Source organism: Vigna unguiculata, chromosome 3 (genome assembly GCF_004118075.2).
Source record: "Vigna unguiculata cultivar IT97K-499-35 chromosome 3, ASM411807v1, whole genome shotgun sequence".
In the NCBI taxonomy this organism is placed as follows: Eukaryota; Viridiplantae; Streptophyta; class Magnoliopsida; order Fabales; family Fabaceae; genus Vigna; species Vigna unguiculata.
In genome coordinates this window covers 61,448,065-61,585,939 of record NC_040281.1, presented here as the reverse complement: position 1 = coordinate 61,585,939, position 137,875 = coordinate 61,448,065, and the positions used below count along the sequence as shown (strand labels likewise).

The window sequence follows — 137,875 nt, the reverse complement described above, 5'->3', positions numbered from 1 at the left end:
GTGGTCTCACTTTTCAAAATGGAATAGAATAAAAAAATAATAATCTAAATCAAGAACAAAAAGTCTTTAGACTACTAGATTTGATTTGGGTGTTTGATTATGATGTTTTCCAACCCTTTTTGTGGATCATATGCTCGCAATCAAAATCACCCACCAACCATGCAATCCCCATGTTAAATCATAATAATAATAATAATAATAATAATAATAATAATAATAATAATAATAATAATAATAATAATAATATTTTTATATATGAAAAGGGTGCCAATTTAATGTCTAAAACAATGAAAAATATATTTACTTACATAGGTAAAATTATCGCAATTATGTTTAAATTATTTTAACGTTAAATTATAATAGTTAAATATCAATTTCATATTAATGTATTTTTTTAAAAATCAGTTTATCTTTTAAGTTTAAAGGGATAGGGATCAATTTATGTTTTTTTTTCTCTTTACATTTAGAGAATAAATATATTTTTTTGTTATTTATTGGCAAGTTATCACCAATTCGCTCTAATTTTATGAGTGATTAATTATAGCTGATATATTTACTTGATGCTTTAAATAAAATTTATCTTTTTAAATATATAGAGATAAAAATAAAGAAAGAGAAAGACAGGAATTTATGAAACTTTGCAGATATTTCTTAGAACATCTTAAACCAATTTCAAACACACGTGATGCCAACATATACATCTTTGTTACTAACATCAACTTATGAAAGTATTCAACAGAAAAAAATGTAAATTATAAACTTATCTTAATTATGATGCAGATATTTTGTATTTTTAATTAATTAAAAATTACATTGATATAATCTAAAATAATTATTATAAATTTATATTCAATGTCAACTTTCTTCAGTATCAGAGTATTATATACTGCTGATATAAAAAACAAAAGTATTATAATTATTTTTGAATTTTTGTTAAAGTTAACTTACTAACTAAATTAAATTAGTTTTTTTAATATGAAGAATTAGTCCTTAAAAGTTGAAATATATTTCTAGTCTTTGTAAAATATAAAATTAGTGAGTTTTTATTGTAGTCTCTGAAAAGATTTCTTTGTTTTTAGTACCTTCAAAATTAAAAATAAGAAATTTTGATCTAACATTACATGGCAGTAGCTAACTGTTTATATGTTAAACAAAATTGTTAATTATTCAGATGCTGTTAAATAACATCAAAAGTGTGATATCATAAAAAAAAAAATTAAGATTCATAAACTAAATATCTTTAGTCTTAAAGTAGAATTAAGAATTAAAATATTTTAAATTTTAGAAAAACAAAAATACAAAAATATTTTATAGGGAATAAAATTAGAATTCAATATCTCACAAAAATTGATGAAAATTATCTTAAAAATGAAAAAAAAAATATATATATATATATATATATATATATATATATATATATGACAAAATCAAAGTTTACTAATTTAGATGGACTAAAAACATTGAAAATTTGAGATGTTAATCTACAAAATATTTATTTAGTTTTAATTTCTTAAAATATTTCTTGCTCTCCAATATTTATTTTTTAAAATTTGGAATTATGTGGAAGAATCATCACATGGGATTGAAAATGAATAAGAGACAACAATGACCAATGAATGTCTATGCAATTACAAAACATTTAAATATTTGATTGGATTTTATGTCGGATGCGGTATTTGTATTAAACTCAAATGATTTGAATAATTTCTATTTTTCTATCATTTAAAATATGAATCTACAAATAAACTCTATAAACTAAATTAAAAACAGGACAAAGTTAAAGACAAAGTTAACAATCCCTGTAATTTTTTGAAAGATGAAATCTAAAAAAATTATCGGAATAAAATTAAAGTCACTATATTTTATAAAAATATTTAAACATTTTAATAAATAAGAAAATGAATAGAAATGTTTGAAAAGTATATAAAATTACTCTTTATTAACACGTGTTATATACATGTAGTTGTTTTCAGTTCTGTGCGTGCTTAGACGTGGGTGTAACCTAGTGGTGTTCCTTAATCACTTTCTTCTAATACAAACAAAATTGATTATGGCAAACCAAACAGGACTTTAAAATATTTTATATTATTATAATAACATAAGAATGAATTTATGGTTTTCTTGAAGAAGATGTGTCACCACACCACACTCTTTGGTAAACATTGGTCACAATTGGTGGCAATTTTCTGTTCAATTCTATCCTTTTCGAAACTTCTCACGAAAGTTGATAATAGGTAACATTAGACTTTTATTCGATATTTTTTATCATTTTATCGTTTATTTAAAAAAATATGAGATGAAAGTAAATACTTAAAAATCTATTTTTAATTAATATCTTTATTTTTAGGGAAAATATATTATCATGCTTTAGGTTGTTTTTATTCTCATGAGGGAGGTAGATATTTTATATTTTTAATTATTTATTTTTATTTTTATTTTCATGGTTACATCTAAATAATAAATTATTAGGATTCATTAAAGAATATTATGTTGTTTATTGCGAACAGATGAACCAAATATAATCAACTAATTAAATTAATAGTTGTTTACAAGTGGCACCATGATGAATAAATTGATAAATAAAAAGTAAGTGTTAAAAAATAAAGTAGTATTTGTGATTAAATATATTGACCATGTTTTACATAGAAAATTTGTTTTTTATTTTTTATTTTTTTTAACTGGTACTTTAAGGAAACATATTAATATTTTCTTTAAATTGAGTTTATCATAAAAGCTTGTGTTAGGGCCAACTAATAATAAAATTATGGGAAAAATCTTACCATACTATAATATATCATATAGTGAATTGATCTTTGAACAATGCTTCGAGAAACCTTAGTCAATAGATTGTGAGTAATGTGAAAAATACCAAAATAGTTTGAAAACTAATAGTCAATGGTGCTGTCAAAAAAATCAATAGTCAATGGTCAAACATTAATTCAGTGTTGAAACTTATTAATATTCATATGCAATATTTTATTTTCTCAATACCACTACAATAACTCATGAGTCATCCAAACTCGTGTCACTTCATTATGTAATGCATGTTGTTGGCGTTGTGAATCATGCATTGTGGGAGCTATAAAATTTGTTGTTCTCTATCCAAAGATTTTTTTTTTTTTATACAAGAAAAAATTATTCAAATCAGTAAAATTTCCATGGATGAAAAAACAAATATTTTTAGTATTTATAATACTTTTTTAATTTCTTAATTTTTACAACATTTAAATACATCTTATATTAAATCAAATTTAGGTAGAGTTTGTATCTTATATTATATCTCTAAGTGGATTAGTTTTAGTTGAAAAATTGAAAAATGATTCTATCAATGTGTTAATTTGAAAAAGTTTTGGTTATGAAATATATATATTTTTTAAAAGAAAAGCTTGAAGGCAGCATACTTCAAGGCATGAAAGAAAAAAAAGGCTTATAGAAATATCTATGCATTGACCATTGTTGAAGTTTGGCTTGTAGGGTAACCAAACCACACTCAAATCCAAGGCATGGATCTTCTCCCTACCAACCACACTCATTATTTTATTTGCATAACTTAATTTATGCAATTAAATGCTTCTAATACTACTTATCATAGAATCTTGAGGTTATTAGGAGTAGGTATTTGAATGAGAGAATCAGAGTCAAAAGCACAAACACATGGCATGCAATGCAATGCCACAATGGTGAAAGTCAAAATCAGATTGAATTTGGCCAACCCTAATGGGTGGGGTTGGTAATGGTAGAGGTACCAACACTTACTACATTCTTAATCTCACGGATCAATCTAATGAAAAAACTATTAATTAATCTTAAATCTCATTATTTTTCATTAATGAATGCTAATATTTATTACCTTTTCTGTATAATTGAAAAACAAGCACACAAGTTGCATCAGATCATGTAAAGATGAAGACACTACAATAAAAAGATTTGAAAATCCTTGTCTCCCGGAGACTCATCTCCGTCCAGTCAACGGTTGAGATTCATTTGACTCCGCAATCAGAGTGGTGGATTGAAATGCCAGCAAAGGATGAACCTAACCCGCAATCTAATCTTGTTACTTAGGGGCATTTCCGTCATTAAATCACCCCAGCCACCCCGTTTTCTCTATAAATACCAACTCAATGCTCGCGGTTAGAACTCGCAGCACTTGACATCAGATCAAGGCCACCTTAACCCTCGACCTAAATTTCTCCGTTGTTCTACCTCCCAAGGTACTCTTCCTTCCCTACGTTGTAACCTTGTTTTTCTTAACCTATTGCTTCAATTTCGGATCTTGAACATCTTGGTTGTTTGCTTCTGTTTTTTCCTTCACTGGGTTGATCTAGGATTATCCTTCCCCAAACGGGTTTAGATGAATGTGAACTATACTTCCTTCAAATCTAATCTGAATCTATACAAATGGCCTTTTTACATTTAAGCTATGAAAAAAAAAACATTTAATTTGGGATTTTGAGTTTACAATTAAGATTGACCTTGTGCTGATATATGGCTCTGTGATGGGGGGTTTAGCGAATTTTGTAATTGTACTTGCTTGTTTGTAGTTCTTTTTCGTTGTTTCTAATATATTCCTTAGGAGGAATCAATTTAAACCCAACGCGTTTTTGTTTATGGTTAGAAAATGGCACTCTTGTTTTCAATTTTTCTGTCTGAATTCGAGGCCTGTGTATAACTAAATCCCTTTTGTGAGTTTCTATCCCCTTAGGTACTAATTCCATTTTTGGTATATGCGTGTGTTTGCAGGTTCAAAAGTTGAAAGATGGCAGAGACATTTCTGTTTACCTCCGAGTCCGTGAACGAGGGACACCCGGACAAGCTCTGCGACCAAATCTCCGATGCTGTTCTTGACGCCTGCCTTGAGCAAGATCCAGAGAGCAAGGTTGCTTGTGAGACATGCACCAAAACCAACCTGGTCATGGTCTTCGGAGAAATCACCACCAAGGCCAACGTTGACTACGAGAAGATCGTGCGTGACACCTGCAGGAACATCGGCTTCATCTCAGACGATGTGGGACTTGATGCCGACAACTGCAAGGTCCTTGTCAACATCGAGCAGCAGAGTCCTGATATTGCCCAGGGTGTGCATGGCCATCTCACCAAAAGGCCTGAAGAAATCGGTGCCGGCGACCAGGGTCACATGTTTGGCTATGCCACCGACGAGACCCCTGAATTGATGCCGTTGAGCCACGTCCTTGCAACCAAACTTGGGGCTCGTCTCACTGATGTTCGCAAGAACGGTACCTGCCCTTGGCTCAGGCCTGATGGCAAGACCCAAGTCACTGTTGAGTACTACAATGACAAGGGTGCCATGGTTCCAGTACGTGTCCACACTGTGCTCATCTCCACACAACATGATGAGACTGTGACCAACGATGAAATTGCTGCTGATCTGAAGGAGCACGTGATAAAGCCTGTGATTCCCGAGAAGTACCTTGATGAGAAGACCATCTTCCACTTGAACCCCTCTGGCCGTTTTGTGATTGGTGGTCCTCATGGTGATGCCGGTCTGACCGGGAGGAAGATCATCATTGACACCTATGGAGGATGGGGTGCTCATGGCGGTGGTGCCTTCTCTGGAAAGGACCCCACCAAGGTTGATAGGAGTGGTGCTTACATTGTGAGGCAGGCTGCTAAGAGCATTGTGGCCAGTGGACTTGCCAGGAGATGCATTGTGCAAGTGTCTTATGCTATCGGTGTGCCTGAGCCTCTGTCTGTTTTCGTTGATACCCATGGAACTGGGAAGATTCCTGACAAGGAGATCCTGAAGATTGTGAAGGAGAACTTTGACTTCAGGCCTGGTATGATTTCCATCAACCTTGATCTGAAGAGGGGTGGGAATGGCAGATTCTTGAAGACTGCTGCATATGGACACTTTGGCAGAGAGGATCCTGATTTCACATGGGAAGTGGTGAAGCCCCTCAAGTGGGAAAAGGCTTAAGTAATTCATTCCACCGCTCTGTGCTGGGAGTTTTTTGAGAGTTGCTCATGTGATACCAAATATTCAAAACCTTCTATGTCCCCTACTTGATGTATGCCCTTCTTCCTCTCCGTTCTCTTATTTTGTTTCTTCTGTGTACTTCATTTACAATTTTTTACATTATCAATTAAAAAAGTGTACCTGTATGCACAACCAATGTATCTTTTGTTGCCATATTAAAAAATATACTATCCATTAGGGTAATGGATTGCTAGGAATCTCTGAATAATAAAGTCCTCAGTCACGTGCATTTTAATTACTTCAATTCTTGTAGTTGATGAAGGGTGATGAGGGTCTGATGACGATGATCAAGAAAGTGAATCCGTAATAGAAAATTGAACTAATTGATCTCACAATTTTTGTCTTCTCAATCATTTTCTGTGCTGCAATTTCCATGGTAAACGGTATGTGTAATTTTCTGTGTTCCTACTTAAAAGTCCAATAATAGTAGTTTGCAAATTGCTCTAGAAAAATGGATCCCACCAAATTTCTCTCAATAATTTTTTCTATAATAGTTCCTATTTACTATGTCGCTTCATGTTGGAGTTGGTGGTACTGGTCATGTGATTGTATTGTTTTCTAAGTTTATGTCTTTGTGTAATTGTCTTCTCCAACAACATGGACCACTGGGAACTGTTGTTAAGGTGATTTACAGCAATGACAATTTTTGACACGTCTTTCGTAGCAAGACCGTCGTTGTGCTTGATTTGGTGTTTGGGTACTTTTCCACTTCATAATGGCTGTTGAGAGAAGTTGCAAGAACGTGTCATTAATCAACTTAATTTTCAAAATTATAAGATTTCAAATTAATAAAATAGTTTCCAAAGTTACCACACCAGTAAATCCTTAATTAGTCTTTAATTACAATTAATTATATTTTGGCAATAACATTTGTTAATATGTACATGAAGGGATGAAAGGTGTAATTAATTTTTTTAATTAAAGATCAACTATACTTATTATTTATAATTTTAAAGATTAAATTGATTAATAATTTATAGGTTAAATATGTTTGTAGTCTACAAATTTTGTTAAAATTTGTTTTTGTCTCAAAATATTAATATAATTTGTTGTCAAACTTTATAAATGAAATGATATAATATTCTTGATCCAATTATTTTAATATTCATGAAACGTAGTTTAACACATAAAATTATATTGACATTATTGGGTTAATAAAACTATATGGTCATTTCTAAATAAGTTTGAAATAAGGATAAATTCTAATTTTATTTTCAAAATTTAGAAACTACAAATATATTTAACTCTAATTTATAGTTTTACAAATTATTTTAAATAAATTTGAAATAAAAATAAATTCTAATTTTATTTTCAAAATTTAGAAACTACAAATATATTTCTAATTTATAATTTTACAAATTATTTTGTTAGTTTTATAGTTAATTCATTTTTTATTGTAACCTTTAAGGAATTAAAAAACATACTTGTAAAAATAGACAAAAGCGTTTTTTATTAAATATAATGTTTCGACATTTTATATAAATTAGTCTATTAGTTACCGGTTTTTCTTAATATTTCTTTTAAAAAATCCGATCTTCTAACAAGAGTTTGGGTGTTAAATTAAATTAATTATGATATACCATTTTATATAGTTTTGTTTTACTTTATTAATGTCAGAAACCAATTTCACTTCCTTCTCTTTTGCTGGTATCAACATAGTAGGGACAGTGTGAATAATAACTGTTGTCCAAAAAAGATTATGAAGATAAAATTAAAGTGTTGTTGGCATGACAATTATACAAGAAGTATGATAGTTTGTGGTTGCTTGGTTTTTGTAAGACAAGGATGAGACATATTCATGTATTCATTAACTCTAAGCCAAAACTGAATCTTTGGCTTATCATATTTTATAAGAAAAAAAGGTTAAACATGGTGTTTAATATCAACTAAGTTTATGAGATTGTTTCTAAAATGTCTTTCATTTTTTTTTTAAGACTTTTTGTTACTCTTATATCAAATTTTAAGGAAGGATAGATTAGAAAAGTGCAAGTAATAATACAATTAAATATCATTTTTTCAATTAGTGCTAATTAATTATGGCTTAATTATGTTTTAAATTTCTTATAAAATTGAGAACTTTCAGTTGAGTCTCTATAGTCTTCAAAATTTCAAAACTTTTCAATTAAGTCCCTCCTATTAAAACTTTTTGTTACCTATATGACCTAATAAGTTAATTATCATGCACAATCACACCTTCAAATACTATCACATAATACATAGTTGTAAATTACTACAATGACGAGATTTCTCTTAAGGATTTATGGTTCTATTTACCTAAATTTATTATTAAAGTTAATAAAAATTATAAAATTATAAAATATAAAATTAAAAAATATATAATATTATAAAATAGAAAAATATATAAATTATAAACTTATAAATTTGTCAAATATATAAAATAAATAATTTTATGATTTAAAAAATAAATAATTTAATAAATTTTTAATTTCATTATTTTATAATTTTATAGTTTTTAATTTTATGATTTATTATCCTATCATTTTATAATTTTTTTATATAATTTATAATTTTAGATAATTTTTATAAAATTATATTTTATAAAATCATATTTTTATAATTATAAAATATAAAAATCATAGTTTATATTTTATATTTTTATATTAAATATGTAAAGTTTATATTTTTATATTGTATTTTTTTTTATAAAATCATATTTTTATATTTTTATATAATTTTATACAAATATAAAATATAATTTTTTATATTTTATGTAAAAGTATAAATTTATAAAAATATAATTTTTTTTAAAAATATAAAATTATATAATTATATAATATAAAATGATATAATTATAAATTGTTAAATTACAAAATTATAAAATTATGAAATCATTAAATTATAAATTTATAGAATTATAAAATATAAATTTTTTAAATCATTGTATTATGTATTTTTATTTTATATTCCATAAATTTATAATTTTTTTGTAATATTATATATTTTTTACTTTTATATTTTATAAATTTATAATTTTTATTAGCTTTAAGAATAATTTTAGGTAAATACAACAACAAATTATTGGGAGAGATCTCTGTCATTATGGTAGTTTTAAACGATATATCATGTGACGATATTTAAGTGGGATGACAATACAAGATAACTGTCATGTCATATAAGAAACAAACAAATCTAACCGACAATAACTCAATTGAAAAGTTTAAAGATTTGGAGGACTCAATATATTACAAAAATTGAATAGAGACTCAACTGAAAGTTCTCAAGTTTATCAGGGATCCAAAACATAATTTAGTCATTAATTAACTAATATTATTATTTGCCTATACTCAAATAAGTATATCCAAACATTGGAATTAGTTCTTCATAAGATGACATGTAACATCCCATTTTAACAATTTAAAACCAATAAAATAAGACATTTCTTCGTAATATTCAAGACATGTGATTCGATGTATAAAATATATTAATATAGTCTTACAAAATATATAACTATAAAAGTATAACATTATACACACAAACTAAAATCAACAAAAATACTACAGGAAGACTAACCACTATTAATATTCCGTTGTGGTTATCGAGAGATTATGGTTCTATATATAAGGCATCTCACACCACTTTAACCTCCAAAACATTAAGACAATGATGTTATGGACTTTTATGGAGTTTTATTCTTATATAGTGTTTAATTTTGTCTATTTTATCCAATGTGGAATTTTGACCCACACTTGAATTATTTTGAACCGTATATGCATACAAAGCAGTTGACATTAAACTCAATTATTCGGATACATGTCTTTGATATAAAATTCACTAGAGGTGTGTACCTGTGATGGTTCATAGACTCTACAAAGTCTAGCCTCAAGGGGTTATCACCTAACCATACTCAAGATTAATCCCCTTGACGTTTAGGATCTAAAATCAAGTCCAAAGATTAGGTTATCATACGACTCTCATCACATAACTCATTATACTCTATTTGAGTGTGAACTATCGATTATAAGGGATCAGAATACATCCTTTCTGACATCTCTTATATCAAGACATACACTAACAATACCATCACATAAGAGTTTTCCTTGAAACTTTTTAAACATCATCACTCCACATGCTCAAAACATCATTCTTATATTCATTATTAATCGTAAAAGAATAAACAAAGTAGCTCAATCAATAGAAATCATCATCAAAGATATACATATATAACATTCTTATGTAAGTTTCCCAATCCACATAAAATCCCACTAGACCATTCAAACATCAATTCACATGTATACCATACAAATTCACATCAAAACATACACATCAACTCAATTCTATCAGTCCAAATTTCTTTAACATGCAAAACATCAAATTTATCAAATTCACATACACAAAAACAATTAGTTTCCCTTACCTGACTAAGCAATTCACAAGACCCAAACAACTCTAAACTCCAAACTACCTCCAACCACACAGATGCTCTATCTACATATAGAAACACCACAAGAACGATTAGGACTTACTGTTATGATCATAAATCAACTGAGACTCATATAGAAGATTAAAAAAATATATGAAAAAATCCTCATACAACAAAAAATAAAATTATTGAAACAAACTTAAGTGAATGAAAAAACATATCAGTATAAATGGAAGAGTTTGTAGTGAGAATCACTTTTATGGTTTCAAATCTTCAACAAGTTGAATAGAAAACACAAATTCTTATAAAAAAGTCAAAGAACTCTAAAAAAAATATTTTCTAGATAAATAACATATTTTAAAATAATAAAACTCATTTATAATAGTTATATTTATATTAAATTTTTTAAAATTAAAATAATAAATTTCACCGTTTTTAAATTGCTTTTTATTCTAAAGCGTTATTTTTTTTTAGAATTTTACATTAAAGCCAACAAAATTTCTCCTTATGGAAAAGGTATACCTACTATGCGGTATGTAGAAATTTTGTATGAAGTTAAACATAGATTTAATTAGTCACACCTATATATCTATGGCAATATGCAAACATAATCATTTAAAACTTTTACGCAGTACTGAGCAACATCAATACGGAATTGACAAACATTCTAGAATCATCACTCCTCATTTTCCTTTTTTCTCTAAATAAACTTTTTGTGTTTTAACCTTTTTCATCACATATACCATATCTGTGATCATTTATGGATTTGTAGAAGAAAAGAAAAAAAATTTAAAAATAATTTTGCTTTATCTTTTTTATAATCCAAATTTTAAACATCCTACATGTGATATATAATTTAGTCTTTTTCTTTGATTCTTACTAATAAGACAATAAAAATAGTAGCTTTGGGGTGTGAGAGGTACTTCAAAGAGTCATGTGAGTGGCAATAAAATCCCACCGAAGATACTGTTGGGTGCCACATTTTTTGTTCATGTGCTTTGGTTTGTGACAGAGACAGAGAGATCAACGGTCGCCGTTTGCACAGATGTCAGCGTGAGATGCACGATCAAGATGAGGTGCCATTTGAATGCCCCCACTGAATAGTGCTTCATTCATTTTTATGCTACTTTTATACATTCATTTCAGATTCTCCATCAACCTCAACAAATATAGTGTTAGGTAACAATGCTGTCACAATCCAATATACTCTTTTAAACGTTATATTTTGAAATAAAAAAAATAGTTAATATACTTTTAAACTTTAAATTTAGATATAAAATTTAAATATGTCCTTATTTTAAATTTTGTTACATTTTTATTTTTACTATACCAATATTTTTTATTCAAATTAATATTTTAATCAATAAATATCTAAAAATATGATTTGTAAATGTTTTTATATTTATTAAATAAACGTTATTTTAATATAAGAATAAAATTCTATTTTAATTAACAAAAATACCAGACAAATGACAATGTGATTTATGAATATTATTATATTTATTAAACAAATATTATATTAAAATGAAAATGAAAATTTATTTTATTTAAAAAGAATATCTGAAATATCATTTATAAATATTATTATATTTATAAAAATAGGATTTAGACATATAAAAATATATTTAAATTAGCTTTGAATATATAAAAATTTATTTTAATTAACAAAAACATTTGAAAATATGATTTATAAATATTAATATATTTATGACAAAAATTTAAGTTTCATATAAAAACAGAGTAAATATTTTTAACTATTATATTATCAATTCATATAGTTTATAATACTACAAACAAAGTTATTTAAATATAATTCAATAACATTATTAGAGTTTCTTTAGAAATAATTACATAAATTTTAATATAAATGTCAATTTTTAAAAATATATAGACCATATTTATAAAATTGAAGATGAAAATTGTTCTATTGAAAACAAAGTTAAAATTAAATTGAATAAAAATAAATAAATATAAGAGTTAAATTAAATATAAAATAATAAAATTTAACATTAATTCTAAAATACTAACGTGTAACATTCACTTATTGTAAACTAATAATTAATATTTTAATTCTCTTTTTTTTAATCACTTTTAATCTCTCATTTCAATAATTTTTAGATTATTACATTATATCATAAAAGAATTAAAATAAATAATTTATGATAGATTCAAGTAACCGGTTAAGAATGAATAAAAAAATTATTATCCATCATAAAATATTGACAATATCATGTAATACGATACAAACACCTAAAAAACGAATTGAAAAAAAAAATAAAGAAAACCAAAAATAAAAAATTACAAACTAACACCTAACATATCTTAAATATAAATTTAACAAAAAAACTTAATTATTTTTTAAAAGGTTTGACTTAACTGAAAATAAATAATCTATTTAAATTATTTCAATAAAATTAAGATAAAAGTAATATAATTATATGTATAGAGAGAGAGGTATATCACTTTTCAGTTGCTAAGAAAAATCATGTGCAATTTAATTTAAAAAAACCCCACTCAATTAAGCAAGTCTAGTACATTTTATATTTAAATTTTTTTATAGTTTCATGAGTTTTTAAAATTCACAATTAATAAATTATTATAATAAGATCATTGGAAAAACTAGACACCCATGCATTTGCTCAGTAATATTGATTTTCATTCCATGTTTAAAATCAGGAACCTTCCATATAATGAAATATTTGAACCTTATCGTTTCCATCAATTCTACATGGTAATATATTTGCAAAAGTAATAATCCATGATGTCATTTTAAAGTCACAAAATTGCAATTCATTATTATAAAAAAATCAGCCACGTATATTATAATAATTATAATAATAGTAACTTTGTTAATTCGACTAACCGAATAAGTACGTGAATTATATTATAATTTTTTCACATGAATTTTTTATTAATAAAAAAAGTCTACACTTTCGTCATCAAAGTGAGAGAGTCGATTGCGAGATTCAACCTAAAAGGTTAAGTCAAGTTACTGTTATGTTTACAGTATTTTTAGTTTTTTTTTTGTTTTCGGAATAAAGTTGAAATCACAAAATAAAATTTGAATATTTTTATATGACTGCTATTAATTAAAATTTTCACAAAATACAGATTTATGATCTTTATTCTCATATAATTAGTACGTAATTAGAGGGTTAATTTACATCCTATCAATTAAAGAATGATTATTCACGTAAATTCTATTTACGATTATTAAAACTGACGTATTCATTCATAAAAATACTTTAGATTCAAAAATACAGAAAATGTTATGTACTTATAAAAAAAAATACTATTATTAAACATCTAAATGTTCATTATAAATAAGGATGTCAAAAAATTTCGTACCACATATACTTGTGGATAAAATTTATAATAAGTAAAAAATAAATATTGTAAATAGATATCTGTTGATAATAGATATGTGTATTTTTGATAGCGGTATGTTAACAAGGCAGGTCCGAGTATCATACTCTCATCTAGATTCACAAAAATTAAAGAAATCATGATTAAAACACTAACACATTGATTTTTTGAATGAGTTATTTTTTATTAATTAGTTCTAAAAATTTTTCATTTTTTTTTAATTGTCATTCAATACTATTTAGATGAGTTATATGCACTTTATTTAAAATTCATGAATATTATGCAGTGTAATTTTATTTTAATTTATGATTAAAATATGTTGTTAAATATTAAAATTTTCTTTTATAAATACTAGTGAGTATCTATGAATATTACAAAAATATGTGGGTATCTGCACGGAGATTAATACAAGTATGGGAGAAATATTTACCTATACCATACCCGTCTCGTTAACATCCTTAACTATGATACTTTTTGGTGATTACTTTTATTATTAAATTAAAATACTTTACAAAATTATTTACTTTAAATCAAATTTTTATTGATTATTTTATGTAACTAAATTATTTTTACGCAAAAAGGGAAATAATTAATATTTACCAAATAAAACTATTAAGTTCTTATTTCATTAAATATCAAACATGTAAAAAAATTGAAACAAAAAATAGGAATTTATTAAATACATCCCACTAATTAAATTGAATTATTATTATTATTATTATTATTATTGAAAATTAAAATTGATACATACACACAAAAAAAACATACCAAAAAAATATAGAAAACAATTGTTAAATACTATTCTTATTATATATTTATTTATAGTACTATATATTCATTAATGATATATTCAAGTGGTAATTATTATTATTATATCATGTTACATTATATATTATTGTCATGTGTTGGCAGCACTCTTAGTATAGAGAAAAAAAAAATACTAAAAACATATTGTTTAAAGACATTTTTAATGATTGAACTAAAAATATGGAAAAAAAATAGAGATCATATATCTCGGTTAATGATTTTCTCATAATTTGTAATAAATTATAAACATAAAAAAAAAAATAGATTTAAGAAATCTGTGTAAAAGAATATACTGATGTCTAACTAGTCAATAATGCAATATGTTTCTCTTACTCAGGGCATTTCCGTCATTAAATTCCACCACCCATCCATTTTCCCTATAAATGGCAACTGAGTGCTTACATTTCACCCACCCTCGTTCATACTCTCTCATCCTCTGCTATTCTACCCTTCAGGTTACTTTTCTTTTCACGCTTTCTCGATTTGGGATCTTGGACTTATGCCTCCATTTTCTTTGTTTTTTCCTCCACTGCGTCGATCTCTGTTTCCCCGAAGGGGTTTTTACTCGCTATTGTTAACACTGTTATGCTTCTTTACTTGCTGCGGAAACGCGTCACTCTTTCAGATCTAGTCCATATCCAAGTTTCTCTAAAGATAGCTTGTGAAAAAATAATCACTTTTGGGGGATTTTCGGTTTCTAATTGAACTTTGACGTTGTGCTTGCTTAGATATGGTTTGCTGATTAGAGGGTTTATGTTAATTTTGAAGTTGTTCATGCTTCTAAGCATTATGTTTTTTCTTTAATACTTGTTTAATTTAAAACATTAGTACTTAATTCTGTTTGCTGCACTCTGCTACTAATATAGACACTCCATTAGAGAGATTTGGTTTGTCATGTACTTCTGCTAGATCCACTTTCCGTTGGTTAATTGCTTGTTTGTATGGTTACAAAACGGTACTTTTGTCTAAAAAGCTTTTCCCCTGCTGAATATTATGCTACTACTATACTCCCTTTTTGTGGATTTGCATTCAGGCTCTAATTTTAGGGTTGTCGTGCAGTTTTGAAAGTTGAAAGATGGCAGAGACATTTCTGTTTACCTCCGAGTCCGTGAACGAGGGACACCCAGACAAGCTCTGCGACCAAATCTCCGATGCTGTTCTTGACGCCTGCCTTGAGCAAGATCCAGAGAGCAAGGTTGCTTGTGAGACATGCACCAAAACCAACCTGGTCATGGTCTTCGGAGAAATCACCACCAAGGCCAACGTTGACTACGAGAAGATCGTGCGTGACACCTGCAGGAACATCGGCTTCATCTCGGACGATGTGGGACTTGATGCCGACAACTGCAAGGTCCTTGTCAACATTGAGCAGCAGAGTCCTGATATTGCCCAGGGTGTGCATGGCCATCTCACCAAAAGGCCTGAAGAAATCGGTGCCGGCGACCAGGGTCACATGTTTGGCTATGCCACCGACGAGACCCCTGAATTGATGCCGTTGAGCCATGTCCTTGCAACCAAACTTGGGGCTCGTCTCACCGAGGTTCGCAAGAACGGTACCTGCCCTTGGCTCAGGCCTGATGGCAAGACCCAAGTGACTGTTGAGTATTACAATGACAAGGGTGCCATGGTTCCAGTACGTGTCCACACTGTGCTCATCTCCACACAGCATGACGAGACTGTGACAAACGATGAAATTGCTGCTGATCTGAAGGAGCACGTGATAAAGCCTGTGATTCCCGAGAAGTACCTTGATGAGAAGACCATCTTCCACTTGAACCCCTCTGGGCGTTTTGTGATTGGTGGTCCTCATGGTGATGCCGGTCTGACCGGGAGGAAGATCATCATTGACACCTATGGAGGATGGGGTGCTCATGGCGGTGGTGCCTTCTCTGGAAAGGACCCCACCAAGGTTGATAGGAGTGGTGCTTACATTGTGAGGCAGGCTGCCAAGAGCATTGTGGCCAGTGGACTTGCCAGGAGATGCATTGTGCAAGTGTCTTATGCTATCGGTGTGCCTGAGCCTTTGTCTGTTTTCGTTGATACCTATGGAACTGGGAAGATCCATGACAAAGAGATCCTGAACATTGTGAAGGAGAACTTTGACTTCAGACCTGGTATGATTTCCATCAACCTTGATCTGAAGAGGGGTGGGAATAACCGGTTCTTGAAGACTGCTGCATATGGACACTTTGGCAGAGAGGACCCTGATTTCACATGGGAAGTGGTCAAGCCCCTCAAGTGGGAAAAAGCCTAAGCAATTCATTCCACTGCTTTGTGCTGGGTGTTTTTCAGGGTTGCCCTTATAGTTTCTAGTATTCATAAACTATTCGTGTCTACTGTTCTGTGTTTCTCTCTCCCTCCTTTTGTTTCTTCTATGTCTTCATTTGTAATTTTTTTACATTATCAGTTAAGGAACGTACTCTCTGTTTGTGTCCCTAACCATTGGATCTCTTGATATACTAACATTAAAAAAAGAGAGTATTCAAGTGAGTGAATTTATGGATTGCAATATGCTTCTCTCTGAGTGAAATCAAATGCCTGGCTGGCTTTCCTAATTCTAAAATATTCGGGTCACAAATTTGTATAGAAGGGAAATTGTAGTGAAAAACTAATGTTGGTATTGACAAATAAGTTTGAAAAATGTGTATATCTGGCAGAAACATGATAAGATGAACCTTCAAGTATAACACCTACAGGCACATGATTGCTTTGTTGATTGCTATAATTAACCGAACAGAGTTCTTGTTGCAGACAAGGACAAATTGACTGTATCAGATTTTCAGGGAGTAATTTGATTTTGTCTCTAAAATTTGTAAAGCTTAAATATTAGTGGTGCTGCTGATGTGGTATGATAGTTTGTAGTTCCATTTTTCACTACACCTACCAATTGAATTGAAGATGGTAAAAGGTTGAGATCCATGATAGGTTATGGTTACGGTAATCAAAGTTACACTATAGTACTTCATTTCTACATTGTTGCCTGTTGGAAACTGCAAATAAGGACAACTACTAAACTGGTATTATTCGTATCTCACGGTTATTATACTGTTTTTTTTATAAGATTAGTCACTTGTACTATTCGACATCTTTTGTATATTCTTATTTTGTAACATCTTTTAAAACCATCCTTTAGGTTTTGTATCATTACAACTAACATAATATATATTTTTTATATTTATAATGACTGTAAGTATATTACGAAAAGTTATCATGGCATCTTGTACCTGTCGTATATTGAGGGACAAGTTGTGCCTGTCTATGTATATTTTGGTTTCCAAAATCTATGCGGTTTGAGTTGGAAAAATACATTTTAAATGATGTCGGTCCACGCCTAAAAGTAATGAGTGAGCGATTCAGCAAAGAAAAAAGAGTGAACTCATTTATATTAAACATTTTTTGATGAGATTGGTTTGCTAAATTTGTGATATGATCCGATTCTACTCTGGTTGATCACTGTGATACTAAGTCGTCCGTTTAAAAATTTTTAAAAGGGGAAACGATAAGTTAACAAATTTTTTTCTTACAAACTTTGACAAAGTTTTAATTTAGGTTAAAAAATATTATTTTATTATTTTATTTTAGTTAAAAAATAAAAAAAATAATTTATTTTAATTTTATTTAAGTCAATTTTGTCAAAAAATTTGTTGTCAAAAGATAATTTTTCTTTTAAAAGTATGTCAAATTAAAAGAATAAATAATATTTTGGTCAAAAGTTTAAAACTGTAAATTATTAAAAAATTGAGTTGGGAATAAATATCTTATTTTTATAGTTTAAGTCGGACTGAGTTGACATATTAATGTTTACTATGTGACTTATTTCTTCTGTTATGGTGAAGGAGAGTAAATGAAATCCAAATAAAAGGTGTTTAAAGGTGAATTCAAACTCATTATTTATCTTTTTGTCTAGTCCTGTATTTTGATCAAGTTGACTTTTTAAAACTTGGTATGTTTAAGGTTCAATGACTATCAAAGCCAAAAAATTAAATAATGCAAGGTCTAATTAAAATTAAAATTAAATATGATCATGTTAATTTTAATGTTATGATCCTCCTCAATTTTACAAAAGATAATAATTAATTGTGATAATTGATGAATTCTTACTTCAATCATCATTAACACAGTTTTACTTTATTTAGGTCATAAAACTTTCCATAAGTGTTATATAACTAAAATTTTGATAATTTATTTGAAACACACAAAAACAATGTTAACAAAATAATTAAATAATAAAATAATTTTAAGATTGTTATACTGTTTTTTTCTTCTTTTTAGTTGTTTTTTTTTTTATTTTAACGTTATTAAAAAATAAAATATAATTAAAATAATTAAAAAACAATCTTTTCATAAATTTTTTTTGAAAAAGGTTAAAAATTTCAAAAATATTTTTTCGTTTTGTAAATATTAAAGACTGTATCTGTCAAATATTTCAAACCTTCATATTCTAAGTTTTCACTAAGAGACCTTTAAATATCAGAAAAATATTTTTCTTCCTTCTTTGCTTAGAAATTTTGTGTATAGAAAATAATTGTGGACCTATTTTTGTTTTTAGAAGATTTGTTGTATGAATTTATATTAACATAAATGTTGTAGAGTTAATTATTTCATATTTCAACATAAATATAAAAGATTTAATAATCATTAATTATACCTTAAATGGTACCATTAGGACACTAATTAACATTTTCCTTAATTTTAACACTATAAAATAGGCATTGATTCAGATATTAACTATTGCTGGTTTTATTTTTAAAATATAAGCAAATAAATAATTCATTTTCTACAATATAGTGTCAAAATAGGGCCACCATAACTCTTATTGTCACCGGTTAAGATAATATAGTTTATTTTCTGTGAAAACAAAATATTTTGTTTGGGAATCACATGAATTTTCACATTCCATGCGTTCTAAAGAAATCAATTATAAGAAAAATGAAACATTTTAAAGTACTATCACTTTCCTAATTATTTTTAAAATGATAAAATTACATAAATAGTCTCTCAAGTATTATTTTTTAATAATTTTAAATCCATCATTCAATAATAAATTTGATAGATTTTTCATGTAAAAACCAGACTGATAAAAAAATAATAAAAATTTAATTAATAAATTACTTATTTTTTATATTTTCTTCTACTAAACGGTTTGGTTGAAAAATAAATTTTAAATGGAATTATTTATTGTAATTAAAATAATATTTTACGTTCAAAATTAATTAATAAGTAATGAACCTATACAAATATATTTTTAAACTATAATTTAGTCATATTTTATTTACATTATGCAAATATATATATATATATATATATATATATATATATATATTATCAAAATATGATAATAAATTTGTAGTGCAACTTTTAATTATAAGATTATATAATTAATTGAAAATTTTGGAAAAAGTTAAAATTGTGAATATAAAACATTTATATCATATTTCTTTAATTGTTATTTTTATTGCAAAATATTTAACAATTTTATGTAAATAATATTTTAATTTTTATGTGAAACTAAAATTAGAGTAAGTTGAATTGTATTTGCTTTTTCTTTCTTTTTTATGTTTAGATCGATGGATTATTTAGTGAAAATTTATAATAAACTCAAAGTCAGACACTTATCCATAGAGATGTCAATAGGGTGGGTAACGTATGGATAGGTTTTTCGTAACCTACTCGTTGGATAAATATTTGTCTTGTATCCGTTTTCATATTCGTTATGCGAATATTCACATATTTTTTAATAATTCACAGGTACCCGTAGATATTTAACAAAAAGTTTAAAATATTTAACTACATATTTTAACTATAAATTCACATAAAATACAATATATAACATTCATAAATTTCAACACAAAGTCCAAATAACTCATTTAAATAGTGTTACAAAGAAATTTTTTTTTTTTAAAAACCAATTGGTAAAAAACAACTAATTCAAAATCGATGTGTTAATATTTTAATAATTTTTTTAATTTAAAATTGAATATAGCGGATACATGTATCTACAGGTACGGATATTATAATACTCGTACCCGCCCCGTTAAGATGCTGATATAAAAAAATACCTACATACATTACCCGCAGATATCCATTCACAGTATCAATTTTTTACCTGTTGTAAATTTTATCGACGAATATTCATGTGTATGAATTTTTTTTTTTTGACATCCTTGCCTATGGACACCAGTACAGAAAGAGGATTTGGCCTCGGTTAATTTTGCGTTTCTACCCCGATTTTAGAACCGAAACATATTAAGGTGAGGCAAGAAGGGTCGGTTTATGGTCTCGGGTGTGGACCGAAGTCGTATAGTCGTTTTTCTGCCTCGGGTTGTGTAGTAACCGAGGTCATATGTAACCCAAAACCTCGTGAGTTCACTTCCGGTGTTCACTTCCTCGTCCATGCAAGAAAGATAATCAAATCTTCATACTTTGTTATGTTTTTGTGTTTTGGCATAAAAAAGGAAATGTTGAATATTTGTATCACTGCACATGGCAAGGCGTAGCATGGCAGTTACAGTAGCCGTGGCTACTTGCTATTTGGTGACTTTCAAAAATTGGAACAGAGGGGAAACGAAGAACACATAACCATGTACACCCACATCTTCTTCCTTGTTCTATTATCTGCAACCTGCACACAACAACTTTCATCCTTAACCCATCATGATCGCTTCATTTCACTCTTTTTTTTCTCTCCACCAACAACTCATCCCACACGGTCACCAACAAGCATCATCACCTTCGCCTGCACAAACCTAATAATTTCCAAACTCCCGAAATCAAAACAGAGAGGAAAGAAAAATCGCCGGCGGCATCTCGAATGGTGGTGGTATTGGAAGTGAGCCACGTCGACGCAAGAAGAGGAAGAGGGGAACTCCATGGCAACTGGCGGGATCTGTTTCGGCGTTTTGCACGGTGAGTTTCGTGTGTGGTGGTCGATGGTGGAGCTACTGGTTCGTTGTTGGCTGCTGGTTGTTCAGTTGCATTTCAAATCTGATGCAGTGGTTTGTGCAACTCTGATGATAGCTTGCGAGGTGGAATGACGAAGTGTTGAACTCACGATTTAGGGTTTGATATGCGTTGTGGTTGTTGTTTTTTTCTGAAGGTGCGTGGGTTGTTGGTTTGTGGTGAACCAGTTCACTGTTGCGTTCCCCCTCCAAGACACCACTTCTTCTTCTTCTTCTTTTCACCGGGACCCAGGAGCCAACTCTGCTGCCTCTCGTCCAAGGGTCGCGACAACACCGCCCTCCTCCGTGACGGAGTCCGCCACGTTGATCTCCAACAGACCACTCACAGATCTCTATCATGGAACCAGGCTGGACGGTGCAGCGTGGATGGAGCAAAAAGAGAGAGGCGTGAACAAAGGTACTCAACATAGAAGAGAAAGAACTGTGCAATCGCTATTTTGAAATCCCTAATTTGTCATATGGCCTCGGTTCAATAGCCACCCGAGGCCAAATTACATTCTCCCTGTGGCATTATTGCTTCGGGCCTATAAAACTGAAGCCTATAAGGCTTTTTGACATCGGGTTTTCATTAACTGAAGAAACATCCCATATTCTGCTTCGGGTTTGGGGTGAACCGGGGTAGAAAAGTTGACAATAATTACAAAAAGGCCACCGCACCATTTTATGCTTCGGTTTTATAATAACTGAGGCATATAAAGCGAGCTAAAATCCCAAAACTGTACTAGTGAGACAACACAACAAAACAATTTATTATAACTTTTACTACTTGATGGATTACCAAAATATTTTCCTTTATCTTTGTTAAAAAAATATGTTACAAGGAAATAAGATCGTAAAAACATATAAAGAATAAAAAAATTAAAATACTTTAGTTGAAGAAAAATGAAAAAGAAATAGAAAAAAGATAGACAAAGTAAAAAAATATGAATAAAAATAAGAAAAAATTGTTTTAAAAATCACTAATTTCATGGTAACTATAAATAATATTAAAATATAATATGTAAGTAGGAGATAATTCTTCACAACGATGAATACTAGGCGTAAACTCGATCTCTAAAAGTTAATTTTTCCCCTTTCTTTTTAACCAAACACGTATTACTTTTATGTTTGTCAATTCTCTCACATCTGCTGCCATAAGTTTAGAGTAGAATGGATAAAGTTCTGCTTCCAAACCAGAAAAGTATTCCATATAATAATTTACTCTTTTTTTCAGATTAAACTTTTTTTTAAATACCTAAATAAATTCTTTATAATATTATTTACTCAATTAAATTTATTTACTTTTAAAATATTAAGAATCCAATCTTTTGAAATTTTAATATCATGTGATTCTCTTAACTCTTTTTATTTAAAAAAAGAGTCAAAATTCAACTTTCCAAGAATTGAATTCTATTAAGTTTTTATGACGTGGGATGAGAAACTATATCAGGTTAAAAATTCGACCTTCCGAATACTGAATTATCAAACTAAACATTAAATAAGTATAGTTTGAGAGTTAAAGTCCAAGTGAAATTATATGAGTAATTTACCCACTATATTACTTTTCTCTATTTCTACTCTCTTTTTTTCTATTTTTTCTCTTACTCTAATTGTTTTTCTATTTTTCTCTCCCACAAAATACTTATAAATTTCCCAGTATTTTTCATCCATTCTCAGTTTTCTACCAAACATATTTTTATGAATTTTTTCTATGCATGCTGCAACGAAAAACCTGTGTCATTCATTCTAAAAATTATGTGTCAACAACTACAAAGTTTCTTGAGCAAGAGACTTCTCTCCGCCCAGTCACACTCACAAGACATGCATCTTTTCCTCACCAACCACACTCCATTACTTTTGCTCATAAAATAATAATGCAATTAAAATTCATCATTTATCATTTAACATATGCAATTAACATTTTTTAATACAACCACTACATTCTTCGGAGTAGGAGGCACTGAATTCAGAGTCAAAACCACACAGACAAAGAAAAAGGTGTAACATGTCAATGTCACACTTGCCCAACCTCAAAGGTTGTAGTTGGTAAGCAAGCAATAGGCATGACCCATTTTACCTTCCTCTCTCATTTTTTCAACACAGTCAACGGCTCCGATTCACTCTCACTTCCCATCTCAGCCGTCCACTCAAATGCCACACGACATTCACATGCAAATGGATGAATCTAACCCGTAATGTAATCATGTTACTTAGGGGCTTTTTCGTCATTAACGTTACACCACCCACCCCTTTTCCCTATAAATTCCAACTCAATGCTCTCATTTCAACTCGCAGCGCTTGACTTCAGAGTTGAGACCAAGCCCCACTTAACCACCCTATCGTTAAGATCTCTCTCTCTCTCTCTGTCGGTTCTTCTACCTTTCAAGGTACTCTTCGTTTGCTCTGTTCCTACCTTCTCTTTCTTCTGCATTCTTACACATAGTAGTTATTACCCTTCATCAATTTGGGATCTTCCCCTTCTGGGTCCGTTTGCTTTGGGCTTCTTTTACTGGGTCGATCTCTGTTTCCCCAAATTACGTGTGAACGATACCCTGTTTCTTTTATTTCTGCAGAATACGCGTTAGTCTTTCAGATCTATCCCGAATTCTATGTTAATGGCTTGTAAAAAATATTCACCTTTGTGGGAAGGGGGGGATTTTGGAGCTGCATATTCTTGTGGGGGTGTGTATCTGTTGTTTCTCGCATCTATTATTGTTGGCTAGTGAGATTCGTATAGTGGTCTATCATATCATATGCTTCTGCTAGATCCACTTCTCGTTGGTTAAAGAATAGCACTTGTCTTAAAATTCTCTAAGCTTTTTTCCTTTGCTGAATGTTATGCACGTATTTTGCACCCTTTTGGGAATTTGCATTTGGATTCTAATTGTAGGGTTGTTGTGCTGTGCAGTTTTAAAATTTTGAAGATGGCAGAGACATTTCTGTTTACCTCCGAGTCCGTGAACGAGGGACACCCAGACAAGCTCTGCGACCAAATCTCCGATGCTGTTCTTGACGCCTGCCTTGAGCAAGATCCAGAGAGCAAGGTTGCTTGTGAGACATGCACCAAAACCAACCTGGTCATGGTCTTCGGAGAAATCACCACCAAGGCCAACGTTGACTACGAGAAGATCGTGCGTGACACCTGCAGGAACATCGGCTTCATCTCGGACGATGTGGGACTTGATGCCGACAACTGCAAGGTCCTTGTCAACATTGAGCAGCAGAGTCCTGATATTGCCCAGGGTGTGCATGGCCATCTCACCAAAAGGCCTGAAGAAATCGGTGCCGGCGACCAGGGTCACATGTTTGGCTATGCCACCGACGAGACCCCTGAATTGATGCCGTTGAGCCATGTCCTTGCAACCAAACTTGGGGCTCGTCTCACCGAGGTTCGCAAGAACGGTACCTGCCCTTGGCTCAGGCCTGATGGCAAGACCCAAGTGACTGTTGAGTATTACAATGACAAGGGTGCCATGGTTCCAGTACGTGTCCACACTGTGCTCATCTCCACACAGCATGACGAGACTGTGACAAACGATGAAATTGCTGCTGATCTGAAGGAGCACGTGATAAAGCCTGTGATTCCCGAGAAGTACCTTGATGAGAAGACCATCTTCCACTTGAACCCCTCTGGGCGTTTTGTGATTGGTGGTCCTCATGGTGATGCCGGTCTGACCGGGAGGAAGATCATCATTGACACCTATGGAGGATGGGGTGCTCATGGCGGTGGTGCCTTCTCTGGAAAGGACCCCACCAAGGTTGATAGGAGTGGTGCTTACATTGTGAGGCAGGCTGCTAAGAGCATTGTGGCCAGTGGACTTGCCAGGAGATGCATTGTGCAAGTGTCTTATGCTATCGGTGTGCCTGAGCCTTTGTCTGTTTTCGTTGATACCTATGGAACTGGGAAGATCCATGACAAAGAGATCCTGAACATTGTGAAGGAGAACTTTGACTTCAGACCTGGTATGATTTCCATCAACCTTGATCTGAAGAGGGGTGGGAATAACCGGTTCTTGAAGACTGCTGCATATGGACACTTTGGCAGAGAGGACCCTGATTTCACATGGGAAGTGGTCAAGCCCCTCAAGTGGGAAAAGGCCTAAGCAATTCATTCCACTGCTACGTGCTGGTAGTGTTTTGAGCGTTGCCCTTGTGTTGTGATAAGTAATATTTGTAACTCTTTTCTCTTGCCCTGTGTGTTCTCTCCCCCTCTTATTTTGATTCTTCTATTTTGTATTTTTTACACGATCAAATTATAAAATGTGTTGTGTTTGTATGCCCAACCCAAGTATTTCTTTCAGAGAGAGATCAAGTTAATGTAAGGTTAAATGTTTCTCTCAGATGAACACCGTGTGTTTGAATACTAGCCATGTGAGATTTTGTTTTCCTAGTTAATCCTTAAATACTAAGTAATGACCTGTCTGGATCGTATCGGATCAAATTAAACATAAATCTGAGATCTTCACTATGAGTTGTTTTCGTGGAAGGCACCTCAAATACCTTTCTTCAAAGGTAATTTTGATGCGTATGTTAAGAAGAAGAACAGAGGATCTGGTTTATGAGGGTACTTATAGATGAAAATGGGAATATTATTGCAAGTAGCTATGGATCTTTATCTCCAATTTTGGTGAGCTGAGAAACCAATAAACACGCACTTTGGTGGTATTTTTATAGGACTGCAGGATTTGGTGTAAATGAATGTTTGCTTTTCTTTTTATCTCATGTTAAACGTTCTTGTAATGAAGTGGCAGATTAGTTAGCAATTCTTGCTTTTGAGTTATTGGATAGATATAGAAGAGGTTCCGAATATTCAATAATAATAATAAAAAAAAGTAAATCAGTATTTTATGTCACTTCATTCATAAGCAAAGCTGGTGACAGTTCTCACACACTTAATTGTTGTGGTTGGTTTTCGTTACTTGTCATCATTGCTATTGTTGAGAAAACGAGTTTGAACAGTACGCACATTTCGTATTCCATAGGTACTATTGTCAATGGCCCTATAAAAATGAAGTACCTTTGGTAGGATAGTTTATGGTTCCTGTTTAAGACAGATACAGATTTTACATCTCTTTAGACAAAAAGGAATCTTGGCTTGGCATTCCGTATGAATAATGCTTATCCTCCCAAATTATTATGGACAATTTAAAACATGGTACATCTAGTACAAGGCGTGGATTGTGATATCTTCATTTACGTTGCAGTTCATTTATGTAAACAATTACAACTCTAGTATTCTGTATTTTTTTTTTTCACTGCTTTGGCCAAATAGTATATATACTATTAACAATATTAACTAGTTAAGTCAATTTTTATTATATTTTGATAGCTAAAAGTATGTTATGAGTAATTATTATGTATATTTCTTTAATAATCTAAACTTTAATTTAAAAAAAAAAATCAAGATCTTTTCTAGAAAAAATATCGAGTTAAAAGTGTTAGAGATTTCATAAAACTATAGAAGGTATATGCAGTTGGTATAAGATCTCGATATAATTAAATTACAGAAGGTGTATGCAGTTGATATAAGATCTCTAAGAAAAAGTAATAGTGAGGGAATATATTTTTCTAGGGCAATGGGTTATACTCTTGTGTAAAATTAAGGAATGAGTTCCAATCCTAAATATTCTTACAATCCTTAATAAAAGAATTAAATTTTATGCTGCTGACATAAACCTGAGCTATAATTTTGAAGTGTTTTGATAAGTACCACTTACTTTGCTCACTATTTCTATAGTCGAGCCTTTTCATAGAATCACATCAATTTGAAATTATAAATCACAAGTATCATGCGTGACAAACGCGAGACAAAGCTCCTTTATGACTTCAGAGCAAAGTATTGCCAGTTTGTAACCAACCACATTGAAGTTTTTGTCGCTAATTTTTTGGATGACTCTACAATGATGTTCCACCCACTTTTAATAGATCAACAGCTAAATCACAAGTAAATCTATATTTTCTTTTTCAGATTCAACTTTATATTCTTGTAATAGGATGTATTTTGAACTAGCACTAAGGGTACTTTTCTTCATGCAATATTTGAAAAATGGTGTCTATCATGTGTAAAGAACATGGACCTTGAAATCTCAATCCCATCTTCAACTCTTGGTAACTACACTACAGTCCCATCTTATTTCTCGGACTATCATAGTCATCTAAAAAAATTGGCATGACTTTATAAAGAAAACTAGCAATCAATGTACCACGTTATCAAATTCATATTTCCATTGCAAAGACTGATAAATCATCCCATTGAATCACAAGCTCATGAAAAATAAAAATAGAGCAGTCAAGACGTGACACATGCAGAAAACGGAACAATCCATTCTTAGCTTTCCCAACTAAAACATGATGTACTGAAAAATATCTTAATGTGCATCTTCTTCTTCACAGAATTTGGAGTACCTTTCTGAATCCATCAAGTTGTTTAGTTCACCGCTGTCACTCAGTTCAACTTTAATTATCCATCCATCTTTATAAGGGCTTGAGTTGACCTGCATGAAGAAACGTAGGACAACATTAAAACACTTAGGTGTTGAGAAAAAATAATTCAGTGCAATACTTCTGCATTACATAGGCATATTGATCCAAGATGTGGCAAGTGAAAACTAAAAAGTACAGCAGGGAGAAAAAATAGTTAATGCACATAAACTCAGCAAACACATTTTGTCAATAAAACTCACCAAAGCAGGAGAGCTACTAAGCTCTTCGTTCACTTCAATCACTGTTCCAGAAACAGGAGAGTTAACATCACTAGTTGCCTTCACACTTTCAACTGCACCAAAACTATCTCCTTGTGTGACGGTTGCTCCCACTTCAGGCAATTCAACATACACAACATCACCCAAATGATCTTGGGCATGATCAGTGATGCCAACGGTTGCAGAATTCCCATCAACTTTTACCCATTCGTGGGAATCAGCATACTTCAAATCTTTAACAACTGCAACAAGTATAACATGGAAGAATCCAACAAGGGCAGTTAAGTTAGAGAGATCACCAGAAGTTAGCAAACTATATCTCTGAAATCGTATACACACATGAAATATATTCAATTTTATCCTAGTTTCCATTATACATTTAGTGCCAAAAAAACAACAACTTTTTCCCCCTTCTACAACGTACACACACTATCATTACCAACACCACCCTTCTCATTCTCCAGTTTGATTATTGTATCTATTTGGGCCAGTAAGGCCCACTAGGTTTAGAATGCAACACAATTAGTAGGTGACAGATAATACTGCCATTAAGAATGTGAAACAGTAACAAAAGGTCAAAAACTAATCATAAAAAATTGGAAATTGTATTTTGTTGGTAGGTGGGTGGAGCACTTCCCTTCCCACCACTGCTTAGAAAGCTCCTTGCCATTAAAATATATAGATAGTACAAAGGAAAAAATGAAAAAATAAAAAAGAAGCAATGCCAAGAGAACCGACACATTAAGAGATATCTATTCATGGATGAATCCACACTAAGTGTTAGCATTATGATACATATTATACACAAAAAAACATGTCAAGAAATGTAATGTAATTTGCCAATCCAGAAATTAAGAGAGCCCAAATTTAAACTGAGAGATTGAAGGAAAGACATGTACGAGAAGATCCAGCACATAACAAAAGACATGAGGAGAACAAAATTGTAGGTGATCAATGAAATAGATGAAATGAAAAACAGATGAAATGAGACGAGAGATGGAAACAGAAGGAGGAGTGATGACCATTAGAAAAGGCTCTGTGAGACACAGAGATCCTCAGGTAAGAGGCCGCTCTTGAAGCCCACAATTGTCTGCAAGCCATCTCTCTCTTCTCTTCCTCTGTGTGAGTGTATGTGTCACTTCAATTCTTTTTTCTTCTCATCACTCCAAGACACCCACTTCATTTATATATTCAGGGGTTGGTGAAAGTTTTGATTTTTATTATTCCCTAAAAAAATCCCCATTAATTAATAAAAATAGTTTTGAGTATTTACTTTTTAATCCCTTCATTTTTAAATGTTTAATTCTGTCCCCTACTTTTCTGTACACTAACACCCACCATTAAACCGCTAAAAACCACCCAAAGAACCTCGTTGCTCATGCTCGTTGGGGTCAGCATGGTTCATTTGAACAAAGCTTCTCCATTGAATACTTCTTTTTTTCTTGGTTGCTTGGTTGTGATTCCTGATTCTTGATGGATACATATTATGTATGGAAAACGATTATTTGAAAGGGATGCGAAATGGAGAGAAAACAGAAAAGTAAAAGAAAAACGAACCGTCATCGCCACCAATCCCTCCTGCGATTGAACAAGGAAAAGAAGAGAAAACAATTCAGCCAGCAAAACCAAGAGTAACAATTCACAGTTTAAACTCTTACAAAGAAACCCAGCAGGAATAAGTTTTAACAGTGTTCTTCCCAAAAAAAAAAAAAGGTTTTTTTCAATTAAATTAAGAATTTGGGATTTAAAGAAGAGAAATTTGAGAAATTAAAGACCCAAGAACGGTAATAGCGATGTCACAGTGTCATGTTCATAATCTAGAGAGAAAACGGACAGAGAAGAAAAACGGAGAAAGAGGGTTTGAAGAAAAAGGAAGGGTAAGAACAATCCTGTCTTACCAGCTAATTAAGGTGGTGGTCGAAGGTGGCGGTGGTTAGGAAAACGAAACCCATCCCAGGAAGCAGTTCTGAATGTCTTTGTTTGTGTGAGATTCCAAACAATTGAGATTTTCCGATTCAATTTTCATTTGCAGAAATATTTGGAAGCAAAAGGTATATTCAACAATATCTGTATTCTATGGATACTTTTTTTGCCTTCTCAAATGGTATGAATTAATAAAAGAATGCAAAAGATAATCAGAATAGGTTTTTGCTTAGCTTAGTAATTAAAAGGTACATGTTTTATCTTAGTGATTATCAGAATAGGTTTTTGCTTAACTTTGTTATTTACTTCCAGATGTCTTGTAGAAGCGAAAATTGATAAAAGCAAGAGGAAAATCATGTCTTTGAGTGGATCAGAAGATAAATATTATATATATATATATATATATATATATATATATATATATATATATATATATATTTTTTTTTTTTTTTTTTAAATTTGAAGGTGAAAATAAGTTGATTTATATATAAAGTTTGTGAAAGTGAATAAGTGATTTGATTTTCGAGTTTCTTTTTATTGAATTAAACATTCCAAAAAAGGATTTCGAGATTTAGTTTACTTGGAATTATGAGTTTCGAAAGGATAAATGTAACTTTTCATATCTATAATCCGTAAAAGCACAAGTATTTTGGATTGTGAAATCATCAACAATATTTTTAAACTTTAAACTTCTAAATTATGGAATATTTAAATTATTTCCAAAAAATCGTAGTTGTTATACAATAAAAAGTATGAAGGACATTTTAGAATAAATGAGGTGCTGGAAGAAATTATGTTGGATACAAAAAGCAATAGTTATAAGTAAAGTATATGGTGAAGGGGATTCTTTTTGCAGCCCGTACTTTCCTTGTGCACCCTATGAATGTGCAAATTCCAATTTTGTCCTTGTGTTATTGTGTTGTTTTTGCTAAACACTTGTAGAATTGATTTGTGCTCTTTGCTATCCATGATGGAAGGGTTTACTACAATTTTGCAATGTACTTGGGTGAAAATAGTGAAGCTTAAAGGTAAATAAGAGATTTACATATGGTTTTGAAATTTTTTGAGTTTTTGAATTGATATTTTTTTTTAACTGTGTAATTCATAAGTTTTTCGAATTGTGCATTCTGTAAGTAATAAGTAATGTTTTTAGATTGTGAAATTCAAAATTTAGAAGATTATTGCAAGATTCATGACATAATTTAAAAGTAATGATGAGTCATAAATTATGCAATTTTATAAATTGTGTAATTTGAAAGTCAAAGATACAACTTAACTTCCAAATTATAAAATGTGAAATTAAAATTCACTTTTATAATGTGTAATACACAGGTTAAATTTGTGTAATCTGGAAATCAATTTTGATTTACTGATATCACAAATTGAAAACCACTTTTTTATTTCTATATTTGATTAGTCCATACTTAAGACCGTTTCACTATAACATAGTATCAGTACATTCTTTTGTAATAAATTTTGTAATTATTTTTATCCTGATTTTTTTTAAGGGAAATGAAATCCAAATTTTGGAACAAAATATTAGATTAAGTAGATGCATTGTTTTACATGGATGAAATACTTGGTACTGGGAAATTTGAGGCAGCAAAAAGTTAATTGATCGAAAGAGATGGCGTAAAAACTTTTATTAGTAAAATAATTCATTATTTATGTAAGAATATGTTTTATATAGATATGGAAATGAATTTCGGATTGCACATTCCATAACACATTTTTCATAAATGTAATACATTTTAGACGGTGGAATTTAAAATAAATTTTTGAATTCAATCCATTATAGATTTCAAAACGATGACTTTCATATCTAAAAATTTATTTTGGATTGCACATTTCAAAATTTGTTTAAAAAAAACTTTCAAATTATATAACTTGTAAGTCATTTATAGACTACATAATCAGAAAATACTTGAATAGCATAATGTGGAGTATTGTAGAAATAGAAAAAACAAAATGATAAAATTGAATCTCATAAATTTCAAAAAAAAAACAATGATACATTACAGGATAACAATAATTGAAGACAATGACAATCCAATGGTTTATGTTGATGGGGATGAGAGTGGTAATGGCAACAACCACGAAATACTTGTGAGGTAATAAAACTTTCACAATTGAAACATACTCTCATATTAAGGTATTTATAATGTGAGTTTAGAAATAGGTGATTCGTAAGTGGCCAAATAGTAGCAGAGTGAAACAAAATGTCTAAGAAATTTTGCTAGAAATTTTTTTTTTATAAAAAATAACTCTAATACTATAGTTAGAAGTGAGTTTTAAACCTAACTTAATCTTACAAAATCAACTTATAAAGTCTGATTTGTACCTCATTTATATACTATAAAATTATTTTATCTCTAGTCGAGGTGAGACTTTTAATACGTATAAGCCTAGTGAAAAAAACATTTTTGCCTTTATTGAATAAACAAATAAAACCATACTTTTCCTTCGTCTCCTTCCCACACTCCTCTCGATTTTTTTTTGTCCAAAATAGTATGGTTTCTCTTTTTATTTTGCCACATAGCATAATGTGTCTAATAATATTTACAGCAATAGCACACTTTTGAAATTGGTTCAGAATTTAGTTTTTAGAGAATCGAATCCTAATATTCATTTATGTTGAAAATGACTTGGAAATCAGTTAGAATTCGATTATCGAAAAATCAAATTCTGAACTAATTTTTTTTATTTTTAATTTCCGTTTTATTAATTTTTTTTATTAAAATTAAAAGAAAAAATAAAACTTTTATTTGTTTATTTTTAAATAAAAGGGAAGGAAAAAATATTTTAAAATATAATAAATGATTTAATATTTTGAAATAATTAAATATTTTAAAATATATAATTATATTTTTAAATAAATTAAGTTTTTTATTATTTGACATGCAATATATACATAATTAAAAATTATATTTTAAGAAAATAAAAGAATAAATAATTGATCGAAGATTATTTGTAAAAGTAGAAAAATATTTAATTGTACAATAATTCAAACTAAAAATAATTACTTAAAAAACAGTTAATTATTTAAACTTCACACATCAAATTTTAATATCAAATTTTAACTACAAATCATCAATGCCTAATTTATAAACTTTCAACTACAATAAAATAATAATAAAATCAATTTATTTTACGATATAATTTTACAATCAAATCTTTTTTTCCTTTAACAACTTTTCAATTGATTATTTATTCCTCTATTTTGAACATATAATTTTTAATAATCTATATATTACATTTCAAATAATAATAAACTTAATTTATTTCAAAATATAATTATATATTTTTCAATATTTAATTGTTTCAAAGAATTACATCAATTACCATTAACAATTATTAAATTAATTTATTATAATTTTTACCATTAATTTTTTTCCCTTTTCCTGTAAATAAAATAAAACTAAACAAATAAAAAAATATAAATTTTAGCTTTCTCTTCAATTTAAAAAAACCAAAATTAAAGAAAAAATATCCAGGTCAGGTTTTCGAGAATCAATTCTAACTGATTTTGGGACAATTTAAGAAAAAAAAGATAGGAATTCGGTTTTCGAAAACAGAATTCTAACCCATTTTCAAGTGTGTAGAAAAAAATTGTAGTCCTCTCCCATAACAAGAATCACATACTTGTAATGGTATTTATCTAATACTAACTGTTTTATTCATTAGGTTTGACATTGTAATGTATAACGAACCAAAGACAAAGATATATTGTATATAAACCATGACCATGTTGTAAAATGGATTTTATATTGACCTCCGTTTAAAGTGAAGGAGAAAAAAATTGCATGCGTCTTTAACTTACCTTTTTTCTTCTTATTATTATAAGCAATGAGTCAAATTCTTATATTAAAAAGTTAACAATGATAAACATGTTTTTGCATTGGATTTTAAGTAAGTCTTTTACGGGTGAAAATTTAAATATGATATAAAGTTTTACATTCAATTAAAATAACAAAAAATTGAATAGCACAGAAAGAAAACTTATAAATTTGTTGGAGAGTTAAATTATATATTAGATAGAAATTAAAAAAATGAAATACCAATAAGAATGAAAATTCACAAATTTATTATTTTGAAAGAACTGTAAAACGAGAATGATATCAATTTCTTAATGTGATTACGTGATTAAATTTAGATTTATGTTATAGATATAATAAAATCTATTTTAAGATTTTAAGTTAGAAGTGTCGTGATTTATTTTATATTTTTTGAAAATAAAATCGTAAGACCTTATTTTAAGTATATTTCTTAATTAGCACATGTTGTGTGTGGTAATATTGTAGTAAATTAAAATGACTGTGTCTGCAACAAGTTGTGATTAGAAAAATAAGAAAGTTCCAAAAGAAACTGCTGGGCCATGCATGCACCCACTGCTGGAGGCTGCAAGATACTCACTGGAGCTGCACATTTTTGTTGTTGGTATGTTCAAAATATTGTTATTTTAGTTAACACTTTACAGTTTGAAATTAATTTATTTTATTTTAATTTTTTTAATTATGATTTTGAAAACTATGAAATTGGTTTAAAGCGTATTTTGAGATTCAATTATTAAAAAACGATAACAGAAATGATGGCGGATCAGGACGAAGCCAAATAAATAAAATAATTGGATACATAGCGTTGGAAAAGTCAGAGTTAGTTATGGTGTTGGCCAATGCGAATGATAAATAAAGTGAAAAATTATTTTAAATTTTATTTGTAAAATATTTTATTTATGTGCCACTAAAAGCATAATATATTTTTAGAAAAAAGAAATCACTAAATGATGATATATTATTTTATTTGAAAATGACAGGTAACAACGAAGCAACATTTGAAGACAGACACACTGCATGTGATTTTTCACATTGCAGGTACTATGTTAGTCCAGCAAATTCTTCAATATAGATGACTCAAACCTTTGAAAAAATAATAATAACTCTCCATTTTCAGAATATTTTATTCAATAAGCCGCCATTGAACTTTGAAAGTCTACATGCATCATCATCATCACAATTAGTTATTCAACAAATTCATGCTGAGATTTACTTCAATCTCATCGAGTTTAATTCAAATTTGATCTTTTCTTGAACCAAAACTCCTATATTTTTTCTTAAAAATCACTTTTTTCTTAGGCTCATAAGTCATAAATTGATGTTAATAATATAAAATTGTAGGGTTTTTTCCTTGCACTTTCCTAGTCCACTTTATGAAATACCCATGGCTCCACCCTAGTAAAAAATGGACAAGTGTGCTTACATAGATAAGCTAATGCAATGAACGTTGAAAAAGACTCAAGATAACTTTTAATATTTAATAATAAACAAGATAAAAGTGCTTACGGGAGAGACAAATGTGGGTACTTATGTTTGAAAATTTTGCCCATTAGAAAAGTAAAATTTAGTTAAGCTAAGGAATTTTTTTATTACTAAACAAAAAGTAAAATGAGTTTTTCATAAATTAAATCTAGTTTTTGCAAAAATTAAAAGAAGTTACATAAGAGAATTTCACAAATAAATTGATTTTAATATATGAAAACTTATTTGAAGACATCCATGCTTGAAAAAGGTGAAGTTTTTGTTTCTTTGACATAAAATTGTTATAATTTTTTTTAGAACCTTTTAGTTTGTTTAATTTAGTTCTCGGGATTTTAGAAGATTCAATTTGGTATTTTTAGTTTTTAAAGTGGATCAATTTAGTATCATAATGAATACATTTGATAAAGTAAACATCAACAAAGAAACTAAAATGATGTTAACTACACAAACCAATCAATCTAATTAACAACTTCATCCATATTTCTGTTACACAATAACACCTCACGAGTATACAAACGGCATTGACGGAAATGTAATTGAAAGTATTAAACTGAACCACTCTAAAAAATAAAGATACTAAATTGAATCTTATAAAAGTTCGGAGACCAAATTGAACCTTAAAAAAATTGGAGAATTAAATTAAATCAACTCAAAAAATTTGGATACTAAATAAATAATTATACCTTTTTTTTTTTTAACATAGTAGTAAATCTCAGAAGTGTGGGGTGAAGTAGATAGTTTAATCTAAAAGATACGTCAACCGTTAGCAGTAATCACTTTTGCAGTGACTGCTACCTTTGAATCAAAGAAAACAACATGTTATTACAATATGAACTAAAAAACTGGTTTTATGGGAAAAACAATCTCCACAAGGACTTTCTCTGTGCTGGTCAATGATGAAGGAGGGGATTATAAAATAATAACTAAATGAAAGAGAGAGGAACCAAATAAAAGAAGCAAAACAACCATTGTTTGGTGTTGTAGATGTAACAAAACAGCTCTCTTCCTGCGATTGAATGAACCTTGACAATCATATGACCAGATTGGATTTGTTTCCCAATCAAGGGACCACAGAAGAGGTGGCTGCTATAGGATCTTCTTCACAAATGGTTTCCCAATTTTAAAGGAGAAAGACACAGTGGTTTTTTTTTCTGTGTGAAGGCTTGAGGAGATTGAGGTTTAACAGCTCCAGTAGTAGCTGCTTCAGAAAGCCCCCAGTTGAACAGAATTTCAATGGAGTTAACTCCAAGAGGAAGGACTCAGGGCCATGTGTTGACCTTTGAGAGAGATGCAGATTCCTTTGTGGAGGAAGACAAGGAGCTTCAGTCCAAGTGGGCTTCCATAGAGAAGCTACCAACTTTCAAAAGGATTAAGACTTCTTTTGTTGATATCACTCAGGAGGACAGTACAAGCCGCAGCGCCAGAGAAACAGTGGAAAAGTTTGGAGCTTGGAGAAGCAGCAGCAAAAGGGTGGTTGATGTTACCAAGCTTGGAGCAGTGGAAAAGCGTTTGTTCATTGACAGGCTCATAAAGCACATTGAGAATGATAACCTCCAATTGCTGCAGAAACTAAGAGAAAGGATGGACAGGTATATTTACACTTGCTTTGATTCATCAAACTGTAAAACATGTTCCTAGTGTTGTCACAAACAGAATAAGTGTAACATTCTGTCAGAGTAATTGGTATGGACCCAATTGCTGCAAAATAGGATAGCTTTTGACCTATTTTCGAAGTTCTATTCGGTGTTCGAAACTTCCTTTTTGTTTCCCCCCCATTCTACTTGCTTGTTACTTTTGTTTCAGTTTCACACTTTGCATACTTCTGATCACTGGGATCACTTTGCATCATCAGTTAAATGAAGGAACGGGGAATGGTGTACAAGTTGATGTTGGTACTTTATTTCAAGAATTGACATATTGGTTGTTTTCAGAGTCAATGTGAAGTTACCTACTGTGGAGATCAGGTACAAGAACCTGAGTGTAGGAGCAGAATGTGAGGTTGTTCAAGGGAAGGCACTCCCAACTCTATGGAACTCTTTTTCTAGCTCACTTTCTGTAAGCATGCTTCCTCCTTGAACCTAATCAGGTCACTAAGAAACCGAATTATATATAAAGCAATATTAAGAAACACAAGCTAAGAAGAACAAAGAAATGTTTACATTTGTTCATCATAAAATAACCTGAATTTATCCTTTGAACAGGGTTTCATGAAGACTATATCGTGTAATTCTCAAGGAGCAGAGATAAGCATCCTGAATGATGTGAGTGGCATCATTAAGCCATCAAGGTAAGTGAATATGTTATATGCCTATGTTGTTTTAAAATGCCAGGTAGCTTAGAAATACTAACAATGCACTTGAAACTCACACGACTTAACTGGTTCCTCACCAATTTCAAATTACTGTAAAGAGTGTATTGCTTAGCACTTACTGTTTTTCTGCCATTTACTGACAAAAGTGTGCACATGAATGTGTGCTCAAGCACATGTTTTCTGTCTTTCTGAATTCAGTCCCTTAAAATTCACTAGTACATTAAGCTTGTATCGTATTGAGACCACAAATATTATAAAGCTTACAATAAAAGGGGCTAAATTGCTAAACTTTCAAAGATGTTTTTATATGCAGGCTTACTCTTCTTCTTGGTCCACCAGGCTGTGGGAAAACAACCCTGTTAAAGGCACTGGCTGGAAAACTAGAGCAATCTCTCAAGGTACGTATTTTAAACACACAATAACAGATTGAAGTTATCAGATAAAATCATTTAGTTCAAGTACCTTTTTGTGTCTGAGTTCTCATAATCATGTAGCAATCATGTTTGAGCATAACATAGACTAAGGAATATGCTTAGGAGTGCCATTACTGTTACTTCATCCTTGATGGAATTCTAAAAAGTCTTTCAAAAACTAATATAAGGAACAAAGCCAGTAGAATTCTCCTATACTGCAATCCCTGTGATATTCTACTGCTTTTACTTATATTCAGGTTTCTGGAGAAATCTCTTACAATGGTTACAAGCTAGATGAATTTGTTCCTCAAAAAACATCAGCTTACATAAGCCAGTATGACCTGCACGTTCCAGAGATGACTGTGAGAGAAACAATTGACTTTTCGGCTCGCTGTCAGGGAGTTGGAAGCAGAGCCGGTGATGCTTCTTACTTGCTCAATCCAAGATTATTCCACAAAATTGTAATTAGTACGTTACCATTAGACATTCATATATAATATATCATCTGCATTGCAGATATAGTGGCTGAAATCACCAGGAGGGAAAAAGAAGAAGGAATCATCCCTGACTCAGATATTGATACCTATATGAAGGTAGTTTTAGCATAGACAATTAATGACAAAATTACCAAACGACCAGTTGACAAAGAAAATAACAAGACTTTTGCAGGCAATTTCAGTTGAAGGACAAAGTGAAAATCTTCAAACAGAATATGTTTTAAAGGTACATCTGGTTCTAGCGGAACCGAGTTAGAGTACATAATTTTTCAACGGCTCATTTAAGATGTTTCTGTCCTTTTTGACATGTGAATACAAACTTCTGATATCCCAGATTCTCGGACTGGATATGTGTGCTGACATATTGGTAGGTGATGCACTAGAAAGAGGCATTTCAGGTGGACAGAAGAAAAGACTAACGACAGGTATCTGGAATGATAAATCATGTTTTATATGTCACATTGTTATAGTTGAAAAAAAACTCAGAACTCAAAATTCTTCTTTTAACTATAAGAAATCGTAATGGCTAAAGGATATATTAAATGCCTCACCTCTTTGCCAGACCAATGACTCTGATAAATTGAGGGCTAATGGAACCTTCTGCTTAGGCAGCAAATAAACCAGTTGTTCTTCTTCTACATATTCTGCCCCCTAATGCATCTCTTTGTTTTTTCAAAATCCTATGACAGGAGAGATGATCGTGGGTCCTATAAAAGCTCTCTTTATGGATGAAATATCAACTGGCTTGGACAGTTCCACAACCTTTCAAATAGTTACATGTCTGCAGCAATTGGTGCATATCACAGATGCAACTGCAGTACTTTCACTGCTTCAACCAGCACCGGAAACTTATGAATTGTTTGATGATCTTATACTGATGGCTGAGGGTAAAATAGTATACCACGGACCCCGCAGTCAAGCACTCCAATTTTTTAAGGATTGTGGTTTCTGGTGTCCTGAGAGAAAAGGAGTTGCAGACTTTCTTCAAGAGGTGAGATAACAAATGCCATCCTCTCCCCTTTTCCTTTGGTGCCATAGGAAGTACTTAGCTACCACTGAGCCAAAGCACAAGTGAATTTTTCTTCTTGTTTAATCCACTTTATCCTCGTATTACAGCCTCACAAGTGATAAATTTCAACTATGTACAGGTAATCTCTAAGAAGGATCAAAGGCAATACTGGTACCGCACAGATATTCCTTATAGATATATTTCAGTGGATGAGTTCGCTCAAATATTCATATCAAGTTATTGGGGAAGAATGTTAAATGATGAGCTCTCACAGCCAAACGATAAATCTGAATCCCATAAAAACGCTTTATCATTTAGCAAGTACTCTCTGGGAAAATGGGATTTGTTCAAAGCTTGTATGAAAAGGGAGATTCTCCTCATGAAACGAAATTCATTTATCTATGTGTTTAAAACTGCACAGGTTGGTATCAAGTTCAACTCAGCTAAGTGACACCTGAATGCTTCAATCAGTTACTTTGATCTTACTTTGTTTCCCTTTCACATTTTGCAGCTTACAATCACTGCAATCATAACAATGACAGTGTTCTTACGCACTCAGAGGGCTGTGGACTTGATAGGTGCAAATTATTTATTGGGTTCATTATACTACACTCTTGTCCGCCTCATGACTAATGGAGTTGCAGAATTGATCATGACTATTGCTAGACTCCCTGTTGTTGATAAGCAGACAGAATTCTATCTCTATCCAGCTTGGGCCTACTGCCTTCCCTCTGCCATTCTAAAGATTCCATTTTCAGTACTTGATTCTATTGTTTGGACATCAATGACATATTATGTTATAGGCTACAGCCCTGAAATAACAAGGTAAGTACTTTGTTTAATTTCATGCATACACAAAATACCATGCTTTTCTTTTACTTTGCAACTTTTTCTTATCTCTTATCTTATGTGATCAGGTTCCTCCGCCAGTTTCTTTTGCTTGTTACTTTGCATATGTCATCCACCTCCATGTGTCGTTGCCTTGCTTCAGTTTTCAAAACTGATGTTGCAGCTACAACTATTGGTTCCTTGGTCCTAGTACTCATGTTTTTGTTTGGAGGCTTTATTCTTCCTCGGTGTAAGCAATTTTATAGTCTCCATCTGTGAGTTGTATTAATTTGAAAGTTTCTCATTTCTCATAGAGTTTATTCACTGCAGCATCACTTCCACGGTGGTTGAGGTGGGGATTTTGGCTTTCTCCAATGTCATATGGGGAAATTGGAATAACACTAAATGAATTTAACGCTCCTCGCTGGCAAAAGGTATCTTCTAAGATAGTTATTATTCAGCTTCATGATAGGTCTCACAGTATATATATATATATATATATATATATATATATATATATATATATATATATATATATATATATATATACACATGTGCGTATGTATGTATAAATTGCTTTCCTTTTTATTTGCAGATCCAAGAGGGAAATATCACTGTAGGGAAGGAGGTTCTTAGAAGTCACGGTTTAGACTTTGACAGCAATTTCTATTGGATATCAGTTGGAGCCCTACTTGGTTTAACCATACTGTTTGATTTTGGATTCGTCTTGGCATTAACATATATAAAACGTAAGTCTTATCTTTGTTAATACAAGGAAAAGAATAAAACAGTTACTTGTTTTTTGTTCAATCCATTGACTTCATGGGAAATGTATTCAGAGCCTAAGATGTCTCGAGCTTTAGTCTCAAAAAATAAGCTCTCTCAACAAAAGGAACAAGAAAAAAGCGATGGTGTGGAACTGAAGTCAGTTACTGTTGATATTAGCCGCACACCAAGGGGAAATCAAAGCACAGGTGAATAAAGCTTCCATGATAAATTATCTCAAACAAGTGTTCTTTCTTTCAAGAAAAAATAATAAGGAATTTTGGTTTCTTTTAAATGTTTGTTCATGCAGGGAAAATGGTCCTTCCCTTTGAGCCATTAGCAATATCATTTAAGGATGTTCAGTATTTTGTTGATATTCCTCCGGTAATAAGCATACTTATCTTGTTTCCCAGGATTTCATGCTGTTGACTATGTTGTCAATTGAGATTTTAACTTTGTCATTCTGAGCAGGAGATGAAAAAACATGGTTCCGAAGAGAAAAGGCTACAATTGCTCCGTGATATCACTGGAGCTTTTAGGCCAGGAGTTCTCACTGCACTGATGGGGGTCAGTGGAGCAGGGAAGACAACTCTGATGGATGTTCTTTCCGGAAGAAAAACTGGAGGCACCATTGAAGGAGAAATAAGAATTGCAGGATACCCTAAAGTGCAAAAGACATTTGAAAGAGTTTCAGGCTACTGTGAGCAGAATGACATACATTCTCCATATATAACCATTGAAGAATCTGTCAAATACTCAGCTTGGTTGCGGTTGCCACCAGAAATTGATTCAGCCACAAAAGGGGTATGGTGTCCTTATCACTTGCACCATGGCTTTTTTTTCCTAAATAACAGATGCACTTTATAACTTTATAAATTCTATGTATATCAACTGAACAGAAATTTGTTGAAGAAGTCCTTGAAACAATTGAACTTGACAATGTAAAAGATTGCTTAGTTGGCGTACCTGGCCAAAGTGGCTTATCTACCGAGCAACGCAAAAGACTAACCATTGCAGTGGAGCTTGTTTCCAATCCATCAATAATATTTATGGATGAACCTACATCTGGTTTGGATGCTCGAGCAGCTGCAGTTGTTATGCGTGCAGTGAAGAATGTTGTCGCAACCGGCAGAACCACCGTTTGCACTATACACCAACCAAGCATCGACATATTTGAGACTTTTGATGAGGTAGTCCAAAGTGCATTCTGTTGTCAAAGCAAGATGGTGTATTTGATGTAGTGTAAAACATACAAATAAATCAGTGTATTCATCTCTCTCGGTGATTTAGTAAATATCTTGATTTCTTGCTTCTAGAAATGGAAGTACGTGGCATGAAACAAAATTTGATTTCCCCTTCTTTGCAAATCTAGAAATAAAATGGATGATATTACCTTCTCTGTCATATTTGACAAGGATAATATACAGGCCAGGGACTAAAAATGAGTTAATTTTTCATGCAGTTGATTCTAATGAAATCTGGAGGACAGATTATTTATAGTGGAATGCTAGGCCATCATTCAAGTAGACTGATTGAATATTTTCAGGTATGCTCAAACCAACAGCAAAGTAGATAGCATTTTAGATTCTGGTTGGATCAATTATCATCTTATTTTCTTGCAATGGTCTCAAATATGTTAAGTGACTAAATTAAAATTGCCCATTTGGGGAGTGTGTACCTTTGCCTCTCCTTCATCTAAACTGTTAAAATTTGTAGCTAAGTAATTTCTCTGTCCATCAGAATATACCTGGGGTGCCAAAGATCATGGACAATTATAATCCTGCAACCTGGATGTTGGAAGCTACCTCTGCATCTGTAGAAGCAGACCTTAAAATAGATTTTGCTCAAATATATAAGGAGTCACACCTTTACCAGTGAGCATCCAATTGGCTTTTATTCATTTTACAAATTTTTTTAAGCTTTTGTTTTCAGTCGTAATGGTAATGATCATAAATTTCAAAATCACTTATCCCAAATTTCGAATTACTGTTTCTGTTTCTAGGGATACCCTTGAAGTGGTGAGAGTGTTAAGTGAACCAGCACCCGGTTCAAGAGACTTACACTTCTCAACTCGTTTCCCACAAAATAGCTTGGGACAGTTCATGGCATGCCTATGGAAGCAACACTTATCCTATTGGAGAAGTCCTGAGTACAACTTAACACGTTTCATATTCATGATTGTTTGTGCAATAATATTTGGAGCAGTATTTTGGCAGAAAGGGAATGAAATGTAAGTTTGTTTTCATATACTTCTAATTTGTCCTGAAAATAAACTCATTTGTTTTATCTGCAAAAAGAAATATGTATGTTAAAGGAATCTCCACAACCTCAAACTCCAGATAGTGAAGACACAACATGTTATCCTTACACTTCATTTTTCCAACATATGGACTAAAGTTGAAAGGAGATGACTAAATTAAAATATCTGAGGTTCTTCTACTTTTGATAAGTTATTTGTCAACAGAGAAAAGTCGACATCCATAAACTAATAATTTCAGCATCTTCATTGTGATAACTACAGAGAAAAACAAGTGAATTACTCAACCAAGTTTCATGAATAGCATGTCTTTTATAAAAGCATAAAACAATATATATGTTTGCGTCAAGTCATATTAGGCGCAATCAACAGAAGACATTCTTAAACTGTGAATTTTATGATGTGGAAAACTTCCTGTTTGCATGGTTCTAGTGTAGTGCTAAACTTGAAATTGTACAGATGAATGTTCTGACATATACTTCTTTTGTTGAAGAAACAATCAGCAGGATTTGTTCAACGTACTTGGATCCATGTATATTGCTGTAATATTTTTGGGTATAAATTACTGCTCAACAATTCTGCCATATGTGGCTACTGAGCGTGCTGTCTTGTACCGAGAAAAATTTGCTGGCATGTATTCTTCCACTGCTTATTCATTTGCACAGGTTTGTAGTTGTATCAAACAAATTCAAGTTGTACTTATTTGGTAGGAAAAATGGATGTTATCAACTCAGTAATATTCTTTTCTTATTGTAGGTGGCTATTGAAATACCATATATCTTAGTGCAATCAATTTTATATGTGGCTATCACATATCCAATGATAGGTTTCCATTGGTCAGTTCAGAAAGTATTTTGGTACTTCTATACCACATTCTGTACATTTTTGTACTTTGTATATCTTGGAATGATGGTAATGTCGATGAGCTCCAATCTCGACATAGCTTCTGTATTGTCAACTGCAATCTACACCATATTCAATCTCTTTTCTGGATACCTCATGCCAGGACCGGTAAGTCTTCTGTATCTACCAAATCTTCTTTATGATAATTTAACATTTATGGCATTATAAGGGCTTGAATTTGTACCTTAATTATACTTGCATCCAAAATAATTTTGAGGGAATTTGGATCCACAGTTTCTGAGTAATCCAATCCAACCCAAAATGCTTACTTTTAAAGGTGAATTTTATCCTTTTCCAAAATGTAATTCATTCCATTGTTGAAGGATCACACTCACTGCCTATAACCATACAACTTTCACAGATAATAATCATTTGTTGAATATTTCTTTAGAGCATTCTGCGCAACAGAATCACAGCTGCATCTTTGAATTATATCAGTAACTTAATACATGCACTTGACTGGGGGAGCTGAATGTCCATAATCCATGCCAATAAGTACAATACAAGATGCTTTGAAGCCTTAGATATTAACCATGTTTCATAATATGCAGAAAATTCCTAAATGGTGGGTTTGGTGCTACTGGATTTGTCCTACTGCTTGGTCCTTGAATGGTCTCCTAACTTCACAATATGGAGATTTGGAGCAGGAGGTAACCGTCTTTGGGAAGCGCCAACCAGTTGGTTCCTTTTTAAGAGATTACTATGGTTTCCGGCATGACAGATTAAGCATTGTGGCTGTGGTGCTCATTGCTTACCCAATTGTTTATGCTTCTCTGTTTGCCTATTTCATAAAGAAAATGAATTACCAAAAGAGATAAGACAGAAACACAGACACAGACACATATTTGGTTCTTCTGCAGTGTGGTGACTTCAATTTTCATGTATAGAAATATAGAAACATGTGGTTACATAGATTAGCGAGATGTCTACAGCAATATATTCTCATATGTACCATGTAATGTTCAAATTTGTTTTATAGTTTAATGTTGGTTATGTAGATCCCTGCAGAAAGTGTTGGAAAACGAAGAATGGTGAAAAGAAGTTCTATATTGAACCTTTCTACCAGGGGCTTACAAACACATATGACAACAAGTGAAAGTGGTATGGGTTTATGGGGCATATTTTTTCAAGAAAAGCTAGTTATGTAGTAATAAATAATATTCAAGTTGTACAAGTTAAAATAACACTTTTTAATTAGTAGAAAATTGAGGACTTAGAAAACTCTCTGTATCTATAAAATCTATATATATTTATTTCGATTTACTTCCCTTTAACTTTTATTATTGTTTATATCCCTGTTAAGTTTTGTTTTCACTTTAGTTATGGATGCCAAATCAAGATGGAGTAATGACCTGACTAGAAAAAATTAGGTAACAAACTGGTTTTTTTAATAATAGAGATTAAAATGAAAATCTTTTAATATAAGAGGAACTTATATAAAAAAATATAATTTTATATGGATTGAAATAATAAGGTGAGAGAGGAAATATTCTTTTATAAAGATTCAGCAGAAATAAAAAACTTAAAAACCACTAAGAGTGAAAAACTACCAACGTGAAAAGAGAAACCATAATGCTTCCTCCTCTCTTGAATATTAAAAAGTTACGTCTTTTAGTGCGTGTCAATTATAAATAAATTTAACTTTATTTAATGAAACTATATTTAAAAATTCATTTATTAAACAAGATTTTATTTCAATAGCTCTCCTTTATTTTTTTATGTCAAGTTTCAATGAAAAATAATTTTAAAAATACTTATTTTTAAATAAAATTACTATAATTAAATAATATGACTAAATCCTTTTAACTGTTTTGTTCGTATTAGATAGAAACTATTAGTGCGCACTAAAATAAGTTTGTCTCATCTCTACCTGCATGTCATCACAAGCACAAATGATTTTGAACTAATCATTTATAATATTATGCTTGCTATGGAAAGATGAAGATTGCAATAGTGAATGATTATTATAACAAAGTAACGAGGTAAATTTAGTTTTTTCTTATATCATCCCTCTTAAGCTATCACAGGAATATACAAAATTGAGTACCAATTAAAGAAATTTCAGAGATTCTTGAAAAAATAGCATTTCGGATATTCTTGAAAAATTGACAGAATTGTAGGAGAACAAAGAAGAAAATGGTTCTGTAGAATTGTGCTGAATTAAAATGTTATATATACAGTGTTATATTCAAACAAACTTCAAACTTAGGTTCCCATGGATGGTCATGGATCTTGAGTAAATATAACTAAGTTCCACATCGCTGAAGATAGATAACCATCACTGGGGCTGTTGTTATAAATTAAGCATAAGTTGCCTTTAACACTCATACCTTTCTCGGCCTTTTGGCTAAGATCAAGTGTAGTATCTGTTCTTATCAGTTTAATATCTGATATGTGGGCCAATGGTCCACACGATATTAAATTAATTTTTTTAAGGGGAGTTCCCACTACAGTAGCTTGCTACTGGGGTTCTCAAGTATCGCTCATGTTTTGCACTACTACATGAGCCTGGTACACCCTCTAATATAGTTTAATATTTTGATCTTAGTTATAGTATTTTTAAGTCGTTTAATTAACATTCTCTAATGTACTTTAGCAGTCTATTTTAAATATTTTGTTTATTATTGTTTCATTCTGCTGCTGTGGTTGTTTGTTTTCTTACCAATATTAAGATATCTACATGTAGATAAGTACAGCATTATTTATTTTTTAATAGTTAATTAACTAGTTAGTTGATGAATCTAGTCTTGTTCATGTAAAGTAGATTTTGTAGTGTCTTTCTATTAAGATATTTGCATAACATTGTAATTTTAGGGGTGATTACTATTCTTGATGTCAGAATTGGCACTTCAATTTATCTCTTCTAGAAATTGAGTTTTCCAATACAGTAAGCAAATAAAATGACAATTGAAATAGGAAATTAGAACCACACCAATTACACTAAGAAAATCATGATGAAACCCATAATAATCTTCCAAAAGTTGGGCATGGTTTTCTTTTATTCAAACTTCTGAGTAATTAGAAGTCCCACATCACTGAATATAGATAACCATTGCTGGGACTGTTATTATAAGACAAGCACAAGTTATAATGAAATTTCTTACCTTTCTCGGCCTTTTGGCTAAGATCAAGTGTAGTATCTGTTCTTATCAGTTTAATATCTGATATGTGGACCATTGGTCCACACGATATTAAATTAATGTTTTGAAGGGGAGTTGCCACTATAGTAGCTTGCTACTGTGTTCTCAAGTGTCGCTCATGCTTTGCACTACTGCACGAGCCTGGCACACCCTCTAATATAGTTTGATATTTAGAGTTTTAGATTAAAGTATTTATATTTTTAATGTGGTTCAATTTTCTAATATGCTTTTAATTTTAATAGCAAATTCTAGGATTGTCATAGTTGATTTTTTACTGTCTTTCTAATTTCTAATTTGAAGACATCTGCTTAATTTTGTAATATTTTCTTATTCATGAAATCATAGTGGGAATTACATTTTACCTCTTTTGGAAATTGAGTTTTCCAATACAGTATGCAAATAGAATGGCAATTGAAATAGGGAAGACAATTAGAACCACACCAGTTACACTAAGAAAATCATGGTGAAACCCATAATAATCTTCCAAAAATTGGACAATTGTTTTCTTTTCTTCAAAGGCTGATATTTCTTTGTCTGCATCTCCATATTGTGAAGTAAGCATCCCATTCAATGCCCATGACATAGGGCACAAATAATACATCCAGATCCACCACTTGGGAATTTGCTGTATTAAAGAACACTGTCCTTTAGTATACATTTCAACCAGTATGAAAAAGATAGATAAACTATCAAGATATTATTATCATATTATGTTAAGAAATGAGACTGCTCATTCAATGATATTATGATGGCAGATAAAGGTAAACAATCAAAGTAGTATAGATCTTATGATACTTTAGCTTAGGTAAGCCCTTATTATCCTAAAATCAATCCAACTGCTCCTATTTTCTTCTCCATACTAAGAAATTTGGAACTTGGAATATTTGATAAAAAGTTAAATTAACTCTATCTACACCACAATTTATGCCATGTTGAGCAAAAATAACATTATATGAAACTTACAGGTCGTGGTACAAAGTATCCACAAAATAAATTGACCATAGTGTAGGAAGATGAAGCCACAATAGAAGCCAATTGAACATTTGGTGTCAATGAAACAAGGAGCATCCCTAGATAATTGAAGTATAACAAATTGCAGAACATACTGTAGAGTGACCAAAATACTTTATAAGCAGACCAATCATAGCCCAACATAGGATATGTGATTATCACATATAGAACAACTTGAATGACTATATAGGGAATCTCAATTAGGACCTGCAAGAGAAATGAATTCAAGTTACCCTGAAGTTATTGGGAGAGTCATGAAAACATAAAACATTGAGTAAATTGAAGCAATATTTTGATGTGCTCCAATTGTGGATAAAGTATGATATTAGTAAGAGTTACTAGTAGTAGGTTGGAAGAATGAAATGGTTTCTTTGTTTTCTTAAAGAATGAAAACATTTGAAAATGAGTGGTGAATTCACATTCTGAATAGAACTACACCTGTGCAAAAGAATAGGCCCAGGGAGAGTACATTCCAGCAAATTTTTCACGGTACAGAACAGTGCGCTCTGTGGCCACATATGGCAAAACTGATGAGCAGTTATTTATTCCAAAGAAGAGTATAGCAGAGTACATTGCACCAAATATATTGAACACATCTTGTTGGCTATTTCTGTGAAATAAACAAAAAGGAAAATTATTCAGTCCTTTCTAAAACGCAGCTTATTTAAATACATTAGGAAAATGCATTTGAAATATTCCATTTTCAGTGTAGAATAAAATTTTGACCACTAACATTTTCTTTCCTTTCTTCCAGAACAGTATTCCAAACAGAAGAGATAAAGCAGTCACAAAAGTGATGCGAGTCAAGTTGTATGATGGGCTTCTCCAGTAGGACAAATGTTGTTTCCACAAACATGCTTTGAACTGTTCCCAACCCTTTTGTGGAAAATGAGATGGAAAATACAAATCTCTAGAGTCTGGTGGTGGTGTACTCAATTGCTGAACCAACTCTTTGTTCTGTCTGCACTCAGTTGAATAAATATCATGTAAAGATCACATGCATATGAATTGTAAATACTATTTTGCTTGCTTTATGACCACTTTAAAAAAGATTTGCTTTGAGATTGGGATAATAGAAATGTTATATCGGACCAAAAACTGGAGAAAATTAGTATATAGTACTAGCTAGGTTTATGCTATAAACTGTAAACAAATACTTCTTTCAAGCAGTGACACATAAATAAAGTTCTGCGATGTCTTACTCATATAAGGTTGATTCCCTATAAATCTGGGCAAAATCTACTCCGAGTTCAGATTCTGCTGATCTTGAAGTAACCTCTAGCATCCATGTTGATGGGTTGTAGTTGTCTTTAATCTTTTGCACTCCCGGGATTCTCTTTATAACAAAAGATGCAAGAATGCAAACCAAGATTTTGCAATCAAACATTGGTGATGAAAAAGAAACGAAGTTGGGTATGATATAAGAAACTGACCTCAAAGTATTCAATGACTCTACTCGAATGCTTCCCGAGTGGACCAGCATAGATTAAACGTCCTCCAGCTTTCATGAGAATAACCTTAAAGGATTACGTGAAAAGAACTTTAATTAGTTTAATTGTGCAATGTCCTTAAAGGGATTGAACTGTAATGTAAGATAAGCATCAGACATTTGCTGAGTTAATTAGTATTAGAATCTTTATATCTAACTATGATGAAGATAATATGAATAAGTATCAAGGGTCCTTCTAAATGCTGCACAAAAGCTTGATTTTGCAACTTTAAAACACTGTCCTGGAAAAGTGCTTATTATTTAACCTCTTTAGGAGCAAGAGCAATTGGATAAACAGGCTCAAAGGGTCTGTCATAACACCTTGGTTCATTGTAAATCCAAAATCTATGTTAAGTGATTGAGGTTACCTCATCAAATGCCTCAAATATATCAATACTTGGCTGGTGAATTGTGCATGCAACAGTTCTTCCTGTTCCAACTACATTCTTCACTGCTCTCATTACAACTGCAGCTGCCCTTGCATCTAGACCTGTAGTTGGTTCATCCATAAATATAATTGAAGGATTAGCAACAAGCTCAATGGCTATAGTCAGCCTTTTTCTTTGTTCAGTGGATAAACCACTAATATTTGGCATGCCTACTAAAGAATCTTTGACCCCATCCAGCTCAATAGTATGAATCACTTCATTCACAAATTCCTGAAAAACAGAAAGAACCATAAAAAAACATGATTCCCACTGACCAGGCTCAAAATTTGAAAACAACAATGCTACACACTGAGAGGAGAGCCATACAGCTTTAGTTTTGGCATCAATCTCAGAAGGAAGCCGTAGCCAAGCAGAAAACATCACAGATTCCTCAACTGTGATGTTTGGAGAATGTATGTCATTTTGTTCACAGTAACCTGATACTCTGGCAAATGTTTCCTGAACCTTAGGGTAGCCACCAATTCTAATCTCTCCTTCTATAATACCACCAGTCTTTCTTCCACACAGGACATCCATTAAAGTTGTTTTCCCTGCTCCACTCACTCCCATAAGCGCTGTTAGTATGCCAGGTCTAAATGAACCTGTGATGTCAGAAAGGAGCTGAAGCCTTCTCTCAGTAAAACCTCTATTTCTCATTTCCTGCATTCAATATGATATGATTTCCAACTAAGTCCATGCATGTAACTTCATGCTCAAGAACTACCAATAATTTAATTCATTTAAGTTACCAAAGGGGTATCAACATAGTATTGGACATCATGAAATGCAACTGCCAGTGGCTGGAAAGGTAGAACCAATCCTCCTGAAGAAAAGTAGAGAAAGAAGGAATGAAAATCACCATATAAAGTTTCACTGGTATGTTTTATGTTTAGCTGAAACAAAATAGTAAGGGGGGGCACATGAACAAGACAGGTGCTCACGTTTTCTGGTTTCTACAGTATTTTCAATCAGAGAAGTAACAGGTTTCTTGTCTGCACCAATGCTACTGTTGTTTTCTTGCTGTTTCTGTAACTCTGGATGCTTCTCAGAAGATACAAGTGTTCGAGATCTCGCAGGAGCTAATGGAGCATGCCAAAGTGAAGGTTACAATAAAAGTCTAAGGGCATTATCATTCACCACATAACATGTCCAAGTAAACAATGCAAAGTGAACTTACCATTCAAGAAAGTCAGCATCAAGGTAAAACCTACATTGAACAGCACTGTGAATCCAATTAAGGCAGCAATTGATATCCAATAAAAGTAACCATCAAAGTTTAGCCCCCGGTTATCAAGTACTTGCTGACCCATTGTGCTGTTTGCTGACAACTTCAAATAGATCAAAGGAACCAAAATGATTAGAAGAAGAATTCAATAATTGCACCAAGCAAGCCTTCACATAATTGAATACTCTCAGCTAAATGACAAACTTTCACGAAAGCAGAAGTAAAAGTGTATTAATTTGAGCCTTTTGAATTCTTATGACCAAATGAAGTTAACTGGCTAATCCATCCCATCAATGAAAAAAAAAGAGTTCTTTGAATGAAGCACAAAAGGAGTTATACACGATTACCTTTTCCCACCTAGGAGCAAGAAATTCATTCACAGTTAAGCCTATCTCTCCATACGACACAGGAGAAACCCAAAATCCCCATCGCAACCAGGATGGCATATATGCTACAATGGAAAAGCAACTAAATTTATTTTCTGAACAAAATTGCGTGTTAAAAAAGTAAACCAGTTCTGGATTCTTACGCTTTGGAATGATGAAGCCACCAAATAGTAAAACAAATACTATGGCCACAGTACCAGCTGTCACAGAAGCAACCACAGTTTGAAAAATTGAGGCAATAAATCGAAACATGGATACCGATGTCATGTGTATGACAAACAAGAGAAGGAACTGGCGAAAGAATCTGAAGAAAAAAGTTAAAGTCAACACAGATATAGATTCTCCAAGAAGCCTATAGCATCATTGTTAAAACAAATCATGTTGTGTTAAATTCTTGAGACAAAGGCATCTTCAAATGTAGTACTTTCTACTAGATCATATAAATTCCATCAAGGACTAACCTTCCAATCTCGGGGCTGTAACCAATGACATAGTAAGAAAGGGATGTCCAAATAAAAGATTCCAACAATGAAAGTGGAATCTTTAAAACAGCAGATGGTATTGTATAAGCCCATGCAGGGAAAAAGTACAACTCTTTTTGCTTGTAAATAACTGCAAGTCTTGATACAGTCATAGATAGTTCTGGAAATCCATCAACCAGAAGAATGACGAGTGAATAAAACAACGAACCCATGAAATAATTCCCATGGACCACATCAACAGCCATTCGTGTTCGAATGAAAACAGTCATTGCTACAAATGCAACGATGACAAGCTGCATGGATAAAGAATGCAACAATGCTCATGAACTTGAGAAAGTTGGGTATAGTTATCCCAATAGGAAGGCACGAAAGTGAAAAGAAAAACTTATAGAGTACCTGTGTTGACTTGAATACATAGACAAAAGAGTTTCTTTTCATTAGAAGAATTTCCCTCATTATGCAAGCCTTAAATAATTCCCATTTTGATAATGAGTACTTTTTAGATACAAGGGCATTGTTGTGGCTCTGAGACTTATCAAACGGCTTCAGGAGCTCCTCCTCCAACTTTTTACCTAAAGGGCTATCCTTAAATTTCTTAATGAACTGGTCAATTGAAACATAACTGTAAGGTTTTTCTGTGCTACTCCAATACTGTGCTTGATCTTTATTTGAGATAACCTGAATTTTACAAGTATATCACATAATCAAATTCTAAAACTATCATGTTAGAAAAGGAGGTATTCAGTTAGGCTGAACATACTTCCTGAAGAAAGTCAGCAGTGCCTTTTCTCTGTGGACATTTAAAGCCACAGTCCTCAAAGAACTCAAGTATGCAATCTCGTGGACCATGGTACACAATTTTTCCTTCTGCCATTAAGATAACATCGTCAAAGAGATCAAAGGTCTCTGGTGCTGGTTGAAGGAGTGAAATTAATGCAGTGGCATCTGTGATATGCACTAGATGCTGAATACAAGAGATAATCTGGAAAGTAGTGGAACTGTCCAAACCATTGGATATTTCATCCATAAATAGTGCTTTTGTTGGTCCAACAATCATCTCTCCTGTATAATATTCCAGAATCAGGACCACAGTCACCTCATATATCAACTAATGCTCTAAAATTCTATAAATTTGATAAGCTGCTATTATGCAGTGTACTAAAAATACCTGTAGTTAACCTTTTCTTTTCACCACCAGATATACCTCTTCTTATTGGATCTCCTACTAATGTATCAGCACATATATCAAGACCAAGTATCTGCATGTGATAGTAATAGTCAATAAAAAATAAATGAACAGTATTTGGTAGAGATAATGATAGACAAACCAGTTAGACTCTTGCTTCGTGGAGAAAATGAATAGACTACCTTTAAAATATAATCTGTCTGAAGGCTACTCTTCAGTCCGTTAATTGATGTTGCCTGTACCAGAAACAGTGCTATTGAGGTAATAGTAATCAACACTTGAACAAATTAGCATGAAGACTTTTCAATGACTATATTGAAATGGGCTGAACAGTACCTTCATATATGCATCTAAATCAGGATCAGGAACTATTCCTGCCTCTTTCTCCCTTCTACTGACTTCCATCAGGAGTTCTTTCATACATGGAACAAAAGCCATCACTCATATCTAACATCAATTTACGAAATTTATTTATTTTTGTAACTTTTAAGTATACCTACCTGCTCGGCTTCCTACACCTTGGCAACGTGCTGAGAAATCAACTGTTTCCCTCACAGTCATCTCTGGAATATGCAAATCATATTGGCTTACATATGCTGATGATTTCTGAGGGATGAATTCTTCTAGTATGTGTCCATTGTAAGAAATGTCCCCTTGAACCTATGGTGCACCACAACAATTATGGAGAAGACTTATTTTTTAATTCGAATCATTTTTCAAATAAACTAAATACAGATATTGAGTTCATTCTGTCTTAATGCATGAATGCTTGATGGGATGGCTTCATCTTTAGCTCATAGGGTATGAACAAAAAAGGACAGTAGTCCAAAACAATAAAGAGAAAAATTTGGATTCAGGAGTGTGTCCATGTTTTCATTACAAAAGAATTGGAAGATTTTATTGGTGTCCGGAAGAGTGAAATTGTTGTTTCTCTGATCCCTTGGAGAAATAATGTGCACTTTCAATCCCTCAGTTGTTCTTTGTTTCCCATTTTCAAAGTCAGCAGTGTTATTCAGAAACAACAAATTTGGGTGTTCTCACAGGACAAGGTCATTTGAGTGACCATTGGCAAGTCCCATATCGCTGAAGAGAGATAACAATCACTGGGGCTTTTATTATAAAATAGGCATGCTTACTATGTAAAGCTCATACCTTTCTCGGCCTTTTGGCTAAGATCAAGTGTAGTATCTGTTCTTATCAGTTTAATATCTGATATGTGGGCCAATGGTCCACACGATATTAAATTAATTTTTTGAAGGGGAGATCTCACTACAGTGGCTTGCTACTGGGGATCTCGAGTGTCGCTCAAGTCTTGCACTATAGCTTGAGCCTGGCACACCCTACAATATAGTATTAAAGTTTATTTTTATTCCTTATTAGTTTTATTATCTGGTACCCTATTGCATAATCCTGACACAATCCAAAAACTATATTTAAGTATTTTGTATAATTTAGGAATTAACTTTTCTAACTCTGTTAATAGTGTGATGTAACTAATCTGTGGAAAGGAGTTTTGTAAAGACTTAATAAGAGAATCATTATAATCACTACAGTGGCTTGCTACTGGGGATCCTTTCACTACTCCTTGAGCCTGGCACACCCTACAATGTAGTTATAATGTTTTTGTTTTTAATGCAATTATTTATGGGAATTTAAATTATATTTTGTTTTGGCCTATGATAAATTGATTGTAAATATTAGTCTTGTGCATTTTTAATTTTGATGGTCTTTCTATTAAGTGAAAATGTTGCATGAAATTGTAAGGATTTAAATTATTTGAAAGGTGTTAGCCAACATAAGTAAGTTTTGTTTAAATTTACTAGGAAAAGTCAGAACCTTAAGAGAATGACTTAATTTTCCTGCCAATGCCAACAATAAGGTTGTTTTACCACTTGCTGGTGGACCAAGTAATAAGGTCATCCTGCAATAGAAAATAATATAACAAATCATTGTAGATGAAAATTTTACTCAGATGTTTTTACACCATACTGAATAGACTAATATCAAATCCAATGAATAAATAAATAATCATCTTGTAATAACATTGTAAAACTTTTGCAAATTACCTTCTCGGCTTAATAATGCCACTGGCACTTTTGATGATGCTTTTCTTCAAATCTTGAGAATTCAGAACTGACAATTTAGTGGTGTCCTTGAGAGAAAAAAAGAGGGAAACAAGAGGAGGGAGAAAGTCTCTTAGGTAGTGAGCAAAAATAAAAGAACTGTGTGTATTAAAATATTAATGTTTTTAGAGAAGTTACTTGCAAAATTCATATAAGAATACTTACAAGGATAAACTCTTTCAGGGTATTCCACAGCGTAGGTATGGGTTTGCCCTTAACTATCCTACATTCAGCTTCTACACACAGATTGTGATACTTCACTTCCACTGTGGGCAACTTAATACCAACTCTACACAGTAAAATAAAATTTATTAACCATCCTTCCATTTACTTACTTGCTAGATCACGATTTTAATTGGGTGTTTAGAATTTTGAAATTTAGTGAACATAACTCACCCATATATTTAAGATATAATTAACCTCATTACACATGAAATTTCCACACTAAGCAATATTCTGCTATATAAATGACAAAGGATAAAAAAATACCGCTATATTAACCTTCTTGTCTTTTTCTTTTGCACCAGCTAGTTTTCTATTATAGATTTCTCCATTAGACACAATGATAAATAAAAATTTAGTTGACCAGTAAAATGATTAAAAAAGTGAAACAGTTCAAAATAACACGCCATATCCCGAAAGGGAAAGAGAGGGAATCTAGGAGAAGTTGTTGTTACTTGTCAATTCTTTTCCTGAGTTTCTGCAGCAGTAGAAGATTATCATTTTCAATGTGCTTAATAAGCTTTTCTATGAACATGTGGCGTTCTTGAGCTCCAAGCTTGGTGACATCAACAACCTGCTTCCCTTTACTTTTCTCATCTGTTTCCATGCCATCATAAACATCAAACAAAGCTGAAGTAATTCTCTCACAGGTTGGTAACCTCTGAAGTTCAGCCCATTGTAACACTTCTGTCTCCTCATTATCATCTTGTTCAACAGGGTTTATGCTTGAAATACTCTGAAAACTAGAGGCATGGCTTCTAAATGAGGACCTTATGCTCCTTCCTATCTCACCCAACTCAATTCTTAGAGACTCTATCTCATCTGCACCTACTAGTTGTGCCATCTCAAGGAACAACAGTAAGAGGATTAAACCTCAGAAACAGGTGAAAACCATATTTTTCTCTTCTCAACATTATATAGAAACCTCTCTGCTGCTTTGATAAGCTTTTGACAGTGGCAGTTTCTGATGTAATGCATTATGTCATGTATTGTCTTGTTCTGTGAATGACGATTGAACAAGCTGGTATCAAATGAAAATTACAGACACAAAAATCCATCTTTTTTTTATATATTATCAGTGTAACTGAACTTTCACAGATACATTAATTAATCACCAAAGTCCATGCCCAGAAATGATTGAAAATATTTTACTAGGAAACAGAAAGGTCTAACACGCAAGGATATATCAGAGTGGCATGACTCATTCGTTTACCATTTCCTTTTTGTGAAACAACAAGCTTCCGGCCTAAAAGATCTGCATGTTGAATTCTGGCATTGTTCTGTTCCATTCTTCTTCCAATGTGAATAGGGTCACTTTTTGGAATATCATGATGATGTTTAATAATAAAATTTCAGTGTCCTGTTAGGGTAGCCCTAGAAGGAATATTTATATTATATAGTGGCGTCTATAGCCTTGGTTCCAGAATGAATACATAAATGTTATGTAAGTCATTGACCTCATGACTCATGGTGATAAGTCATTGACCTAGGAAACACATTCCTTAAGCAAACAATTATAGTGAACAAGTTTTTTATTTGGTGTTGTGATGAACCAGCACAAGTTTTCTTACAAGCCAAAAGAAAATTAATGTTAGAGTGGGTTTAAGGTATTGGCAGAAAATATAAAACAAATGTAAAAGTATTATTACAAAATATGATTTTGGATGTAATTCAACATAATTACTGTTTTTTTTTTTGTTTTTTTTTTTTCAGAACCTGGCCTTTTTTACTACAGCAAGAGCATCCCATCTCAATTTAAAAAAAAATAAAAAATGCTTCGGAAAGAAGTACGAGTGTTATTTACGCAGCAACAAGGACTTACTCCAGTCTTCGTTATTATTAATATTATGTGGTTGATCTTGGTCACGAGGCTGTCATATGGAGGTTAAACGGGAGCAAGAAAGCACTTTTCTCACTTTTCTAGAAGGTAAAATGGTCATTTTGAAGGTTTGAAGGGGTGCAAAACAATTGTGGGGGTGTAGAAAGTAAAAGCCTATATAGATTTTCTTTTTGTCATTCCTGACTGTAATGGACTTTAGAGGACAGAATTCTTGACACAGTAATAACCTGTGAACACCTTAAAAGACGTTCTCCAGCTCTACAATTTTAGTGAAAACATAATTACATTATTTAGTGTCAAAACAACAGAAAAGTTGAACTTATGAACACATTAAAACACATTCTCTAGATCTACAATTTGAGTGAAAACATCATTACATTATTTGCCAGCTCATTTTTTCCCTTTTCTTTTGTAAACAATCCTCTCGTTGCACTTTGTGGCTGCTTCTTGGACAATCCTTTCTTCCGGCCTAATGCTTACTGCTTGATCCCCATCATTGCCCCTCCATTAATAGTAATCTTATCCTCAAGATTCAAATGATGAAATTGGCTACGTATGACCACGACATGTTCCCAAGTGGCTTCTTCAATTGGTTTTGCAGCTCACTGTGTCAGCCACTGTTTTACTTGTTCACCCTTTTTGCAGTATAAGGGTGTTTTAATGGAATCAAATGAGCATATAGAAAGTTTGTCCACTATGAAAAAATATAGCTTCATACCTTTTAAATTTTGGCAGCCCCGTGATGAAATCCATCGAAATATCATCCCATACTCGCTCCGGAATGGGTAGTGGCTGCAAGAGCCCTCCCGAGGACGTCGCAAGATACTTCTGCCTCTGGCACGTATCACAAGAGCACACATACTCTTGAACTTTTCTTTTCATGCCTCTCCAGTACAAATTAGCTGCCATCCTTTGGTATGTTCTATAATACCTCGAATGTCTGCCTTGAGGGGTTGAATGGTATTCTTCCAACAACTTTGGAATCCAAGCAGAATTTTCTGAAAGCACCAATCTGCCCTTGTAGAAAAGAGCCCCTTATCTATACTCAAATCCCGCAGTCTCCTTTTCTCCCCCCCTATTGATCTTGTCAATAACTTCCTTAAACTTAATATCATTATGGACTTCCGAAAGGACAGTATGGCTATCCAACCACATTGGAAAATGTGCTAACACTTGCAATTCTCCCTCATCTATCTTCCGAGATAAAGTATCAGCCCTTTTGTTTTCACTTCCCAGTTTATAAACAATGTTGAAGTTGTATCCTAACAATTTAGCCATCCAATTTTGTTGACTCCTTGTGATGACCTTTTGCTGCAATAATTGTTTTAAACTCTTGTGATTTATAGTCACCAAAAATTTTTTGCCCAACAAGTAAGGACGCCAATGATTTATAGCCAAAGAAATTGCCATCAACTCTTTCTTATAAGCTTATTTGCTCTGATTTCTTGTTCCCAAAGCCTTGCTGAAAAAAGCTATCGGGAGTTTATTTTGCATGAGTATGGCTTCGATCCCCAACCCCGATGCATCACACTCCACCACAAATTCTTTTGTAAAGTTAGGCAAGGCCAATAACAGAGCTGAGGTTACCTTCCTCTTGAGTTCTTCAAAAGTTATTTGGGCCTCCGCAATCCACTTAAAAACATCCTTTTTGGTAAGGTCTGTTAAAGGTTTCGCCACCTTCCCACAATCTTGAATAAATTTCCTATAATATCCGGTCAACCCAATGAACCCCCTAACTCCTTTAACACTTTTAGGAACCGACCAATCAACAACTCCTTGCACCTTTGCTGGATCGACTACCACCCCTTCTCCAAAGACAATATGGCCAAGGTATTCCACACACCTTTGAGCAAACCAACATTTTTTCTGATTTGCAAAAAAACGTATGTTGCTCCAACACAAACAACACCTCTTGTAAGTGTTTCAAGTGATCAATTCAGTTTGGACTATAGACTAAAATATCGTCAAAAAATACCAACACATATCATCTAAGCTTTCCCCAGAACACCTCATTCATCAAAGTCTGAAATGTTGATGGGGCATTCATTAAGCCAAAAGGTATTACAAGATACTCATAATGTCCTTCATGGGTCCAAAAAGCGGTCTTGTGGATATTCTCTTCTCACATCCGCACTTGATGGTACCCAATTTCAAGTCTAATTTCGTAAAAAATTTGGCCCCATGGAGCTCATCAAATAATTCTTCTATCATTGGAATTGGAAATTTATCAAGTATAGTTGCTTTATTCAGTGCCCTATAATCAACACACATGCGCCAAGATTGATCCTTCTTGTGAACAAGAATGATCGGGCTAGAAAAAGCACTATTGCTATGCTTTATAACTCCATTATCCAATAAATCCTTGACCTGCCTTTCTATCTCATCCTTCTGGTAGTGTGCATAATGATAATGACAAACATTCACTGGACCCTAACCTTGAAACAAGTTTATACAATGCGACTTGACGCGTATGGGTGGAAGCCCTTTTTTCTCTTGGTACACTTGCACAAATATACCCAAGATGGCATCGAGTTTTTCTCGGTATTGATCATTAAGATGGCTTAATCGACCTTCTTCTTCCTCTGGGCAACAAATATCAAGGCGCATCATAAGCCCATCAACCTGCCCTTAATTGTTACCAACCAAGCCATTTAGTGTTGTTTGAGAGGTCCAATGTTCTCCCATTCCGCGTAGAAGTACCGTAGTACCTTGAACATTTATTTTCATGGTTTGTAGCTTCCAATCCACCACCATTTCTCCTAGAGAAGTCAACCACGCAATCCCCAACACCATATCAATGTCTTGTAGATCAAATAAAAAAGCATCCAAGACACACTGCAACCTACCCAACTCCATCGTGAGATTATGACATATGTCGCTTGTGTCAGTACGATGGTCGTCACCCATCAAATGCGCATGCTAGGCATGGACTCCTTCTTCCACCTCACTGACTCCACTAATTTTCTTAAGATAAAAGTTCTGTGTTGCGTCATTATCCGCCAAAACACAAACTCGAAGCCCGTGAATCCTTCCCTCGAGTTTCATGATTTGTGGTTGTTCCACCTACCGCTGCGAGAGGCATTGCAAACTGAGGGTACTGCATTCACCATTGTACGCGTCTTCGGCAACATCTTTGCCCTTCTACAACTCCGAGTCATCCTCACTGTCGTCCAACTCATTTGTTAACATAATATTTAAGTGTTTGTCAAGACAAATATGTTGTGGACTCACTGTCGTCCAACTCATTTGTTAACATAATATTTAAGTGTTTGTCAAGGCAAATATGTTGTGGACTGTACACACCGCCACACTTAAAACACAAACCTTTTTGTCTTTGTTCTAACAAGTCCCCATAGGATAAATGCTTGACATCATTCTTGGGTCGATCAAACGTTTCGTTTTTTGAGTTGGGGACTTGTCCACTGATGCAGACCGCCACAATCAAATAAAATAAAGATAGAAAAGAACTAGGTAAAAGTAGAATAGATACGTGAATAGTATTATTTATCCCTGAAATCAACAAAAAAAGAACATGCACTAAAAATTATACTTCCTTCTAATACCCCAGAGCAATAGCTCCTTACAGAGTAGTGTAACAACTACTGGATCCAACCATAATAAGTCAATCTTGCTCCCTCTTCCCCATACTCTTGTACTCCTTAATAAAAGGATTCTATTCTCTCTCTATAATTAATTTTTCTGCCAGCTCATTTTTTCCCTTTTCTTTTGTAAAAAATCCACTCTTTGGACTTTGTGGCTGCTTCTTGGACAATCCTTTCTTTCGGCCCGATGCCCGATGCTTACTGCTTGATCCCCATCATGACAACCCCCGATTTACTTCATTTATGGGTTGTGACACAAGTATTTACCAATAAAAGAAACCTGTAATCAGACCCCATTAAGGAATTGATATTTAGAAACCAGTGAAAATAATATCAGTTGCCAGTTAAGAGATAAACAAATTTTCTTTTGCTGCCACAACCACAAGTAAAAGTACATTTCACTTTGATCAAGTTTAGATAATATTCAACACACCAGCTGTCGTTCAGATAATATTAACTCCATTTGGTTCAGTCTGAAGATGAAAATCCACTGTTTCCACATGGCCTGCCAGTTAAGAGATAAACATATTTTCTTTTGCTGCCACAACCACAAGGTTAAAGTACATTTCACTTTGATCAAGTTTAGATAATATTCAACACACCAGCTGTCGTTCAAATAATATTAACTCCATTTGGTTCAGTCTGAAGATGAAAATCCACTGTTTCCACATGGCCTTCAAAATTCAAAGAACACCCTAGCCTAGAACTGAATGCACATACAATTTTAGACAGATCCATGGAACTGATATAAGTTTTGCTCTCAGCTTATAATATTGCAATCTAGAAGTATTATAATTTACAAAAGCAGGGACCCATGTATATTTTGAAACTCTTGCAGCATGAACAAAAAAGGCAGCACTTGAATATAAAATAAGCTCAATTTGACAAAAAAACTAATAACTCTACCATCAATCCACTAACCCTGTACACCAAAAAGACACAGACGTTGAAGTTTTTTTTTTTTTTCTTCTGAAAATAAAATGGATGTTAAAGCTCAAATTTAACTTTACAACAAGCAAACAGAGGTTAGGAAGAAGTTCTATAATTCACCATGACATCTGAAGCTTGATTGCGTAAATCAGCAACTGGTCTCTTCTTCCATTTCAAAACAAAAATAAGCAGCTGCTCCCATAAAATAAGTATGGAATACAGATGCATTAGCTGTCTGAACTAAAGATCCCATCCTCATAATGGCTCACTATTTTATTGTCAGTTATCATTGTCTGCTTTTCCTGCTCCAAATAGTATATTTTGTCATTCATACCGTCTTTTCTATATGCTTCAATCATGATCATGTATGTTGTTTCGTCCGGTTGACATTGGTTATCTTTCATACGCTTAAAAACTCTTTCCATTTCCATCAAATCATCTGCCTTTGCACATGCAGATAAGACTGCGTTATAAAAGGCAATATTTTCAGGTATCTCAAATTTTCCAGCCAATTGAACACTGCTAATTACTTTATGAAAGTAACCTGCATTTGCATAACCATTGATAAGGCAACAGAAAGTTTTGGTATCTGCTTTCATACCCTCAGCACGCATTTGATCAAATGTACACTCCATGTGCCTCACATCACCAGCATCGGCAAATGCCTCAATCACATTGTTATAAGTCGAGGTTGTCCATGGAAATTGCAACTTGCGCATGTACTCCATGACAGATGACATTTTGTCATACATTTTTTTCTTCCCATAGGCACCAATCAAAATGTTAAAAGTGCGCGTTTCAGGTTCTATCCCAAAATTACGGAATTTTTCATACCATTTCTCCATCATATCAATCTGACCCATGTTACCAAAGACACTGATGATGGTGTTCATTGTCCAAACATCAGGCTTGCAGGTAATGCTCTCCAGCATGCTGGAAAGCACTTTTTCCATTTGATCAAACTTCCCCGCCTTACCATAACCACCCAAAACGATGTTCTGTGTCACTGTGTTTGGTGTGATGGCCCTTTCAGCCATTTCTTCATACAATAATTCAACCAAATCAAATTTGAAAGCATCAACACAAACTTTGATCAAGGTACTGTAAGTGAAAACATCAGGCTGGCAAAGAGGAAGCCTCTTCATCTCATTAAGAACCGAAAAAGCTTCATCAATGAGGTTGCTCCTGCAATACGCAGCAAGCAATGCTGTGTACAGATAAGGAGTAGGTTCTAAACCTTCTTCAATCATTGTGGTGAAAAGTTGGTGGGCACGGTGGGGTTGACCAGATTTTCCAAGCAGCACAATGAGTTTCATATACGCCCCTTCTTTAGGTTTGTAGAAAGTTTGTTCCCTAAGCATATCAAATACCTGTACATTTAAGTAAAATTCTTACACATTGTTCATCAGATACATGCACTAAAAGTTCTTAGGCTATCAATCAATCAGATTTTCTTAGTATGATTTTTAAGGTAATTATTATATGCTAAAATATAGTTTTAGAGTCCTGTTTTGATAAAAAAAAAAAAAAATCCACAAACACTTTTAAGAAACAAAAATAAGAATAAAAAATGAAATTACTTTCTATGTGAATTAAAATTAGTATATGCATAAATTAATTTGTAAAAGTTATTTGTTAGTTCCTCCAAAATCTAATATTCAAGTTATGAATAAGCTAATTTTAACTAAAGGAAAAACTAGTTTAACTTTTCTTCTCTTTTTTTTTTTTTTTCTCTCTTAGAAGTGTCAAGGAAAAAATTGCTCTAAAAAGGACCTTCCACTTTTGGGTTCTTGGTTCTTGGTTCTTGATTCTAGGTTCCCTAACTTAAAAATGTTTCATTCTATTATTAGATCAAGTACACTCTAAGAGCTCAAAGCAAATCTTTTAAAACCTTAAAGAAGGAACTGAACTAGAACAAAAGGTTTATATGGAAGACAATACTATATTTTAACCTTTAACCATTATATAAAAGTCAACGAGATTATCAAACGTCAGTTTGTGATTTAAGGAGTACAAAAACAGTGCAGTGCAGGTATTATTTGTTCTCCAATCACATTAAATTTGACGCAACTAAATAAATAAGTAGTCTACAAAAAAACAAAAAAAAAAAAAACTGAAATTCCTCTTATACACATGTAAAAGTGTTGAATTTGATTGTGAAAACCTGAAGGGCTTGAAGCCACTGCTTCTTGTCGATTTGTTCAGATAAGGCTTCGGTGACAGTGTTGACCCATGCCTTCGCACTGTTCTTTTTCTCCAACTTCTTCTTGATGTTCTTGATGGGGCTCCTCCTCGTACTATCGTCTAACGATGTTTCGGAAGTACCAGGAAACTCCCCTTTTTTCCAGTGTCGCTTTTTGACAACGGGTTTGGAAGGGGGAGAGGAAATGGCGAAGCAGGTAACCCTAAAAGTGGAGTCTTGAGTGTGAATTTTGGTGGATTTGTGGTGGGGAATTGAAGAGGGAACAATGGAAGAAGAAAAGGAGAGAGAAAGAGAAGCCATAGCAGAAGAACAAGAAGCGAGTGTGGAAGACTCACATCCCTTAAATCAATCCAATGCAACATTTTTTACTTCTTGCCCATTAGAAGATATAAGAGATTTTTGAATTTTAATAAAACTTTCATCTATTTATCATTCAATTATTACAATATATAACACATTTTTAAATGTATTAAATATGTAAAAGCCTTAATTTATTATATTTATTTATCTGTTTTTAACTTCTTTTTTTCAAGACAGGCATTTTTGGCAGAAATTTGACGGAAAATAAAATTAGAAAGTAATAATAAGTAGAAAAAATATATGGTAAAATTCGGAAAACAATTAAAATAGTAAAAGTTGAATCAGAGAATATCTGATTAAACTTTAGTTTGTATTTTTCTTAGTTGACATTAATTTTTGGTTTAATTAATCGTAAGGTATCCAGTTTGGTACTAATGTGTCAAATTGATACCCGTTTTTAAAAAAGTATCAATTGCATCCCAACTTTTAAAAATTGCTTCAATTAGGTACTTTCAGACAGAGTTGACTAACGCCGTTAGTCAACGTTGTCAATCTGTGGTTTTTTTGATTTTTTTTTAAAAAAAATTATTTATTTTTTTAATTTTTAAATTTTTAAAAAAAAAATTAAAATGCCACGTGTAAAGTCCCTGTGTGTGACACGTGGCATGACACGTGGCATTGTAATGTCACGTGTCAGTGTCACTATCAGATGCCATTATGATGATTTCGATTTAGTCCTCATTTATGTTTTTTCGTTTCAATTTAGTACCTACTTATGTGTATTGATTCAATTTTGACCTAATAATTTTTAATAATTAAAATATTTTTTAATAAAATTAAAAGTAATTGAGTATAAAAGTTTTAAAAAAATTAAGTATTTGATATTTATATTAAAATTTAGTGGTAAAAGTCATTTTATTAAGTCATTTTTAATAAAAAAAAAATAGCATAACATTCATACAAATAATAAATTTGGTCTGAGATTGAGAGAAACATTATAAATATTAGTACTTAATTTTGTAAAAATATTTATACTTAATTATTTTTAATCTTATAAAAAATGGATTACAAAAATATTTTAATTATTAAAAAAAAATTGGGACAAAATTGAATCAGATACACATACTTAGGTACTAAATTGAAACAAAAAGACATATGTGGGGACTAAATCGAAATCAACACAATGACATCTAATAGTGACACTGACACGTGACATTACAATGCCACGTGGCACTGACAATGCCACGTGGCACACACAGGGACTTGACACGTGGCATTTTTTAAAAAATAAATAAAAAAAATTAAAAATTTAAAAAAAAAATCAAAAAAACCACAGATTGACACGTGGCACGTTGACTAATGGCGTTAGTCAACTCTGTCCGAAAGGGACCTAATTGAAACAATTTTCAAAAGTTGGAATACAATTGACACTTTTTTAAAAGCGGGTACCAATTTGACACACTAGTACCAAACTGGGTACCTTACGATTAATTAAACCTTAATTTTTATATTATTTTTTCTTTCTTTTATCTTTTATAATGATATTAATGGTACATAAATTAAGAAAAATATTTTTAATTTTTTTCTTTTTGTCTATTTTTTATCTCATTGTACACTACCATACCGAACATTCCATAAAAATATATTGTAAATTTACCATTTTTCATTTTCATCCTTTTTTCCTTTAAGAATACAAAACAAATACTAGTATTCTACTTTATTTATAAGAAAAACAAAGTGAAATGGTTTTATAAGACCATAAGATATGGTATGATACTCAAAAATTCTTTTAATTTTTAATAAATTTTAACTAATAAAAAAATATGTCATAATTAGTATTTTTCTTAAATATTTAAGTCATTTTACACTTTTTTTATACTTTTTGCATATATATATATATATATATATATATATATATATATAACTTTTAAAAAATAACATTAAGATACCATCACTAGCTAGTTTTTTCCTTTCATTCCTTTACTTTTTTCTTCCTCAACAAATTACGACATTTTATTTGGGTGGTTGGAACTTGGAAATAAAAAAGAGGTAAAATTCAATTGAACGAAAAGTAGAAAGAAGAAAAATGATCAATTCTGTTTAGTGAAATTTATGGCTAGATTTACTTTTGTTTTAATGTCTTGGTTTTGTACTTTCTTTAAAAAAAAATTCCTTTTTTATAAATTGTTACTCTATTTTCAAATTGTTTCATGATTTCATAGATTCGTATAAAAGTGAACTTCTCAAAGGAGTTGACTCAAAATAAAAAAGTCAACATCCAGCAAAGTATCAGTTCAAAATTAACAGAGAAAAAAAAACTATACAGAAAATAGAAAAAACTAGTTATTTTCACCATTTTTTTCTGAGCATATAAAATAAAAATCATATGAAATTGAGATAATAATTTTGTAAATTAAGAGGAAAAAGAAATATATGTAAATATAGATTTAAGTTATATAAAATAAATATTAAGTATGTTCATGTACACCTGATAGATTTATCAAGATTCAGACATTGTTATTCTATGATCATCCCTTAGTTTGTTTGTTTAAGTACGTTCATATAAGTATGTTTGACTATTTATAAAATAAAATTATGGTGTGTTTGGATGAATAGAATAATTTATTTATTTGAAGAATTTGAATCTTTTTTGGAGTAAAATGACTTGTTTAGATGAGGAAATTAAAAGGGAATTGAAATTGAGAAATTTTAAGAATATATTTCAAATCATTAAAATAGTAGAATTTGAAATTCACTCAAAAAGGAAAGAAATTAAAATTCCACAATTTGTGAAATTTTTTATTATTCAATATTAGAAGTGTCAATTGGACCTAGATGACCTAGATGAACTAGACAAGCCAGGCCGGTACGATGATCCCTACGAGCCCGACCAATCAGATGATCCAGACTGACTGAGCAGGCCCCGCGACACAGATGGGTCGGACAGGCTCAACTACCAAAATGAGTCAGGCAGGCCCGACAATCCAAATAGGTTGGACGGGCCCGACAACCAAGACAGGTCGGGTAAGCCCGATAACCCAAATGGGTTGGGGGCCTGATGAACCAGACGATCCCGACAATCTGGATGGACCAGGCCGTCTAAATTTTGAAATTCATCCAAATTTGGCTGAGTTGACCTCAACCAAAATTTGGAAAAATTTGGTCTAGTCTACATTGGTCGAAATTTGGCAGAATGTGATTGAGTTGGCTCCGACCTAAATTTGGTCAAATTGGACTGAGTTTACATCAACCAAAATTTGACTGAATTTAGTCAAGTCAGCTCAATCGAAATTTGGTCGAATTTAAAGATTTTAAAATTACAATTATATTTGTTAAATTTAATTTTAAAAATTATATATTAAATAAATATTATTAAAATGAAATTTTATCTCATAAGAGAAATTCAATTATTTTATCCAAACAAAAGATTGAAATATAAGGTATTTCAATTACTTTATCCAAACAAATTATTTAGAAAACGAAGGCAATTCAATTGCAAGAATTTCAAATGTAATGTATTTCAATTTCTTAGAATTGTTGAAATGTTTCATCCAAACACAATGTTAAGTTATTGCCACCTACGTGTTTGTTTGTTTGTCTGTGTGTTTATCCCTTTCCTTCCACTTCCACACACCGGTAACATAGTGTTGACCACATATTTAACAGGTTGCATGATCAAGATTCTGTTCAGAACATGTGAAGCTTCAACCTTTATATATATATATATATATATATATATATATATATATATATATATATATATATATATATATATATATATATGTATATATTGATCACAGCAATTATTACTATTGATGTATAATAATAATATAATATGTCTATACTCTATATACTAAAAATCTAAGACTTTCACATCTAAACTAAAAAGAGGTGCAACTACAGCAGAAAAACACCTGATATACAGCATTATATTGTTCCATACTCCAATGATTCCCAATTGAAAGGCTGAAACACATAGTAAACTCTAGGTGAGCTTTTGAAGAGCAAAGCCACACAGACACACACAGCTGCTATGGCCACCATGGAGACCAACACTGGCCTATAAACCACACCACTTCTTATGCCACCATAAACCACCTTCTGCTGGCATACCCTGCATTCACTTCTCATTTCTGTGGTTTCAATCTTCTCTGTCTGTAAACTACAAACTTTACCTGTTCTATATCCATCTGATTGCTTCTGCTTTCTGTTACCACTTTCTGCAACAGTGCTAGGGATATCAACCACATGTAGTCTTTCACCTCTCTTGTTGGTCTTTCTCTGGACAAGTTGAACATAAGAGTAATTGCCCCTAAGGCATGCATAATCATTGGGGCTCAAACCTGCACTATCTCGGCCACTTTTCCATACTTCAATTCCTACCTGAACACAACAGACATAAGGTTGAAAACCATGAGAAAAAAATAAAGTTACAGAAGAGAGACAACATAGGAATTACCATTCCTGGATCATCAGTTAATGCATCCAACACGTTCTCTGAGCCACTCATACTTGCTGCAACATGAAGAGGAGTCAATCCAGCTGGCCCAACAGTATCAGGTCTAAATAAGAATCTGTCAGAGGCCTTTTCAACTTGCTTCACTTCACTGTCACCACCATCTGATGTTTTAACTGGCACGAATCTTAATAGTAGTTCTACCATAGGTCTATTGTTTCTCTTCACAGCTTTGTGTAAAAGATTCATGTCTAACAATGCAAGCTCAATGGAGGCCTGTTCTCCTGCATCAACACTCCCTTCAAATATAATATCCAATAGTTTTTTCATCACAGCACACCAACCATGGTCCATAGAGAAGTCAACAAGCCACGAGAACCTATTAAATTGGAAGAGATCATGGCTTGGAACCATGGGACCTAGCCTAACTTTCACACCACTTCTATGAAGAAGCCAACCCATTTCTTGCAAGAAATGAAGAGCTTGAGTCTTTTCTTCCATTTGTTGGTTTTTGATCTGGAAATCCTTAGTGGTTTCAGCAGCCTCAATCAGATTCTCCAGCTTGCAGATCTCTGAACAGACTTCCTTCTCTGCAACTATAAATGGAAAGGAACAGCTGCTAAGTCCATGATCTTCCACCTGACAGCATTTATCATCAAATTGTATTTTCAGAAACTAGAAATATAGATTTAACTATATATTATAATTTGGTCTTATAATCAATGTGGAATTCACAACCTTATTCATAAAAGATTGTTTTAAAGAGTTTATAAGAAAGCCTATACACTATATGGACTAAGGTTAACCGACAGCTACCAAGTTTCCAAGAGCTATTATAAGAATCAAATGGCAGACATTTAACAACAGCTATATTGAACCATTAATGAAGGAGTTATTCATGACACAAATGACATCTCTGAAGTATGCGCCAGACCTTTGTATGTTTCTGTTAGTTTCAGTAAGTTTACAGGATACATTCTAAAGCTTTCAAAATGAAACTAAGGCATATTCCACTTTTTTTGAAAAAGAAAACCCCATAGAAAAATTTTGGAGTGTGATAAAGTGATAGCACCTCAATAAAACCCCTCCCAGTTACATTTGGTATATGACAAGAGAAGTTGAGATGCTGAATGGATTCATCAGCTCCACCATTCAAATCGTGACAACTAGCATTTGCCAGATACTTCCCTTCAAGTGCACAGAGCAACCTAGAAATCATTAGCAACAGATCAACATCTGGGCTAATCCCAACAAACAAAATTTAAAACTAGGATCTTCCCTATATCCAAAATCCTACACAGAACAAAATCCAATTTATACCCTTGAACTAAGGTAAAATTGTCCACCCCCTCCCCTCAAAATAAAAATCTATATGATTCCTGTATAAAATTATGTCAGTGGCTGGACCAGTACTACTGACAGTAATTAGAATCTGAAACAACCTTTTCTTTCAAAATTCCGCCCAATAAATATTCAAAGGTGCTAAATTCCTGGGAAACAAAAATACATTATGGTTTTTTCCTTTTTCTCATCCCTTCTTATGATATTGTACATCCATCCTGCAGCATGATATGCATAGAACAAAATTAAGTACTGTGTAGTTCAACATAAGCATCTTCCAGTGCAGAAACACTATCCTCTTGCTAGAACCTTTATAAGTCAAGAATTTTGAATAGATGTAAAGGGATTTACCTTGTACTAGACTGGGAAAGGTTGCAACCTTTCACAATAAAGTGAGCCCTAGCACTTGCAGGAACAGCAAGTGGTTTAATGCATGAAATCGTACAATGATGTGAACTTTTGAGACACAAGGGCACATCTAAGACTACCTGACCTGCAGGAGAGATAATGAACCACATAAGTTCTTCAGGACACTAAAAAACTGCAATCGCATGAGAGGAATGCTCACACAACACAGTAAAAGGGAGAACAAACCGTTATACAGAAAAGCCACAGAGTGCTGCACCCTTGCAAACACCCACCCTGTTCTCCAAAATGTATGATTTGATGAGCCAACAAGCTTTCTCAAGCTGGATCCTAGATTACAGTAGAACTGCAATATCAAAATAGTTATAAACACATTTACATTATTTTACCCTTTTCAAATCTATTCATTATATTAAATAATACCTCCTCCCATGCAGATTTTTCAAGACGAAGATACATCGTTAATATGATACAACCTGGCCTTATATAGCTCTCTATCTCTGTGGGACTGTGGGATAACCACTCAAGAATCTAAAACACAAAAGAGAATGTAAATCAAGCACAGAAAAAAGAAACATTGCTGTAAATTGTCTGCAGCAATTTCATGTCACAAGAAAGTACCTGTGATCGGAGAAGAAGGGGAAAATCACTTGGATCCTTTCCAAAGAGTTTAAAAACAATTCGATCTGTGCGACTCTGTAAACAGTAAACAAACAACATTTCAATAAATAAGTCTTCTGAAATGGAAATCAAAAACAGACCTACATACTAATAAAAAGTCAGATGAACCGGAGAAACAGACCTCAAATAATGGTCCTGGCAAAGTAGTATTTTTATCAGTAAAGATATATAAAAAATCTTTTAAACAACCGTAAATATTTTGATACAAAGGTAAAGAGCAGAATCACTAAATTATTCAGAAATAAGGAAATGAATTTAAATTAGACCAAGAATATACCTGAGCTTCTCCACTGGAACTAGATGGTGACTGGTTAGAGGTTGAATCTGAGTTTCTGCTAGTCTGTGGAGGACTTGATTTGAGAGAAGCACATTGCAGCCATGAGGGAAGATCACTAAATCCCATCTCTGATGCCACATGAGGATAAGGCTTCTTATGATTCTCATCAGTATTCTGCATATCACTGTATACATTATTCAGGTCAACGTTATTTAAGTTGTTCCTTCTAACTGTAGTCTCAGTAGAAGTTAATTGGCATGGAAGACTTCCCCTGGATTGACTTATACTTGAGAATGGTGCTCCTGAAGGTGGTCTCAAATTTTCTACTCCACCATCACCTGAAGGTATACATTTTTGTGTCCCACCATTAGTAGGCCTTGTTTCACACTGTGCCATAGATATTGGAGGGTCCTGACTGATGAAGCCATTATCAATCTTAATGGAAGAACCAGATGGTCTGGAAGCTTCAGGAGTGTTTGAATTAAGGTTGAGTTCATCATGAGCACCTCCAGGTGTTCCAGCATTTAATAAACCTTTAGAGTTCTCCAATAAGGAGGCTAAAGTTCTACCATTATTTGGAGCAGCCAGACTTGCCAAGTTCCTCAGAAGATGAGAGAGTATATCCTGGTTCCTTGTATGATCTGAGCCATTTGCTGCAATTTATAGAAGGCACAATCTAGAGTCAATTAAGTGTTCCAATGATGACATCCAGGATGAAGGTGAAATGCAAAAGGATTACAACAATGGAGACAACACTATAGTTATTAGCTCAAGTCATAAGTAACTGTTTTCTCTTTCAAGTAATGATCCAGCAGACAAAACCTTCAGGCTTTCTAGCTTTTCTACAGGAATGTGCCAAAAAGTTATCAGAAGGCACATGTAACAAAAAGAGCATATGATGATACAAGTTAATCACTATCATAAAATTTTATCAAATACTTTGGGCCAATCCTGATTTGGAGAATCAATTTCAATCTGGTATGATTCCTCACAAGATGTCAAAGGTCAAGTGCATAACTCCCTGTGCAAACCCTCTACTCCTATTTAGGTAGACGAGAGTCTAGAGTAGAGCAGAAAGGTCAATCAATGCTGTTAAAGCTAACCACCTAGGTTCTGGTTTTTAACTGGAGTTGAAAATTGAACTTTCAGAGGAAACTTAGCTTAGGAGAAAAATAGACTACTCATGTCATCAAGCTATTACGAAAAAAAAAAACATTAAATACAACTGCACCTTTGACATAGTTTCCCATAATGACCATAACAATACAAGAAAATCAATTGAAAAACCAGACTGTGCAATAAAGCCACTCATCTGAAATCCATAAGTTCAAATTCTCTAAATTAGCATCAATACTGATGAGGCCTACCTTTATAAGATTTTACCACTAAAAGATTTTCAAACAGCACCAACAAGTAGCTCACATTTATCATCATTACAGTTTCATATTGTAACAACAAAATAAATAAATTGTAAAGAATGCCACACAGATAAAGTTCTATTGTCACGGATACTCACTATGCAAATTGGTCAGTATCCGTAACAGACTCATCAACAGATAGCTACTGCCACTTCCATCGTTAGGAGATCCTTCATTAACAACAGTAACATCAGGATGAGTTTTCCTCCTCCTCCTGTTATGGCCTGCCAGACGCCTACGACAACTTCTCTTACCTTCATCAAACTCTGGAAGGACATGAAACCTGCCACAAATTTACGAGTTACATTACATCTAACTTGAGTACAAAGGTTGGGAAATTCTTGTTTATTCTAAAACAGAAGTTTTTTTTAACAACTTTCACTTAGGATTTAAACGACAAGAAATAGAGAATCTTCCCCTTTTTGTAGGCTCACAAATTATTAATTTGATGATCACAGCACAAATATGAATTGTTTAAACACCAGAAAAATATCTGATTGCAAGCAACCTAACTGACCTGCTACACTGTTGACAGAAACGTTGCATAACATTTCCCACCAGTGCCACAGTGGCCTTAGAATGAACATCACAAACCTTGTGCCGGCGGTGGTAATCCTTGGCATTACCAAGATCAGCCGTACAATCTTGCACCTGACAAACGGGACGGTTAGAGGTGGTAGCAGGAGCAATAGTAGTTCCAATTACCTTTGTCTTCTTTCCACTTTTTTCCTCTTCTTCCACCATGAAAGGGTAACCGTGACCCCCAAGGTTCAAACTAAGAGAACCACCCTCATCATTCAGCCCCTCCCCTTCACCTTCCCCTATAACACTCCTCCTCCTTTTCTCCAATTCCTTCTTTCCCTCACCTGGGTTGATTACAGAAGAAGACAAATCGTTTGCAAGATTGGTCTTTTTCGCAGGAATTTCAGGATGTGGTGGGAAAAACTGGCGACTCCTACAGTCTGATGGCACTGGATTGAGTGGCTGAGCGGTGAAAAGATCACCATCCCATTTCCAATCATTCAAATCCCATTCCAAACTCCTCTTACCATTCCCAACAGCTTTCTTCATTCCTGACACCACAGGTCCATACAAGTACTGATTCTTACCCCCAAACTCAGCCTCCATGAATGAAAAATCTAACGTGTTGCAACAACGTCCAATTTACATACCCACCTGAAAAAACACATCAACCAACAGTTAAACACAAAACTTTGGCACCCCAGAAGAGAAAGATTGAAACTTGCAGGAGCATTTTCTCACAAGCTTGAGAATTTACATGGTGGGAAGAAGATCAAGAAGAAGAATTGTGTGTTTTTTTAGGAAGTGAGGAGAGAATGGAAGAGGGGGTGGGAGTGGCGGCCTTAAAAAAGACAAGAGAGAAATTAGGAACAGATTATGTGACATCAAAACGTGCTTTTTTTCTGTGCTGACTACATAAGACTGAAGAGTGACGATGAATGTGTGAGTTCTTATATTGAGTGAGTGTGACCACATTGTCATCATGCCTCGTTGTTCGGTTCAACTAAAGGAATCTCCATTGTCTCAAACACAATTTACTACTTTATCTGTATCGTTGAAAATCGAAAAAGATTGTTAAATTACTAAAACTAAATAAATGATCACGGACCACCAGTTTCGAAAAAACTGCTAACTGTCATCACACACAATAGCTTTTTTGTTTTCTACTGTCGTCTACTTTACTGATAATTATTTTAACTTAAATACAATTTCCATGCTTTGCTTTCTGTTTTAAAAATAATATATGTTGCTTTTTTAGTTTAATTTTTGTATATTTTAACTCCAAAGTTATGGATTTTCTAAAGTAATATACCAAATATCTTTATTTTAAATAAATTAAGAAACCAAAATATAGACAAAAGAAAAATAAAAGACTGCAATTATATTAAATCATATTTTTTTTAAATATAGACTGATTATTTTTTATGAAGTCCTTTTTATTTAAATATTCAAATTTCAAGTCTCAAAATTCAAAATCAATTGTAGTTATTCAACTAATATAATCATACATAGTTTATGCCGTATTATTAAGTCTTTAATTATTCAACTAATATAGTCAATTAATTTTAAAAACGTATTATTTTTAAGTATTTATTATTAGAGTGAATAAATTTATTGTATAGTTTATAATTAAATGAAAATATTCATATTCTTTCGGACAAAATTAAAACATTTCTAGAATATGTTGCACTCCCATTAGTTCAATAATATTTGTAAAGTTCATCATAAATTATTTCTTCCACTTAATGCCCAATTGGGCATGTATTTTGTACTTATGCAAATCGTATAAAGAGTGATTTTCTTTCAAAAGTTAAATTTTTTTTCTCGACTTTGATATATTTTAATTTTCAAGTTTAATAAATAAATATATATTTTTTAATTTAATGATGTTAATCTGTTTGATATGACATGTCAAATAGTATTTTATATTGACATTTCCGTTGAATTATATTAAACGAAGATACAACTTAAACACTATCCTAAAACATATAAAAAATTTAATAAAAATAAATAATAAAAATTAAATTTATTTATTTTTAAAATTTAAGAATTAAAATATATTAAAATTTGAGACATAGAGATATTGAATTGCATTTTTCATGATCTAAATTTAAGTATGAAAAACATATTTAAATCTAAAATCTTTAATTTGTTAATAACTTGTTAGTTATTTGCTTTATTTTAGCTCATGTAATGTAATAAGTTATAACGTTGGCATGATATAATTTAACAAACTCTGTTTGATTAATTTTTTTATGAATATTCATTAAAAAAAACACTTGTTATAAATATTTTCATTTTAATTATATTATAAATACATAAAAAAAGAAATATATTGAACCAAATTTATGATAATCATGCATAGATATTAGATATGTATGGAGAGACAAAGACAAGGTGAATCTGTCCTTCTAAATTTGTCACTATCATTACATTTGATTTGAAATAGTTTTTTTCCTCAAAAAATTAATGATAATTGACTACTAAAAAAAAAAAGGTAGTAGAAGATGGTCTTCGTTTTTTCCCTTTAATTGTAAGCCACTACGTTTTGTGTACATCAATTATATGCATTTCGATCAAATCTTTGTTTACGTAGGAAGGATAAAATAAAAAAATAAATAAATACTTTTGAGACATTATCTTTTAAATGGTTTTAGAATAAAAAAAATAAAAAATTATTTAAAATATGATATTTTATATTATCAGAAATTATCAAAATTTAATTATTAAAAAATATTTTACTTTTTAAATTGATGGTATAACTTGAGATATCTTTTCTATTAACTTAGATGACAATCTCAATAACTATTATAGGGATCCAAAATTATTCTACATATTATTATAAAAAAATTGTGCATTTGAAATAAATTAATTAATAAACGAAAATCACTCTGGAAAGCCTAATTAATTGCAATGCGAAGAGAAATAGCCAACTATAAATAGGAAACTTTAGAAAAACAAAATAAAGCAATAATAATAATAAATATTGTAGCTTCATAAGTCTCGATGTTCTTTTAATTGAACAATAACACATATATTGCAGTTATAAATTAAAAGTAAACTCTATGATTTTTTTTTTTTGTCAATTATGTTTATGATATATTACCCATAAATTACTTAAATTTATATTTTATAACAACAATAATAGACCATGTTTATGAGTCAATTGCTCTCAATTAGAAATAAAATGATAAAAATATTACATTCATATTTTAATTTTAACAACCCAAAATTTAACACTAAAACATATAACATGTATCATCTTCCACATTTGAAGTTTTCCGAAAACAATATTACAAATTACAAGAGAATTTAAAATTAGTACAAATTTTTTTTTCCCTGTATCCATTGTCATCTTTTAAAAATTATCATCATTCTTAGACCATCTTTTATGTTCTTACAATAATTTTGTACTAACCAATATATATATATATATATATATATATATATATATATATATATATATATATATATAAAGTGTAGCAGGATATATGATATTTTAAAATGTATCCGTTAATAATATTTATAAAATTGATCAATAAACTGAATTAACAATAATCTTTAATTTAAAATTAATATAAACGAAAATGTTAATAGACTAATTTAATTATAAATTACAATTATTTATAACTTTAAAAACATCAATAACATTTAGTTACTTCCTGAGTTCTTATAATTTAATCAAACATCTATTTTAGCTTTATATATATATATATATATATATATATATATATATATATATATATATATATATATATATATTCTCAATTCTCGTATCCGTTCTAATATTTATTTATGTTTTCAGTCTGTCATAATCTAAATTACCATATTTTTAAGGTATTTTATCTCTTTTCACAACAGTTTTTATCGAGTTTGGATTCTAGGTTTGATAAAACACATACAAAAGACTTTCAGATGCTTAAACTAAAAATTTAGAAAGAATGTAAGTAAAAGTGTGAAAAAATGATTAAGTTGCTGGTACTTTCCTATTCGAGCTCCTTCTATAAAATTAGGAGAATATAATTATTATCCAGTATCTCGATAATAATGGTGAATAACCATATCATAAAGTGTTAGACCAGACAACGACTATATGTATTGAATATGCATGTATTAGTGAAAACAATAAAATCAAAACTTTTTTTTTTTGAGTGAGCATGAGCACATAACCAAATATTTACAACAACCTTGATCAAACATTTTTTTATACGTTTATATTCAAATAATATATTACTAATTTTATAAATAAAATAGATTTTTATACCTTACATTTTATTATTTATATATATTTTTCAATATTTTTATTTATTATATTTTTTTATATAAAAATCTGAATGAAGATAGATGTACATTTTGTTTTATTTCGAGAATAAATATAAAATAACAAAATTCATTACCGTCCTATTCTCATCTCTACCCATCAAACAATAATTAACCTATTATTCTAGATTTATTACCTCAACGTATAAATAAGCCTAAATGAATACAGAAAATAAGCTCTACATATTTTCTTCATTTTTCTTTATTTCTTTTTCACTCTATTTGAATTCAATAAAATAACCAACATTTCTAATAAACTTTAACCTTTAACATCTATTACCGAAGTCCATAAGTGTTGCATTGCAATTTGCAAACCGGATTGTCTAAAACAGCATACAAAACAAAGTAGGTTGGGCAGGATTGCAAATAAATCAGGTTTAACTTTTTTTTTTTTTTTTATTGTTCGAGTTTTATTTACATAAATCAGGTCAATAAATATTGTACTTTTTAATTTTAATTTTCCTGGTAGTTTTTAATAAATATTTAATAGATTTTATTAACATGTTATTAGATGATGAAACTTTAAAACGTCTACAATAGATAATTTATCTATCTTAATTTTGTGGGTCTTATAATATAAACAATGCCAAAAATTTACTAGAATTATAAGATTATTAAGTGAAAAGGTTCAATTTAATTTTATAGACTCCACAACTAGTTTACATATTACTACTTAAAATACTTTTCATTAATGTCTCTTTTGTAATTTTCTTTTTTTAGAAAAAAAACATTTTACATATGCCATTTCATGCCACATATTTCAATACTAAATTTTATTAAGCAAATTGTTTTATTTTGCAAATAACTACATTATAAAGTGCCTTAATAATCTAATAATTTATGTATTGTTTAACATTCATACTTATAGAGCTGTCAAAACGGATAATTTGGTTTGACCCGACTCAACCCATCACAAATTGATAATTTAGTGAGCCAATTCAACTTGGTTCAATTTTTTTAACGAGCCAACAAAAATTGAACATGGCCCGACCCACCACGAGTTGGTGGGTTAAACGGATTGGCTCACGGGTTCACTTAATTAAAAAAAATACAATTTTTTTATTTGTTTCAGTCAAAACTAAATTATAATTCTAATTAAAATCTAAATAAACTTTAATACAATCCAAATACAAATCAAAATAAAAAAATACAAATTATTTATGTATTGGCTAAAAATTTGTAAAATTTCAACCCATATTAAAATTTGTAAAAAAATTTAAACCTAACTCAACCTGAACTTGTGGTGAGCCGGATTAGCTCGCGATTTCAAACCATGTTAACAACTCTGATACTTATGTTAATGGTAAATTATTTAAGGAACGAAAAAACATAATAGACGAACATGAGTATATGTGCATAAAGAAGTATCTATCACATTGTTATCATTTACGATGATAACAAATTTATTAAAAATTTAATAAAATATTAAAAAATAAAAAAATGATGAAATTATAATACTTGAAGGATTTAATTCATTTTATTAAAATATAAAAAAGAAAAAAACAATCATAATATTTTTGAGATATGAAAAGTACAATTAAATTTATAAATTGGTTGTACTATAATGTGGTCCCTGATGCCATTTGAGTTGCAACTCATGTGCTTGGTGTGGAGGATATTGGCTTTTTCCGATGTGGACCTAAGATTTGTCCTACACTTCCTATTCTTCTTTATTAGGTTAATAAGAAATAGGGAAAGAAAATTAGAAGAAAAAAAAAGTGAATGAGAGTTTTGAAATTTTCCATATTTAGATGGTACAAGAGAAGATGGTAGAGGGAGGCAAAAAGATTTTTAATAACTTTGTTTAGTTAACCTTTCAACTTCAAGTTTATATTTTAAATGTAAAGAAAATAAAATTACTCAAAATAATTTCAAATTTTTTCTTTTTTAATATCGTTCAGAGGATTCATGTGATGACACTTTAGATGCTTCTTTTTTTTTTCCCTTTTTCTCATGTATTTGAAATTAAAATAAAAAATATATAACATAAAAAAAATACATTTTTATGTAGGAAACATATAGTAACTAAAATTTTCACTCTTTAGATTACTTTTTAAAACTTATACAAATTACACAATATTTAGAGAAACTCTAAAGAGTCAACATAGTAATTTGTTTTCTTGAAGATATTTAAAATACACGTTATCAATATATCTAAAGAGATATTTTTTTCAACATTTTAAAAAAAATGTTAAGAATATTTTTTAAAATCTCTAAAACCAAGATAAAAATTTAGCATAATTTTCCATATTGATTGGGTATTTGGTGGCATGAGAATGAGTACATGTTCCATTTCAATTTGCATATGTACAAGAGAAAAAAAAAAAAAAGGTAAATCTAAAAAACAATGGTTCATGCATGGACAGATAATATATTCCTTTTGGCCAATCACCCTAAACCCTTTTTTTAATTTGTTCTTTTCTTGTTCTTCTTTTGGAATTGTATAAAGTAATAACAATGAAACCCTATCCTTTGCATGATTGCTCCACTACCATTTCTAAAAATCTTACAACGTACCTCAAAATTGTTTCTCTTTCAATCTCAACCTCCAAAACTGACTTTGCCAACAAATCAAACATGAATTTTGAAGAATATGAAGAGTGGAAACATAACTTCTATATTTTTATATTTAAACAAATAAAATCCATACATAACTTCCTTAAATTTTTCGCTCCATCTTATATGATTTTTTTTTATTCTTTTCAGATTATATAATCTGAAATTTATTTTCGAAAATAAAAAAGACTTTTAAATTATGCAATTTAAAAATTATTTTAAATTTTACTATCAAAAATTAAAATAATTTTTGAATTGTATAATCCGAAAATCTGACTTCGAATCGTATAATTTGGAAACTATTTTTCTATTGACCCTTTTTAACTTTTGAAAGTTACTTTTTAACTTCCAAGTTAGACGGTCTAAAGATAATCTTTGACTTGGAATGTAAAATTAAATACTCTTAATAAAAGAAATATCTTTGGTACCGAGTAATTCAGAAGTAAAAAATAACTTATGTTCAACTTTTGAAAGTATTTTTGACTTCCAAATCATGCAATCTCATTTTTAAGAAAAAAAAATCTTGTAAATTGTGTAATTCTTAAATAAGAAATAATTTTCTAATTGCACAAAGTCAAATTATTTTTAGATTACAAAATTGGAAAAGAAAAAACGATTTTTTTTTTGTACGAGGATGCAGGAGAATTTTATGAATATACAAAATAAATTTATAAAAATGCACTAAGAAACTGCTAAGAAAAACATATTATTCACTTGTTTCTTAGACGTGTGAAGGCCCAATTTCTCTGAACCTCGGCCTCTAAGACCCCTCCTAACTTCAAAATCTTAAAAGACATGGTACAAGTGCATCATAAAATTCTTTTTGGACCCATTTTTTCTATCTTCATCCCCATTTTCTTTTTTCTTTTGAGATTAATGTTTTAAACATACTCAATCTCTCTCTCTATATATATATATAATATAATAGTTTATACACTAATAATATAGATTTTCTCTGTTGGGATCACATAATAAACTGATATGTACAGTAAGGTTATTGGTTTTTTTCTAAATAGTATGAATAATATATAAAACAAAGTAAAAAATAAATAAAAAGAACAATGGAAATAAAATCACCCAATAAGCCTTTCCAATTGTATATGAAAATTTTCCAACTCCAATTGTATATTTATTTGTAATAAATTTATAATTACTATTTTATGCATCTATTTATTGTTGGACTTTGGTCTTCTCCAATCGAAAGGAAAATACAATATATAATTAGTTAGAGACTATTGGGTTATATATATATATATATATATATATATATATATATATATATATTTTTTTTTTTTTTTTTCTTTTCATACATGGTTTATAGTCACTGAGAGATTGTAGTTCCATATAAGTTATATGACATTAGTCTTACACATATAAAATATTTGACACCACCAGTTTTATACAAAAACTTTAAGGCAATGATGTTATGGGTGTTGGTTATATATTTTTCATATATGAGTTATAGTTATTGAGAGATTCTGGTTCTATATATATGACATTAATTTTACAATATAAGATATTTGACACCAGTTTTATACCAAAATTTTAAGACAATGATGTTATGAGCATTTATTCTTATACAATGTTTAACTTTGTTATTCTATCTAATATGAGACTTTGCCTTACATTTGAACTATTCTCAACAAAGACAAACTAGACCAAGAAATTAGTTACCATTTATAATATTCTTTTTCCATTAACAATAAAGAGTATTTCCGTAGAAGATGAGATTAATCTCTTAAAAATTGACTGGTATCAAAGATATTCCCTTTCAATTTGACTTTTTTACAAATTTTTAATGAAATGATTTCTGATCTGAGTGAATAGTTTGATAATTAAAAGCCATCAGAGATGAATATTTTGTGAAAGGGTGGATGGGAACTTTCCCAGAAGAAACGATTTCAAAAACGACCAATTCAAAACGACACTGCTGCCATTGTTCTGAGTTTGAAATTGACCTTTTACTTTATAAGAAGTGATGTGTGCAAATGTTGTAATTAATAAGCTTAATATTAATTTTGGAAGAATTGAGAATGAGAAAAAGTAGAAGGAATCTTAAAATAAGATGCCAACGACATAAATTTAGAAGCCAGCCAAATCCAACATCGCAAGTGCAATTCCAGCCAAGGTTTCGAAAACTTCTCATGATGCTGCCACCTTTTTTTATCCATTTTTGCTGTAAACCATTACAAACCTTAACTGCTTTTGGAATAATCATCAACTTCATCCAAATTTAACAAACATTTAAATCTAGATATTACAATAATTTTATTATTTTTTTAATTTATTACGCTGATTTATAATCGTTTTACTTAAATTTTTATGATTATATTATTAAAATAACTGTGGCAGATTCACTGCATGCTTTCCTGTACTCAGTAACAGTAGCAGGTTCTGCATGTACGCCACGTGGCAGAATCATAAAAGCTTTGCTTTCTTCGGTACGGTGTGCTGATTTCTGAAGGGCTATGAAAGAGTCTAAATGCCAACAACTTCTTTTTTTCAATTGAAAAAAACGTAAAGTTTATTTTTATTTTTGGCAGTGCGAAGAAATAAAAAAAAATGTATTTTATTTTTATATTTTTTAAATGAAATTTTATCTCTTAACAATTATTTTTGAAGTATTGTACGTTTTAAATTTTGTTTTGATCAGAACTTGTGTATTAGAACTAGACACAGCATAAAGTTAGTTTTCAAAAGAAAAAAAAAAGTAGTTCCAGTACGTAATTTATTTTTAAGTAATTTATTCTATATGAAAGGATATTCAAATAGTTTATAGTTTTAATTATTTTTATGATGATTCTTTACTGTTTATGAATATCTGGAACACTTACCATAAAAATAAACACAATCAGTAATTATTTAATGAAACAAACATAAACAAACGTCCTTTATTTTATTGACTTGACTAATTTTAACGGAGATCGAGAGTAAGGAAAAGAATGGAAAAGTGGGCATAAAAATAAAGGTAAGTATCCGCGGTTTTGGAAATGGGATTTTGAGTGTTGACTTGGCAAACGCTGCAGTAGTAACAATAAATGTAAATAAATAACGTTTGGTGATGTTCATAAGACGTCTCTCGGTGAAGTCAAGGTTGCGCTTCTACGCACAAACAGAACATTTCTTTTTCTTCTGCGTTCCCTTCAAACCTCTTCTTCTTCTTCATCCATTTTCCGCTCCAAACACTACAAACGCTGCAACCACACACACCGTCTTCGCTTTGGATTCCGAAAGGTGGATTCTTCTCTTTCATGGCGCCGATTCCTGTTTCTGGGTTTTCCTTCTCTTTGACTACTTCATGCACTGTTTCTTTCTTCTTCTTCTTTTTTTTTTCTACACGTTTTGCCGGTTACCCTTTTCTTATCATGTTCATGCACGAACATCGATACTGGGAAGTTTTCTTTTTTAATTCTTATTTTTTTTCTGGGGTTCAACTCTGTCTCTTCTTGAACGATGAGATGGCAGAGTCCCTCTGTAAGAAGGAGGTGACTGCATGTGTATTAAACCCAGAATTCTCTTTAATCGGTTTGATTTTTCGCATGGTTATCGCTTTGTGGGGTTAATTTTCTTTAAAGTAGTTGTTGTGGTTGTTGTTGTTGGTAGTATTATTATTTTTCTTAATTGCTTTTTTGGGGGTGGGGGAACACGTTTAAGGTAGTTCTGCATGTTTGTTTTTCTGTCTGGCCAGTTATCTTTTTGGGGTTTACACTTACAGGTAATGTGATGGTAGTATAGAGATATAAATATAAACAGTAGAAATAAGAAATTTTATAATTTTTGCTTCCGCAAGTTCGAGGGTAATAGGATGCAACTGTAACAGTAACTTTTGGTGAAATGTTTTCTTCTTCCTTCTTTCCGTTTTGTGAAATTGAAATTTGTTTTCACCACATTTATTTATCGGGAATGATATAATGTGCGGTTGGTTTTGATTTGTGGGTGGGGATGGCTAGTGAGTTTTTCGGACTTTTGATTTGTTTGTCGGTACTCCTGTTTGCACTTTGACTAATTACATGTAATTTGTTGTTCTGTCATGCATCAACAGATTAAACAGGAACGTGTTTCCTTTATGGTGTGCATCTTTTAAATGTCAATGTGAAAAGAAATAACCTTTTAAAGTTGAGAGGGGCAAGTTTTCTTGTCATCCCCTTTGTGGTTTTGGAAGAGACTGAGTATTTTTCTTCTATTTAATTTTATTTTATCATGTTCTTACAGATTTACTTTCAAATGGCTTATTGGTTCATGTCTAAATTCTATTTCCTTGTTTTGTCTGAAGTATTTTAATGGCGCACTTTATGTCCGTGTTCCTAGTTAGAACAATGAATGTCATTAAGTTTCTGTCCAAAAGGGAAATGATATTTGACAAAAAAAAGTTTAACTTAAGACATCATGTACTCTAGCACCTTGAACTACCTAACTACATTTGCGTAGGTGGTTCTTTTCATTTGTTTACGTCTATTGTTGTTTATCCTTAGGGGGGAGTTGGTATTGATAATATGTGCGTAGTCTTATTGATACTTCTTGCAGTAACTTAAGTGTTCCATTTGAAACTTTCCTCCAGAATAGAGGATCATGGGTTGCTTTGGCTTCTGCACGGGAGATGATAGTGTTGCAATTGCTGACAGAGGACCTTTCATGCAAAACACTCCTACTGGTAATACGCTATTTCCAGTTTTTTTTTCCTTCTTTAAAATTTCTGTTTACAATTCTATGTCTCATTGAATTTCATACAAGTCATCGATTCGTTGCCATGATTTGAAATGCAAGGGTTCATGCTTTGAGTATACTGTCTGTTCAAACTTTCATACAAGAGCAGTTTGAACTTGCTTCTCATTGACATTTCAAGTGTTATATTTATTTTTGTGCCATTCCCAAGTTACACCTTCTAAATTTGGATATTCCAAAAGTAGCTTGTCCTAACTTTACATTTATCTTCTATTCAGTGTAGTTTAAGTGATTGTATTAATGCTATATTTGTACTTCTGTTTGCACTTTAACAAACCTGCTTTTATTTTAGTACCACTTTTTTTTGGCTTTAATTCTGTTAGTACAATGCAGGGAACGCCAGTTATCATGGCAGACATAATGCAGTTCCTCCTCCTCGGCCAATAAATTTTCAACCTATTGCTGTCCCTTCCATTACAGTAGACGAATTGAAGTCTTTAACAGATAATTTTGGCTCAAAATCTTTCATTGGTGAGGGTGCATATGGGAAAGTATATCAAGCTACATTGAAAACTGGGCGTGCAGTGGTAGTCAAAAAGCTAGATTCCAGTAATCAGCCAGAGCAAGAATTTCTTTCTCAGGTTTGGATCAATTGTAGTCACAAAATTTCCAATGATAAAATCAGTTTGTAAGACATCATTGCATCACATTCTACATATCAGCAACTACGTTTTATTCAGTATTTTTGGCTCCAAAATTGTGTAGGTCTCCATCGTATCAAGGCTAAAGCATGAAAATGTTGTTGAGCTTGTTAACTATTGCGTTGATGGTCCTTTCCGTGCCCTTTCCTATGAGTATGCTCCTAAGGGATCCCTTCATGATATTCTACATGGTAAGCCATAACTTTTACTGTATTATCCCTTATTTTCTGCATGTTATACAGATATACTAAAAGTTTCAAACTTTTACTATTTATAAAGACTTCTATCTTGCTTAGGAACTGTAATTTTGAAAACAATGCCATCCTTTTGAGTGAAACTTAATGGCAATGTAATTTATCCTCATGTTTACTCACTAGTCTTGGAACTTTTACTGATTGGATGAAACAGCATGAAAAGCTATTCAAGTTCTTTTTTTTTTTGCCTTTGACATTGAAGCTGCTTTATATCCCCTCCCCCCACTATTTGTGTCTTCATTTTTGTTAACAATCAATGATAACTGGTGTGTATAGGACGAAAAGGTGTCAAGGGTTCACAACCTGGTGAAGTGCTCTCATGGGCTCAGAGAGTTAAAATTGCTGTTGGAGCAGCCAGGGGACTTGAATATCTTCATGAAAAGGCAGAGATCCACATCATCCATCGTTACATCAAGTCTAGTAACATACTTCTTTTTGACGATGATGTTGCAAAGATTGCTGATTTTGATTTGTCAAATCAAGCCCCTGATGCAGCAGCACGTCTTCATTCTACCCGTGTTCTTGGGACTTTTGGTTATCATGCTCCGGAGTAAGTCATTCCTGGGAGCCTAATCTACTTGTTTGAGTGCATGCTTTCTTCTTCACATAATGTTGAATAAAATAGCTTCTGCTTTAGTCAGAAGATGGAAAAGTAGATTGGAAAAAACATGAAAATCATAATTGAGAAAACTTAAAACTGATCTGTGGACAGTGATGTAATGAACTTCAACCCACTTTACAGTTAATTATAATCTGGCTTATGGTGTCTCTCTTTACCTTTTAAAAATTGTGGGTTTTTAGAACTTATTGGGCTTGTTCTTATGGCAGATATGCAATGACGGGACAACTCACTTCAAAAAGTGATGTTTATAGCTTTGGAGTTATACTGCTGGAACTCTTAACCGGGCGTAAACCAGTTGATCATACACTGCCCCGAGGACAGCAAAGCCTTGTCACCTGGGTAACTTTTGTGTTCTGTTAATGTTACTGTAGTGTTTTCTTCCAATTTCTAATTTGGATTTTGCACATTTCTGATTCTTGTTCGTTGTGTTTTATCAGGCAACACCAAAGCTCAGTGAAGATAAGGTGAAGCAGTGTGTTGATGTTAGACTGAAGGGAGAGTACCCTTCAAAGTCAGTTGCAAAGGTAATTACATTATATTCTCCGAAAAGGAATACTGTCTTCTAGTTAAACACTGATATATTCCAAAACACTTTCTTTTGCACATTTTTGCTGCAAATCTTTTATTCTATTCTCAACAAGCTTGAAAGAAATACATGCCACTCTGAACTTTTTGTCCATATAGAAATATGTGAATGGTTTTTCATTTCATCTAAAGATGTTGCTTTGATATTTTGCAAAAGATGGCTGCTGTTGCTGCACTGTGTGTACAGTATGAAGCTGAGTTTCGGCCAAACATGAGCATTATAGTGAAAGCTTTGCAGCCATTACTGAATACTCGTTCTACTCACGCAAAGGGATCACCAAACATGTAAATTCCAGAATCATTCATTCCTTCTTTCAGATTGCAGATTGCAGATTGCAGATTGCGTTGACAAGTTGTCCTTGTGATAGGTGTCAGTGATTACTGGTTTTAAGGCATACAGTATTAAAGTGTACAACTTGTGTTATTATATTTGTGGCTCAACTGAACGATGCTATATAAATAGTGATGTAGGTGGCAAGATCCTATCATAGATAGTTAAGTTTATGGCTTTTTTATTTTTGTTTGTTGTTCGGGTTTCCTTTTCTACAAGCCATGTAAAAGTGAATATATCTTACTTTTCATGGACAAAACATGATGTCTCGTTGAATTACAATTTTTTAATTTGATTTTCTTCTTAACTCATGGTGAATCTAGAAGCATCTTTATTTTTTCTTTTTCGATGTCATTAAGTTTTATATTAAATAAGGTGTTTGACAGCATCAATGCAATTTAATATGCCGGAGATTTACTGTTAGATCACCTTCCTTCCTACCAATAGTATTCATTGTTTTTGTTTTAAGGTTTCATTTATACCATTGAGCAAAAACATTCTCAAATTTAAATTATTTGTGTACTTAATGTTAAAAACAAACCGTAGAACAAAAAAAGTTATGAATTTCTTTTTTATAACTCAAAGTAGCTCTTTTCTTTAATTCAGTAAAACTAAGTTTTTATCAAATGGTTCCCATTCCTTCATTCCATCTAACATTATTTATGATTTTTAGGCATAATTATCTTAACTATGAAATAAGAAAATTATAAAAGATTAAGACATTCAGTTTTACTTAATTTTAAATTAATATGGAAAGAATGGATGTTCAAATTTCTTGAACCCTTTTCTTACAGGGGGTCTAATTAAGGAATCAATCTTTTGGATTACCTCTATAATTGCATCATTGAAAACATTTGGTTAATGTTTGAACTAAGTTTATCTTCTTTTAGAGTAAACGTCTGTCTTTCTTTAAACTAAAATCGAACCCACTTGGATTAAAAAAAAATGATAAAACTTGTGAGTCTTATCGAAAAGAAATTAGGAATGTAAAAAATAATAAATAGAAAAAACGTGAATGTCTTGTGACATTTTTATCTATTAAATCTCCTATGTTTCAATTGAACAAGCTACAATATAATAATCATGTATCCATGTTCTGTTCAGTTATTGAAACTGAAACTCTGACAATGAAACGTATGCTCCTAGTTGAAAAACAGGTTACCTGCATTGCTGTCAGACTCGACATTTTATTCTTGAAAATGCATCTTACAAGACTCTAACTTTGTTCACACTGAAAAAGTCCATACCTAACCCCACCACCACAACTCAGGCATGAAAACTGATTCATAGTTTCACCTATCTCTAACAAAATCCAACTACTTATTTCATTAGTTTCACACCAACACTTAAAGTTTGATCCTTTTTTTATGTCTGCAGAAGGTTATCATGAAATAAATGGTTATCACAATTCAGCATTAGTTATAATTGAACCCTAATCTAACCAAGCTAATGTAGGTAAACAACAAAAGGCCACCAAATGAAGAATGGTAGAAGCAAACGGGTAAACCACTGCATTCAAAAGAGGCCAACTTTCTGCATCACTTGTTATTATATAAGGGTAAGTTGTGGCTTCATCAATTACCATTCCATTGTTTTAGCTTGAAGACTTGTAATTGATTGCTGAGATGGCTGGTGTGGTGAAGGAGCGTGAAGGGGCAGAGATAGTGTATGGTTCTGAAGAGTGTTATCGCCACTCCATAGAGCTCTTAGAAGAGTTGGGTTTTCCAAAGGGTGTTCTTCCCTTGCAGGATTTGGTGGAGTGTGGCAGAGTTAGAGAAACTGGGTTCGTGTGGATGAAGCAAAAAGCCCCTTATGAGCATTTTTTTGAGGGAACCAACACCAGGGTGAGTTATGCAGTAGAGGTCACTGGCTATGTGGAGAAGTTTAGGATGAAGAAAATGACAGGCATTAAGAGCAAACAGATGCTGCTATGGGTGCCAATATCTGAGATGTGCATTGAAGATCCTAAGGCGAAGAAGATACTCTTTAAGACCCCTGTGGGAATAGGAAAGTCCTTCCCCATCATCGCATTCATGACCCCAGAGGAAAAGGAAAAACACCTTCTGTTGCAGAATAAGGTGATTGAAGAGTGATTATGATACATGTTACAAGTTTCTGAGTGAGATCTTAATAAATAATGAGCCACGACAGTATTCAAGGAAATTTTACTAGTTTAATTTCTATTTGTTGCTATCAATATAAAGATAATTATCATAAAAATCATTAATTATACTTTTGTTCGTTTGTTATTAGATGATCTTTATACTCATACTTCTGCTATAGATGCTATCTGCTTTTAATGTGCATAAACTGGTTTAGTTTCATGGGGCATGCAATTGCATGAACTGGTTTAGTTACAAAATGAACATCAAGTTACTAAATAGCAGTGTTGAATGCAGAATATGGAGACACTTGAGTGAGTTGTTGTAGGGCCTTTTATGGCTGACATACATAGTAGTGGAGTCTAAGATGGTGTTTGAAAGAAGATTATTTTCCATGAATGACAAGGTATGTATCTGCTACGTCTTCAAATGTACAGGAATGGAAAACAATCTTCTTAATGACTCATACCTTTCCAAGATTAGGTGTTTGTGTAAATCAAAATTTGCATTTCAATTTGTGTGAATGAATGTCATTTTGGCTAGGTATGATGTTTGTAGTGGGCATTCAGCTGGCCTCTAAAAGAAAATATCACCATTATCAAATTCTAACTTGTTTATAATGTACATTCTAGCTATATAAACATAAATTGATTTTTTTACCCAAAAGTCATCTAGATAGCATACTGCAATAAATATTTACACAGATAGTATATATATTTTTTTGGGTCAGAATTTGAGTTTGGGAGAATCTTTTAAACTATGATATGAAGAACCTGATTGAAAAACAAGTCAGAATTAGATGATCTGATAATCTAATTCTGAATTGAATTTTTAATTTTTTATTCATTTAAAAAAAGAGAAAGAGATTTAAAAAAAAAAACTGTAAACTATAACAAATTTCCGAAAAGGAAATTCTGATATGAACAAAAAATACGTTACCTGTGTAAATATTTGACATATTAACTATTTGGATAAATTTTAAATTCAAGTGTACAATTTGGGTGAAAGAATCACTTGATAGATGGTTAGAGTATATGTGAATGTAAATTTCCATATTGAAAAGAAATGAACAAATTCAACAAGTGGAGAAGATTCATAAATATAATATTTTAAAAGTTTTTGAAATCGAATATGATGTGTTTTATTTTGTAACTTGATTGCTGTCTATGAATGAAAAGACTGTGTTTTAGGTTGATTAATGATTCATTTAAAGATTAAAAGAAGATTCTTAGATTTCTTATAGTGTCTTATAAATGTGTTTTATCACATTTATTTCTTCAAGTATAATTTCTATAAGTATGTTCTTAATCAACCACAATAATAGCTGACTAGTTACCCAAAAAACTGTGTGGTTTAAATTACAAATTTGATATTGAAATTTGATAATAAAACAATTTTTCCTTATTCACCCATGCTTTTAAACTTTTTGTGAAATGGTTTGGGTTAGAGTACTCGAACATCATATCATGTTCTGAAGGTGTAAGTGTCATAGTTGCTTCAAAAGAAAAGATTCATTATTAATTTTAATAAGTTTTACTTTATCTATCAACATATAATGCGTAAAATTCCATTAGGTTTAATTTTAGCAATACTCTTCTTGGCAAGGATTTGTTCTTTGAAAACAAAACTCCAACCAACAGCATGCGAAAAAAAAAAAGAAGCAACCAGAACAAGGTTAGGAGAGAATAATATTTGTCTTTGTCCACAATTGAATTAATTGAATTAATTACACTTTGTTAACAAATAAAAATTAATTATAAATTTATAATCTTTAAATATGATGCGTTAATACTCTTAGTTAGCTTAACTAATAGAGACATTATAACCTTCAAACCTGATTCATTGAATTTGTTAATAATACATCTAAACGGTAATTTCAGTAGACTTGTTTCATAGTATTGATTCATAAAATGAAAAATAAACATTATTCTAGTTCATCGGATTGCACAACAATTAATGGAGAGAGGCTACCATAACCATGGTACCATAGTAATGAAGAAACTTCCTCACTGTAATTATAGACAATAACCACATCTTTTGTCTTTCACGCTTTGGTAAAATTTTCTGATAATCTTCTACACAAGGAAACATGAATTCCTTATGATCCTAATGAGTGGTGAAACAAATAAAAAGACAAAGGGAAATGTATGAATAGCAATGAGCTGTACACACTAGTGTAATGTATAAGGGATCTTTTTAATCTCATATTAATACACAATAATCTACATTCTAACTTCTACATCTATGCTATAATAACAACAATAGGTATAAAAACCATTCCAAAGTAACTCATTCCTTTTCCATTTTTCTGGTGTCAAACATGGCACTTATCCAAACTCGGAAGCTCAAAAGAATGCAAAAAATTGCCCTTCAACACTGTACCTTATAATGCAATAGGCACCTTAGCTTATAAAATTCATGACTCTACTTCTTTTGGTTCCTTCTGCCATTGGACTTTGAATCTGGAGTGTCACTCTTCTCTGTGTCAGAAATCTCCTTCTGAGTCTCTACCTCCATATTCTCCGGTTGACTCTTCCGGCGTCTTCGATCCTGAAATGTCACCCACTTGATCAGAGAAACATACCATGTTTACTTAACAGAAAGAGTTTAATGATGTTGCAAAGACACAGGATGAAATGTTCTTGTAAAAGAAAAAAACAACTGTGATGCAAAAGTTCTTGTGATCTGATATCAAACCTCTCGGGGTATGGGATACTCCTCTGATTCAAGCATGCGGACAACCTGACTCATCCTTGGTCTTTTCTCAGAATCTGGATCAACACATCTCAGAGCAGTCAAAAGGGCACGTTTAAGGGCACTTGTTGAAGGCCTGGTCTCAATGTTAGGGTCTACCACCTCTTCTGCACGCCTATTTCCAACCATCATCTTGAGCCAGTCAACCAAATTTACCTACAATAACCATCCAAAGATCAGAAACACTGTTGAGATGTTTGATAAGTCCTTAGTATGATAAGGCAGTGCTATGTCAAAAATGAAGTTACCAACTACTCCATGAAAATTTCTAATGTACATCCTTCTTCATACTTTAAATTTAAATTTAAGCAAAGATATGTACCGGTCAAAAAAGGTTCTTAAACTCTTAACAATTAGACAATCCACTAATAAGAATACATAAACACATGCACATTAGTGTCTTGATTTCTTAAATTCTTTACAGGTTACAGTGACACACCTCAGCTGCCGGTCGGCTATAATCCACTGGGTCCCTTCCGGTGATCGCTTCGAGGAGCAACACTCCAAAACTATAAACATCACTCTTCTCATTTAGTAAGCCAGAATTGGCATATTCTGGAGCCACATATCTGAAAAAATGCAATTGAAGCATGAAAAAGAAGAATGCAGTAAGCCAACTAAAAGTAAAAAAAGCTAATTCGGGGTCACTTTTATAGAACATTGCAATCTTTTCATAAATATCAAGGTAAAAATGTAATGCTTGATATCCATTTAATCTGGTGCTCACTGATATTCATGGTTAAATTGCTGAGAAAATTTAACCAAAGAGGTTAACTGTACAATTGGTTACTTTGCACTATAAAATACACTAAAAAAAAGGTTAAAAGAGCAATAGTCAGTGGCTTGTAGAATGAAAAATACCAAGAAAAAGTGTTTCTGAATCGTAAAGAATTTCCTAATATTTTGGCATTAGAAGAGAACTTACCCAAAAGTACCCATTACTCGAGTTGTGATATGACTTTTTCCAGCACCAAGTAACTTTGCCAGCCCAAAGTCAGATATTTTAGCATTGAAATCATCATCAATTAGAATATTGCTTGATTTAATATCTCGATGTACAACTTTTGGCTCAATTGCCTCGTGCAAGTAAGATAACCTGCAATAGAATCATAAATCAACAAAAGGATACTCACCAAAACCTAAGAAGGAAATAAAAAAATGGGGGAAAATTAAGACAGTGCTAAACATGCATACGCTTTAGCAGTTCCAAGAAGAATTTTAATCCGAGCATCCCAAGTAAGAAAACCATACTGCCTCATGGCTCCATGAAGCCATTGCTCTAAATTACCATTGTTAACATACTCATAAACCAACAACCTGAAATAAACAGAGAATTCACTAGGGGTCAATAATCCAAATCATACAAACAGTACCCAACAATGAAACTATCAAATAAAACAATGGGCACTGTTTACTAATAAATTATGTTACAAAAATCCTCAACATCATTTGTAGCAGTTAATTGATTTACAAGATACTGCAAAAATTGTTGTGTAAACAGTTTCAATCAAATGACCAATCAATTATCACAGCAGACACAAACAGTTAAACACACATGCATGCACAATTGCTGACAAATGACAATTCATCTTCGCCGATTCCAAAAATAAATAGAATAAAACACAAGTGGCATCTGAATATATAACAGAAATAAAATGACAAAACAATATACTACCTGTGAGTCCCTTCAATGCAATACCCCAAAAGTCTAACCAAATTCTTGTGTCGCACATGGCCAATAGCCTCCACTTCCACTCTAAATTCCTTTTCAGCTTGTCCTCTGCATGATGGCACCAACAGTATTAGATAAACTAACCCGAAGAAGACATGCTAATAAAAATTAAAACAAGAGATCAAAAACTACTAGATTGAAGCTGAAATTAAATGCAACAGCTGTGACCTACTTAAACAATTTAATGTCAAAACTTACAGATTATTGAGTAGCTTCTTAACAGCCACAGGGCTCCCATTGATTAACTGGCCTTGATAAACAACACCATATCCACCTTCACCAATAACATTGTCTTTGGAAAACCTGTTTGTTGCAAGTTCTAGGTCCCTTAATGTGAACCAGTGGCCCCATCCAAGGTGAGAAAATTCAGGTAGACCGGACAAGGGAGACGGTGCAGTTATAGGATGTGAAGAAGACCTGTAGGTAGAAACAGATTTGGCACCACTTTCTTCACCTGATTGAGAGCCACCATCATCTTTCTTAAGATGAACAAATGAGCCCGATTGACTGCTATTTTCCCCATTCTTTGGTTGGATCAAAACCTTTTCAGAGTCCCTGTCACTAAACCTGTCATACAGACTCATAAAAGCTCCATTCTGAGGATGATTATTGGATGAAACTTGATCAACTCTAATTTCCTTGATTTCATCTGAAACAGATAGCATGTGGCTAAGGGGAAGCATGCCATTGACTCTTCTGGATTTCTTTCGTGAAGTAAGACATATTGATACCACCACAAGAATGATTATAATGAACAACCCAACCAGTATCCCCATTAGTTCCCATGCTTTCAACCCAAATACAGACGTTTCCTTGGACAGCCCCGAACTTAGATCAGATGCCATTCGTAGCTGCCAATATGTATCTGCAGAAGTCAATGTTATGTATAAGAAATCACTTCAATGTACACAGCAAATCATGTTGCAAAATAAAGCACATTATTGCCAAATTACTGGGCCAACACCAAATTCTTGCGTTGGATTCCTCGCACCATACATACAACTATTTTGAGAAAGAGAATCTCAAATCCAGTCATACCAAATTCCAGAAGGAAACTAAATTTTTTGATATTCTTCCATGAGTAAAAATAAATAGAAAAGGGTATTCTTTTGTTGAAAGAAACTCAGTTCCCCAATAAAAGTGCAAATGGAAAGAAAACTAAATTGTACACGACAAACTCAGCTTTCATATCCCAGAAAACCAAATCGAGGATCAACCATAGCTCTGAAAGAAATCTGCAACAAGTTGACTCAAAGTCTTTTGGACATTACAAATCTCAAGTTTATAAAATCGGTTTAAAGCAGAACTTGATAACCAAATTAGAAAGAAAGACCAAAGCCTCGTTCAATTTATACACATGAAAAATGAGGCCAACAACAAAACTTCAAATTATCGAACCCAGCAAAATAGCAATGACCACAGAAACAACCCATTTGAGAACATCCCTTTGTTGTTACCTTCGGGCAACTCGGCAGAGATTTAAAGAGAAGACAGTGTTCACAACAAAAATCCTTCAGAGATTTTTCTGGAGCCTCTTTTTCTGACCCCGAATCCACTTAAACACTAGATCTCTTATGCAGTCAAAATCTGCTCTTGGATGTGAACACGGTGGCACATGCCCAGTCAAACCCCATTGTGAAAAATATGATTTTGGTTTGTGGGATTCCTCAACTGTGGCAATGGGTCTGTGTTTCCAATCCCAAAAATGGAGCTTGTCAGAGCAGCAGCATTCCCCCCTCCTCACACAAACAGAAAGGAGAAGGTAAAGACAAGGCACCGACCCTTCTGTGTTGTGCAGTTGCGGAGGGAATTGAAGAACACAAGAGGCACATGAATTGGTGGGAAGAAGGAAATGGTGTGGTTGGGTTAATAACAAGGCATGGAATTATCAGTGGTAGGTGATAGGCAAGTGACATGGACTCACATTGCCATATGGTAAAAAATAAGCATCAAATTGGAAACTTTCTTTGCTGTTTCTTCAAATTTCTTCCCTCCCCCACATCCTCTCTCTCTCACATTCCCTCTCTGCGTATACCTTTCCCTTTCTAATTTCTATTTCCACTCCCTTTTTTTTATTGTTTTTATTATTCCTAAGGTTTCTTCAGACGGTGACAGATAAACAGATGCTTCAATGGTACTATTTCACATTAAATACACAAGTGTGGAAAGCGAAAAACAAACAGTAGGGTGAAATAAAATACCCTTTTTTTTAGAAACACTATAGTAACATGGTCATTGTAAAACTTACCATTAACCATGATGTAAAAATTCATAAATTTATGGCTTTTCTGATATCTGTTTCTTCTTCTTCTTCTTCTTTTCTTCTTTCATGTTATAAGTCAAACTTCAATTTTAAATATCACTGCTACTAGTTTTACATTACACTGGAAATCAGTGTGGTCTTGAATACTGCATAGTTGTAAGAAAATAAAAATCAAAAAGTTGAAAAGGTCAAAAAAACAGACCGAATAAGCCTAAAGTCATTTGTTTTTGCAAATTCCCATTTCCTTGAATTGCGTAAATTACTAAATTTCATTTGAATCTCTATATTTAATGAGACTTTGTTATCTCATTCAGTAGGCTGGATAGTCAAGGAAACAGACTGGACACCATACCACTTTTTCTGATACCTATAATACCCCTATACCCTATTCTTAAGGTCCTTTTCCTATGCACCCTATTTGGGGAGGGTGTAAATGTAATCTTTTCTTCTTACCATATGCACATTAAAACTTTGGCACTGTCTTCTCATCTTCAACCACATCCCACTCAATTCTAGTTTCCATATTCTACCCTTCTCTTCTTCCAAACATCAGGGCAAGAAAGAACAAAAAAATGGAAAGATAAAGTTGTATACTCTAAACCTTTTCAAGAGTCTGGTTTTTTCAAACTATTTACTCATACTCTCTGCATTTCATTATACTAAATTCAAACACATATGTAGCATAATTGGTTTGACTTAGTATGAGAAACTATACACACAAATGGGTTTATGAAAGTTCAAAGTGCTGTCATGTGAATTCTTATAAGGTAATAGTTTATTACTTCAGTTTTTCAAAACATGTTGATATTATGCATGTTTACTTTTCTGTGTATAATGATTCTTAAGTCACACCATTCTTCTATAGAGGTTTTTAAACTTTTATATATTGAAGTAACAGCACATCTTTCTTCTAGGAACTTAACAGGGTGTATTCAGCAATATATATGTATATTTTTTGAATTAATCAGTGTGATGTTACAACACATAATACAGATTGTACCAATCTGATATAATCATCTCAGAAGAGAGGAACTGTTTGATGAAGGAAGTACTACAACTTAATACCTAATTAGGGATAAGGGTGTTGTAGAGTTTGATGTGAAAGAGATGGTGTAGAAGACAAAAAATGTTGTAATGTGATGAGAAATATATGACAAATTTAACTTATTAGGGCTATACATTCCCTACTGTATGGAGCAATGATTGGTTTGGAAGGCTTAAGCTCATTACATACATTCCATAATTCATACACATAGGGAAGTTTCAGTGATTTGGTTTTGTGGTCCCATGCATGCATCATATTTCTTTTGGGTAAATTATTCTGGTTTTGAAGCAGTGTGTGTGACACAGCTAGATCAATTTTTCTTTCATATTCTCATCAGAGCTGCATTGCTTCACATTTCAGTTAAATGTAATTCTTTTGGATTAGTGTTAGTGATTATAAAGTTATCATTCTGTTTGCAGAGAATGACTTGTTATTAAGCTAAAAAAAGAAAGGAAAAAGGAATCACTTGTTATCATGCCCTACGTGTAGGGTGATAAATAGTAAGTTATAATTGTGGTGTGTTATGCAAATATTTAAAAATTTTAAAAAAAGTACAAGTGAAGTCATTTAAATAAACTATTAAATATTTCATTATATTGAATTCAAATAAATTTGAAAGAAACAAGTCTTTTGAAGAAAGAATTGTAGTAACACAATGTTAAAATCAAAACATATTGTTATCATACAGAAATTTGAAAGTTGATTCAAATTGTAAGATTTATAAAAATTAAACATATTCAAAAATTAAAACATCTCCAATGATAATAATACGTTAAAATTTGATATTCAAATAAAAATAACAAATAAAACTTGTAAAGAATAAAATTTAGTTAGTCAATTAAACAACTTAGTAGGGAAACAAATAACGTCTCGGATTTATAATAAAAGAATTTTCCAATAAAATTTTGTTTATTATTATTTACTTATAAGAATTACGTGATTCAATATCACGTTTAAGAAGATGAAAAATATTAATAATGCTCCTTTCACTCAACTACCTGATATAATATCCATGCGATTCATAAGTGTTTATACTTTTATTTTCCTTCTTTATTTATTTTTTACACTGTGAATCATATTCTAATAATAAATATCACGTTTAAGAAGATGTAAAATATTAATAAGACTCCTTTCACTCAACCACTTAATATAATATGTGATTTAGTTTGCATGCATGCGATTCATAATTTCTTTATTTATTTTTTACATTGTGAATCATATATATTCTACTTTATATGTGGTATGAACGAATTAAATTACCAATTTCAATTAAAAAAAATTGTTCATCTAAAAAGACGATCACTGTGCTTTTGACATTGTTGTTTAGCAAGAGAAGCACAATTATTTATGTTTTCTTTCTTGAACAGATCTTGCAGTCAATGCCTCTTTTGAACACTGATTAATTATTGTGTTTTTTTTTTCTCCATAATTTTGTTTTAAGTTTGATTTATATACTTGGTTAATCATATGGTGCTTCTTTATTGAATTTAAATGGGCCCAGTCAAAAGAAAAAATTAGCAGAAACAAAGGTGATAAATATACATATACCATGCTAAAGCATAACTTTATTTTAATTTAATAAAGCTATTATTGACATGCTTAAGAATGGTTCATTGCAGAGTAAGCTTAACTAAGAAGTGTTCCAGCATGATTAAGAAAGGGTTAAAAATGTTTCTACGTTAGTGCAAGAATATTTTTTGCTTCTTCCTATGATATTTTTCCTTATACAGATAATGTTCTGTTTAATAAAAAAAAGAGAGAATCTTGTGCTACACATTCTGAACAAACGATACAAAACAAGAAGGATTAGGTTTCTTTTCCTTTGTTAGAAAAGGTTAGAAAGCAAAAGATGCATTTTTCTGTTTATTAATTTATTGGTATGAGAAACATTTAGATTTTGAGCTTTCTTCAGTGAAACATCTTTATATAATGCAAGATTTTTCTTTAATACATTTCAAAAGTGATAAAAGAAGGATTAAAAATATCTTAATTGACTATATATAAGAGAAATTTTATTTTACTGAATCGATTTTATAAAGATAAATTGTAATTTTTTTAGGTAATAGTGATGCAGCATTGTTTAATTAATTGTTGTGTTGTGTGTTACTTGGATGCACGCAATGTTGTTGACAGGGTGTACTTAGGTTTTGGATCATTGCGATTATTATAAAACACAAAATGAAATCATTGGCAGCACATAACATTATTTTGCAAACCCTAAACTATAGAAAATTATGTGATATAGTGAATATGTACGTGCTCACCATTTCCTTTCATCACTTTTTCTTATATCCCACACTTTCTTTAATCAGAAAAGGCACTTAATAAATCTGGTATTTATTGATACTGTCAAATTGTTCTTTTAAGTTCATACCAAGATTTAATTCAGCCTATGTATTTGCATTATATGTTTAGGGGGAGTTTTTATGTATTACAATGATTTTATTTTATTTAACTCGAGTATGTAATTTTTTTCTTTTTTTTCTATAACTAAAAAAATGGACATTTTTTTCTAATCAATTTCTTCAAACTAATTGAACTTAGCTTGATATATAGGTTCCAACAAGTTTTTACAGAAAAAAAATTGATCTTTATTTAATTATTGAAAAAATGTAAATACTTTTTTTTTTCAAATAAGCACATGTTGATTTTAATTATTTTTATTTAATTATATGATTAGTTTTACCTATGCCAACTATTGGTTTCATGAGGATTTCACATGAATTTCGATTGTTTTCTCAAATTTAGAAAATTAGTTACTTTTAAGAGGGATGAGAATGGGATGATGGTAAATATTTATTCATATCCTATTTTTTTTTATGTAAGAGGTATAAAATTTTTGTCATATTTCATTTTCATCGACCAGTGGATATACTTGTATTCATGTATGTATCTATTTTTTTAGTGTTTTGGTATAATTAATTAACTTTTATAAAACAATAAAAATCACAATAAAGAAAATATACTATCATCAAATAATATCAAAATAATTTATTTTCTTTTCTTCAATGTCAAATATTAATATTTAGAAAGAACTTACAACACTACAGATATCTAATTAAAGTTATAGATAACAATTGGATCAAAGTGAAAGAATTATATAAAATATTTAATATTACATGATTACACATACATAAAATTTCATAATAACCAAAAGATCTATTAATTTTGCAAACGTTGATGAAACAAAATTATAAAATTTATCATTTAATTAAAAAATAAAAAATCAAGATTTTAAATATTTCAAATGTTTCTTAACTGCCTTTGTCTAAATATCTCTTTTTAACACAATGATAAATGTTAACATCACATAAACGAAATCGCAAAAAAAAAAAAAAATACTAAATTAATCATTCAAAATTAGACGGAGATCTTTTATCTTTTGAACCTCAATCTATATGAAAGTACCATAAACAAGATTAATGACAATGACATTAACTTATTATATTATAGTAAATGAAACATATTTATACAATTACGACTATAAGATTGCACTAATGAATAAAATTATATAAAAAATCATAAAAACATTAATTCACATAATAAAAAAAGCATCTTTAGACAATCGAGAATGAGTTAGAAATAAATAAAATTGTTTGAAAATCATAAAAATAGTATTTCACACAATAAAAGCAAATAACAAATGAAAATGTTAAAAAGAAGTAAAAATGATAAAATGTTGTAAACGATTTGATATATCATTGAAGGAAATAACATAAAGGAAAAAATGTATAATTAGATGTATAATAATGTAGAGAGTAACTTAGAGATCTAAAAAAAATTGTTTAGATATTAAATTAATTGAACTATTGAAATATAATAAAAATTATTTTAGCGATAAAAGTTATTAAAAAAACAAAAATTAATAATTAAATAAAATAAAAAGATAATTTTTTTATATTATCTAATAATGTGATTGAACACTTGAAATTAATAGTCAAACATTTTCATGTGGAAAAAAAATGAACAAAAATATTAGAGAAGAGTAAAACTAATCAAATGTGAAATCTAAAACTATTGAATTCACTACTAATAATACTATTTTAACATAACCGAATAAAATGTGCAATCAAGATTGTGATAAGAGAAATAACAACTTTTGTTATATAAGTAAAACAATCAAAAGAGAGTAATAAAAAGTGTTTGTATATTAGGTTATTTAATAAATCGTGAGTATTTTTTTTCAGTAATTTAAACGGGATGTGATAAAGTGATAAAGATGGACAGTATAAGATTGTGGGATGAAGTAGATATGTACATATTTATCTCTATTTTCATATCCAATTAAAAAAAATTAAATATTACACATACTCGTACTCATACCTAAACCTGATCGATGTGAAAAATCTGTCAAAACAAAAACAAATGCAGACCATATTCATCAATATGGATTCATTTGTATATCCCAATATATTACACATACTCGTATTCATACATAAACCTGATCGATGAGAAGAATCTTGGTCAAAACAAAAACAAATGCAGACCATATTCATCCCAATATATTTATCTTTATTTTCATATCCAATTAAAGAAAATTGAATATTACACATACTCATACTCATACCTAAACCTGATCGATGTGAAGAATCTTTTTCAAAACAAAAACAAATGCAAATCATATTCAGTGTATCACTTGACATATTTAGTTTATAAATAAAAATTATCCATCTGGGTGCATATTCAACTATATGTTTACTTTGTTTGATATAATATTTTTTTAATTATCTAAAAAAAAGTAATTTACTTTTCAATGAAATCCTAAAATATTTTTTATAAGTTTTGGTGTTTTCTAACCGGTTATGAAAAATTATTTTTGATTCAGAAGTTTAGATAGATTTAGGATGGATTTTTATTATTAAAAATTAGGATGGATTTAGATAGAGAGTTTATTAAATTTTAATTTCTTGTTTAGATGAAAAAAATATATTTTGATAGTAAATAATCAAATTATCATTCAGAGTTTTTTTGAAATTATTATTTTTTTTCTAAATTCTGATAAGGTTTTCCCAATTAATATTAACAGGAGTTTTTGTTGAGTAATATTTGTTAAGGTTATTTCTTTTACGACACTAACGGACTTTTGGTAATGATTAGTATGGGTAACATTGATTGAAAATTAATTTCTGTATATACAAAAAATATAATTTTAATAAAAAAATTGACTACAATGAATAAAAAATTTTAGGCCAACATAAATACGAATGATAAAATATTAAAGAAAAAACAAATTTTTATTTTTTAAATAAACTTTGAAATTCTATAATTTCTAACGATCAATCTACTTTAATAAATTTTCAAAATTTTAATTTGTTAAAAATTTCTCATCCAAACTGCATATTTTTTTTTTCATAAACACATTTTAAAGTATCTATATAAAAACAAATGATCTCTAATAATTTTTTCATCCTAACACATTATTGACATTTAATCAATTCCCCAAAATTGGACATATATATTATGATCTAAGCCCCCACTGATTAACTTTTACCACTAAAATACAATTACAACTAATATAATATTAAACATGGATTGTGAATGCTATATAAAATATACACTAAATTCAATCTTCCACATTTTAATGGCTTTGAAAAAAAAGTTAAAAGCTTTAGAAGATATTCTGAATAAGAAATATAAAAATGAACTTTTTCTTCCTTTTCTATGTCTGAATTACATTTTGGGTAAACCAAGCAAAGAGACAACAGTGGCAGCATAGCAGATAACGTAAACAAATGCAACCGACATTGCCCACTAAATTTCATTTTTCACACTCAATCTTTCAGACATCATTTGCTTCCTGTGTTCTTAGATTTTGTCAGAACACACCTTCGATACATTAAGAATAACTCAAATTTGTACTTCTACTACCCTCCATACACACAGACACACGTAAATAAATAACGTGAAATGTGTGCGAATTTCAATTCATTCACTTCACATTTTTATTTTTTATTTTTTATTTTTTCACTCAAGGACAAAGAAAAAGAAAAGAAAAGAGAAATAACCCTTTTTGGTCAATAAAGAAACTCACCTTTAAAGTTATATTCTTACCTTGTCTTCTTGACCCTCCAGAGGGTCCTCATGTCCTAAAATTTAATTGCATAAAATTGGGACCCTAAACCCTAATGTCATTGTGCTTGTTATACACATGTAGTTAAGAAAGTTCCAAAACCAACACTACACATGCTTAACAAAAAAATAAATAAATAAATAAACCAAAAATGGGAAATATCCCACACTAGACGACTACACCTTGTTATAGACATTTCATTAATCAAACCCCTCCTAACAAAAACAACACATGCTTTTTAAAATATGGATTATACCTTGTCACCCAAATTTTAAAACAGCATTAAACAACAATCACTCGATTACATGCTCTCTACTTTAATTGTTTGATATCTTTATAGTTCAATAAATTTTACTTTTTTCTTTCCAGTTTAAACAACAAAAAAAGAGTTTCAACGATGAGTGCTAAAATAGACTAAAATGGTAGGTGAGTTTATTTAAAAAAAAATTAGCATTTTGTTTGATGTTATTTTTATTTAGTTTAAAAATTTACTTTGGTGCAATTAATAATTTTACATGATGTAAAGTTGAGATCAAAATCACGCTAAATATAGATTATTATTTGACCTCCAAAACATATTTAAATGACAAAAATCATAACGATTGTACTTTAAAATATAAAAAAAATAATATTATGACTTCTATTTTTTTATTTTTATTATTTATTTTCTAACGTGATTTAGTGTGAATCATTAATTCTTTTAAAAAATAAATAATAATAATACATTAATCAATGATCCACCACGTATTATTTTCCAAACATAAAATACTTCGAATATAAAGTCAGAACAATATCTGAAATATATACAGAGACTTAATAGCAAATGACGTTGAAAGTACATATGAAAATGAATTGAAAAGTGATGAAATATGAAAGGAGGGATGAAGGTGAGACGAAACAATGTTTGCATATATGAATTGATATGAGGAAGATTTGACATAAATAAAAAAGTCGGCATCATGGGATTCTTGCAAATGATTCCTCGGTGAGGAACTCGTGAATTTTTCAGAAAAATCATGTGAAGCATTAGGGTGGAAGTTGAGGCTGTTGGGATATCAAAAATTGAGACAACATTCTGCATTCTGGTTTGGTGCTGCTGTGTCGTCTCAGTAGTTGAAACTCCTTTGTCCCTTCTTCATCTTATATTATCTTTTACTTATTATATAATATAGTTAGCTTAGCTGCTTCTGTCACCTTACTTCCATTCATCCATCCATTTTATAATCATAATTATTAATTATGCATAAATCCAACATTTTTCCATATTTTATGTCTCTTTCTTTTCTTAATAAATGTCTTCTGCAAAGGATACAAAGTGCTTCTCATCAATCATGATAGTGACACTATCACCTCCTACCTAAAATTCCCCATTTTCTGATCGGAGCTGTCTTGGAAATTCAGTAATATTACTAATTCCTGTGTTGAAACCGCCGAAAAATCCACGTTGATAAATTTATAATATATAAATAAATACAAATTTTATCCGAATATGATTAAATTAGGTTAAAGTCTACCTTTTAATCGATATTTGTTGGAAGTCTCGTATCGATCGGAGATAAGACCAATTCACAATATATAAGTGAAGTGTAAACTTTACCTTACAAGCTGGTTTTATAGGATTGAGTTAGGCTCAAAGCCAATTTCCAACATAGGATCAAAGTCAGATTAGAACTTATTCTAATAAACTTTCTTGAATATTCTGTTTCACTCGATATCGGAACGGACCACCATCTCATATCAAAACTATAAAAAATATATATGTATTGTATGAGATGACCACTTGTTTTTTCTGGAAAAATAAATGGTACTGATATAATGAAAAATTGGAGTGACTTCAATTTAGTGTTTTAAAAAATTAAGGTTGGTTTAATTGGTTGATGAGAAGAATATAATATTAATCCAATGTGTTATTTGGAAATATTAATTGAGTTGTTCTTGGAAGATAAGAGATGTCATCAATTTAACACATCAACCTGTGATTTGCACAAGACAATGATTTTGATGTCACTTCTTCAATGATTGAAGGATCAAAGTTTAAGACCAAAGTGATGGTGTCAACTCTTTCAGGAAATAAAATAGATGCTTCCTCTCATATGTAGTATTAAAAAAATAAAAAATAAAAAACCTAACTGTGGGAATAATAAACAAATTCTGATATTATTAATTATAAAAATTTTAGGTATCCTAGACATGCCAGATTGTCTTCAAACTAGGTTAGTTGTTTTTTTGCATCAGTTTGGCTTTGAAATAAGAAAAATAAAGTTGGCCAAATTTTCGGTCACCCAACCATATATCATCACAATCTATTGTTTGCATTTAATAAAAAGAGTTTTCTCTACTGGCAGCCCGTAATTTCTAAATGCACATCCCAAATTTTTAAAACGACCATTTTATCTTTTATCTTTTGTAAACGTTATTTTTGGAACCTATTCTCAAAATCTTGCAGAACAAACTTTACAAAACTTCTTTTAGAGCATGATTTCCAAAACAGAATATTTGGAACAGAGTTTACAAAATAATATTTCTTAAATAGAATTTTCAGAACTAAATTTATAGAACAAACTTTTTCGAACACGTGAAATACCTTTTCAAACAATTTTTCATAATAAAATTTTCAGAATCAGTTTTCTGATACATATATAGTATTTTCTGGAATGAGTTGTTCAAAATTTCTAGAATAAGCTTTCAGGATGATCTTTTTTTCCGAAACGATGTCTCTCTCCTTCCTCTGTGGTGGATTACAGAGACGATGAGGGTGCAGTTATTAATACTGGGAGTGCACGAAAAAATATCTTACAAAAGTTTCATCGGTCCATCAAAAATGGGCTGGATCAAACTTTAATACCCAATATCTCAGAAATTTTTTAAAAGTTAATTGAGCTCATTAATCATATATTAATCTTCATATTAATTTTCAAATGCCAGGTATTGAAGTGATAAAGTACTAATTCAATACGGTTAACTATGTTTTCATTCCTTAAATTTTGATCTAATATTGGAATTTATCTTTATCTCTGTTTCAAATTTCGATACATTTTTGTCCTTAAATTTAAAAAATAAATGAATATAGTCTTATTAATCAAATTACGTTAACCTTTATTGACGTATTAAACACGCATTTTATGTTAATATTAAAATTATTTACACCGTTTGATATATTTTTCATTCAATATCTATATTACGAAATGCATTAAACACCTAAAAAATAGCTCACTAAATTGGATGAAGATGACTATATTTATTTATTTTTAAAATTTAGAAATCAAAATTTATTAAAATTTCATACAAGACAAATTTCAATTTTAAATCAAAATAAAACATACTTAACTCAATTGAATATATACATGTTATGCACATATCGACCCTTGACAACTAATTTACTAGTTATAACTTTCAAATGATTTAAATAAAGAAAAATAATCTAGTTTGCCTTGGTGAATGCGTGGATATAATATTTCAAAACATCTATCTAATTCAACTATAATTTTTGCTTCAAATTAAGCAAATTTAAAAATCACGAGTGATATTATTTAGTAAATTTTGTATTCCAAATTTTAAAATATTAGATTAAGGAAATTGTTGATTTTAAATTCTAGTTTTTTTTTTATTTCATATGCTCCCTCTATCCCAATATCTCTATCGCAGTATCACCACCGACACAACATCATAAATGCACAATGTATCCGTAACGTAAGCACAATAATTATACCACTCCAAAATCGCACAAAATTTTTAAAAATTAAGATCATACAAAGTGAAATTTTATCTCAATTTAATTACAAACATAAAACTATTCACATTGCTACAATATTCAATGAGTGGAAATATACGAAGGATAAGTTTAGATAAAATTTTAAAAAGATCATTTTAAAAAAAAAATTAAATATGCATTGCATTTCAACATGCATTAGGTTATTTTGTAAAGACTTGTAAATTATATCATAGCTTACACAAGTCAAACTCCTTAGAAAACAAACCACACATGCTTAAACTTTTTTTTTTAATTGATAAAAGTTTCTATGTGAGTTCAAAAGGTGTTATTGTTTAAATTCCGTATAAATAAAATTATTCTGAAACTAAAAAATAATATAGAGGAATATTATATATATATATATATATATATATTTTTTAGATATAAAAAAGTTTGAAAAGTAAGAGACAGAAGGTACTGTGTAGTACCAATGTTGCAGGTCCGTTACTCATCCTCTGCAGAGTCACCCATTTCACACACACACATATACTCTCACACGCTTCTTCTCCTCTTCACGCGCTCTCTGCTTCGTTTGAACCCCACTCGCGAGAACCTGGATCTTCTCTTCATTGCTTCGCGCCATAGATCGCCACAAACGCTTAGCTTCTTGGCTTTTCTGCACGTGCCCTTTTCTCTCTTCTTCGTGTTCCAGCGTTTGAATCGATGCTGCAACTCCAAAGATACGAACTTTGCTCCATTTTAGGAGATGGGTCTTGAGCAACCGCGTTCACCTCATCCCAGTTTTGGATTCTCGTGTAACTGAGCCTTTTCTGCTTCAGGAGCTTCTTCGTTCTTTGCGACCAAAATGATTAACAAAACGCTTTTCTTCACTTATTTCTACTTGTTTGTCTACATTTTGCTTTCTTCTGGAGTCATTTTGTACAACAAGGTATATTAATACGAATGTATATATGCATAGCAACCTTAAACTAGTTTTTACTTTTAGTTGAAGCATCTCCAATGTAGTATCATGTTTTTTCTTTCTAATAATTTTTGCAGTGGGTTCTGTCTCCAAAGTACTTTAACTTTCCGCTTCCTATAACACTCACCATGATTCACATGGGCTTTTCTGGGGCAGTGGCATTTTTTCTTGTCCGGGTCTTTAAGGTATGTTATGGCGCTTCTGTTTTGGTGTTGTGTTGTTCTTTGAGAATGCGCTCCTTTTGCTGGTTTATTGTCAATTTTGTTTGCCTTTAGTATTCAGCGTTGGCTTTGTTTTGACCAAAAAGTGGAATTGTGTGCTAAGTTTGTACGGTGGATGTTACTGTGTTCTTTATTCGAGTGTATAGGCTTTGATCTTTATCGCATCTAGGGGCACCGCTGTCATGTTCTGTTAACTATAGTTTTCTTTTTTGGGTGAATCTCAACTCAATGATGTGATTTCTAAAAACCTTTTTATATGCATACGTGTTTGTAAGTGTTGATGTTAGTGTTTCATTTTCATTAAGATGTCCTACTTTGTGCCCTTTGCACAACTCTTCCTCTTACCTGAACTTTTTAGTGCCTTCTTTTCATTACCCTTGTTTGGATCACTTTCTTTGCCTGGTTATTTGATTATTTTAAGTTATTTTCCTTTTCTGTGATTGCAGGTTGTATCTCCTGTGAAAATGACATTTGAAATGTAAGTGTGTCTTTGATTTGAAGGCTTTTTGAACTTCTTTTCCTTTGTCAACTTCTTTCTTAAGCACTTTCTTTATTGCATTGCAGATATGCAACTTGCGTGATACCGATAAGTGCCTTCTTTGCTTCAAGTCTTTGGTAAGCAGTTCAACACGGGCAAACTGAAGTTGCTCTGAGTTGGGATCAAACTTACCCTCAGATTTGATAATGGGAGTATCCTTCACATCTGTGAAAAATCTTGTTTACTTGCTAATTAGCTTTGACTGATTTTGGCCTACTTTTTACCCTTCTTTTCTGCACCACTCTTCTGAATTATCTAGACCTGGGACTTAACCAGTTTCTCAGCAGGATCTTGTTTTCAAAACTTTTTTCTAATGTAAACAAACCCGTTTAAGGATATTCGGACATTAGCCTGCAGTAGAATGGAGATGGCGAATCGACTAAAACTATTAAGATGGTACTATAGGCATGAAGTTATATGTTCTCTATTGAAAGCCCTTTTTGAAAGAATCTGGTGGCATAATAAAGAGAAAAGTGTATCATTCAGTGTTTGGAATGACCATGATTCTCTATTCAATGATAGGTCATTGTGGAATAGGTTGTGTGGCCTTAAGTCATTGTATTATACTTGCCTCAAACTTGTATTTTACTTTTTGTGTCACCACGGTGCTAGTATATCTAATAGTTCCACATTGTTTAGAAGTTGAAACAAGGTTAATTTTGGGATCAGAACACTCACACATTTGTAATTTGTTAATTTTCTATCATTTTAATTAATCCGTTCAAGCTATGATGTTTGTAAGAAAATTATGATAGCTCACTTGTACTACTTTGGTGGATGTTTTGTGTTTCTCTAATCGCATGCTCACACCTTGTGCAATATCAGTACTTGTGAAAAAACAGTCAGGTTTTTATGAAGAATTTATTATGTCTTTACAGGTTTGGTAACACAGCTTATTTGCATATTTCTGTGGCATTCATCCAGATGCTGAAGGCTCTAAGTACGTTTTTAACAGACATCACATGCTTTGCTTACCCCTCTGAATGATTATTTTGTTGATTCTAAAACATGATTTTTCAGTGCCCGTGGCAACATTCCTGGTGGCTGTTATTTGTGGCACTGACAAAGCAAGATGCGATGTGTTCTTCAACATGTTGCTGGTCAGTGTTGGAGTTGTCATTTCCTCCTACGGAGAAATTCATTTTAATGTAGTTGGTACAGTTTACCAGGTCACGGGCATTTTTGCTGAAGCTTTAAGACTCGTCTTAACACAAGTCCTTTTACAGAAAAAGGGCTTGAGTTTAAATCCTATTACAAGCTTATATTACATAGCTCCATGCAGGTATATTTGTGGTTTTCTCTATATATAAATAAATTAATTGAGTCTATGCAGAGGTCATATTAACCCACCTGTACAAATTTCTCTGTTCCTACTAGCCATACAAAGCATGTTCCCATCAGTTATGGTCTATGTAGGTACTGACACGGACACTTAACATGACACAGGCACAAACACTTTGACACGTGTAACTCCCAAAATGCAGGACACCAGAACATAGATCTATATATTAAATCATTATGAATTATTTAAATTGACAATCAAGATTTATATATTCAAAATCATCTATAAATATTGTTAGCCAAATATAATAGTCGAATCATATTGTCACCTACACAAAAATTGATTTAATCCATTTATCTAACATTCAAAGTGTGAACAGAGGATATAATTCATTAAAGACATTGCATCTCCTTCTTGATCATTATAATTGAAAAAGACACTTTAGTCGAGATTCATATAAAGAGAACATATTAAAAAATTTCACATTTTATGAAGATATGATAGGAGGTTAAATATAAAATTCTCAATACTACATATATAGTTCATGTATTTGTGATCATATAAGATTTGTTTCTTATTTCTGTAATTATAATAGAAACTTATACAATAAATTTGAGTTTTTAGAAAATCATTGTATTTATTTTTATTAAAATTGTGTTAGAGTTGTGTTAAAATTATGTCAAAACAATAGAAATTTTTTAGATTGAACACTTCACCAATACGTGACATAAGCGTGTCGGTGTTAGGTACATGTCACACATAGGAACATGTTATTTAAGAGGCATGTCCAAGCTTCAAAGATGATATACTCCCCTCAATGGATTTGATTTGGCAGATAATTATGTGCTAATACGTGATTAAATGTATGATGCACAGTATCAAATAGGGGGAGACGCTTATTTTAAAAATAACTTGTACATGATATATTCATAATATAATAAATATATAACTGCAACTCTGCATGTGCAAATTAAAATCGTCTTTCTTAAATATTGATAAAATAAAAAATTATAAATTATTATCATCCTACATCCATACATCCATACATCTATGATTATCGATCAAATATCGAATACAGATACGTAGAAAGTATCCTTGAAACAATGTATGCAGAAGTCATTCTTGTACTTTTAGTTTCTTATAAGTATATGATTTTTGTCATATCAATTTTATTGCTTCTGTTATTAGGTGGTTTATACGCTGTTATCGGTAGCATCAATGCTTGCATTTGTTCAAAACCAGCTTACCATATGTTATCTGCTCATTGATTTGTACTTTGTTGAATGCAGTTTTGTGTTTCTCTTTGTGCCTTGGTACCTGCTGGAAAAGCCCGTGATGGAAGTTTCGCAGATTCAGTTCAACTTTTGGATATTCTTTTCCAATGCTCTGTGTGCTTTAGCCTTGAATTTTTCCATTTTCTTAGTAATCGGTAGAACTGGTGCCGTAACCATACGGGTTGCTGGAGTGCTTAAAGACTGGATATTGATAGCCCTTTCTACCGTTATATTTCCAGAGTCAGCAATAACATGGCTGAACATAATTGGCTATGCTATTGGTAAGTTTTGTTTGAAAAGATCAATTCTTTTTAATCTCCCTCCCTCCTCATCCTTTCATATTTTACCTGCAGCACTATGTGGAGTTGTGATGTACAATTACATCAAGGTTAGGGATGTCAGAGCCTCTCAATCACCTGCTGAAATTATTCCAGATCGAATGACAAAGGTATCTTCTTGGCATAACTTCAGAATTTGTGTTTGAGTCTATGTAAACTTGTTATGCATGTTAATATGAGTTAAGAATGAAGTAACTGACAAAGATCAGGAAATTTTTATCGCATATTTTAGCATGGTCATTTTAATTTCTAGTTTATTCATCTTGCCTGATCAAATTCCATCGACATACAGGACTGGAAATTCGAGAAGAGGTCATCTGATTTATATGTGGCAGATAATGTTGGTAACAATGGAGGAAATGGTTCTCTTTCTGATATGAACTTTGATGAAGAAGCACCGCTAATTTCGTCATCAAGGGTGTCTCATATTGGACGCATGCAGCTAGCCAACCATGCCACAGGAAAATGAAAACCCCATTACAATATTCATCATATATTTTTCCCCTTTTGGAGAAAGAACAAGTGGAAGTTGGTAAAAAATACCACTCTTTATTCTTTCTCAACTAGTATGCTTTATAATGGAATCGTTCTCGCTTGTTCTTTGTCATGTGTTGATCTGGGGTATAAGACCAGAGTGGGGGACCCAGTCTCCTCTTAATTCCTATATCAGTCTAAATTTATTACCACCATTTGGGGCACAATTTTGAATAAAGGTTGGTTTTCCTTGAAAAGGTCTCTCTAAGTATCTATTTGTATAATAATCATTGTGTTGCAAAAGTGTGTGTGTGTGTGTATATATATTCTTAAAAGTGAATGACCAATTGATTTTAGGGATAGAGATCATCAGAATAAGATATACTGGTCTTTTACTTGAAACTTACATATCAGGGCAGACTTGCTTCTTCGTGTATCTCCATTATTTATTCCACCTCATTGCAGTGTAACAAACAAAATAACTTTCTAAATTTCAAGACAAGGCGATGCAAGCTAGTGTTGGAGAAAAATTAGTTGTAAGTCAGAAATCTGTTAATACATTCTGATTTGGGTTGCGTCTTCTACAGTTAAGGATGAGTCCTAACATAAAAACTAACGGATGAACACTCAGAACATTATTGGAATTTAGAGAACAGAGCACGTTCTTTCTCATTCAAAAAGGCAGGTTAAGTAACTGTTAATATAGAAGAAAACTAAAAGATCTTTTATAAGACTCTTTCGATAAACTGACAAGTAACTATTTTTTTCAAAAATAAGTTAAATTAAACAAATATTAAGGCTTGAAGGCCAAAGAAACTTTATATGAACAACTGCAAGCTCAACCCTGAACGTAATTTACAAAAGCAATCCATCTGAGTTCGGAAAGTGTGTGTACATTAAAGAGAAATAGGAGAGGGGGCGGGGACAAATCTCACTTTGAATTAGACATATACAGAACGAATTTAACAGCATTACTTTCTCTGGTCCTACACTTTTGGAATGTTACAATAACGAAACATGGCACTCGAAAGAAAAGCAGAAGGCTCTCGTGTGATTTACATAAAATCACAAACAAGGGTATGCAAGTGTACAATATTTAATTAATTGAAGAGACCAAAATAATGCCTCCAGACAACAATCCTCTAACTTCCGCCGCAGCAATGAGAACAAGAATCAAGTTGGTAGGAGTAGGACGCAGTTCACTCTTGTTCAAATATAAGAATTAATCGAAATGATCTGTTGTCCTTGCATACAAAAGCCTCCTTGTGGGAACTGGAGGTGCCAATCCCGGGATATCCCTAATATCTTTGTTGTGGGGATTCACAATCTACACAAGATAACAGTTAAAACAGAAAGATAGAGTAGGTATTGCATAAATATGAAACATTTATTAGTGCACAGCGGAAAAATCTGTAGATGACACATTGACCATAAGCATTTCTTTAATTGGCAATCAGTAGTGCGGATCATCATTAGTTCTTTAAAAACTGTAGCATAATTCGAGAGGAAAAAAAATCCAGTAGAAATTCATTAAAGTAATGGATGACATGAAAATGATACCTTCACGACAATAATGGCAATCACACCACAGACGATGAGAAACAGAAAAAGCATGATGCACTTGTCTGTAGCTACCTGAAATAGGGAAACACAACTTAGTTCAATGGACACAGTCTTGAAGAAAGGTAAATAAATAGTGCATGGAAGCAATCAATTGATACCAACCTGTCTACCAATCTCCTTAACAAGTTGGGAGGCCTTCTTAATTGAGAACTGAATTGAATCAAGTTCATTAACAATACGGCCCATTTGTTCAGTCTGCAAAAATTAATAAACAGAAATAAAGGTCAAATTGTTATCTCTCACTTTTTCCTTCATATTAGGATACTCAATGCAAATCAGACTTACTTGGCCTTTCAAGGTAGCAGCAGTTTGGGTGCCAACTTCAATTGTTTGATGTACAACCTACATTTTGAAATAAGTAAGAAAAAGGTCCAGCAGCAGCAATGGAGGTGTAACTATGAAGTGACTCACCTGCTTAGATCTCTCAATAGCCTGGTCAGTTTCATCCATTGTCTTTGTCCCAGCATTGATTAGCTCTTGATTTGACATTTCTATAATAGAAGCAAAAAGGCATTATTGCTAAAGATAATTAGGACATTTACCAGTTACTTTAATATTTGCTACACAAAAATATAATAAGCATGCAATGGGTGTGTTTGGAAGGCTTGTGGACAAGTTGTCTTATGACATAAGTGAATGTGTAGGCGTTGAGACTTAAGAGAACACACAGAACAGCTGACAGTGTTAATGAAAAAAGGCAGTCATGCTATGGAAAATTGATCGACAGAACATGGAAGAGACAATCGGAGTTTGCATGGCAGCACTATGTCATATTGGGTGTCACAGAATGGTGGATCGGAATAGCCATGGCAGAAATTGCAATCCCAAACTGCACACATCTTCACAAAGAAGCCTAAGGTCAGCACAACCCGACCGAACCTGAGGCATGCAATCCCTAGTTCTTTTTTCTCTTCTGGTTTCTATTCTCAGTTTTAATTATATTTCTATTTTTTTTTTAAAAAAAAGGGTTGGGTCATACAACCCAATCGAAACAAAACATTAGAAACTTAACCTGCCCATACACCCTAAGCCACAACCTCCTTTTTGGTTCATGTACCCCCACAACGCTGCTGCTCTCACCACCTGTGAATTGTGTCACAGCCCGCAGCTATTTAACAAGCTCTCCAAAATAGCTTATGAAAACAGCTTACAGCTAATTGCTCTTCAATTGTAGAAACAACTCAAACAAAAGTACATTAATCTTAGGTACTTATTCAAAAAACTCTTAATTGGTCATTTTACTACATGATAAGCTGTTTACCCAAATGCACACCCAACCCCAAGAAGGACACACCAACAAAGATAAAAGCCTGAAGTATGCCTTTGCAAAAATTAGTAATCACACAATGCACAAATTCTATATGGAAACTTATTACAATAGAAGCACAAATGTACTCTGAAATCAATTTCATTAATATGTAAAGTTCTGACAACACCTCATTGAACCAGTTACTAATTCCATCAAACATCTTACCTGATGCCAGTCGAACGTTTTCATCAGCTGTAGGTTCACTTGCTCCAGCTCCATTGTCAAAAAGTTCAAGTTTTTTATTTCCAATGGTGTTCATGTACCTGTTTATGAAGTGATAGCGTAAATCCTCCTTTCAAAGCTCCAAAACCTTATTTAGCAGTAGAGTCAACAAAAAGGGAAACTGAATTTTGCTTTATTGGTTCTGCTAATCTTTGCAGCAACATTTATCATGAATTCGTGATTCAGAATATTGAATACGCCCATAAAGAAAACTGGTCTTCACAACTTGATTTGCTCCATAACTTTGAAGAAAATCAATTTGATATGTTAAAGAAAGAAATGGAAGAATAAAGACAAACTTACGTTTTTCGCAATGCCACATATGAGTTTAGCTCTTTGATCTGCAAGAAGAATGTACATTAGCAAACACAAAGACTTGGCTGTTTGTTTAAATGCACAGGGAATGTGAAACAACTGTGCACAATCCTCAGACACAAGCTATTTTCTGATCGTCTGGGAATCACTTTAAGTGTCTTGACAATACTCAAAGTAATTGCCATTACTTGAAAAATACTAATAAAGTTGTTACACGTCAAAAACAGAATAAGCCGGAAGATCAATTCAAACTTTGAAGAATTAGATACAGTATTTTCAACATGAGCAAAGGAAAAATTGAAAATAAGTGTTCTGGGTACTGACCATTGATTGCTTTTCATCATTCAGTTGCTTATTCACTTCTGGGGGATTTCTCCCCTCTTCATCTTTAATTTTACGATCAAACTCCTTTATCAACCTGAAACCATTAATCACAGGGAATTTCACTTCTTTCAGAAATGGGACATTGAAAAAGGGCAAATTTAGTCTACCTAACAAATAAGAAGTCTGGAAAGCACATCGACAGCATGATAAACAACAAAATTACTACCCATTTCTTTTCCCTAAAATATTCGATATAGAATAGGTTTGTTTTCCATGTTAGCATCACCCAATCCTGGGAAATTGGTATAAGGTGTAAATTCCATTACAGAGCTTTTGCTATTACATTTAACAATAACAAGCAAATTTTCCACCATGCTAACCTGTGGAGAGAAGAAAAGGAGATATTTTGGACAGAGTGCATTTGCCTCCCATTCAAAGTTTTATTATCTTGTTTAGAGAGATACACTTTACAGTGAGTGATGACAGGATTAAAAATATAAAATACATAACTACTAACCTTTTGGAGTCCCTCATCTTGTCCGTGAGTTCTTCAAGCTGATTAGTTTGTCTATTGGCATCTTTAATCTTATCCAACTTCTGGAAGCCATTTCTGGATGCAAAAGGTGAAGCATGTCAACAAATAAATAAACTAAGCAAGAAATTACAGATCATCCACATTATAGCACATCCCCAACCCAACTGCTTAAACAATGGGACCTATTCACAAAAGTCATTAATCCCTGGTTCTTTCGTTAAAAACAACTATGATCGTAACACCAACTAAGGATACATTATCTCGAGACTAAAGCAAAAGAAAAGTACAACCAAGCCACAAATCACTTGTATAAAGAGAAACAAAGGAACGATAACGTCACTACCAACAACTGGTTCAACCCACCATTTGAATGGGAGAGGGAAATCTAAGTCATCCAAGACAGTAATATTAAGAGGTTCAAGAGATGAAAAATAAATCACAGTGACCGAAGACGAAAACATGTGTAGTGGTAAACAAAAACAAGCAACTCCACCCTAGAGTCTCACTACCCGTTAAAGTCCAGATGAAAACTCTTCTCGTCTGCATAAATAATACAAACGAATCACCTGAACAGAAAAGCTACAACACTACCCAACCCAGAGGCCAAATAACCCCAAGTCTGAAATCACAGAAAATCACATTTCAGAGGGTAATCAACCAATCCCCCAATGTCAACAATCATAAAATCGCAAATCACAACATCTACCACTACCACCAAGATTATCATCAATCAAATTAATTTCTTAATCTGAAGGAGTAGTAGAGTGATACACATAATGATAAGAAGAGAGAATTAAGAGAGGGCATACGCGAGGGCACGAAAGTTGTCGCGAATTTCACCGTGGATCTGCTCGACCTCAGGACTCATCTGCAAATTGGAGGCCATAGCTGCCGGAGATTAAGTCTGCCCCCAGAATCCCGGCAAGAAAACGAAAAACCTAACGTGGAAGACAAACCCTAGTCGGTTGGTGAGAGAAGACGATTAGGACGGCGATGCATAATAATTGTCAAGAAAGGAAGGAAGAATGCAGAAGAAGAATGTGGAAGGTTTGGATTGGGTGAAACTGAAAACTGAAGGAACAGAGAGTGGGAGAGAAAGCGAAAGAGAGAGCAGAGGCAGAACAACACACGAAACAGAACACACCACAACACAACGAGGAACTTCGACCTGTGTGTGCTGTACAATGAGATGGAACAAACGATGGAATTAGGAAAGGAACCGTTGTCAGAAAATATTTTATTCTTTTATATCATTTTTATTTTTATTTTTTTATTTTTTAATTAGTTATTCAAGGTTATATTAATCCACTCTGTTTTTCATCGAATTCTTTTTTCTTTAGCGATGAAAATAAAGAAATTATAAACTATAAAACTAAAAATAGAATGGATGACAGCTTGGCACAACGAGGGAGAGTTTTGTCGTCATTTGTTTATTTTCTTTTTTTCTTTTAAATAAAATTAAGTCTTATACCAAAAACAGCGTCTTAGTCAAAATGAGATAATTTTAATAAGATGACAAAATAATTTGTCATTTATGACGCATCTCTTACTTTATCTTATTTAGATGAATCTATTTATGATTAATGTCTTTAAATGAAATTTTTAGGATAATCAATTTTTAATAATAAGTTTAATCAATTTCATTAAAAATAATTGTGCATAGTGTAAGGTAGGGATAGTGGTTGTTTTGTTATGAAGTGTGATGTGCTGTTTGTGGGTCTCCTCTCACATATTCCCATCAACCACTTTGCCTCACCTTTCAATTCACTTTTAACTCTAATTTCAAACATTATCATCATCATTCATCTATCTACTCTCTCTATCTATTTTTTCAAACAACTACTACTATATATCTATACTTTTGGATTTCAGCTTATTGTATTTTATAAACAAAAAATTTACATTTTTTTCGTCTCCCTTTTAGGAGTAGTGTAGTTTTTTATTTTTATTTAATTGTATGACTTGAGATTTAATTACTATATAAATTATTTGAGTATTTTTTAAATTGAATTTTTATTAGAAAATTATTCTATTCTTTTAATAATTTTTTTGTTTTTAAATTAAAAAAATTAAAATAAGAATCACACCATGAAAAAAATAATTACAGAATTAAATTTATGAAATATTTAGGACTAACTAATGAAATTGATTCTGTTATTTATTATGTTACCTTTCATGTGCAACTAAAAGTAATTGTGAATGAGTTGAATCTAAATTCAAACGGGCCGCAAACAATTTCATAAATTATTACTAAACTCATCATCTTTAAATACGACAACAATCTTTAGTGTCATTATTAACTAATCTTAATTTCTGTCATATCAGTTTTTATAAAGTATATAGTGTCGTGTTAAAAAGTCCATTATGGATGTATACACGTATGTCAAAAATTACCCTTTGAGGATAGTAACTTTTTAGTATAAAAATAAATCTATATTCAAATGATATATATTTAATACTAAGCATTTTAAAGATTAGAAAATTTGAATTTAAGTTTCACATGAAATACTACTAAAATTAAGGAAGTAAGATGTTAACAATAAAACTTGCAGATTTGGAATAGTCTTTTCTTAATCAACGAATATATATTATATATATATATATAATATCAAAATGATTGATTTATCAAGACATATCAGCAAAATTAAATCTTGTTATAATATGACCAATGTAATGTATCATGTTTTACATAAACTTATACATAATGTAGTAGACTATATTAACAACAATGAACATAAGTTTAACCTATACATAAAGATTGACATTACTCTCAACTCGAAATCTTAAGACAATGAATTTATGGACCTGATCTTTATATGATGTTCAACTTTCTATTTTTACTCAATATGGGACTTAAACTTACATTTGAATTCTCAACAAAAATGAATTAAATGGTGTTTGGAATTAATTTTAATCACTAGAAAACTATTTATTAGTGTGAAACAAAAGTCAACACAAGTTTATAAAATTTTAAATGTTAGTTATATAATTTTGAGGTCAACCATGGACATACATTTGTTAAGTTTGAAGGTAGTTAAAATTTTAAATGTTAGTTAAGTTCATTTTAATAAAAATACATTTGTTTTCTTAAAAGAAAAATGAAACATCCTATTGATACTAATGTTAAGACCCATTTTGAATTTTAGAAGCTAATTATCATATTTTTATAGACTTAGTTTATTTTCTTATTTATACACAAAAATTGAACAATGTTTTGTCATGTTCTTTCCCATGCGCTTTGGTAAATGAATATTCAAAAAAAAGTGAAAGATGGAATAGCTCCATGATAGAGGCAAAAGTCATTAGGTAATATTCAGTTTTTTAATTTCATATTTAGATGCTACTAAGACTGCAACGAAAAACAAAGGTTATTATGGTACATTCTTTTGATTAATGTAAAAGGCACACTTTATTATTATTATTATTATTGTTTACACTAATATTTTTTATATATAATACTTATCTTCTTCTAAATTCTCTGAAACATAACATGCCATGTATTAGCGGAAAATAAATTCAAGTTACAAGAAGGTTGAAGAGAACCGGAGTAGTGAAATTTACTCTGAGAAATAACGAGACATTAGATGAAGAAACATAATAATGTTAGATTATATAATAATTTGTTGTATGTAATTGTGGTTAAGTGAACAAGAGACAAACATGTGTGAGGGAGAGAGAGAGAGCCACGTGCCAACAGCAGAGCCTCTGAATATTCTGTAATCTACAAAGGAGAGAAAACTGCGGCAAAACGCCACACAAAAACTGAAACCTTTGACATCAATGGATCATTCACCCCTTGTTTTTTTCAGACACCTTTTGTCCTTTCACTTTTCAACTTCTCTCTCCACTCTCGTTTCTGTTATTGGTTTCATCTATGTCAGTTCCTAGCTCTCGGTTTCGTTTGGTACATGTTGTCGTCGGGTCCAGGAACAAGACATGTCGGTTAAGGCTAAGCAAACGTTGCCATGGTGCAAAAGTTTGATGAAGGAGGTGAAGAAATTGGGTGCTTTGAAGCAGACAGGGGTGAGTCTGAGGTACATGATGGAGTTTGGTTCCAACCCCACCCCAAAGAGTTTGCTCATCTCTGCTCAGTTCCTTCACAAAGAGCTTCCCATTAGGATTGCATGGAGAGTCATCGAGCTTCACGATCTCCCTCATGGCTTGTCTCAGACAGTTCCTGTTTTGAAGGTTCTACCTTTTACCTCCCTTTTCTTGAATCCGATAAAACCAATTTACATTTAATCATGTGAAGGTTGAAGATGTTTGTTTTGAAGCCTTTATGGGTTTCCATTGTGCACTTTCTGGCAAGTTTATGGTTTTTCTAGAAGTAATTTCTGGTTCTGCAGATGGATTATTGAATATTGAACTTTGTGCTGCTACTGGTTCATGTTTTTAGGTTAGAGATTGGTACTTGGATTCTTTCCGAGACCTTAGATCTTTCCCTGAGATCAAGGATATGGATGATGAGAAAGAATTCACTGAAATGATTAAGGCTGTGAAGGTGAGACACAACAATGTGGTTCCTACAATGGCCTTAGGTGTTCAGCAATTGAAGACTGTTTACGAGGATCCTAATGAGATTGATGAGTTTCTTGATCGTTTCTACATGTCAAGAATAGGAATCAGAATGCTCATCGGTTAGTTCCAACAACACACTTTCTAATGAGACTAATCAATGTATCTGCTACACAATTTGTGTACTTAAATCTTTATAGCTGGTTTTCAAATTCGAAGATATTACACATATTTTTCATTTGATGGATTCAGGGCAGCATGTGGAGTTGCACAACCCCAACCCTCCTCAAAATTGTGTTGGTTACATACACACAAAACTGTGTCCTATGGTTGTGGCTAGGAATGCAAGTGAAGATGCTCGTTCCATGTGTTATCGCGAATATGGCAGTGCCCCAGATGTTAACATTTATGGGGATCCTGAATTTACTTTTCCGTTAGTATCAGTCCTTTTTTTTTTCTGTGAATTCATCATTTGTCTTCTATTCATTCTTCATCAAACCCTCTTATATGCATAGTGCTTGGAATGGTCTGTTATGTTCTTTTTTTTTTTTTATCTAGAATTCTGTGTTTTTGCTATAGGTATGTTTCAGCTCACTTGCACCTTATGGTATTTGAGTTGGTTAAGAACTCACTGCGTGCTGTGCAAGAGCGTTTTATGGATTCTGACAAAGTTGCTCCTCCAATCAGAATAATAATAGCTGATGGAATAGAGGATGTTACCATAAAGGTAGGTTTAGGTTTCCATCATGAACATGCTTTTATTTATTGTATTGGGGGTTTTTTACCTGCTATAATCAAGGTCTTTTTGTGTTTAACAAATGACATGTTAGGTCTCTGATGAGGGAGGTGGAATTGCAAGAAGTGGTCTTTCAAAGATTTTTTCGTATCACTACAGTACAGCCAGAAATTCATCGAATGAACCTGATCCTTCTGATCTTGGAATAGCTGGTAATGTAACAATGGCTGGAAATGGTTATGGACTTCCCATTTGTCGTTTGTATGCTAGGTATTTTGGTGGTGATCTTCAAGTAATATCTATGGAAGGATATGGTAAGTGAACTATTACTCATTAGGTTTTTCATTCTGACTTTTTTCTACTTTCCAACATTCTACTTTGCTAAAGCATCATCACTTTATGTTTCTTCTTTCCTTGGCATATGAACTGTTACAGCTACCACTTAGGTTATATCTCCTGTGACATGTACCAAATACTCCATGAAAATTATTCATAAGAGGACGTGTTCAATATCTTCAAAATATAGAATGTGGACAATACTTCAATTTAGTGATGGACATAATTATATTAAAGAAAATATTACAAGAAATCTAGAATTCCTTTTGAAATGTTATACTTACACCTGCACTTAGCTGATATCTTTATATTGATTAATGATTTTTATATTCAAAGAATTCTGAAGATTTGATCCATTCATAGATTTGTTCTTCTTTGCAGGAACAGACGCATATCTCCATTTGTGTCGTTTGGGAGACTCTCAAGAACCTTTGCCCTGAAATTAAAAAGTGAATACTTAGCATGAAATAAATACCAAAGCTATGTAACACTGACAATGAGAACCACTTTTAACATTGATTTAGTTCTAACAATTTGGAAGTCTTATAAATATCATCAATACTCTGTAGCTTGTAGAAAATATTTATCAATAATTATAATGATTCTCTTATTAAGTCTTTACAAAACTCCTTTCCACAGATTAGTTACATCACACTATTAACAGAGTTAGAAAAGTTAATTCCTAAATTATACAAAATACTTAAATATAGTTTTTGGATTGTGTCAGGATTATGCAATAGGGTACCAGATAATAAAACTAATAAGGAATAAAAATAAACTTTAATACTATATTGTAGGGTGTGCCAGGCTCAAGCTATAGTGCAAGACTTGAGCGACACTCGAGATCCCCAGTAGCAAGCCACTGTAGTGAGATCTCCCCTTCAAAAAATTAATTTAATATCGTGTGGACCATTGGCCCACATATCAGATATTAAACTGATAAGAACAGATACTACACTTGATCTTAGCCAAAAGGCCGAGAAAGGTATGAGTGTTAAAGGGAAGAAAAGTTCTTTTTATAATAACCTTCAGAGGGACTCTTGTCTCATCTGGCCAATGTGGGACTTATTGCTGCAGTTCAACAGTTCAATACTATGCACCAGCTACCTTTGTTCCTTGTATGTATTCTCCTCTTCAACCTTCCAAAGTATCTACTGGCTGATGATGATAAGTTAAAATTTAAATAGCGTTAATTTTTAATGGTGAGATTACTGCCTGGGAGCACTCTTTATCCACATTTAGGCCTCAATATAGTTAAAATTTGAGGATACAAGCACCAACCAAGGTAACTTTTTGCTACTGATATGATTAGATGCAGAGATACACGTTAAACGTACTGCTTGCTTTCGGATTCAAATGAAATGTGCAGGATTTATATATCCATTTTAAGAAAAAAAGAACAAAATTTGGTAACTGATCATAGTTGTAGTTACCAATAGTCTTTACATGAACACTCTCCATTACTAAAATGGTGGAAACGATTTCTATCCCTTATTATTATATCACAATCATAAACCTTCGAGATCAGTTTACTTGCTTGATGACAATCTTTACAAACCCTCAGATTCTTGGTGACACGTAGGGTCTCCCCTCGTTTACTCTTCAACAAACCATAAGCAATTGCAAGTTTTTCACTGTGGTACAACAGAGGATTCTCCCTTTCCTCCTCAACAAGATCATGCAACACACCATCTGTGTCAGGAACATAACCAAACACCCTGATTGCTTCCAACATCTCATAAACCTTAGCATATAAAACCTGAGCCAGAGGATGATCTCTTCCCCCTGCAACAAATTCATTCACCACTCCCTCCATTTCTATCATGGAAAATCCCGGTTCCTTCTTCACTCCCCTCTCATTCATCAATTTCCTCACACCAGCAACTTCTTCCCATTTTCCACAACTAGCATAGATATTACCTAGTATCACATATCGCCCACTATTTCCAGGATCTAGTTCAATCAGTTTTTTTCCTACCTCCTCCCCCAACTCCAAATTCCCATGAATTCTGCATGCTCCAAGAAGTGCACCCAACACAGCAGCATCAGGACTCATAGGCATATCGTCTATCACCTTTTTTGCTTCCTCTAACCTTCCAGCTCTAGCAAGCAAATCAACCATGCAACCGTAATGCTCCTTGGTGGGTTCAATGCCATGAACATCAACCATGTAACGAAAGTAATAAAACCCTTCCTCAACCAAACCCGAATGAGCACAAGCAGTAAGAACATTCACAAAAGTGATGTCATCAGGCAAAACCATTCCTTCTTCCTCCATCTCCCTGAAAAGCCTAATTGCATCCTCTCCTCTGCCATGCATTGCAAACCCCCCAATCATGCAATTCCACGAAGAAACTCCTTTCACTTCCAACCCACAAAACACCCGAAACGCCGTGTCCAAACAACCACACTTGCAATACATGTCAACAATGGTTGTGCCAAGCTTTGAATCCAACACAATCCCATTCCTCTCAACACATCCGTGTATCCATTTCCCTTGCTCTAATGCCCCCACTCCCGTGCACGCAGAGAGCATAGTAGCAGCCACAAACCTATCCACCTCCACCTCCTCCACCCTCATCCTCCGAAACAAATCAAACGCCTCACGAAACCGGTTGCTCTTGACAAAACACGCAATCATGGCGTTCCAAGAAACCCCGTTCTTGGAAGGCATGAGTTCAAAAACTCGAAAAGCTTCGTCCACGAGTCCCCACTGAGAGTACCCAGAAACAAGGCTCGTCCAAGACACGACATTTGGATGAGGCATGGTGTAAAACACCCTCCTGGCATCATCCAAGGACCCGAAAGCGAAATACACGTGGATCAAGTTGTTAAGAGCGAAGGTATCTGCTCCAAACCCGAATTTAAGAACGTGTGCATGGAGCTGCTTAACTTCTTGTTGGAGTTTGCAGGTCCTTATGAGAGAGGGGAAGGTGAAAGAGTTGGGTGCGATGGAACGTTGCAGCATGTGGGAGTAGAAGAGGAGGGAGAGGGAAGGGGTGTGGGAAATGGAGAAGGCTTTGAAGAGAGTGTTGTAGAGGAAGGTGTCGGGGTTGGGAAGAGTGGTGAAGAGTTTGAGGGCGTAGTTGAGGTTGCCGTGGTTGGAGAGGGAGCAGAAGGTGAAGATGCCAGACACCGCATGGTTGTCGGTAGAGAGTCCCAGACGGAGGAGGAGAGAATGGTGCTGCTTCGCTTCCGCCATGCTTGAACATGGCCATGGCGGAGCAACCAAACAACTACTCATTTCAGCTCACAACACTGCACACACCTTATCTCTTCTTTTTCATTTTTTTTTTATATAAAAATATAAATAGAAAAATTGCACCTCCTCTTTTGTTGTGTTAAATGATACTCCTTGTTTTATTTAAAAAGTTTTATATTCATTAAATTTTAATAATATGTTCATAGATAAAATAAGAAAGTGAGTGTGGTTTAATTAAAAATATAAGAAATGTAAGTTTTATTTATAAAAGAAGAGACTGATCATATGTGAAAATTTTAAATTGCTTAGCCCCAAAAGTTACTATTTCCCCCGCAAACTTATGTTATCCATTTCAGTGAAGCCACTTCACTTATGACTAAAATAAAACTAAAAGTTAATTTTTCAAGTGCCATCTCATGCACACATTTTTTGTTTTTCATATTGTTGTTTTGTTTAACTAAATGTTTACTTTTAATAGTATACAAGAAAATATTAAAATTGTTTTATTATAATATTCGTAAGGTAAAGATGATTCATTTAACGTGATAAAATTGTAGTTTAAAAAGGTATATTTCTCAATTATTATTTTAAAAAAAATATTAATTTGAATGAAGGGTAACGATCCAACCACAAATATTGTTGTTGTCGTGGTCATCGTGGGGGAGAAGAGAGAGAAAGGTGAATTGAATGGAGTCGTTACAGTGGGTGGCTCTCCATTACCCCATTCGCCACGCCCTTTCCAAACGCACCGTTTCCCTTCCACCCGCTCACTTACTCTCCGAGGTGCTCCGGCGCCGGACAGTGAGCGGCGGCGGGGGGCGGTGGTGTGGTCCGACGGCGTGCGCGGTGGAGGTTTCGGAGGGAGGGAAGATGGTGATGGAGTTGGTGGGAGTGTTCAACGAGTTGACAGAAAGAATGAACGTGTTGTCGACGAGCTCATCTCGTCTTCTGTTCAAGTGCCTCAAACTCTCCATCCCAATCCTCCAAGCTTCTCCTCTCTCTCCCGACGGTCGCTCCCCTCTCTCCAAGGCCCTGTCAGTCGCCATGCTCCTCGCCGATCTCCAAGTTAGTTAACACTCCTACTTACTCACCACTTCTTTTGTATTTTTTCTACTTTCGTTCTTAATAGTACTATCTATGGTATTTTAGCTTACACAGTAGATGCTTGTTTTTTATATGATTAAGATCTTAATAAGTAAATGTTTTGACATGTTATATATATATTTAATATATGGCTGTTGACATTTTCTTCTAAAATAGAATACTGAAATTCAGCTTAGATGAAAAGAGGGTACCTTAATTAATGGATCACGTGTGCATATGAAGATAAATGAAAATAGTTTGAAATTTTTTTGCTAGTTATAGGATAGTGCGTGAAATATATTTCTAAATAAAAGAAAAAAAAAGGATATTAAGAATGTTTGAGTGGGAGTAAGAATGGAAATGCATTTCAAGTTCTGCATTCTGATTTATAACACAGGGTTGATTTAATTTAATAGATTTTAAATCATATTAGTATTTCTCTAATTCAGAGCATCTCTGATCAAGAACTTTATCTGTGGACTTGTAATTCTCTTTTAGTATGCCCCTTCTTTTTATATGAAGTTTAAGAATATTCACTAACTTTTACAGAGTTCAACTTGAGTGTTTATTTTTTTAATGCTTAAGCGACCTTGTTTGTAATTGTTTATATAAACAAGTTTTTTATGAACTGTATAGGAATTCATCGGTTTAAATGGTATTCTCCAGTTGCTTAATTTTAAGAACCAACGTAAGCAATTACAATCGAGTTGTTCTTATAATGTCGTCCTTCCTTTGTTTATTGTCTTGTATGGGACATATTATTATTCTTACTATTATTATTTTCGTTACTGTTTATCGTTTGTTTATAGTGAATGTGAATGCAGATGGATGCTGAAGTTATCTCAGCCGGGATATTGAGAGAGGTGTTGGAAGCAGGCCACTTGAGCTTACACGAAATCCGGAATCAGATTGGTTTGGCCACTGCTCATTTGCTTCACGAGAGTTTGCGTGTGAACAATATTCCATCCAGAATAGATGTTGTGGATGATGACAATGCTGCTGCATTGAGAAAGTTCTGCCTCACTTACTATGACATCAGGGCTTTGATCCTGGACCTGGCTTTGAAGCTTGACACGATGAGACACCTTGATTATCTGCCCAGATATCAGCAGCAGATAATTTCTTTGCAGGTTATGAAGTTACATGCCCCTCTTGCTCATGCAGTGGGAACTACCTACTTGTCACTGGAATTGGAAGATCTCTCGTTTCAGTACTTGTTTCCTTATTCATATCTTTATTTGGATGCGTGGTTGCGAAGTCATGAGACTGGGGGTGTATCTCTTATTGACATCTACAAGGAGGAACTTCTCCAGACTCTGAAGGCTGATCCCTTACTCTCAGAACTTGTGGATGGTATATCGGTAAAAGGTCGATATAAGAGTCGTTACAGCACCATGAAGAAGCTGTTGAAGGATGGTAGGAAGCCAGAAGATGTGAATGATGTGCTTGGGATGCGAGTGATATTGAATCCTAAGGGTGGAGAGAATGCGTCAGAAGCTGGAGAGAGAGCATGCTATAGGTCTCACCAGATAATCCAATCTATGTGGAAGGAAATTCCTTATCGGACAAAGGACTATATTGCCAGGCCAAAAGCAAATGGTTACAAAAGTTTGCATATGGCAGTTGATGTGAGTGAAAATGGTAAGATCAGACCGTTGATGGAAATACAGATAAGAACAACTGAAATGGACAGGTTAGCAGTTGGTGGAACAGCAGCCCATTCGTTATATAAGGCTGGCCTTACCGATCCTGAGGAGGTTAGTGTCTTCTTTCACAGAAATGAAAAATATATAAAAACAGAAGCAATGAATTCTATACATATCTAAAAAACATACACATAGAGACATTGAACTTTTTTTTATTCTTTTATCTTCTTGGGAGATCGCATGAAAGAAATCGGCATTTATGTTTTAGTTGTTGATGCTCAGGCGAAGCGTCTGAAGACCATCATGCTGGCTGCGGCTGAATTGGCTGCTCTGCGCCTTAAAGATTTTCCAGGTACAAATCATAAAGGGACTGAGACTGATCAGAGGGATAGAGTTTTTCGCCTTCTTGACAAGAATGGAGATGGTAAAATTAGCATTGAGGAGCTCACAGAAGTGATGGAAGAGCTTGGGGCTCCAGGAGAAGATGCCCGAGAAATGATGCAGCTCCTTGACTCAAACAGTGATGGCTCCCTCAGCTGTGACGAATTCCATATGTTCCAAGAACAGGTGATTTGATATCCTGTAACAAACAATAAAATTTGATTTGTTCTTTGCTAAGTGTGTGTTCGTGGCTTTCAGAATTCTTCTTTCACTACATCTTCATGGTTAAGTCAGAAAAATTGGATAAGTCCAAACTAACTGTGATTTGGACTAAATTATCGATTGGTGTCATTTTTATGATATGAGGCTGGTTAATCTGTTCTGATCTGTGGTAAATCTGTTGTAGGTTGAGTTGGTGCGTAATCTAGAAGCCCGAGATGATCAATACAAGAAAATATTGGATGAGAAGCTTCGTGTGTCAGATGAGAGTGGTTTAATTCAGGTTTATAATAAAGAGTTTGGCAACAGGCTTGCGAGCTAGTGCTGCTGCTGCATCATCTATCTGGAACGAATGACCCAACAAAAACACAATTTGCTCCACTTGTGATATGATCATTAACCATCAGCCTCTGTAAGTAATGTACTTTTCATGTAAACTAATTACAATTAGTGGCATAGTGAAATTCCAGTGATTAAATTTCTCTATGAGAATATAGGAGAATCTAAAATCCAACTTAATATCAAACAGATAACAACTATATGACCCTATAATGAGGATTGATGAACTGTTGGGTAACTATTCAAATGGTTCTAAACATGTTTTACTGTTCTTGATATTTTGACGAGGTAAGTTCGTCAACATGTATTGTGGGGATATCATTCCTTATAGTTAAGGCTCCATTTCATATTATTCTGAGAAGTGAAGAAATGTCCGAAAACGCACAAGACTAAGCAGATAAGAAAGGAAAAGGAGAAGGGAAAAAAAAGACAGCAAAGTTACTTAGTCCTTTGTGTTTATAGGATAATCAATAACGTCAAAATATTAATAATTTTAAAGTTATAAACTATTTATTTATTTTATCTATAATTATGTATAATGAGGTTCTCTCACATGATATGTATCATTTTCTTATTTGATTCTTAGTAATAATTTAATAATGGAATAAAAAAAGAAACTAAAACGTAGTGAATACAACACAAAAAAACGCAAAAAAAAATGTAAAACATGGGACGGTGGGAAGTGTTTAGTATGTCTAATATTTTTCATGTAATAAACAAGATGTGAAGAGAAAATAAAGGGGATGGAAATTGATTTTGGAATTAAGAAATATGAGAAAGTGAGTAATTAATTACAGATTAGAACCAAATTTGGATCTTATACATTTGGCTCTCTTTTTTCATTATACAAAACATTTATATTAAGCTTATAGGTCAACAATATGAAATGCTCATTAAGACTCCTTTTAGAAATAAATCCTTACTAACATTTATTTTTAATTATAATTTACTTCTCACTACTTATTAGAATTTTAAGAAGTTTAAGAAAACCAAAAGACGAGTCCATATTCTAGGAACAGTACATAAAAATTCAGCAACCCAAATTCCCAAAAGACGTGCATATATCATCTTAAAAGGCATATGAAATATTTAAATAAAAATAACGTAGAAATTTGGATTAATTAATTGTTTAGCCCATCTACTTCAAACTTTTCATCAATAGTTTTTCGGGCTTTTACCTTTTGCACTCCTATCATTTTGTTGTCAACCCATTAAATTCTTAATTCTTGAAATGACTATTTTATTTTTTGTGAAAATGACTTTCGGATTATATATTTTTTAATTTTTCAGAATTTTTAAAACAAGATTTTCGGAACAGGAATTTTTAAATAATTTTTTTGAAACAGAATTTTCAAAATGTCTAAAATAGATTTTCGAATAATTTTTTCAAGATGAGATTTCTAGAATAAACTTTCTTGTATGCGTATAATGTCTTCTAAAATAAGTTTTTCCAAATATCCCTTTATGAAATGTTTTTTGAAAAGAGACTTTTGGGATATATATATAAAATACAACAGGTTGTGGGGTGAATGTTTTCCTGTTATTTCGGGGGTGCAGAAAGCAACATCTCAGTTCTTTTAAGTCATGTGAAATTAGACTTGTCGAATGCTATTTTCAAATTTGGTCAAGTCTTTGTCAAGGAGTTAAAAACAATATTATATTATAAAAATATATATATTGACCTCTCTAGCTTATATTAAAATTATAAAAAATAAATATTAGTAATAAATACATACTTTTACTTAAGAAATATATAATTAAAATTAATACAAATATTATATTTTAACTTGTTAAAAAAAAGATAGAGTGATGAAAAATGTGGATGGATGCGTTTCCACTAAGTTAAAACTATCAGAATTTTGATGTACCGTTATGAAAGAAATTGGTAAACGTTGTTTTCTTAATAGTATTTTTCTTTTTTTTACTTTACTTTAAGAAAATTAATTATGTTGATTTTTTAATATATTTGATTCTAAGAAAACAGTTAATTGTACTATAGGTTTTATTATGTTATATTTTTAAGAAATTAATTTTTTTTCTACTCATTAACATTCAATTTTTTATTTCTAATATCTAATTTTTATATTGACTGTTTTCATTATTTTTGTTATTATAAGTTATTATTATTATTATTATTATTATTATTATTATTATTATAATGAAATTAAATTATTGTTACCGTAAATTATTGTTGCAATACATGTTTATTTAGGGTTTTCTGAAATTAACTTTTTTTATTTATTAATTATACTGAAATTTTTAGTTAAAAGTTTTAAAAGTATATATATATATATATATATATATATATATATATATATATATATATATATATATATATATATATATATATTGTTTGTTTGTTTAATATATATTTTATTGATGTTAGTTGTATTCAATGTTGTTTCGATATAATTTAAATTATATTGTTTAATAATAATAATAATAATGTTATATATGAAATTATGGGAGAAAAAAGTGAAATGAAGTTATCATAAAACTATTTTGTTTTGAACTTAAATATTTCGAAAAAGGTGAAAATTCTATGATTTGAAGATGTCTATTCGTTCTTTCTAAAAAAATTATAATATAGAGTTCTATTTTAAAAAAAGTTTAATTAGTTAAATGGTATTTATTTTCATTTAAAAATATCAGTTGGATATTTATTTTTAAAAATGTGTCAATTGAGTCCTAAATTTTGACAAGATGTCTCAATTAAGTCTTTTTCAGAATAAAATTATTAACATCTGTCATATCTAAACGAAAGTGAATTGAATTTCATCCGACTAATTAAACTTTTAAAAAATATCACGATGGAGATCTCTCGAGGTCTTAAACACAAGACAAGCAAATAGAGAAAATTTTGAAGTAAAATTTTATCTAACATAATAACTTTCCAAAAAAAATATTAGTTAATCTGTTCAATAATTATACAAATCAGAAATATTTTTTAGTTTAGATATATTTAATTTTATTGTGTTTAATTTGAACTTATTTTTATTTTCATTATTGATAATAACTTTAAAAATTATTAAAATAAACTATATGAAGAACAAATCAACATTGTAAAAGAGAATAATCAAGTTTGCAGATCTTTCCCACTTCATCTGTTTGATGAATTGCTCAACTCAAAAGTGCAGCCATCCCTATCTAACATTTCTGCATTTTTCTTGCTCTTAATAATTACAATAATGCATTATCCGTGGCATTTACATGGCTGCTGAGTTCACAAGCGCTCGCTTGGGGGAACACTCAAATCATTCAATAATTTACTGCATAACTGTGATACATGAAGAAGAAATATATACATCAGCCTCTGATTTCAGCAGATGAACAGAGAAAAAGAGTATGAACAAAATACCTGTTTATATACAGAAGCATCACCACAAGATTTTCTTAATTCTACCACGTTCAGTGATGAGCTTACTTCAAAAACCTGTTACATTTGAAATCAAGTTACTTTTTTCTTAGCATTAACAAACTATATGTAAAGATTATCTCATTCTAGACATGAATTACCTCTACTGCCACTGAAAGGCACCCACTAGTTCTGTGCACCTTGTTCTCCCAAATCACTTTCAACTGAAACATTAAATTGTTGTCAATGTTTCTTTTAGGCAAACAAACATTAGTTTATATGCAAGTATGTCAGAAATAAAAACAGCCTTAAAAAACATACTTTGCCATTTTTCCTCTGGACTATAAATTCCATATCTGTCACAGTGTCCTCAATCCTCTCAATCAGATCTTTAACCGAAAGATTTGATGTAAACCTTATCTTTCTCTCAGAAACATCCTGTTACTCAAACCACATTGTGCACAAAATTTGTATAAGTAGAAATTGAAATGCACTGATAAGGGTTGGTTGGTGATCCTGAATTTCATGCTCACCTCTTTCTCAAAGAAGCCAGAGAGGTCTAGGCATGAAGACATCCCTATCAACTGAAATGCATTGATAAGGTTTGGTGATGATCCTGAATTCTTCTGTTCTGCTTCATGCATGGAAAATGCTTCATTGTCAACATATACATCCTCATCTTCAGCATTTGCTGGAACATAACCCTTCTTAAACCAGGGATCTTCTTTGATCCCAGCCATTGTTATCCGTTTTTCAGGGTTGGGATCAAGGATCTTCTTTATCAAGTCTTGTGCACCTGGTGATAGCCCTTTTGGTATCCGAAAATCTCCTTTGAAAATCTATTACCCCTCACAGAAAAAAGAGAAAATGTGAATTCATGATATACTAATCATGTGAAAGAACATGGTAACAACATATGAATATACCTTCTGATATAGAACTACCATATTTCTGTCATCAAAAGGTAAACACCCGGTTAGGATTACATATAATAGAACACCACATGACCATGTATCCGATGTTGCACCATCATAGCCCTTATTAGCAAGAACCTCAGGAGCAACATAATTAGGACTTCCACAAGTTGTATGCAGCAATCCATCCCCCTGAAAATTTTCACATGGTTAAGCCAATAACACAAAACTGTATGCTTTACCCAAAATGGTTGAAATTAAAAGCATAATAAAATCTTACCCTAAGATGCTGGGGTAAAGCACTAAGACCAAAATCAGTTATTTTCAAGTTTCCTTTGTTATCCACCAGTACATTCTCAAGCTGCAAGGACATAGCAGAACTTGTGTGAAAAATGCAAGACCAAAGATAACTATGTAGTGCAATTTGTTCTTGCAAAGGGAGAAAAAGAACCTTGAGATCCCTGTGGAAGACACCTTTGGTGTGACAGTAGCTCACTCCATCAATCAACTGTTGGAACAGCTTTCTACATTCACTTTCTGAACGTTTACCTTTGGATGCCTGTGAATACAGAACTCATCAAATGCCATTGGTCACAGATCAGATATGGTGAAGCATTTTCACACCAGTATAAAATTTTAACTGTGACTAACAAAATCAATGAAAAGTGACTTGGTCTTACAATTATGCCAAATAACTCTCCTCCATTCACATACTCAAGTACCATATAAATTTTTGTTTTGCTAGCCAAGACCTGCGTGATTATAATAATTATAATTATTACCAATCATAATTAGAAGCATCAATGACAGAAATGCATGTTACAATTTGTAAGTTGCAGAGTGAAGATTACTCTACCGAATACATAAACAATAGATTACTTTAATGTGCCAAGGGTCCAACCCTTGGCATTTTTTAGTAACATAGAGAACAAAATCTTGGTCAACTGAGTGCCATGCCAATAGTGTTCGTACATTAGAATTTATACACATATGGAGGGACCATCGGATTTGAATAAAATGTGGTCGTGATGTTTTTTAATCATGTTCTCATGCCACTTTTTTCTTAATTGTGGACATTTTCACAATTGGGATGCAATGGACTTTGGAGTGGAATCCAAATAAGTATCTGTGCCACATGTTAATCATTCGTCACCACCTTCATTGAATACTGTGCTTAGAAAGTCCAATCCACTCAAAAATACACATAAAATAATAAATTTTAAATAAATTAATAATATTTGATTATTTATTATATCAATATTAATCACATCAATAGTTATCATACATAATCTAATAATTTTCTCTGTCAAATGTGGCGTGAACGATTACGATAAAATGAACTAAAAGTATTTGTCACCGCCGTCCATGCCCTTCAACTAATGTATGTGATATCAGAATATACACATTAAATATATATACATACACAGTATGATACTAGAGTAAAAAACTATTGTAAAAAAACTTACTCTAAGAAGTTTATTTAATTATAACATTTTTTAGTTTTTTTAAATTAATTTTTTTAAAATTTAAGAGAAACCACGATCATGGTTGATTCTTCATCCAAACAAAAGCATGTGCTGTGTTATAATAGTTTTTGTTTTTTCGTCGAAAAGTATTATACTGAGATGTCACATCAATAGACCTAATTCACAAGCTAGAATTCTACGTTTTCTACATTTATAATCTAATAACACTGTTATGCAGTTGTAATTCTAGATTAATGTAGCTTTTATATAGGTATTGAAAGGTTACCGTGAAAGAACAAAATTCTGCTTAAGTTCAAATGTTCATTGTTCATCCTGCGAAAACACACTAAATATATTGTTAAGTTTTCGTTGGAATTTATGTCAGATCCAAAGCCACTGATATTTGACATGTTCGGCGTAACGAACATGCCAGACTTAGGTTACCTGTCAGATCCGGATTTCGATGTGCATGTGAGATCAACAGTAATGACCGACTAAACGAAATTAACATCTTATCCTTTTTTCTCTATATTCGTCTTCGTTAATTCTCTTTAATTATTTTTAAAAACTACAACAATTTTATAAAGGGATTTATATAATACATAATTTATTCCTCAGAAGATTCAGTCCATAAAAAAATTCAGCTAATTCAACACTAATAGTTTAGTTTATTCTTGTGCATTCAGGTGCGAATTGGAATTTGCATAAGATTAGTGAATGCAAGAAATTGGGATTCGGAATTCAAAAATATATATAATTCATGGAAGTACCTCGTATAATCTAACAACGTTGGGATGTCTGAGGAGCTTTAAGGCGGCTATTTCCCTCTTTATCTGCAATTTGAACCAGAGAGAGACTCATTCTTCTATGATCATAAAGAGTGCATTTGAATGAAGTTGGGAGAAGAAGAAAGAAGAAAGAAAGTTTTATCCTTTTTCATGGAAGAGAAGTAAAGAAACCTGATTGGTTATGTTTAGGTCGATGATGTTGTTCTTCTCGATGATCTTAACAGCAAAAGGTTGACCAGAATCAGTGTTCTTAGCAAACTTGACTTTGCCAAAATTGCCTTCACCCAGGGTCCTACCCAACTCGTATTTCCCAAGTCGCATTCTTTTCTCCTTCTTCTTCGCTTCTTCTTGCTTTTGCCAATTGTCTAAACTCCTTTTTTCACAAACTGCTCTAAATTCTCTTTCTTCGCATCAAAAACAGTCCAAAACAAAGAAATTGGATCGAAGCAACCAATCTTGTTGCTTTCTGGAGAGGCAAGTGCCGATTTTGTCGCCTTTTTTAGTTTCGTGAGTAACTAATGAAGAAGTGGACGAAACAATTAAGGATGATTTATGCGATTTCCGGAACAGGGAAAGACCGCAGAGAAGATTTCAAATGCGATAATTAATAGCCAAACAAGTTATCAAATTGATTATGCTTTAGCATCACACTCACGTTTCACTCTCCTACGCATTGCTTATTAAGACAGAGTTGCCTTGCCACTAATTTATATATATTTTGAAGACTAATTTAATATTCAATAATTTATAATATTTCATCTTCAACCTACATCAGTTTTTTTTTTTTTTTTCCGAAAAAGATGGACTACGTTATTGGTCAGAAATAGACTAAAATATATATTTATGCAAATTTTTACTATCAATGATTTTTTTTCTAAATTTTATATATTTTTCCATAATTACTGATGGAAACGTTTTTCTTATGGTAATTCAAGAGGATGTTAATTATTTGTCTTTTTTAACTTTTGAAGTCCTTTGAGTGTTGGTTTCGTTATAGTTAGTAAAAAAACAAAGAAAAAGCAAGTGATGCCCTACACGTAAAATATGCAGAACTGGTAATTGTATGGTTTTGTAACTTTTTGGTCTGTCCCACGTTTCTTGCAATTGTGATCCTCCACGCATTCTTTTAATGAACAAAAATTTGGTTAGGTTTGGTTTGTTGTAAATTTACTATGTTGTTAGGTTGTCTAGTCACTCTCAAATCATTGTGAATGAATGTGTTAGCTTTAACAGCGAATACTTCTATTTAAGTCTATAATTTAAAATTTCAAACATAATTCTCATATGAAATTTTTAATTTTCCATTCTGGCTCTTTCTTCTTGTCCTCTTTCTTATTCTAGGTCGGTGTAAATTAATTTTCAGATAGAAAAAAATCATCAATTGGATCATAATCAAAAAATATTTTGTGTTCATTCGGATAAATATAAATATATATTCTACTTAGTAAATATATAAATGTGGAGACTTATATAATATTATTTTTTAATTATTATCTTAATTTAATTGTTTCCCTGGAAATTTTATCTTGTAGTACAATTCTTTTATTTGTTTTATTATTTTTGTTGATTTTATTAGTTATTGTCTTAATATAATTGTTTTCTAAACGAGAGTACTTGAATTATGATATTATGGTCGGTTTAGATTTATTGTATAATTACATACCTTTTAATATTGCTTTATTATAAGAGATATCATAAAAAAATTAGTTATGCATTACTATCTCTTAAAATAT

At 31.9% G+C, this 137,875-nt stretch overlaps 17 protein-coding genes and 4 non-coding genes across 25 annotated transcripts; 12 read left to right on the top strand and 9 right to left on the bottom strand.

The window, feature by feature from the left end:
* The first annotated feature begins 4,092 nt into the window (after positions 1-4,092).
* On the top strand, positions 4,093-6,192 carry LOC114177421 (S-adenosylmethionine synthase). The gene is made up of 2 exons (XM_028062753.1): positions 4,093-4,211; positions 4,741-6,192. The coding sequence occupies exon 2, from the start codon at positions 4,757-4,759 to the stop codon at positions 5,933-5,935; it is 1,179 nt and encodes a 392-aa protein (XP_027918554.1). The 5' UTR covers positions 4,093-4,211; positions 4,741-4,756; the 3' UTR covers positions 5,936-6,192.
* Positions 6,193-14,925: 8,733 nt separating this feature from the next.
* Positions 14,926-17,044, top strand: LOC114175732 (S-adenosylmethionine synthase-like). The gene is made up of 2 exons (XM_028060519.1): positions 14,926-15,004; positions 15,609-17,044. The coding sequence occupies exon 2, from the start codon at positions 15,625-15,627 to the stop codon at positions 16,801-16,803; it is 1,179 nt and encodes a 392-aa protein (XP_027916320.1). The 5' UTR covers positions 14,926-15,004; positions 15,609-15,624; the 3' UTR covers positions 16,804-17,044.
* Positions 17,045-23,757: 6,713 nt separating this feature from the next.
* LOC114176042 (S-adenosylmethionine synthase-like) lies at positions 23,758-25,853 on the top strand. Its single transcript, XM_028060946.1, has 2 exons — positions 23,758-23,874; positions 24,396-25,853. The coding sequence occupies exon 2, from the start codon at positions 24,412-24,414 to the stop codon at positions 25,588-25,590; it is 1,179 nt and encodes a 392-aa protein (XP_027916747.1). The 5' UTR covers positions 23,758-23,874; positions 24,396-24,411; the 3' UTR covers positions 25,591-25,853.
* Positions 25,854-27,687: 1,834 nt separating this feature from the next.
* On the bottom strand, positions 27,688-29,415 carry LOC114174938 (glycine cleavage system H protein 2, mitochondrial-like). Its single transcript, XM_028059670.1, has 3 exons — positions 29,211-29,415; positions 28,171-28,430; positions 27,688-27,981 (listed from the first exon to the last, which is right to left on the bottom strand). Exons 1-3 carry the CDS (start codon positions 29,287-29,289, stop codon positions 27,856-27,858), a joined length of 465 nt encoding a protein of 154 aa, XP_027915471.1. The 5' UTR covers positions 29,290-29,415; the 3' UTR covers positions 27,688-27,855.
* A 6,927-nt stretch (positions 29,416-36,342) lies between these two features.
* LOC114176971 (pleiotropic drug resistance protein 3-like) lies at positions 36,343-45,248 on the top strand. The gene is made up of 24 exons (XM_028062173.1): positions 36,343-37,015; positions 37,358-37,481; positions 37,628-37,713; positions 38,051-38,135; positions 38,408-38,567; positions 38,667-38,743; positions 38,820-38,873; positions 38,982-39,072; positions 39,337-39,638; positions 39,796-40,077; positions 40,168-40,481; positions 40,574-40,734; positions 40,815-40,918; positions 41,080-41,233; positions 41,324-41,458; positions 41,560-41,633; positions 41,721-42,053; positions 42,149-42,439; positions 42,712-42,795; positions 42,990-43,123; positions 43,252-43,479; positions 44,000-44,171; positions 44,263-44,517; positions 44,961-45,248. The coding sequence occupies exons 1-24, from the start codon at positions 36,660-36,662 to the stop codon at positions 45,225-45,227; spliced, it is 4,323 nt and encodes a 1,440-aa protein (XP_027917974.1). The 5' UTR covers positions 36,343-36,659; the 3' UTR covers positions 45,228-45,248.
* A 1,487-nt stretch (positions 45,249-46,735) lies between these two features.
* Positions 46,736-46,931, top strand: LOC114180049. The gene has a single exon (XR_003603624.1). It is a non-coding gene; the product is annotated as a U2 spliceosomal RNA (small nuclear RNA).
* A 578-nt stretch (positions 46,932-47,509) lies between these two features.
* Positions 47,510-47,704, top strand: LOC114180019. The gene has a single exon (XR_003603596.1). It is a non-coding gene; the product is annotated as a U2 spliceosomal RNA (small nuclear RNA).
* A 150-nt stretch (positions 47,705-47,854) lies between these two features.
* On the bottom strand, positions 47,855-57,001 carry LOC114178233 (pleiotropic drug resistance protein 3-like). 2 transcript variants are annotated; one of them, XM_028064029.1, is made up of 24 exons: positions 56,557-57,001; positions 56,045-56,168; positions 55,823-55,908; positions 55,593-55,677; positions 54,257-54,416; positions 54,093-54,169; positions 53,939-53,992; positions 53,739-53,829; positions 53,331-53,632; positions 52,967-53,248; positions 52,550-52,863; positions 52,232-52,392; positions 52,050-52,153; positions 51,655-51,805; positions 51,419-51,556; positions 51,227-51,300; positions 50,805-51,137; positions 50,418-50,708; positions 49,994-50,077; positions 49,763-49,896; positions 49,294-49,521; positions 48,999-49,170; positions 48,513-48,767; positions 47,855-48,174 (listed from the first exon to the last, which is right to left on the bottom strand). In XM_028064029.1, the coding sequence occupies exons 1-24, from the start codon at positions 56,943-56,945 to the stop codon at positions 47,908-47,910; spliced, it is 4,356 nt and encodes a 1,451-aa protein (XP_027919830.1). In that variant the 5' UTR covers positions 56,946-57,001; the 3' UTR covers positions 47,855-47,907. The 2 variants fall into 2 exon arrangements, with proteins under 2 accessions (XP_027919830.1, XP_027919831.1); XM_028064030.1 differs by lacking the exon at positions 56,557-57,001 and adding an exon at positions 56,369-56,420.
* Positions 54,905-55,100, top strand: LOC114180037. The gene has a single exon (XR_003603613.1). It is a non-coding gene; the product is annotated as a U2 spliceosomal RNA (small nuclear RNA).
* Positions 57,002-61,417: 4,416 nt separating the features above from the next.
* LOC114178613 (pentatricopeptide repeat-containing protein At3g06430, chloroplastic) lies at positions 61,418-65,052 on the bottom strand. Of its 2 annotated transcripts, XR_003603343.1 has the most exons (3): positions 64,638-65,052; positions 62,594-63,843; positions 61,418-61,823 (listed from the first exon to the last, which is right to left on the bottom strand). XR_003603343.1 is itself a non-coding variant. In XM_028064621.1 (2 exons), exons 1-2 carry the CDS (start codon positions 64,974-64,976, stop codon positions 62,701-62,703), a joined length of 1,482 nt encoding a protein of 493 aa, XP_027920422.1. In that variant the 5' UTR covers positions 64,977-65,052; the 3' UTR covers positions 62,287-62,700. The 2 variants fall into 2 exon arrangements, 1 of the variants encoding a protein (XP_027920422.1); XM_028064621.1 differs by lacking the exon at positions 61,418-61,823 and having other exon boundaries at positions 62,287-63,843.
* A 3,801-nt stretch (positions 65,053-68,853) lies between these two features.
* On the bottom strand, positions 68,854-75,047 carry LOC114178138 (squamosa promoter-binding-like protein 1). 2 transcript variants are annotated; one of them, XM_028063869.1, is made up of 11 exons: positions 74,795-75,047; positions 74,033-74,691; positions 73,614-73,798; positions 72,098-72,750; positions 71,761-71,835; positions 71,563-71,670; positions 71,368-71,485; positions 71,125-71,266; positions 70,505-70,640; positions 69,436-70,071; positions 68,854-69,359 (listed from the first exon to the last, which is right to left on the bottom strand). In XM_028063869.1, the coding sequence occupies exons 2-11, from the start codon at positions 74,641-74,643 to the stop codon at positions 68,904-68,906; spliced, it is 3,120 nt and encodes a 1,039-aa protein (XP_027919670.1). In that variant the 5' UTR covers positions 74,644-74,691; positions 74,795-75,047; the 3' UTR covers positions 68,854-68,903. The 2 variants fall into 2 exon arrangements, with proteins under 2 accessions (XP_027919670.1, XP_027919669.1); XM_028063868.1 differs by having other exon boundaries at positions 74,779-75,041.
* Positions 75,048-83,898: 8,851 nt separating this feature from the next.
* LOC114178150 (pto-interacting protein 1) lies at positions 83,899-88,375 on the top strand. 2 transcript variants are annotated; one of them, XM_028063886.1, is made up of 8 exons: positions 83,899-84,147; positions 85,472-85,564; positions 85,969-86,216; positions 86,341-86,467; positions 86,807-87,080; positions 87,359-87,491; positions 87,590-87,676; positions 87,895-88,375. In XM_028063886.1, exons 2-8 carry the CDS (start codon positions 85,483-85,485, stop codon positions 88,024-88,026), a joined length of 1,083 nt encoding a protein of 360 aa, XP_027919687.1. In that variant the 5' UTR covers positions 83,899-84,147; positions 85,472-85,482; the 3' UTR covers positions 88,027-88,375. The 2 variants fall into 2 exon arrangements, with proteins under 2 accessions (XP_027919687.1, XP_027919688.1); XM_028063887.1 differs by having other exon boundaries at positions 83,971-84,147; positions 85,477-85,564.
* A 1,018-nt stretch (positions 88,376-89,393) lies between these two features.
* On the top strand, positions 89,394-90,320 carry LOC114177128. Its single transcript, XM_028062380.1, has one exon. It carries the CDS (start codon positions 89,694-89,696, stop codon positions 90,159-90,161), a length of 468 nt encoding a protein of 155 aa, XP_027918181.1. The 5' UTR covers positions 89,394-89,693; the 3' UTR covers positions 90,162-90,320.
* Positions 90,321-92,163: 1,843 nt separating this feature from the next.
* On the bottom strand, positions 92,164-96,684 carry LOC114178498 (probable receptor-like protein kinase At5g18500). The gene is made up of 8 exons (XM_028064435.1): positions 96,114-96,684; positions 94,855-95,521; positions 94,600-94,704; positions 94,119-94,241; positions 93,850-94,020; positions 93,364-93,493; positions 92,868-93,080; positions 92,164-92,720 (listed from the first exon to the last, which is right to left on the bottom strand). Exons 2-8 carry the CDS (start codon positions 95,499-95,501, stop codon positions 92,595-92,597), a joined length of 1,515 nt encoding a protein of 504 aa, XP_027920236.1. The 5' UTR covers positions 95,502-95,521; positions 96,114-96,684; the 3' UTR covers positions 92,164-92,594.
* An 11,525-nt stretch (positions 96,685-108,209) lies between these two features.
* On the top strand, positions 108,210-113,091 carry LOC114179950 (probable sugar phosphate/phosphate translocator At1g48230). Its single transcript, XM_028066467.1, has 9 exons — positions 108,210-108,674; positions 108,785-108,892; positions 109,375-109,406; positions 109,493-109,543; positions 110,345-110,406; positions 110,487-110,748; positions 112,038-112,303; positions 112,376-112,470; positions 112,653-113,091. Exons 1-9 carry the CDS (start codon positions 108,591-108,593, stop codon positions 112,827-112,829), a joined length of 1,137 nt encoding a protein of 378 aa, XP_027922268.1. The 5' UTR covers positions 108,210-108,590; the 3' UTR covers positions 112,830-113,091.
* Positions 113,092-113,634: 543 nt separating this feature from the next.
* LOC114179418 (novel plant SNARE 13) lies at positions 113,635-118,382 on the bottom strand. The gene is made up of 10 exons (XM_028065758.1): positions 117,972-118,382; positions 117,145-117,237; positions 116,628-116,721; positions 116,292-116,329; positions 115,932-116,029; positions 114,869-114,948; positions 114,743-114,799; positions 114,560-114,652; positions 114,395-114,469; positions 113,635-114,161 (listed from the first exon to the last, which is right to left on the bottom strand). The coding sequence occupies exons 1-10, from the start codon at positions 118,046-118,048 to the stop codon at positions 114,057-114,059; spliced, it is 810 nt and encodes a 269-aa protein (XP_027921559.1). The 5' UTR covers positions 118,049-118,382; the 3' UTR covers positions 113,635-114,056.
* Positions 118,383-120,829: 2,447 nt separating this feature from the next.
* LOC114177182 (pyruvate dehydrogenase (acetyl-transferring) kinase, mitochondrial-like) lies at positions 120,830-123,747 on the top strand. The gene is made up of 6 exons (XM_028062439.1): positions 120,830-121,350; positions 121,559-121,799; positions 121,930-122,110; positions 122,257-122,404; positions 122,508-122,727; positions 123,131-123,747. The coding sequence occupies exons 1-6, from the start codon at positions 121,099-121,101 to the stop codon at positions 123,187-123,189; spliced, it is 1,101 nt and encodes a 366-aa protein (XP_027918240.1). The 5' UTR covers positions 120,830-121,098; the 3' UTR covers positions 123,190-123,747.
* LOC114180025 lies at positions 123,543-123,738 on the bottom strand. Its single transcript, XR_003603602.1, has one exon. It is a non-coding gene; the product is annotated as a U2 spliceosomal RNA (small nuclear RNA).
* Positions 123,748-123,803: 56 nt separating the features above from the next.
* Positions 123,804-126,012, bottom strand: LOC114177505 (pentatricopeptide repeat-containing protein At5g66520-like). The gene has a single exon (XM_028062879.1). It carries the CDS (start codon positions 125,991-125,993, stop codon positions 124,179-124,181), a length of 1,815 nt encoding a protein of 604 aa, XP_027918680.1. The 5' UTR covers positions 125,994-126,012; the 3' UTR covers positions 123,804-124,178.
* Positions 126,013-126,588: 576 nt separating this feature from the next.
* Positions 126,589-129,971, top strand: LOC114177827 (probable GTP diphosphokinase CRSH, chloroplastic). Its single transcript, XM_028063396.1, has 4 exons — positions 126,589-127,016; positions 127,859-128,791; positions 128,963-129,247; positions 129,468-129,971. Exons 1-4 carry the CDS (start codon positions 126,639-126,641, stop codon positions 129,600-129,602), a joined length of 1,731 nt encoding a protein of 576 aa, XP_027919197.1. The 5' UTR covers positions 126,589-126,638; the 3' UTR covers positions 129,603-129,971.
* A 2,712-nt stretch (positions 129,972-132,683) lies between these two features.
* On the bottom strand, positions 132,684-136,820 carry LOC114177828 (CBL-interacting serine/threonine-protein kinase 1-like). Its single transcript, XM_028063397.1, has 11 exons — positions 136,314-136,820; positions 136,125-136,187; positions 134,569-134,640; positions 134,340-134,447; positions 134,169-134,249; positions 133,901-134,080; positions 133,508-133,813; positions 133,296-133,412; positions 133,136-133,198; positions 132,978-133,052; positions 132,684-132,896 (listed from the first exon to the last, which is right to left on the bottom strand). The coding sequence occupies exons 1-11, from the start codon at positions 136,461-136,463 to the stop codon at positions 132,843-132,845; spliced, it is 1,269 nt and encodes a 422-aa protein (XP_027919198.1). The 5' UTR covers positions 136,464-136,820; the 3' UTR covers positions 132,684-132,842.
* Positions 136,821-137,875: the final 1,055 nt, after the last annotated feature.

Bases quoted from the DNA above. Each gene is read 5' to 3' on its own strand.
- LOC114177421 (XM_028062753.1), top strand. From the start codon at position 4,757: ATGGCAGAGACATTTCTGTTTACCTCCGAGTCCGTGAACGAGGGACAC.
- LOC114175732 (XM_028060519.1), top strand. From the start codon at position 15,625: ATGGCAGAGACATTTCTGTTTACCTCCGAGTCCGTGAACGAGGGACAC.
- LOC114176042 (XM_028060946.1), top strand. From the start codon at position 24,412: ATGGCAGAGACATTTCTGTTTACCTCCGAGTCCGTGAACGAGGGACAC.
- LOC114174938 (XM_028059670.1), bottom strand. From the start codon at position 29,289: ATGGCTTGCAGACAATTGTGGGCTTCAAGAGCGGCCTCTTACCTGAGG. The intron at 28,431-29,210 runs GTCATCACTCCT...TACTTGTTGCAG, and splicing joins TCACAGAGCCTTTTCTAATG to TTGTTAAAGATTTGAAGTAT. The intron at 27,982-28,170 runs GTGAGTTTTATT...TTCTTCATGCAG, and splicing joins TTAGTAGCTCTCCTGCTTTG to GTCAACTCAAGCCCTTATAA.
- LOC114176971 (XM_028062173.1), top strand. From the start codon at position 36,660: ATGGAGTTAACTCCAAGAGGAAGGACTCAGGGCCATGTGTTGACCTTT. The intron at 38,568-38,666 runs GTGATGCTTCTT...TCTGCATTGCAG, and splicing joins GGGAGTTGGAAGCAGAGCCG to ATATAGTGGCTGAAATCACC. The intron at 38,874-38,981 runs GTACATCTGGTT...CTGATATCCCAG, and splicing joins AAACAGAATATGTTTTAAAG to ATTCTCGGACTGGATATGTG.
- LOC114178233 (XM_028064029.1), bottom strand. From the start codon at position 56,945: ATGGCACAACTAGTAGGTGCAGATGAGATAGAGTCTCTAAGAATTGAG. The intron at 53,249-53,330 runs GTATGTTCAGCC...TGTAAAATTCAG, and splicing joins CTGCTGACTTTCTTCAGGAA to GTTATCTCAAATAAAGATCA. The intron at 52,154-52,231 runs GTAAGAATCCAG...TTTCCATTGTAG, and splicing joins TGGCTTCATCATTCCAAAGC to CATATATGCCATCCTGGTTG.
- LOC114178613 (XM_028064621.1), bottom strand. From the start codon at position 64,976: ATGGCTTCTCTTTCTCTCTCCTTTTCTTCTTCCATTGTTCCCTCTTCA. The intron at 63,844-64,637 runs GTTTTCACAATC...TTAAATGTACAG, and splicing joins AGTGGCTTCAAGCCCTTCAG to GTATTTGATATGCTTAGGGA.
- LOC114178138 (XM_028063869.1), bottom strand. From the start codon at position 74,643: ATGGAGGCTGAGTTTGGGGGTAAGAATCAGTACTTGTATGGACCTGTG. The intron at 70,641-71,124 runs GTAAATCCCTTT...AATGATTTCTAG, and splicing joins CTTTCCCAGTCTAGTACAAG to GTTGCTCTGTGCACTTGAAG. The intron at 69,360-69,435 runs GTAATTCCTATG...TGTTGTGTTCAG, and splicing joins TAACTGATGATCCAGGAATG to GTAGGAATTGAAGTATGGAA.
- LOC114178150 (XM_028063886.1), top strand. From the start codon at position 85,483: ATGGGTTGCTTTGGCTTCTGCACGGGAGATGATAGTGTTGCAATTGCT. The intron at 85,565-85,968 runs GTAATACGCTAT...AGTACAATGCAG, and splicing joins CATGCAAAACACTCCTACTG to GGAACGCCAGTTATCATGGC. The intron at 87,492-87,589 runs GTAACTTTTGTG...GTGTTTTATCAG, and splicing joins AGCAAAGCCTTGTCACCTGG to GCAACACCAAAGCTCAGTGA.
- LOC114177128 (XM_028062380.1), top strand. From the start codon at position 89,694: ATGGCTGGTGTGGTGAAGGAGCGTGAAGGGGCAGAGATAGTGTATGGT.
- LOC114178498 (XM_028064435.1), bottom strand. From the start codon at position 95,501: ATGGCATCTGATCTAAGTTCGGGGCTGTCCAAGGAAACGTCTGTATTT. The intron at 94,705-94,854 runs GTAAGTTTTGAC...GCCATCATGCAG, and splicing joins AAGAAGCTACTCAATAATCT to AGGACAAGCTGAAAAGGAAT. The intron at 92,721-92,867 runs GTTTGATATCAG...GTGACATTTCAG, and splicing joins AGTATCCCATACCCCGAGAG to GATCGAAGACGCCGGAAGAG.
- LOC114179950 (XM_028066467.1), top strand. From the start codon at position 108,591: ATGATTAACAAAACGCTTTTCTTCACTTATTTCTACTTGTTTGTCTAC. The intron at 108,675-108,784 runs GTATATTAATAC...TAATTTTTGCAG, and splicing joins GAGTCATTTTGTACAACAAG to TGGGTTCTGTCTCCAAAGTA. The intron at 112,471-112,652 runs GTATCTTCTTGG...ATCGACATACAG, and splicing joins TTCCAGATCGAATGACAAAG to GACTGGAAATTCGAGAAGAG.
- LOC114179418 (XM_028065758.1), bottom strand. From the start codon at position 118,048: ATGGCCTCCAATTTGCAGATGAGTCCTGAGGTCGAGCAGATCCACGGT. The intron at 114,800-114,868 runs GTGAGTCACTTC...TTCAAAATGTAG, and splicing joins CTATTGAGAGATCTAAGCAG to GTTGTACATCAAACAATTGA. The intron at 114,470-114,559 runs GTTGGTATCAAT...TCCCTATTTCAG, and splicing joins TTAAGGAGATTGGTAGACAG to GTAGCTACAGACAAGTGCAT.
- LOC114177182 (XM_028062439.1), top strand. From the start codon at position 121,099: ATGTCGGTTAAGGCTAAGCAAACGTTGCCATGGTGCAAAAGTTTGATG. The intron at 121,351-121,558 runs GTTCTACCTTTT...TCATGTTTTTAG, and splicing joins AGACAGTTCCTGTTTTGAAG to GTTAGAGATTGGTACTTGGA. The intron at 122,728-123,130 runs GTAAGTGAACTA...TCTTCTTTGCAG, and splicing joins AATATCTATGGAAGGATATG to GAACAGACGCATATCTCCAT.
- LOC114177505 (XM_028062879.1), bottom strand. From the start codon at position 125,993: ATGAGTAGTTGTTTGGTTGCTCCGCCATGGCCATGTTCAAGCATGGCG.
- LOC114177827 (XM_028063396.1), top strand. From the start codon at position 126,639: ATGGAGTCGTTACAGTGGGTGGCTCTCCATTACCCCATTCGCCACGCC. The intron at 128,792-128,962 runs GTTAGTGTCTTC...GTTGATGCTCAG, and splicing joins GCCTTACCGATCCTGAGGAG to GCGAAGCGTCTGAAGACCAT. The intron at 129,248-129,467 runs GTGATTTGATAT...AATCTGTTGTAG, and splicing joins TCCATATGTTCCAAGAACAG to GTTGAGTTGGTGCGTAATCT.
- LOC114177828 (XM_028063397.1), bottom strand. From the start codon at position 136,463: ATGCGACTTGGGAAATACGAGTTGGGTAGGACCCTGGGTGAAGGCAAT. The intron at 134,448-134,568 runs GTAAGACCAAGT...CTGTATTCACAG, and splicing joins GAGAGTTATTTGGCATAATT to GCATCCAAAGGTAAACGTTC. The intron at 133,199-133,295 runs GTATGTTTTTTA...TTAATGTTTCAG, and splicing joins TCCAGAGGAAAAATGGCAAA to TTGAAAGTGATTTGGGAGAA.